The sequence below is a fragment of the Neltuma alba genome, unplaced genomic scaffold, assembly GCF_004799145.2.
Source record: "Neltuma alba isolate B1F8T4 unplaced genomic scaffold, ASM479914v2 tig00005966_pilon, whole genome shotgun sequence".
Taxonomy (NCBI): Eukaryota; Viridiplantae; Streptophyta; class Magnoliopsida; order Fabales; family Fabaceae; genus Neltuma; species Neltuma alba.
In genome coordinates, this window is record NW_021634298.1 from 764 (window position 1) to 144,942 (window position 144,179).

At 33.3% G+C, this 144,179-nt stretch overlaps 8 protein-coding genes, 1 long non-coding RNA gene and 2 pseudogenes across 14 annotated transcripts in view; 2 read left to right on the forward strand and 9 right to left on the reverse strand.

Annotated features, from left to right (window-relative positions):
• Positions 1-12,478: 12,478 nt before the first annotated feature.
• On the reverse strand, positions 12,479-16,001 carry LOC114749148 (receptor-like serine/threonine-protein kinase SD1-8). The gene is made up of 7 exons (XM_028937637.1): positions 14,561-16,001; positions 14,265-14,414; positions 13,994-14,172; positions 13,689-13,899; positions 13,324-13,561; positions 13,003-13,150; positions 12,479-12,909 (listed from the first exon to the last, which is right to left on the reverse strand). The coding sequence occupies exons 1-7, from the start codon at positions 15,861-15,863 to the stop codon at positions 12,604-12,606; spliced, it is 2,535 nt and encodes an 844-aa protein (XP_028793470.1). The 5' UTR covers positions 15,864-16,001; the 3' UTR covers positions 12,479-12,603.
• Positions 16,002-28,419: 12,418 nt separating this feature from the next.
• Positions 28,420-30,834, reverse strand: LOC114749157 (pentatricopeptide repeat-containing protein At2g37230). The gene has a single exon (XM_028937648.1). The coding sequence runs from the start codon at positions 30,822-30,824 to the stop codon at positions 28,752-28,754; it is 2,073 nt and encodes a 690-aa protein (XP_028793481.1). The 5' UTR covers positions 30,825-30,834; the 3' UTR covers positions 28,420-28,751.
• A 6,687-nt stretch (positions 30,835-37,521) lies between these two features.
• LOC114749153 (uncharacterized) lies at positions 37,522-40,369 on the reverse strand. Its single transcript, XM_028937645.1, has 7 exons — positions 40,330-40,369; positions 39,151-40,001; positions 38,884-39,070; positions 38,318-38,681; positions 38,066-38,147; positions 37,890-37,976; positions 37,522-37,821 (listed from the first exon to the last, which is right to left on the reverse strand). The coding sequence occupies exons 1-7, from the start codon at positions 40,367-40,369 to the stop codon at positions 37,522-37,524; spliced, it is 1,911 nt and encodes a 636-aa protein (XP_028793478.1).
• A 3,405-nt stretch (positions 40,370-43,774) lies between these two features.
• LOC114749160 (cystathionine beta-lyase, chloroplastic-like) lies at positions 43,775-48,112 on the reverse strand (annotated as a pseudogene).
• Positions 48,113-55,231: 7,119 nt separating this feature from the next.
• Positions 55,232-59,855, reverse strand: LOC114749158 (cystathionine beta-lyase, chloroplastic-like). 2 transcript variants are annotated; one of them, XM_028937649.1, is made up of 13 exons: positions 59,780-59,855; positions 59,534-59,604; positions 59,284-59,418; positions 59,115-59,185; positions 58,935-59,026; positions 58,658-58,748; positions 58,415-58,526; positions 58,208-58,304; positions 57,865-57,946; positions 57,010-57,127; positions 56,557-56,664; positions 56,362-56,464; positions 55,232-55,407 (listed from the first exon to the last, which is right to left on the reverse strand). In XM_028937649.1, the coding sequence occupies exons 1-13, from the start codon at positions 59,853-59,855 to the stop codon at positions 55,232-55,234; spliced, it is 1,332 nt and encodes a 443-aa protein (XP_028793482.1). The 2 variants fall into 2 exon arrangements, with proteins under 2 accessions (XP_028793482.1, XP_028793483.1); XM_028937650.1 differs by lacking the exon at positions 59,780-59,855 and having other exon boundaries at positions 59,284-59,399; positions 59,518-59,581.
• Positions 59,856-80,944: 21,089 nt separating this feature from the next.
• Positions 80,945-85,867, reverse strand: LOC114749149 (G-type lectin S-receptor-like serine/threonine-protein kinase RKS1). Of its 5 annotated transcripts, XM_028937641.1 has the most exons (8): positions 85,220-85,303; positions 84,230-85,085; positions 84,006-84,137; positions 82,999-83,174; positions 82,620-82,830; positions 81,858-82,095; positions 81,625-81,775; positions 80,945-81,475 (listed from the first exon to the last, which is right to left on the reverse strand). In XM_028937641.1, the coding sequence occupies exons 1-8, from the start codon at positions 85,271-85,273 to the stop codon at positions 81,179-81,181; spliced, it is 2,115 nt and encodes a 704-aa protein (XP_028793474.1). In that variant the 5' UTR covers positions 85,274-85,303; the 3' UTR covers positions 80,945-81,178. The 5 variants fall into 5 exon arrangements, with proteins under 5 accessions (XP_028793474.1, XP_028793472.1, XP_028793471.1 ...); XM_028937639.1 differs by having other exon boundaries at positions 81,858-81,927; positions 84,230-85,867; XM_028937638.1 differs by having other exon boundaries at positions 84,230-85,867.
• Positions 85,868-88,660: 2,793 nt separating this feature from the next.
• Positions 88,661-89,278, forward strand: LOC114749152 (uncharacterized). Its single transcript, XR_003740530.1, has 3 exons — positions 88,661-88,742; positions 88,856-89,042; positions 89,233-89,278. It is a non-coding gene; the product is annotated as an uncharacterized LOC114749152 (long non-coding RNA).
• A 12,793-nt stretch (positions 89,279-102,071) lies between these two features.
• Positions 102,072-102,575, forward strand: LOC114749154 (uncharacterized mitochondrial protein AtMg00810-like). Its single transcript, XM_028937646.1, has one exon. The coding sequence runs from the start codon at positions 102,072-102,074 to the stop codon at positions 102,573-102,575; it is 504 nt and encodes a 167-aa protein (XP_028793479.1).
• A 7,882-nt stretch (positions 102,576-110,457) lies between these two features.
• Positions 110,458-113,474, reverse strand: LOC114749151 (receptor-like serine/threonine-protein kinase SD1-7). Its single transcript, XM_028937643.1, has 6 exons — positions 113,382-113,474; positions 112,401-112,576; positions 112,026-112,236; positions 111,288-111,525; positions 111,055-111,205; positions 110,458-110,923 (listed from the first exon to the last, which is right to left on the reverse strand). The coding sequence occupies exons 1-6, from the start codon at positions 113,452-113,454 to the stop codon at positions 110,624-110,626; spliced, it is 1,149 nt and encodes a 382-aa protein (XP_028793476.1). The 5' UTR covers positions 113,455-113,474; the 3' UTR covers positions 110,458-110,623.
• A 177-nt stretch (positions 113,475-113,651) lies between these two features.
• On the reverse strand, positions 113,652-114,891 carry LOC114749155 (G-type lectin S-receptor-like serine/threonine-protein kinase RKS1; annotated as a pseudogene).
• Positions 114,892-140,472: 25,581 nt separating this feature from the next.
• LOC114749156 (uncharacterized) overlaps positions 140,473-144,179 on the reverse strand; it is a 14,555-nt gene continuing 10,848 nt past the window's right edge. The window contains exons 15-23 of the mRNA XM_028937647.1: positions 143,790-143,843; positions 143,110-143,669; positions 142,950-143,028; positions 142,226-142,794; positions 141,985-142,120; positions 141,824-141,892; positions 141,653-141,727; positions 141,425-141,559; positions 140,473-140,948 (exon numbers count right to left, since the gene is read on the reverse strand). Coding sequence (XP_028793480.1) covers positions 140,862-140,948; positions 141,425-141,559; positions 141,653-141,727; positions 141,824-141,892; positions 141,985-142,120; positions 142,226-142,794; positions 142,950-143,028; positions 143,110-143,669; positions 143,790-143,843 — 1,764 coding nt within the window. The 3' untranslated portion in view covers positions 140,473-140,861. The remainder of the gene's footprint in view (positions 140,949-141,424; positions 141,560-141,652; positions 141,728-141,823; positions 141,893-141,984; positions 142,121-142,225; positions 142,795-142,949; positions 143,029-143,109; positions 143,670-143,789; positions 143,844-144,179) is intronic.

Here is a 144,179-nt window from a genome sequence, read left to right on the forward strand (position 1 = left end):
TCGGCGTTACAAATAATAATTATCAATAACCTAGATAGAGTTCAAACTATAACATATATATATATATATATATATATAAATGAAAACAAAGTTATGAAATATAGTTAAAGTCTATTATGTGAACTTGACCTCATCATCTTCGAAACATCAATGTATCAGTACGTAATATAAAATTCATAAAAGCCACATTATTTATGAAATAGAATACGAAGGAGAAAATTTTCAGCTTTGTTTGATGTGATTCATCTTCATTTATAGAATAGTTTGCAACCATATTTTAATTCTATTGTAAATTCAACAAAGCAATCCACATGGTAGGACCCGCTTACAAGCGTATCTCGTGTTTTTACTCAAAGCTAACCTATGTTAAAAAGAAGATGCCAAAAAAAACCTATGTTAAAAAGAAAAAAAAAAATTTTAACACATAGCTTGTCTTTATTAAGAATGATGTTTTAGTTAGATTAGTATTTTACGATGATAGTATTAAAAGCTTCATGGGTGATTATTACGTTACAGTTAAAAAAAAAAAAAAAAGGACTTTTGATAGCGCCAAAAAGTAATTGTCAAAAGTCCAAAAATCATGGCTAAAACTTTTAAGTAGTCACTTTTCACTGCCGAAAAGGCATTAGCTTGCTATGATAGAAGAGTGCTAAACTCATTTGAAAGTCAATCGTAGTTTAAAAAAAAAATTATTCCTTTGAAACATTAATCATGTTGGAAAAGGAAAACTTAAAATTTAGAAAACACTGTCATAGTTACAAAAGATGAAATCACTTTCACCAAAAAAAAAAGAAGATAGAATCACTAAACAAAAGCTAATTATGATAAAAAAGAATTCAAGACACAATAACAAACACTATCATGATTAGAAAAAGATTAAACCTATATAAATTACAAAATCCTTCAGTGTCCATGATTACAAAACTAGCTATGGTTAAGAGAGAGATACTCGAGGCAACAATATTGTACTGTGATTATGAAAGCCTTTTTTGTTTTTGGCTACCCATAGATCTTCTCTTCTTAGAAGTAATCATATTTAAAATAATATTAGATACTAAATGTAAATATTTTTTCTAATAGGAATTCAAATTTTATTTCGTCACATTATAAAGAATTAACCTATTCTCTGCTAAACATAACTTTTGTTGGTGGTTATAAAAGCTTTTGTCATGATGCATGGGCTATATCCAACAATTTTAGACCCAACAACAGAACAGAGGATGGATCACGCAACCCACAAGCCCACTACAGAATCCACACTCAAACACGTGGCCATCACTCTACAAATTTCCTGAATTGTTTCATAATATAACAAGGGTTGATGTGTGTGGATCCAAAGTGAAGGTCCATCTAACCATGGAAGTATTTTTTCTGATACATCCAACATTTTAAAGTATTTTGTGATGCATTCAACACCTCGAAATATTTTTAGGTATGTCAAGGGTCTTGGAGTATTTTTTTTCACTTTGGTATTGGTATTGGATGTACCAAAAAATATTTTTAGATGTTGGACGTACCTTTAAAATATATTTTGAGGTGCTTGATGTATCAAAAAATACTTCACAACACTAGACGCATTTAAAAAAATATTTCAAAATACTGAATGTACCACAAAATACTTTAGAATGCTAGATGTATCTAAAAAAATATTTTAAGATGCTGGATATATCTTAACCTCAAAAACGAATTACACACATAATTTGTCATATCCCATATTTTAAGCTTATAAGTTTAAGAATAAACCTTGAAATAAGTAAGTTCCTGAGCTTAGATGAGTAGAAGTCCCATGAACGCTTTGAAAGGATAGAATGATTGTAACATTCGACCTTTATAGGTAAAGGCTTCTCCCCGCTGCCTTCTCGTTCTCCGCCTTCAACGCAATGCCGCTTAGCTGGGTGGAGAAAGGGCAATGAGACGTGATGGTCTGACGCTCGTATCCGTTGGGACTCAACGATATAATAAACAATTAAATATATTATTGTTGTGTTTTTTTCGGTCTGAAATATATTATTGTTGTTGTCAACAACAAATTTAGTTTTTCATTGCAATCTATTTATTTTCTATTTATTATTCATAAATTATTCTTAACCCATTTTATAATATTCAAATTAATTATTTTCTACAATTAAAAATAATTAAATCTTGGAAATAGTTAATTTCGTCATTTGTTATAATTTCACCCAATTTTTAATGCGGTTTTTATATCTTTTATTAGGTTCTTATAGTTTTTCCTAGTATAGTCATTAACTCATTTACTCATATGGCCATGTATTTTATTTTTTAATATAAAATTTTAATTAAATACTATTAAATATTACTCCTCTGGTCTTTAATATAGGACCTAATTATTGAGTTAATTTTGGTCCTAAATATAAGATCTCTTTCTCATATTTATCAATTTTTTCTAAATTATCCTTATAGATCTCCCTCAACCATAATCAAGTAGAAGAAATAGAGACAATATTAAGGAAGATGATTATGGTATTTTAGAAAAAAAACATGTCATATTTCTTATAATTAACTAATTTACCTAACCTTTTTAATCATATCATATTAGTTAAATAGATCTTATATTAAGGACCAAGAGAATAATATTTTAAAAATAAATACATGGCCATATGTGATTGAATAACTTAACATAATAAGTTATTTTTTTAAAATCTAATTTTCTCAATTATATTCAAGTCAAAATCATCCAAGTTAGAAATTATATGTTCAAGCTGACCATTGCAAGTATAATAAAGTTTTACTGTGATATTTAAAAAATCTTTTTTATTTATACACTCCCTTGATTTTTTTATAAGATCCTTTTAATTGAGTTTTGTGATTTAAAAAAATAATTAAAGGTAATTTAAAGTAATAGTTAAATTAGTTATTTGTAATAGATAGGTGTTGTCTTTCTTAAAATATCCTTGTTAATCAAGTGTATTAACTAGGACTATTATTATTACAAGGACTACATTGGACAAAAATGAATAAATATAATAGATAAAGTAGATTGGAATCTTATATTTAAAATCAAAATAAAAATTAAAAAAGTTCTTATATTAAGAACTAGAGATAGTATGTTTTTATCAATTTTGCCCATAATTAATTTTTTATTCTTTCTGCCCATCTTTTTCTCATTACATCTTTTTCATTATTTATCTTATAATTAGTATTTTTCTCTCTTATTTGCTCTCTTATTAAATTAATGGTTGGTGGAGGCCCCACATAACATTTTAATTTTTTTTAAAATCAAATTAGCTATGAAATTTTTTCTTCAGTAATTAGCAACAAAAAAATTTTGTCGTTAATTCGTCGTTAATCCAATTAGTGACGGAACATATTCGATTGCCAATACGATTCTGTCACTAATCTGTCGCTAATTGCATACTTTTTTGTAGTAGAAGGAGAGAAAGAAGGGAAGGAAGAGGGAATTGAAAAGGAAGAAGAAGTTGGGAGATTAAGCTTTTTAAGGTAAAATTGTGTTGTAAATCCATCACCTCCTTTAGTTCTTTTGTTCAAGATCATCTTTGGATAAGATGAGCGTTTGATTATTCAGCTCGATTATTAATAATAACTGAATAGTTCATATTTCCAATGCTGAACTGAGACTAGACACTACTAACTAACTGAACCAAATTAATCAAAGTAAATTGGTTTGGTTAGAAGGGTTGTTCGGTTACTTAGAAAAAATGCAAAACAATGATGGTTTAGAGAGGCTAAGAGTGATTAGAGTCCAAGCTATAAATCTAATGAACAGAGAGCAACAAACAGAGACAACAAGATGGATATAAACTAGAAAATATGAAGAGGCAAAGGCTAAGAGCAATCAAAATACAAGTTATAAATCTAATAGCAGAAAGCATACAAGTAGATACTACAAGGCAATAAGGAGGAAGAAAGGGTAGATCAAATCGATTCGTTGAGAGAGTGACCATGGTGAGAACAAGCAACGGCACAAAAACTGGGTCTGGGTCGGTGATCGAAGGCGGCAGAGTAACGATGGCGAGTGGGAGACATCGAGTATGAAGTTATGGGGGTGAAAGCTGAAGCTGGAGTTCGAGAGCAGTTAAGAGATTGATGCAAGATGCTTTGGGGGATGGGATGTGATGATGGCAACACAAGAGAAATGCTAGTGGAGTGTAAGGTTTTTCTCTTTATGGGTTTGAGGCTTTTCTTCAAAGGTGGGCTTCATTTTTTTCAATAAGATGGGATGATTAGATATTTGGATTTAGACTCAACAGATAATAATAGGTCAATTTTATTTTATAATTTGGTTTTTTTGGTTAAAACTGATTTTTTTTTATTCTAATCAAACCGAATACCGAAAACTGATATTTTCTAAAATAAAAACAAAAAAAACCGAAAACTAAATTAACCGTACCGAAAAAACCGAATTCGGTTTGGTTTTCAGTTTTGGTTTAATTTTACTCACCCCTATCTTTGGATTCTAAATCCTCTCTTTGAAAGAAAATTGAAGCCTAGGGTTTAGAAAAGAGCTAGTTACAAAGAATCAAAGTTGGAGTTAAAAGTAAGTGATAATTTTGATGTTGTAGATGATATTGCTGATGGATTGTTTTGTACTTAAATCTCGTAGGATTTGTTTGAAATAGTACATAAGTAGCTTTTTAATGATAATTTATGAAATGTAAGGTGAGCAAGTGGTAGGGCCGTATTCTTTCTTAAAAAGAAATCAGTTTTCATCATTCCTTTCTTAAAAGTTTATAAAAAGTTACGTTACATTTTACAATTTGTTAGTAGTTGGTTGACTTTCTGACCAGAATTTTGGAAGTTGTGGCATGACCCGGGGGTGGGAACACTGAAATATTTCTCCGGTCCTTAATATAGAACTTAATTATTGAGTTGGTTTTAGCCCTAAATATAAAACCCATTTCTCATATTTATCACTTTTCTCTAAATTACCCCTATGGATACTTCCTCAACCATAATTAAGTAGAAGAGGAAGAGGGGATATTAAGAAAGATTATTATAGTATTTTAGGAAAAACGTGTCATATTTCTTATACTTAACTAACTCACCTAACTATTTTCTCTCTCCCCTGTGAGAGTTTTCTCTCTCCTTAGTGAGAGTTTGTTACGGTGGTTATCACCGTTTCTTGAGAGTGTGAGTTCTGTTCCGCCGCCCACTGCGACGGATTCAAAACTTGAGAGTGTGTGTTCCGTCGCCCACTGCGACGGAATCAAAAAGAGCGTCCGATCTGTTGCACATTGCGACAGGGAGGAATCTGTGAGATCTGGTGCTAGGAGGAGTGTGAAATTAGTAGGTGACAGTACGATGGCTTCTTCGTGCGAGGTGATGAAGAAGCAAGGAGACTCGGAAGTAAAGCTTGTGTGGAAAAAAAGAGAGCAGCGCAAGTTAAATGGAGGTGCTCTAGTAGGAAAAATGACGACAGAAAAGAGTTTTAACAAGCCTACAGTAATGAAGATGATCAGAAAAGGATGGAATCTGGAGAAGCATGAGGACATGGAGATTATTGAGGTTGACGAGAAGGCCTTCATCTTTGAATTCAGACGCAGAGATGATTATCTGAGGATTCTGCGAGGACGACCTTGGTCAATTCAAGGTATGTTGCTAAATATTCAGATCTGGAAGGATTATATGGTGTATAAGGATGTTTGCTTCGATTATTGCCCGTTCTGGATCCAATTCCATGATATTCCATTAGAAGGTATGGATGTGGAAAATGCAATTACACTTGGCGGTGTGATTGGTGAGGTTATGATGGTAGAAAATCCCAGGCAGGGTGATTTATTAGTTCGAAATTTTTTAAGAGCTCGAGTCTTGGTTGATCTGAGGAAAAGTATGATTACTGGAATTTGGGCTCCGTGTCCAGAAAAGGATAAAGTCTGGGTGAAGGTGCGTTATGAAAGGCTACAAAATTTTTGCTATCGTTGTGGGAGGATTGGGCACGACCAGAGACACTGCTCATGCCACACAGAAACAAAGGGAAATCCCAAACTGGAATATGGCAGCTGGCTAAGTGTTCCAGGTGCAAGAAGTACCAAGATCGAGATGGTGGAATGTAATGAACGGTGGGAGGAAGTTGAAGCTTGCAGGAATCTACATATGAATCATCAAAGTGATAAGAAAGGTGAAGAAGGAGGAACAAGGGAAGGAAAGGTTGAAGAATGTAATGCTTCCAAGAGTCTTATCTCTACGGAGGGAGCCAGGGAGGATTTAAAAAGTAATGAGGGTAGGTCGGGAAGTGTCTGTGAAGAGGTAACATATAACAAGAGTAAGGGGATTGAAGTTGAAGAACAAGAGCAGACAAAAATAATGCCTAGTATTGCAGGGGATATATTCCTTAATGAACATCCGGATGGCAAGGGAGCTCGAGAAGGGAGTATGGAGTCTCCAAGGATTGCTGAGGATCTGTCTAAGGCAATTGTTGTGTATGACAATGCATCTCCGGTCTCGGAAATGGCTCTGAGGGTGGGAAGAATTAACTTGAAGAGAATCAGGATCGATGACACTGAGCAGAAGCAATCCAAGAAAAGAAGATTGCTCTTTACTGATCAGTATGATGACAAAAGTAAGGGAAAGGAAGGTAATAAAGGACTTGGTGAAAGAAGGAGTGTGAGAATACTGAAGAGAAGACTAAGGAGGGATGGGGAACTCAAGCGAAAGGCGAGATGCTATAAGGGTGTGGAGCAGCTTGTATTAAGTACTGAGATTACTATTCCCACTGAAACAAATGAATGTGAGGCTTCTGAAAGAAATGCTAAGGGTACTGGTGGCTGGCCTCAAACAGCCACCAAGAGGACATGATTTTCCTTGCATGGAACTGTCAAGGTTTGGGAAGAGCCTTGACAGTGAAAAAACTGAGGGAAGAGAATTTGAAGAGGAGTCCCTCAGTTATCTTCCTCATGGAAACTAGAATGTTGAAAGCTGGTATGATGAAAATAAAAAAAAGATGTAACATGGATGAAGAAATGTATGTTGAACCGATCGGTAGAAGTGGTGGATTGGCCCTATGGTGGAAGAAGGACGTGACTATTGATATTTGGCATTGCTCAAAGAACATTATTCATACAAGTATGCATTCGGTTGTGCATAAAGTACCAGAGTATGTGACTTATGTGTATGGTGCACCACGAGCAGAAGAGAAGGAGGAGGTTTGGAGGAAGATGAGAAGCATTGCGAATGGGGTGCAAGGTTCTTGGCTATGTATGGGGGACTTTAATGATGTGGTCTCTGTGTATGAAAAGGTAGGAAAGCGACCAGTAGATATTAGAAGAATGATGAATTTTCAGAGTATGTTATCTGATTGTGCTCTGTTGGATTTGAAGTATGCTGGTGCTCATTACACGTGGTGCAATCAAAGACTAGGTGAGAATCATGTGAAAGAAAGGATTGACAGGGCAGTGGGGAATGTGGAATTCAGAGAGGCTTTTCAATCGGCTTTGGTGATGCATGTAGAGCCAGTGGGTTCAGACCACCATATGATTGCTATTGATTGTGAGTTCAAGCATGCTTGGACCCAGAGATCCTTCAAGTTTGAAGCAGTATGGCTTGAGCATGAGGATTACTTGCAAATAGTTGAAAAAGGCTGGCTACAGTGTAATGTTTTGGGGAGAGATAAGGTGGAGGAATTGGTATGCAGACTTGAAAACTGTAAGGGAGTCCTCTCTGAATGGGGAAGGAGGTCCTTTCCTAATGCTCGTAAGGTGATACAAAATCTGACTTTGAGATTGGAAGAATGTAGACAAGGAGAATTTACTTCAGCCAAAAAAGAGGAAATGGAGGAAATTATTAATCAAATTGAGGAAGCTTGGGATAGGGAAGAGGTTTACTGGTGGCAGAGATCAAGAGTTCAATGGTTGAAGGCTGGAGACAGGAACACAAGATTCTTCCACTCAAGCGTTGTCCAAAGAAGGGCGAGAAATAAGGTGGTGAAGCTAAGAGGAGAAGGAGGGGCTTGGCTGGAAAATGAAGATGAGATAAATAATTCTTTTGTGAAGTTTTATAGCAAACTGTTTTCGTCTGAGGGCTGTAGTAACTTGGAAGTGGTATTGAGTTTTGTTCAAAAACTGGTCAAGGAGGAAGAAAATGCAAGGCTAGAGGAAGCGGTTACAAGAGAAGAAATCAAGAAAGCAGCGTTTCAGTTAGGAGGAGCAAAAGCACCAGGTCCTGATGGCTTCTCTGGAATGTTTTATCACTCTTCTTGGTCAGTTGTTGGCAGTGAGGTAACTGATATGGTTCTGGACTTTTTCAACAATAATGCTAGTTTATCTGCTTTAAATAAAACGAATGTGGTGCTTATTCCAAAGGTAGAAAATGCTGAGAGTGTGGGGCAATTCAGACCGATTGGGCTATGTAATTTTGCTTATAAAATTGTGTCCAAAATTCTAGCTAATAGAATCAGACCTATTCTAGCTAGAATTATCTCACAGAATCAAAGAGCCTTTATTGAGGGAAGGTTGATACAAGATAATATCATAGTGGCACATGAAGCTTATCACTATTTGAAAAATAAGAAAAAGGGAAGAAAATATGAGATGGCGGTGAAAGTAGACATGAATAAAGCATATGATAGATTAGAGTGGAAATTTATTGAAGAAGTAATGAGGAGAATGGGCTTCAGTGAGAAGTGGCTTAAATGGATAATGGATTGTGTGAGGTCTGTGATGCTGAATCTTGTGGTGGGAGGAAAAAAAATCGCTGAGATTGAAATGAAGAGAGGAATTCGCCAAGGTGATCCTCTCTCCCCTTTCCTATTCATAATTGCAGCTGATGCTTTGTCTCTTATGGTACAATGGCATGTTGATAAGGGTTTGTTAAGAGGAATTAAACTAGCGAAACACTGCCCAATTCTATCTCACTGTTTCTTTGCTGATGATTCACTCTTTTTTATCAATGCTAAAAGTAATAATTGTAGAAGGTTAATGGAAATTTTGAAGGTGTACTCTCAGGCGTCTGGACAAATAATCAATCTAGACAAATCCTGTATCTTCTTTTCCAAGAATACAACTGAGAGAGTGAAAAATGAAGTCTTTGAGATTTTGAGAATTAAGGCTTCCTCTGATCCTGGTAATTACTTGGGTTTGCCGGTGCTGTGGGGTAAATCGAAGGCAGAGGCTCTGAAGTTTGTGAAAAACAAGATGAGCTCCAAGATACAGGGATGGAAGCAAAGGTTGTTGACCTTTGCAGGAAGAGAGATCATGGTAAAGGCAGTAGCAAACTCGATTCCTATTTTTCCCATGTCCTGTTTCAAATTCCCTAAGAAAGTATGTAAGGAGTTTGATAGTTTGGTAGCCAGATTTTGGTGGGGACAAAAGGAGGAGGAAGGAAGAATTCACTGGAAACCTTGGAAATATATGTGTAAAGATAAAGGGAGTGGAGGAATGGGTTTTCGTGACTTTATGATGTTTAATGATGCTTTATTGGCAAAGACTGCCTGGAGGCTATGCCAAGGCCAAGATGAGTTATGGAGTAAAATCCTAAAAGGTCTTTATTTTGATAATAAGGACTTTATGAAGGCTGAAAAAGGTAATAGAGCGTCTTGGTGCTGGTCGAGCATTCTGGAGGGTAGGGACTTGTTGAAGAAGAAGCTGGTTTGGAAAATAAATAAAGGGGATAGAGTAAGCTTGTTTGAAGGTAGATGGTTACCTGATGCTAATGACTTTAAGTTGAGGCAAAGGATGCTGACCGATGAGATGAGTAGTATGAAGGTGGCAGATATCATTATGGACAGACAATGGTGTTTTGAGAAGGTAGATCACTGGCTCTCAGCTGAAGATAAAAAACTGATAGCTAAAGTTCGGATCCCCCTCATTGAGGAAGAAGACAGATATGTGTGGGTGGGAAGTAAAGATGGAGCGTATTCTGTTAAAAGAGGGTACAAATTGGCTAGAGACTTAGTAGTGGACTCAAATGAGGGTGCCCCAAGTTGCTCTTACAGTGCAAGTAATGAATTGTGGAAATGTCTTTGGAAAATTAAAGTTCCCCCAAAAGTCATCCATTTTATTTGGAGGGCTCTCAATAGTGCTTTGGCCACAGCTGATGCATTATACAGGAGGAAGTGTGCCTGTAGCCCAGTATGTGGAATTTGCAAATCATAGCAGGAAACAACAGAGCATGTGTTATTCCTATGTCCTTGGGCTAGGATGTGTTGGTTTGGTTCTCCCCTGGCTCTGATGTTTGATGAACAAGTCATGGTGAGGTTTGACAGATGGTTCGAGGGATGGATTGCTAATAAGACTGAGATTGATGAATTTAATACTGCTTTATTTGCTTGTATTTGTTGGCAGATTTGGAAGATGAGGTGCAGCTTTCTATTTGAGAAAGAGGATGTGGATGCTGTGAAATGCCTTCAAGGAGCAATCAGATTGACTAATGAATTTTGGGGTTGTGTAAGCAGAAGAAGTGGAAGACTGACGGATGTACAGAATTTTGATAGAAATTCTTTATGGCAGAAGCCGAACGAAGGTACTGTAAAAATTAACGTAGATGGTGCCTTTGATGCACAGGGTGGCTCTGCTGGTATAGGTGTGATTGGTAGAGATAGTAAAGGGAGATTTTTAGGGGGAGTAAACCTGAAAGTGGATGCTCAATCTGCTTTTATGGCTGAGTGTTGGGCCATGTTGGAAGCATTCAGGATTAAAGATCTGTTTGGCGGGGACAAGGTGATTTTAGAAACTGATTGTTTGGAATTGTATAGATGTCTGAATAATGGAGAGGTTTTGACCTGCGACTGGAGGTGTGGAGATTTATTAATGAAGTGCTTAGAGCTGGGAAGAGGTGACTGCAACTGGGTTTTGTCTTTGGTTTCTCGTAAAGGCAATAATGCTGCTGATAGAATTGCAGCTTGGGCAATGAGGGGTGTGGTACCGCAAGGGTGGATTGATACTCCACCACCCTCTCTAAGGTCAATTCTGTTGCAGGACCTGGAAAGTACTGGCTCTTCTTCGACTTATAGGAAAGGTATAGGTTAATAGGGTGCTTTTTTTCTTGACTTAGGTTGTATCCTAGGCTTCTTTTTGCTTTTCTTCTTGCTTTCTGCATGTTGTCTTTTCTGCTTTCTTTCTGGTTATTAGTGTGTGTAACCTTTTTTTGAGAAATTAATAATATGGACTTGTTTTTGCTCAAAAAAAAAAAAAAAAACTAACTCACCTAACTTTTTTAATTTAATCAAATTAGTTAAATGGATCTTATATTAAGGATCGGAGGAGTGACAAATATTAAAAATCCAATTTTCTCTTGACACATTCGTTGTATCAGGAAACTCTAGATGTTGCAGATAAAGATGTATAAAAAATGCCTTTTAATTTTCTCCAAAACTTAAAATAATAAAATATACCCGGTAAAATATGTTGAGTATGACATTAAAAGGGTGTTTGGGTAACCTCAGAATAACTTTTCAGAAGTACTTTTCCGTAAATCGAGACAAACTCATTCACATATTTATTTCGTATACCGTAAAAACACTTCTGAAACCATAATTTTATTCTTACCCAAACACTCCCTGAATTTCATAACACGTGTAAAACGTTAGGCTCAAATTTAAAAATACAAGATGTATAGAAAAGGCACGTGTCGCATAATTTCAAGTGGCGATGGGGGAAATGAAAATCGTAATCTGTTACCTTGAAAAATCCTCCTAAATGGGCGTACAATTGACATTTTCTAAAGCAATCATAAAATTAATAGATAACATTTAATATTGTATAAGAAAAATTGAAAATCATTAATCACATAAGAATTAGGAAATTTAAAATATCTGTAATTTGACTCAATTTTCAATATTTATAATTTTAAAAAATAATAAATAATTCAAAAAAGTCTGAAATACTCAATTAAGTTTGAAATTATCATTGAAATTATAGATAAACGTAAAGTAGAATATATAAAAATTAAGGCTTATCACTAAGTTTGGGAGCGCAAGAGTGAAGCTTATAATTCAATTTAAGGCTAAGGTCTAGTTTTGTCTTGAAAGTTTTGGAAGTTTCTTAGTAGTGACTGTGGGTATTTAGAAGTTTTTTTTAGGATCAATATCATTCCGAAAATATTAAAAATGAGCAATATCTCCACTAAATATTAAAAGTACTAGCAATTAATGTTAGTGTTTTTAATTAATATTAGTTTTTTAACAGTAACCTTTAGTTTTTTAATAGTTAGGACACATTTTCTCTTGGGAAAATCCAAAAAAAAAAAATGATTGTTGAATTTCAAAATTGTCAATCAGTATTGTTACTCCATTCATAAAGAAATTAACTACACTCCAAAAACAAATAATAACACATTTTTATAGTAATTTCTGATTTGGAATTTTCAAATTCAACAATCATTTTTTTTTGGATTTCCCCTTTTCTCTTTTTTTAACATTTCTAAGATAACATTAATCTTAAAAAAGACTTCTAAATACCTACAGCTCCTATGTGAAAACTTTCAAATCAAAATTAAACCTTAATCCTTCAATTCACAAAATATGCGATAATTGCACGGAATTACAGAGTTACAAAATGGACAACACTTCAAAAAATGAAGCTTATAATTCAACATAGAACGATTTAAGCTCAAATAATACAAGAACTTTTTTTGGGAAAAAGAACTACAGATAATACAATTGGTTGGCAGTTCTTTGAAACTTCTAATTTTCTACCTGGCATCAACTACTGTGACTGTAACTTGATTCACAGAGTATGATTCTTCTTGTTGGGTTGAAGAACTAGTATCAGTATGAGTCCTTGCAACAAAACCTGGGTTCTTAGGCTGTGGTATTGATGCATTTTCACTACTTAACATTAATACTACAGAAGACATTGTTGGTCGATCTTCTGGTCTTTCTTGAACACAGATTAAACCAACCTTTATGCATCTTAATGCTTCAGATGATGAATATGAATTACCAAATGATGGATCCACCAGTTCCAGTGCGCGCCCTTCATTCCATAGCTTCCATGACTAACACAAGAAAAAGAAGTAACGTTCTGTTAGTAGGAGATATTTATGAATAATAAAGTACTTCAGTTTTAGAAAATATGGGTTTGTTCTTACATGTCCAAGGAGGTTTAACTCGTCTGAGTAATAAAATCCTCTGTTCTTCTTGCCGCTTATTATTTCTAACACAAGAACTCCAAAGCTAAAAACATCGGATTTTATAGAAAAAAGTCCATCCAATGCATATTCTGGAGACATATAACCACTGCAAATTGAATCTTCAAGAATCATTAGGATGTAGTATAACTTTTCTAATAAAAACTGTTTTAAGAATTCAAAAATAAATAAGTATCATGTCAGGTAAATATTAAATAGGACATGAGATTTCAAGTCCCATAATATACTTGTGAGTTTTCAAATAGTATGAGTTGTACTTACTATGTTCCAACAACTCTTATTGTTTTCGCTACTGTTTGATCATTACCAAAGATTCTAGCCATCCCAAAATCTGATATCTTTGGATTCATCTCCTTGTCAAGTAGAATGTTACTTGCCTTGAGATCTCTATGAATAATTCTAAGTCTAGAGTCCTGGTGAAGATAAAGAAGTCCTCTTGCTATTCCACATATAATGTCGAAGCGTAATTGCCAGTCCAATAAGGAACATTTTTCTCTGTCTGTGGACAGTTTCTTATCAGTTATCATAAGCATCAAGTGTTCAAATAAAAAATATAGTCTAGAATCAGATATTCTTATAAAGCAACATTCAAAGTTTGGTGATAATCAATGTGAAAACAAACTTACCAAACAAGAAAAAATCAAGGCTTTTATTTTCCATATATTCATAAACTAACATCTTTTCCTCGTTCTCAATGCAGCAACCAAACATTCGTACAAGGTTTCGATGTTGAAGCTTCACAATCAACTTGACTTCATTCTTGAATTCTTCGATCCCTTGCCCTGAGGCTTTTGATAACCTCTTCACAGCAATATCATGCCCTTCAAACAACCTACCCTGTGATTATCACAATATATCACTCCGATCAATAGGTTAAGAATTTAAAAATCTACAATGACAGTTAGATACACAAGTACAAATATTAAATTACCCTGTAAACACTACCAAAGCCTCCTTCTCCAAGTTTATTTGCCCCTGAGAAGTTGTCTGTAGCCAGTGTTATGGTATTAAAATCAAACAATGGCAACTCTAGATCATCCATGTTCGTATCACCTGAATTTTCTGTATTTCTTGAGACTAAAAGTATATCTTGACTTGTCCCAAAACCACCTAATATGAAGAGAGACAGGAAAACATTATATCCAGCAGAAGTAATTCCTCACCTAAGCCACTATAAACTGTACATACTACTTCTGTATTACCTATCTGCTCTGCTCTTCGTTTTAGTATATTTGACTTTCTCTTCCACAAAAGAAACATGATCAAACCCAAAACTATGATAATTGCTCCCATTGTAATGCCTATAATCATGCCTGTATTTTTCTTCTTGCCACTTGCAGATCCTGGGTCAGCTGAGAAATAAATAAAACTCTCAGCACAGTCATGTCCCCTTGGATTTGGCCTAAAATAGGTGGGTTAATCTGTGAATCTAGAAATATTACCTTATAGCAGCAAAGAAACAAACAAGTAAAAGGACGAAGCAAAGAAAGAAGCTTACTAACAACAGAAGCAGCAACTCTGACAAAGACATCTTGGCCACCTTCAGAAAACTGCCTCATGTCTTTCGGGTCCTCAGTCCATATAACACAACCTGTTCCTCCATTAATGACGTTCACATTAGCATAAGCACTACAAGAACAATTTTTCCTGCACATGTCCTCACATTCTGAAAGGGACATGCTATTGTTCACAAACGCATTCACTGATTCAGGTAACTCCACATGCTGCAGCTGCAAGAACTTGTCTGTCGGACAATCCAAACCTGTGCTCCTCGCGCAGCCATCGGTAAAAACTCTCAAATTCCATTCATTCTGATTTTTTGGGCTGAAACTTTGAAAGCATTTACATACAGGAAAAGAATTGGAATCACATATACCATATGGACCACATTGAAAGTACTTATCGCATCGGTCTTGAGGTGCAGACCATATCATGTTCCAACTTTGGCTTCCTTGTGCTCTTACAAATCTTTGAACATCACCAGTCCAATTTATAACAAGCCTTGTAAGAACAGATTGGTTACCGGTTAAAACCGAAGAGGGTGTGTAGTACACCTCGTCTGAATTTTGAACCAAAGTATCTTGAACAACAGCTTCTGATGTGAGTACTGGCAATCCACCGAATCTTATACCATTCCATGGTCCTGTTCTAAATGTTTTGTCCCCTTTATCATACAAAAAAGCTTCTGGGATTCCTTGGCGTTCCATTCTGAAAGAATAATCTCCACTTGAAGGGTCGTTTTCGCTTTTCCATGATGTTATACGCCATTCAATGCCTTTACCAAAGTCCCATCCCAGCTTCATACCTGGTAACAAAGTGTCTGTGGGAAAACCAAAGCTTTGCCAGGGAAAGTTGTCGGAGTCATCAGTTTCACTTGCTTCTTTAATTACCAGATTCCCAGAATCCAGAAGCTTGAGCACAGGATTTGAAGGTGCAGATTCTGATTGATTCGAGGACCATAAGGAATTTCCTGCTGGATCGAGAAGAACCAGGTTTGCTCTGTCTCCGATTTTCAGAGTTGCATTGGAATTTTCAAGTGGGGTGTCTCTGTTTGCAACCCAGACGATTGTTCTCTCAGGAATGTTCTTGTACCAGATTCCCAAGTACCCTCTGGAAGAAGAAGTTGAATTGAAGAACCCTAATTCAAACACTTGATTGGAAGATACAAGGGTTTGGTTAATCCCTAGTGATTGGGTTGAATTTAAGGTATCGCTAGAGAATGAAATTCCAGAAAATAAAGAGAGGATAACAGCACAGCTCGAGAAGAAGTTAACATGGAGGTAGCCAAGAAAACCTCCCATGTTCTGGAATTGAAAAGGCAGAAAAAGACCCTAAAGCATGATAATGGAGATTGAGGATGCTTTAAATCCATGATTTTTATCAAGATAACTTGCTTGGTTAGTCTAAAATCTCCCTCTCTGCTTCTGGTCTTTGGTCGAAGATTTCAACCCAGATGATCGTTCAAAGTTGATCAATTTCAAATACACTATGATACTGTTGACAATTTGACATATTTAATGCAGGCGGCATCGAGGAGCCGTATAAGCGCGTGTGTCTTTTCAGGTTCCTTCAGTATTTGAATTTTTAATATAACCTTTGCCTTTCAGTATATTTTCATTTTAGTTTTGTTTCATTAAATTTTAAATTATAAGTTTTAATTTCTTAAAAAATAAAATAGTCTAAGTTTTATTAGATTACAAGGATCAATATTTCAAATAAAATCAAATTTAAAAACTTAAAAAATTAGAATTAAAATAAGAATAAATTTAAAGAATAAAAAATTATATTAATCTAATTTTTAATTGTCATGCTTCAACAACCCACCCGAAACATGCATTAGGTGATTAAGATGGCTAAGAAATTAAGCCAAGACTTCGTTGTTAATCACAAAGTCAACCAAGTACTAACAATGACTTTTCAACCGAAAACATAAAGGGGAAATAATTATAATATTAAAATTATGACTTGTACTTTATATAAAACTAAAAATATTGAAAATCAAGTAAAATTGATGCATTTTTTTTATTACATATTCAACCAAAATGAGTTAGAATATTCATGAATGAATTACATATAATTCAACCAACATAAGTTAATAACGCACAAAGATGATGGATACATTGTGATTTCTTTTATCTTTTTTAAAGCTTCAAACGGCTTCGTTTTATGCTCAAGCAAAAAAACACACCCTAGATCAAAATTATTGTCTAGACTGGCCAGAAAATTATTCACTTGTCTGACCAGTCATTCAAATTGAGTTGGGATTTCACACCATGATGAAAACTAAACCAATTGTTAAATTGAATTGGTCATCAATCCCACCATAATTAAGATATATAAAAAAATACTCATGTGTAACTTTGAAGCAAGTAATATCTCAAAAATATTACTTATCCCAGTAGAAGAGGTCCAACATATGGATTGCACAACCTGTGTTGCATTTTATTAATAACTAAATTTTTGAATATATTGTAAACCAAAAAAATATCAAATTTCATGATTTTATTGAGCATTCTCTTTTGTTTTCTTTTACCTTTTTTCTTAAGACTTTAAATTATTTTAATTACCCTTCTCACGAGACACTAATGCTTTGTGCAACCTACTTTGTACATCTATGAATCATGTCAAACAATATTCTGCTTCATTTTGTCACACCACTTTCTATGTCATTTTCTCTTTAATGGTACAGGCCAAAATGGGGTATGTTGATTAAGCATTTTATGCACGGGTTCATCGAAGCGTGAATTAGGATTGCATTCTTTCTTAGTACTATTTGTGGTCCTAATTATAAGAGTTAGTTGACTAATTTGAGAAAATTAAAGAAAGAAGTTAAGTTAGTTATCAGTAATAAATAGGTGTTGTCTTTCCTAAAATATCATTGCTAATCAAGTGTGTTGGGTAGAACTATCATTATTAGAAGGATTATTTTAGAAAAAATACTCCTCCGGTTCTTAATATAGGATCCAATTATTGAGTTAGTTTTGGTCCTAAATATAAGACTCATTTCTCATATTTATCAATTTTCTCTAAATTACCCTTATGGATACTCCCTCAACCATAATCAAGTAGAAAAGGGAGAGGAGGTATTAAGAAAAATGATTATGGTGTTTTAGGAAAAACGTGTCACATTTTTTATAATTAACTAACTTACCTAACTTTCTTAATCTAATCGAATTAGTTAAATGTGTTTTATATTAAGGACCGGAGGAGTATATAAATATGAAAGACAAAGTAGATTGAGGTTTTATATTTAGGACCAAAATAAAAGTCAAACAATGTCTTATATTAAGGATTTGAGGTAGTATTTGTTTCTTGAGCTGTGGGCATGATCATTCGCTTCCTATGTGTCTCAATATTGAATGTGATGTGCTATGGCATAACATAAGGCTTGTTTGAAATTGTTTATTAATAGCTTTTTAATCATTATTTATAAAACACGAAATAAATATGTAAGAAAATTTCTATCTCAGTATATGAAAATATGCTTATAAATATTTAAATAAATCAATCCAAATGGGTGCATAATAGTCCTCCCCATCTGTTTTAAAGGACACCACTCTCTCGTAATTTCATCCATATCGGAAGCCTAGAAATGATGGAGGACAAATGAAATCTAGCTTCTCAACAGTCGTAGCTTTTGATCTCGCCAAAATTAGATAATGTTTTAGAAAATTTTCAAAAAAAAAATTAGTAGAATTTCAAATATCTGAAAAGATCACTTGAGTTCAAATTCAGGGCACTTTTTGAAATTTCAAATCAGACATAGTGACTATATTGAAATTTTAAAATGTTAGTAAATTTATAATATTACTTTTTGTTTTTTTTCCCTTTAAAAAGCCCCAAATTACCTTCATTGGCCAGCGAATTGTCGGTGACCATCGCTGGGGTTCAACTGGGTCGTTTGTCTTGGTCATCAAGGCTCGATGACAGACAATTATTCTTTTGATTTGTTTTTTTTTGGATATTTGTAACATGATTAACAATTCTTATAACGATATTCACGATTTCGTTAACATCATTGACAACATAATTAACAACATATTTTTCATATTTTTAAAATGAGATTATTTTAGTATTCACAACATAATTAACAACTCTTATAATAATATTCACAATTCCACTATGTCATTAACTATATTTTAGACTAGGATTTTTTTTAATATTTATAACGTGATTTTCTCAATATTTATAGCGTGATTGACAATTCTTATAACGATATTCACGATTTCAGTAATGCCATTAACCACTTTATATGATAGATTTTCAAATTAATATTATTAATTTAATACATATTTTAATTTAATAAAATAAATGCATATTAAATATGTTATATTTTATCGTGGTTCCTATTTTCCTAATTTCTCCAAGTCTAAAAGCTTATCATATTATGCGATTAATGACATTAATAAAATCGTGAATATCTTTATAAAAGTTATCAATCATAGTACAAATGTTGAAAAAAATCTCAATTTAAAAACCTAAAAGTCATGTAGTTAATGACATTAATAAAGTTATGAATAATCACAAATGTTAAAAAAAATATCAATTTAAAAACCTAAAGTCATGTAGTTAATGACATTAATAAAGTTCTGAATAATCAAAATGTTAAAAAAATATCAATTTAAAAACCTAAAGTCATGTAGTTAATGATATTAATAAAGTTATGAATAATCACAAATGTTAAAAAAAATCTCAATTTAAAAACCTAAAAGTCATGTAGTTAATGACATTAATAAAGTTATGAATAATCACAAATGTTAAAAAATTCTCAATTTAAAAACCTAAAGTCATGTAGTTAATGACATTAATAAAGTTATGAATAATCACAAATGTTAAAAAAATTCTCAATTTAAAAACCTGAAAAACACGTGATTAATAAAATTAAGAATATGGTTGCCAATTAGGTTACGAATATTTTCAAAAGAAAGGTTGGAGGCTACAAAGCTTGGTTATCGCGAGAGCTCCACCTAAACTCCAGCACCCATCGCCCCTGGCTGCAAGGGTGACTTGAGGCTATTTAAAAAAAAAAAAAATAGTAATAATTATAATGAAGGATAATACTATAAATTTACTAATACTCCAAAATTATAATATAGTCATTGCAATTTTTTTTTTTGTAGAATTTTCCTGATGCTTTTAATGGTTAGAATGTGAGTAAAACTAACTAACCAGCTCTTCAAGATTCATAATAAGTAGATCTTATTTATCAAAGTGCAACATTGATGTTGCATATAGTATGTTTCCTATCACTTAGAAGTGGATTATCCCACACCATAATGAAAAAATTTAGTTTAGTATGAAAATTTAGAATTATACTTTATTATATGATCATATAACATGAATTATGTATTGGTCAGAATTATTATTGGACAATACTCCTCCAGTTCTAAATATAAAACTCTTTTTGTAATGTAAATTATATTACAAAAAGAATATTATATTTAGGACCAAAAGAATAGTATTTTCCCTTTTCGTGCAGATTCTTTTCGCGGGGCAAATGAATAAGTGGAGAACAAATAAATTTTTTATTCCCCCCTGAATTTAAGATTACAATAAGATACCAGGAAAAAAATTATCAAATTAAACCCCAGACTTTGTTTCAATTATTTTTATTGATTCTTTGAAACCATCTGCCGTGTAAAGCATTGTTGGTTAAAAAAGAAATCTTCTTTTGGAATAACAGATCTAAGAGAGAAGGATGAGAAGTCTACTACTTCGGAAAAAAAGTTGACCTTTGCAAGTTAGCTGGTGATGCGATGTGATGTGTTAATCGCGTTTTGCAATAATAAATAAAATACTCCTCCGGTCCTTATCATAAAACCCCATTTGACTTTTTATTTAGTTCTAATTATAAGACCCCAATCCATTTTGTCTTATATTTATACATTTTTTTCCAAGATAATCCTTCTAATAATGATAGTTTTATCCAATATACTTAATTAGCAAGGATATTTTAAGAATGACAACACTTATTTATTATAAATAACCAACTTAACTTACTTCCTTAATCTTCTCAAATAAGTCAATTGGGTCTTATAATTAGGACCGGAGGAGTATAAGAATAACGAGAAACACTCAGCTCTTATTTTAATCGAATGCAAGAATTTGCTCGTGATTAAATGCATGAAAATGGAAGAAATGGTTTTTCTAGAATGTTTGCCAAAAGAGACTGTTATGTACTAACGTTATTCCAAATATGATGCTCATACATTTGGAATAAGGTAAATAATCATTTATCAAGCCAAAAGGTTTCACATTCCTCAGTCAAAAAAATTCGGATGCGTGGTCAGGATGTTGGAAATTTCAGTCTTTTCCACCCATCAAATAACAGCCTGAGATGAAAGTGATGAGAAGACTCACCCCCATTCCACCCTGCTTATAGCAATCTGAGAATCCATTATAGATCACTTGTTCCCAGTAAGTCAAAAATGAGGACGAAATTTAATCCATCAAAGAAAAAGTTAGTCATTCTGATATAATAAGTGTCAGATATGAAGCAAAGTAACAAGTGAATAGTTCATCATAGAATTATTTGAGTAATGTAAATATGATATAGGATCAACAGCCCATGGATCCATGGCAGGGAAATTGAATCTTTTTTTCATGCCCATTTATATATTCAACCAAATGAATCCATTTCTCTGACATATTAGAACACGTTTAGATAAGGAATTAATTTGAAATTTGACAATAAGAACACTAAGAACGACTACAAAAAATGAAACTGACACATACTCAGAAAGATATATTCTCTTACAATCCGCAGCATCAACTTCACACCTTCTTACATATTCCTGCCTTGATAAAAACTTATAAAATGAAAAAGGCACAAAAATGGGCATGAACACATCCGAACAACAAAAATATTAAGCTGCATAGCATTCTGATGTAAGGTATCAAATTGTGTTGTACTGCTACTTTGGCTGTCGTAAAGTCATTTAATGCTGAAGAAGCAAAAGCAAAAGGAAGTTGACTTCCACAGTCATTTGTCTTAGCATCAACCCCAACATACTATTTATTCCTTACAAATGAAAGGAAGTTAACAAAACTGAAGAAGCAGTTTGCAAGGTAACTTGAAAGAGAAAAAAGTTGAAAAGAAAACAATAGTTGGAAGTAACACACGATTACTACATAATGCAGGGTATGGATCCGGCAACATATTAAAACTAGAGCTACTGGAATATTAGCCATAAAAAGGCGAAGAAAAGATTAAATGTAAAACGCAGGAACTGAACGGGGTAAATGAAGGTTGAAACTTAAACAAATGAAGAAACAAAAAATAGAGAGAGAGCGGGGGCTCACATGGAGTCCAAGCATAGCAGCAAGGAACCAACCAAACGAGACTGCCAAATAGCCTTATTTGTTCTTCCATGCCCTTGATGTTTAACTATCAACATCCATAACCTGTTCTATCACAACCTATACTAAAAACTACTGGTTGCAATACACTCATATCTTGCTCAACTTGCCTCTTTTCAAATTTAAGAGATTGCGGTAGTCTTTGAGCAAAAACAAGGATCTGTCATTAATTAAAATTTTGTTTTAGTCCTTCAATACAAATTGACAAGCGTCACTACCTCTTTCATCTGTAATTCTGTTTACTTTGCTGAATATTTCATACTCTTGTTTTATTCCATATGGTTGGGTTACAATGAGAAAAAATATCCGGTTACAATCAAGAAATATATCCGGTCATAAATTACATATATTGCAATATCTCAATAAATCAGGAAATATATATTCTAGCTAATATCATGGGCAATTAATAGAGAGAATCAAGGGAGATAATCAGGGGCTTTCTAACACTCCCCCTCAAGCTGGAGAGTAGATGTCAACCATTCCCAGCTTGCTTCGAAGCCCTTCAAACTTGACTCTGGCTAAAGGTTTGGTCATGACGTCAGCAATCTGATCAGTTGAGCACACATAGCTCAGGTTAATTGTGCCACCTTCAACCTTTTCTTTGATGAAGTGCCGATCAATGTCAACATGCTTTGTTCGGTCATGATACACAGGATTCTCGATCATTTCAATGCTGGCTTGGTTGTCACACCAGAGGTTCATAGGTCCTTCATAGGAAATTCTCAATTCCTTTAGAAGTCTGATCACCCACATTCCTTCACATACCCCGAGGGCTACAGCTCTTAGCTTAGCTTCAGCACTACTCTTTGAGACTACTGTCTGTTTCTTGCTTTGCCAGGTGACTAGGTTTCTCCAAACATAAGTGCAGTATCCCGTGACAGATCTTCTGTTATCCACAGCTCTCCCATGATCTGCATCAGTGTAGACCTCTATGTTCCTTGTACTCCCCTTTTTAAAGAATATTCCTCTTCTAGGATTGAGTTTGAGGTAGGTCAGGATTCTGTATACTGTTTCCATATGTTCTTCCTGGGATTGATGCATAAATTGGCTTACTACTCCAACTGCATAGCTAATGTCAGGCCTTGTATGAGTCAAGTAGATCAGTTTACCTACAAGTCTTCTGTACCTTTCTGAGTTGACTGGTATCCTGTCTGGTTTCACTTCCAGATTACATGATTCTTCCATAGGCATCTCACTAGGTTTAGCCCCAAGTATTCCTGTTTCGTGGAGCAAATCAAGTGTGTACTTTCGTTGAGACACACTTATACCCTTTTTGGATCTAGCAACCTCCATTCCAAGAAAGTACTTCATTTGTCCTAGGTCCTTCACTTGGAATTCCCTAGCTAGAGCTTTCTTGAGTTGGGAGATAGAAACTTCATCACTGCCAGTTATGACTATATCATCCACATACACAATTAGGATCGTTACCTTTCCATTACTGTGTTTAACGAAGAGAGTGTGATCAGCTTGTCCTTGGATGTAGCCAAACCTTTTGATTGCCTTGGCAAACCTGTCGAACCACGCTCGTGGAGACTATTTCAGGCCATATAGTGATTTCTTCAGTTTGCAAACTGAGTTAGGTGGAGCTATTACTCCATCTGGGATTTTCATGTACACTTCTTCCTCCAAATCTCCATTTAGGAAAGCATTCTTCACATCTAGTTGATGTAGAAACCAGTCAAGGTTAGCAGCTAGGGACAGGAGTACCTGGATTGTGTTGAACTTTGCCACAGGAGCAAACGTTTCTTGATAATCAATCCCATAAGTCTGGGTGTACCCTTTTGCAACTAATTTTCCTTTGTACTTGTTGATACTTCCATCAGGATTGAATTTAGGGGTGAAGATCCACCTGCAACCCACTGCTTTCTTGCCCTTAGGAAGTGTGGTAATATCCCACGTGTTATTTTCCTTTAAGGCTCTCAATTTCTCATATGCGGCACGTTTCCAATTAAGATCTTTCATAGCCCGTTGAAATGTTTCTGGAATCTTCACCTGTGAGCTATTCACCACAAAAGTTTGCATTCTAGCAGATAAATTGCCATAGGAGACAAATTTTTGAATAGGATGCTGAGTACATGATCTGACCCCCTTTCTAAGTGCAATAGGCCATCCTAGCTCTTCAAGATCCAACTCTGGATTGGAATCATGTTGCTGCCTTGGAATGGAAGGAACCCTATTACTACTGTCCTGCTCACCTGATTGAGGACTTGAACGCTCTGTCACCCCTGCATCAATTTCAGCATTGGTTTCCATTGGGTGAGTTGGGTGAGGAGTGTTTGTGGGGTTTTGGTGCTCTAGTGGAGGTGTAGGACTAGGGGTTTTTGGTTCCGGTTCAGGGACGTGACTTCTTCTTGTGGTATGGCAGGTTCAAGAGGGGTAAGATGTGTGTTGGGGTTGGTCATAGGTTCAGGTGTAATTAGCCATTCTACTCCATAGTGCTCCCCCTGAATGGGTAATTTGGGATAATAAGCATCATCCTCATAAAAAACTGTGTCTTTGGAGATTATGAGTTTTCTGGTAGTGGGACAATAACACTTATACCCCTTTTTGGTGGAGGAATACCCGAGGAAAATACATTTTTCTGCTCTAGCATCAAGTTTGCCCCCATCATGTTTATGAACAAAGACGACACACCCAAAGACCTTTTGAGGGATGGTATTGATGATAGGTGAGGTGGGGTAGGTCTCGAGGAGTTTTTGAATGGGGGTAGTGAAATGGAGAATTTTGGAGGCCATTCGATTTATGAGATAAGCAGCGGTTAGCACAGCATCTCCCCAAAACAGACTTGGAACATTTCTTTCCATCATAATAGCTCGGGTTACTTCTAGAAGATGCCTATTTTTCCGCTCAGCAACTCCATTTTGTTGAGGAGTATAGACACATAAGGTTTGGTGATGGATTCCTTCCTGCTCAAGAAATTCCCTAAAGGCTCCACTCACATACTCTTTGGCATTGTCACTTCTCAAAACTTTGATGGGAGTTTGGAATTGGATTCTCACAAAAGAGTGAAAGTTTTTGAAAATTTGTAAAGCTTCGGATTTCTCTTTCATAAAGTAAACCCATGTGACCCGGGTGTGATCATCGATGAATGTAATAAACCACTTTGTGCCTGTGCGGGTGTTGATTTTGGTTGGTCCCCAAATGTCGGTATGAATCATTGTAAATGGGGCAGTAGGTTTGTAAGTATGTTTGGGATAAGAGGCGCGAGTTTGTTTGGCAATTTGACACGTTTCACATTGAAAAGGAAAAGAATTTTTATTGAATAAAGTTGGAAACACATGCTTCATATAATCAAAGTTGGGGTGGCCTAATCTTTGATGCCACAACATTACATTTTTATTCCGAGAATTAGAGCTAACCATAGCTTTCTTTGCTCCCGCAGTCTTCATATTTTTTCCTTCAAAGTAGTAGAGTCTATCCCATTCTTTAGCAGTCAAAATCTTCCTCTCCGAGATCGAATCCTGAAAAACACACTTAACATCATCAAAGATTACCCAACATACTTGTTTTTTAGTCAATTTGCTCACAGATATAAGGTTGCAGGTAAGAGCAGGAACAAACAAAACATTATGGATTTCCAGATCATCAGATAGGGCCACAATGCCAACGCCCTCAACTTTAGTATATAGTCCAGTTGCTACTTTTACCCTAAGGTTCTCATGGCAATATTTGAGGTTTTGAAGAAGGACTTGTTACCAATCATGTGGTCTGTAGCACCGGAGTCAACAATCCAGGTCTCATCACTAGTTACCATTGCATTAAGGGCTATAATAGAATTACCTGATTGAATCAAGTTCACGTTGGGAACAGATTTGATTTGTTTTGTTTTTCAAGTATCTTACGAAGCATTTGAAGCTCTTCTCTAGTCAACTGGTCTCCATCATCACCTTTTTCTTCAGAGGAGGTGTGGTGGCTTTTTCTATCTTCCCGTTGTTTCTGCTTCCCTTGGGTTGGTTTCCCATGTAGTTTCCAACATTCGTCTCTGGTGTGGCCTTTCTTGTTACAGTGATTGCACCACTTGTTCCCTTTCTTCTCAGATCCCTCGAATGTTGGGGACCTCCTCGTGACCAATGCTGAGCCATCTACTGGGATTTGGTTACCCTGAGTGAGGTGTCTCCGGCTTTCTTCAAACTTGACCATACTGAAGACTTCAAATAGGGAGGGAAGCTGTTTTAGACCCATAATTCTGCCTCTTACTTCTTCAAAGACATCATTCAAACCCAATAGGAAGTCATATGTTCGTCCTTTTTCCACCAGTTGTCTGTAGTAATTAGCATCATCCATGTCCTTCCAAAGATGAACTTCAAAGAGATCCAACTGCTGCCATATCTTTGTCAAAGTGCTGTAATATTGTGTTACAGTTAAGTTTCCTTGCTTCAGATCTTTGAGCTACCTCCTTAGATCCAATAGGGCTGCAGTGTTGTCTAGTGTGGAGTAAGTCCTCTTAGCAGCGTCCCAGATTTCCTTAGTTATACTTGCCAAGAGGTATCCTTCACTGATTTCGAGAGTCATTGAGTTGCACAGCCAAGACATCACCTGATTATTTTCAGCAAACCAGGTGTCAAATTTGGGATCATTATGTGAAGGTTGTTTTGCCTCTCCATTGATATATTTCTCCTTACGCTTCCCACGTAGATACATTAATACACTTTGAGACCATTGGAGATAGTTGCTACCATTAAGTTTGTGAGCTACCACCATAGCTTGATGTTCAGGGTTAAGGATGGTTCTGGATCAGAGGCTTGAGAGGTGACTAAAGGTGAATGAGTGCTTTGAGTATTTGAAGATGTACCAAACATAAGGGCCATTGGACTATTACGAACGGACCCAAAAAGGGGTGGGAATTCTGATGGGTTCATTTTCTGGATCTCTGGGAGGTACTGTTGGTTTCCGGCGGCGGCGCGTGCAATTTACGCGCAGAGGCAGTGGCAGCGCGTGGGCTTCACGCGTAGCTCCGTTCGACGTTGTCTTCGAGGGATGCGCCGATCTGAGGACGCCGGTGAGGACTGGAGGGGCGGTGTCGTCCACGGTCTGCTCCTGGCTTCAGATCTGGGACGCCTCACTCTCTCTCTCTCTCTCCTCTCGCGTTCTCTCTCTCTATCTCACGGCAGCAACGCACGAAGTTTTCTGGGTTCAGGTGGAACCCTACGCTCTGATACCATGTTTACTTTGCTGAATATTTCATGCTCTTGTTTTATTCCATATGGTTGGGTTACAATATATAGAGTTCGGATGAGAAAAAATATCCGGTTACAATCAGGAAATATATCCGGTCATAAATTACATATATTGCAATATCTCAATAAATCAGGAAATATATATTCTAGCTAATGTCATGGACAATTAATAGAGAGAATCAAGGGAGATAATCAGGGGCTTTCTAACAAATTCCAATATTATTCTTATTTCCTTCCAAAATCATTTGACCCAACCAGCAGATATGGACCATATCCTCCAGGGAAGCTTTACTTACTTTTAGTTTAAACCCATCCCATTAACAAACCTCAATCAGGAGAGTTAGGACAAGATGCTGTAACAGATAATACTTTATTTTATTACTCTATACATGAATTTTCAAATATTTCAACAATATATGTAAAAAAAACGATAAACTGAAGTTTTCCACAACTAAACAGGTGAACTCAGACAACTGCACATGCATGCAGAATTTTCATATTCAGCAAATGAAATTCCCTTTTCATGTTAGAGTAAAATTCTGCCAACAGGCTGAGAAATTTGTTTAAGTAAAACTGGCCGCACTGCACAGATTATATAGTACCCTTCAACCTCAATCACTTCAAAAATTGAAAGAGGAGGGGAACTGATATGAAGTTGAGGGATATATCTCACCAGAGTATTTAATCATCCAAGAGGAAGGCGCTATCAGTTATCAAATACCTGTATTTTTCAACGGTCAACCACACTCAATTTAAACAATTTCTGAACTATGAACGTTTAGAAGCACTTTGGCTAGGTAGAATAGGCATGGAGAGAGAGCCATCCTTCAATGACTGGTTAACGAGTTTACAGCCATTATGGTAAACACCCACTAAAATGTAAGGTTGTCAATTGCCTGTTATATCTGCAGCAAGATTTTTATATCATTGAATCCATTCATGCGCAGTTACATTCATCCTTTTTCATTAAGAGAAGTATTCATGGTCCCCATTTCAAAATCTTTTTCTTTTGGTTATGTTTCAAAATCAACTGTCGTTTCACATTTTGAATGATGTATTATTTAACTTTGTAACATTTCAATTAGTAAAAGTAGTAGTAGGTGGAGTCTGACATGCAAACCTTTCATACTTTGCAGATCTTCTAGTGCAGAACAAATAACAGTCACATAAAGAAGAAGAAAAAAATAAACTCCCAAGTTGGTATCATTGTACCAGTTTCAAACTAGATGATACGAAGTTCTGAAACCAAAGTTCACCTTTATGAACATTTCAATTGCAAGGTTGCTTTTTATTTTTGGGAAACTCAAGTATGAAACGGCAGTACAAAAAGCAATCAACTTCTATCCGATTCACATTTCAGGAGAATTTTCTAAACATTAAATAGAAAACCGGCATTCAGTTTTCAATTACAATATTCCAACAAAACATGTCATGTAAAAAAAAAAAAATTGGATAACTTGGATATCACTAGGTGGATGTGAACCATAAAAATAAGCAATTTTAAGCCTAGATGATTGGGATCCAGCATGAAGAACATCACAATCAGTCGAAGGGAATTACAACTTTGGATCCATTTGTGACAAATTATTGCTCTGAAATAATAGCTCATCATACTGCTAACCTCTAAAACAGAAATGATGAAGACGGAATACATTAGGTAGCCATGCTAGCTTGCTTCTTGCCTTTTTTCTTCAGCGGGCTTCTCTCAGGTCCCTTGATCATTCTAGATAAAACATCTGCTTGCTTTGTGTAACCCTCCTTATTAAGGCTATTGATCAATTCCTCACAGCTACTCCAATCTGATGTAGTTCCTTTTTCCAGAATTTTACATAAAATGTAATATGCATTGAGGGTCTTTCCTTCTGCTAGGAGGGAATCCAAAACTTTATCATAACTTGAGAAGTCTATAATACAATCTCTCTCAAGACCAAAATCTAACAGCTTCAAAGCAGCAGTTGTCTTTCCTTTCTCACAAAGAATAGATAAAAGGCTATCAAAATCAGGTGTATGCCCGTTAAGCATGAGCAAATCTATTCGGCCCAGGGCTTCCTCAACATGACCTCTCATTAGAAGGGCTTCCAAGATCTTACCAACCAAGTCCATGTTCTCCGTCACCCCTTTTTCTACCATACTTTTCATTACTCTGCTTGCAGTTTGAACCCTACCATCACCAAACAAACTCTCCATAACTGACCTATAAAGCGATGAATCTGGCAGGTTTCCACTTTCAAGCATGCTATCCAAAGCTGTTTTAGCATCAGCTGGTTCACCTTTCCTCAAACAGCTCTCAATAAGCAGCCGGTAAGAATCTGCTTCTCTACAAACTCCTCTCCTATCCATGATCTTAATAATTTCAAAAGCTGATTCAGGGTTGCCTTCTTTTGAGTGCCCACAGATCAAATTATTAAAAGCAACTGAATCCTGGACACCCTTTTTCATTAGCTGCCGAAAAAATGTTTCTGCTTTAGAAGTCTGACCATTATTGCACAGATACTCGATCACTGGGTTATAAGCACCAGGTTCCATTTCTAAAGAACTCTGTGGCCTCAAAATGATGTCCTTCTCAACTAACTTGTCCAATAATTTTACTGCCCTATCATATGCATTAGCCTTGCAAAAATTCTCAATTAAAATTCCATAATGACCAGCTTCCGTAGGAATGCTCAGCCGAATCATTGCCTTTAGTACATCTGCAGCTGCATCCAAGTCACCAGACTTACACTGGCAAGTCAGCAATTTCTGGAAGATGGAATTATCCTTAGGAGTAATATATCTATTCACCATCTCCGTCAAAGCATTTTGAGCTTCAACAAATTTGTCTGCTTCACAAAGCCCAGGAAGTAAGGTAGTGAACGTGACAGCATTTGGCTTGATACCAGATGACTTCATCTCTTCAAAGATCGCAAGCGCATTGTCAATTTGCCCTGTTGCAACATACCCTTTTAACATTGTAGTATAAGTTATCACATTAGGCACAAGGTTCCTTCCCTTCATCTCAGTAAATAATTTCTCCGCCTCCTCCACCTGCTTAAATCGATAATACCCATTGATCATAGTGTTATAAGTTACCACGTCTGGCGAAATGCCTCTGCCTTTCATGTCTTCAAAGAAACGCAGAGCAGTCTCCAGCTTCAAAGACAGGAACATACCCCAGAGCATGATATTATATGTATGAAGAGTGGGCTCTATTCCCTCCCTCAACATTGCATTAAAATACCTTTTCGCCATCATATACCGTCCCCTCCTAAGAATCACTTTAAATAAAGCATCATAAGATTTAATGGTTCTTTCTACACCCGATTCTTTCATTTTCTGGAAGATTTTAACAGCCTCCTGAACTATTCCAGCTTTACCATAACTATCAATCAATACAACAAATAAATCCTCGTCCCACTCAACACCATTCTTGGGCATATCAAACAGAATGCACCGAGCATGGTTTAGCTTCGAAGAGCGACCTAAAATCTGAATCATTTTCAAAGTGGTGTCTCGGTCATGGTTAAAAAGTCCAGCACGCTCAACCCACCTGTAAAACTGTAACGCGTGCTCTGTTTTCTTAGCGCCATGCAACACATTATAAACAAGGGAATGGTCGAATTCCGGAACCAAGTTCCGGATTGAATTCTGCAACCGGGTAGTCCAAGCACGGTTCGCCATCATTCTGCAGATAACATCCTCTAATTTTTCAGGGGTTTGATGCTTACCTCTTGGGCGTCTCTGAAACATATTCGGTTCTTGATCTACAGCCCTCTGAAATCTGGGTTCCGGCTGTGGACTGGATGCAACTGGCTCATCATCATGGGCGGCGCTTCCATCAAAGGAAGAATTCTCAGCGGAACTGAAGAAGCGGACGAGATCAAGGGTGGAAGAGACTGAAACTTTGGGGATAACGAGTTGAACAGTGGGTCTGCATCGCAGAAGCTTGTAGCTGGAGACGAAAGCCATGAGAAGCAGAGTGTCAGGGATACAACTGCAACGTCGTGCTCGTCGAACGCCGTTAGTGTTAGTGTAGAAGAACCGCCTGCAACGAGTAACACTTCAGCGCCTTAGTGAGCGGCGCCATAGATGACCTAAATGACGCCCTACAGTCCTCAGGAGCCAGTCCGCACCTTCTTCCCTTTGCATCCCTTTTTTTAAAAAAAAAAAAAAAACCAGATTTTCCCCAAAATTGTGTATTTTTACAAAAATATGTTACTATTTATAAGTTCACTGTAGCAAAAACTTATTAGCGTGTGACAAAAAATCTGATTTACAATTTAATAATTTTCATATGCTAAATTCAAAACTAAAGTCAACACATTTAAACGATGAGTCTCTATAAACTAATGTGAGATTAACTTGTTATGAAATTATTTAAATACTTTTAGTTTAAAAAGAATAAATGACAATAGCTAAAGTAGTTATAACGAATTTTATTATAATTTTTTATTACATATTAACGACAAAAATAGTTTAACAAATAATAATTATACCTTATCAAATGACAACAACTAGAATAATAATGGGAAAATGACAAGAAAATGACTGTTGAATTCTGAAATGACAAAATGGGCATGTAAATTACTGAAATGACAAAATGGGCATGGGATATCAATCTGGAATTTGGATAATTCGCCAAAAAGACTGAAATGCCCCTGAATCAGTCTGAACACATGAAGAACAAAGACATGACACATAACAAGAGAGAGAGCTCAGAAGCTGAAAACGGAGGTGGAGCAGAGTCGAACGCTGAGAAGACGAAAAAGGTAAGGAAAATTTCTCCTAAAATGCTCTTATCTACTCCTCCAACTTTCACCATTCTACAAATATGATTTATTACGGTGGAATTGCTTTGTGGGCAACCTGGTTTGTAGTGAGAGAGGGGTTGAACTTGGGTATTACATAAGAAAGTGGAGCTTAATGATGGGTTTGGGTTTTCAAGTTGGTTTACTGGTACATAGTCTAATGGGGATGGGTTTATAAGTGTAGATGGTTTAAATGAAGAATCTGACCAAGATGAGAGAGTGATACATCGGAAATGGAAAAATGGTGGGAACTGATAACGTGGGCATGAAGTTTGAGGGCTAACAGCAAGCATGAGGTGGTCAGTGTTGTCAAATTCCTTATTGGAATTGTAAAATCCCATATTTAAGTTGTCAATGCAGCAAGTGTGTGTGCTCGTTTTTTGGGTGTTGCATTTTTTGTGAAATTGTAAGAAAAGTTTCGAAATCCTGATAAATGAAATTGATTATTGAGGAACTAAAATATTGATTTATGCTTCTCTGGTGGAGGTTAGGTAGCTTTGATGACATCTAACATTGGGTCAACATCTTTAAAGCGTCTTGCTTGTTACTTTCATGTGGGTGGGAAGTTTGCAGAAAATGGTGATGGTGAAGTTAAGTACTATGGTGGAACTGTCAGGGAAGAGTGATCAAGGAGGGTATAAGGCTTGAAGATTTAATGGTTATGATAGGAGAATGGTTTGGTGTAGATAGTAATGGTTGCGACATTAAATACACATTGGGCTTGAATGATAGGATATTAATAGATCTTATTGATGATGATGAAGTTGACAACTTATTTGAGTATCATGATAGTAATGCACATGTTTACGTAGCAACTAAAGGTAATGAGAATACAGAGGAAGAAGTGGCTGATCGAAACAGGTAAGTCACAAGTTTATGATTATGGAAGTTGTTACTTGCGATAATGTTGTTGTTAATATCATAACAAATGTTGTGATTATACATGCAGTATGTCAAAATTGTCGGGACTGTCACAGCAAAATGATGAGCCAATGATTGAGGATGCTGTCGAATGTGTGAATTACATAGTAGCTGAAAATGTTCTTAGCCTGCCATATGCAGTAGAGAGTGCACCAACTCCTTTGCTAGGAATGAATTCCCTGAAATGGAAGACAGTATTGTTAGGATTGAGGCAGACTTTTTCAGATGCGGATGATTTCAAGAAGAAACTACACAAAATCAGCATTGCAAACAAATTTGAGTATAAATATGTGAAGAATTCTAATGCCCATATGTATGTCAAATGCAATGTTGAAGGTTGTCCATGGAGGATCAGTGCGAGAGCAACTGGAAAGAGTACTCCAACATTTTTACGTGTAACAACATTTAAAAATGAGCATGTTCATAATGCCCAAAACAATTTTCACGTGACACATGGTGGATCAGCTAGCTTGACATCATCAATTATAATTGAAGAGGTTAGGAATCATATAGACATGCATCCAAATGATATAAAAAAGAGGTTGGAAAGAGATTATGGTGTGAAGTTGACATACAAGCAAGCATGCAGGGCCAAGGAAAAAGTGTTAGAGGACATACATGGTAGACCTGATCAAACTTACATGCTTATTCCATAGATATGTGACCGGTTGAAGGAAACCGATAACAAAACAGTGGCAAAATGGGTGGCTGCAAGGAACAACAGATTTGAGCGTGTGTTCATAGCCTATGGGTGTTGTATAGAGGGTTTTATTGCTGGTGCTAGACATGTACTGTATATTGATGGAAGTCATTTAAGTGGACCGTATAAGGGGACGCTACTTTCAGCGTCGGCTTATGATGCGGACAATGAATTATTACCTTTTGCCATTGCGATTGTGAAGGGAGAGACGCTTGAGGATTGGACATGGTTCTTACATATGATTAAGGAGATAGTTGGGTCAATGCAATTAACAATCATTTCAGACCGACACAATGCAATTATAGGTGCTGTGCAAGCAATATTCGGAGGTGAGTGACATGCATACTATTACAGACATATTAAGGAGAATTTCAGTACACAAATGATCAAGTTAAATAAAGGAAAAAGGAAGACAAGTAGCAACACAAGGGAGGATGGACTACATTTCCTAGATGCCATTGCATATGCAAGGATTGACACAGAGTTTGATCAAGCAATAGATAACATGAGACACTTCAATTCCCAATTATTTGAATGGCTTGTCAATTATGGTGATATTCATAAGTGGGCCTTAAGCAAGTTCCCTTTTAAATGATGGGACAACATAACAATAAACCTTACAGAGTCATTCAATGCGTGGATGCTGAAGGAGAGAAGATATAATGTTGCCCAACTTATACATGAGCATCATGAAAAAGTAGCCAAGAAAATGTATACAGCAAGCATGGCAATGAGCAAATGGAAGAATGGTGTAGGCCCAAATACAAATGCAACATTGATGGAAAATGTGGCAAGATCTGCACAAATGTTAAGTGTTCCTTACGGAAGGGGTAGGGTGTGTGTCCATACAGCAAAAGGAGCCATTAATGTTGATCTTGAAAAAGGTGAACATAGCTATGCAGCTTGGGAAATGTCAGGCATCAAATGCCTACATGCATGTGCAGCTATCAAGGCCTTGAATTGCAATGTGTATGATTTTGTTGAAAAATGCTACAAGATTACATCCCAACAAAAGATTTATGGTAGGACGATGACTCTAGTGGTGACAATCGACATGCCAAATCCTAATAACTATTGGCTGCAAGATATAGCAGGTCAAGTGTTTTTGGCACCACCTTTGACTAGTCGACCGCCTGGAAGGCCTAGGATAAATAGGCAAGAGTTGCAGTTTCAAAACAAGAAGGTATACCATTGTAGTGCATGCCAGCAAGTTGGCCACATAAGAACATGCAAGAATCCAAGCCCAACTTAAGGTTTCATGTCAATACCAATAGGGGTAATTTTTTTTTAATAGGAATGGAATGACTCTTGAATCCTTTTTAATTTTTTTGGGAGAAGGATTGATAGGTAGGTTATCTTTTTTGTTAATGATGTTAACTGGGTAGGAGATGTTCTGTAATCTGAATGACAAGAAAACATTAGGTGGTGGGTTAATCCTAATGTTAACTTGTCATTTGGATATCAGTTATGTAGCTTTTGTGATGGGCCTACTGGTTTTTGGTAAATATTATCACTTCAGTGGTCAATTCCTTTACAGATATAGTAAAGTCTAAATGTTAATGTAAAAATCGTATGATGGGTAGGCTATCCTTTTTGTAAATGATATTCACTGGGTAGGATATGTTTTGTAATGTGAATGACGAGGAAACATTAGGTGGTGGGTTAATCTTACTGTTAACTTGTCATTTGAATATAAGTTATGTAGCTTCTGTAATGGGCCTACTGGTTTTTGGTAAATATTGTCACTTCAGTGGTCAATTCCATTACACATGTAGTAAAGTCTGAATGTTAATGTAGACATCCTATGATGCTCTTCAGGTGTACTTCTATGCTATTTTGTCAACACAGATGACCTTTTGTTTAATGCCCTCGAGGGAGATGGTGGAAGTTGCCAATGGGTATGACTGGAGTGGTTAATGCCATCAACGATGTTGTTGTTCACATTACCAATGTTGTTATTATCATTTTCGAGCTAGTGAAACTCCCTGAAAATATGTTACTTGACTTTGAAATAAAGGAAGTGGAAGTGGAAAAAGCAGAGTGGTAAATATCATCACTAAAGTTGCGTTTAAGATTTTCAATGTTGTCATTATCATTACGGGGGTAGTGAAATTTTGTGAACAATTTGATGCGTGGGTTTGAATCAAAGGAACCGGAAATGGGAAAAGTAGACTGGTAAATCGTATTAGTGAAGTTGCAATTAAGACTTCAAATGTTGTCATTATAATTACGTGGGTAGTGATATTCCCTAAACAATTTGATGCGTAGGTTTGAGTTAAGGGAACCGGAAATGGGAAAAGCAGACTAATAAATCTCGTTACTGAAGTTGCAATTAACATTTCCAATGTTGTCATTATCATTACAGGGGTAGTAAAATTTCCTGAACAATTTGATGCATGGGTTTGAGTTAAGGGAACCGGAAATGGGAAAAGCATACTGGTAAATCTCATTACTGAAGTTACAATTAACATTACCAATATTGTCATTATCATTACAGGGGTAGTAAAATTTCCTGAACAATTTGATGCGTGGGTTTGAGTTAAAGGAACCGGAAATGGGAAAAGCAGACTGGTAAATCGCATTAGTGAAGTTGCAATTAAGACTTCAAATGTTGTCATTATGATTACGTGGGTAGTGATATTCCCTGAACAATTTGATGCGTAGGTTTGAGTTAAGGGAACCAGAAATGGGAAAAGCAGACTGGTAAATCTCATTACTGAAGTTGTAATTAACATTTCCAATGTTGTCATTATCATTATAGGGGTAGTAAAATTTCCTAAACAATTTGATGTGTGGGTTTGACTTAAAGGAATCGAAAATGGGACAATTTCCTGAACATGGGGATGCAAATGGGGAAACCATAATGGTAAATCTCATTACTATAGTTGCAATTTCCCTTAACAATGTTGTGATTTTCATTACCTAGGTTATGAAATTCTGTGACAATTTATACGTGGGGATGAAAATGCAGTTGCAAAAAGCAATAGCGAGGTGGTAACAATCATTAAAAAAGTTGCAAAGTTCATTACAATGTTGTGATTATCATTACCGGGGTAGTGGGTTTTCGTTAAAAAAGTGTTACTTAGTATGAACATGCAGAGTTGAAAAAGGCAATAGGAAGATTGTAACTATCATTACATAAGTTGCAATTATCAGTATAAATGTTGTCATTATTATTACTGGGGTAGCAAAAATGGATTCAAAAAACGTGATTTGGGCTTGAAAGACTTCAGATGCAAATGGCAACAGCGATGTGGTAACTATCATTACAGAGGTTGCAATTCTCAATCCGAAAGTTGTTAATCCTATTACTTGTGTAGTGAACCTGGGTCCAAGTAGATGTAATTTGGGGCACAAATAATCAACTTGTGATTATCATCACGGAAATCACATGGCATGTTGTAAATACCATAACTTTTTTACTCAAATTATCCCAAAAAGGATTGCAATTAGGCCAACAACTGGCAGCCACTTAGTACCTCCAACCATAAGTCAAATATTAAGACTTCAAATTAGCACTGCTTTTACAAGAACTATATGCCTAATCTACATAATGTCTCCTCCTATCACAGATGCCGTCTTTTGGTCAGTATGGTGGCTTGGGTTGATGAAAGCAAGCTTAATGCTTCATTACTTCTTGAATTAAGCTCATGATTCATTAGCCACCACATGAGGTTTCGTCGGAATTCAGCCACTTGTTCATCCGTATAGTGAAGTATCTCACCGGGCTTTCATTTACTCAACCATATTAATACATGAACGCCGCAGTCTCGCCTGCACATGAAAACATCCCAACGATGTAAAAGAATGAAAATAACACATTGGGCTGCTTTGAGACGTAATAATATCAACAACATAAACTACTCACAGATTGTTTTGTTGCGGAACAGGAGCCCAAATGATATCACTCATTTTCTTCTTCCTAGTGGCATTAGGCTTAACTATCTCAATAATATCATAAAATCTATTCCTCTGCACAATATCATTACGCAATTGTAAATAAAAGGTAAATGAAATGTCAATCATAGAAGATGAGTTGCATTATCCTTACACATTCAGTGACCACGGTCGTCATGTCATCAATAATTACACCCTTCTTCTTGCTCTTCTTCTTACCCTCTAAATTTGGCTTCATTGAGTCCAGCACATAGAAATTCATTATGCTAGGCTCAAGCACAACACAGAACCAGTGAGTGCCAACAAGTGTGGGTCCAAAGATCAAATCACATTCTCCTATATTGTAGCTTACATTTTCAGGTAAAAATTGTTTCTTCCGTTTTGTAGCATCCCACAGCTTTGGGTTAGCTGCCATTATTGCCTAAAACATGAACATTTTAGTCATTTATCAATATCAATCGACAAAAAAAAATATCTCAGCAAGCTTACCATAAAGTCAGCATAAAAAATGTGCCGCTTCACCTGCCCTTCGTTCTCCATATCAGCCATTAGAGTCTTGCACACAGTTGACATCAGCTGCACGCAAAGAGATGATTGTTTTGATGAACCCAAAACACAGCATCTACTAAACAATTAAATGACCTCATCACAAATATTCTACTTACCCGGTTACCTATTTTCTCAATTCCACCAAGTGTCCTTAGCTGATCCCGAGTGATATCTTCATCAGAGATTTTCACCAAAGGCCTAAAAATATGTTGTCAACATCATTATGCATGTAATCAATTAGCACAAAACTGTAATGAATATGATTACGTGGGAAGTGGATATGTACATACATGTCACCCTCCTTACTTGAACACATACGGGAAACTATGTCATAAAACCGGTTCTTGTCATCTATGGGCCTCTTTCACCTCTTAATTGGCTTTGTCAAAATCCATGGAGAATTGATAGCGGATTTCATCTCCCTTTGCGACCTTTGGAGTTGACATCCCTTGTCCATGGGGGAAAAGGGCAGGGGAGACTCCATAATTTCTTTGTCTGCACCTTTTGCTGCAACACTGATGTCATCACCTCTATCTGAGCCAGTTGCATCATCGTCTCCCTGATCATCTCCCTTGTGGAACTCATCTCTATCATCACCTTCATGATCAGACTCATGTCCATCATGATCATGGGGGTCCTCATCGCCAAATGCATCATCATCTCCCTTATCATCATCTGGGACGTCAATAGGGTCCTCATCATCTGTGGTCACATTATTTTCCCTATCCTTATCTGCACCTTATCCAGCTCATCTTCATTGCACTTATAAGCCTCCTAGTGCTTAATTCAATCTGAGCCATCAATCGTCCGTGCAACTTCTATAACTCCTGCAGCAAACAATTTAAAATGAGTAAACACTTTTTTCATGAGATTATTTGCGAATGAGAATGAAAATTAGTAATGAAAGCACATACCGGGTGTAAATGACCCACACTTCTGCGTTTTCCTTCATCCTTCCCACTTCTATCCATACTTCCCTTGCCCTTATACAGTAAACCCCTCTTGCTTTCCCTCTCCTTCTTTTCCAGCTTCCTTATCTTCTCATCAGTCCAGAATTGAATGGCATTTAGGGACCCTCTCTCAACAGTTTTGGATAGTGGGAAGTGCTCAGCAAAATATAACTACAAGAGTAAATCATTAACTTGCCAATTCCACAAATAAAGAAAACAATAACTTAGAAGCATAAGTCAGAAATACATACCAACAGGAGGTAGATGCATCCTCCCACATTGCAGCTTCCTTCATCTTCATCTTCGTCTTTCTTTGCTTTTGTGTACACTTTCACATAATCTCCCATCTCTTTCCACAAGTGCTTCACAATGTACGTGGCCCAATCAAATTGGTGAAATCCCTTCATGGTACAGCACATGACTCTTATTAGCTTGTCACTCACAGTTGTTTGTGAAGTAGGAGTTAAAAAACTCCCAAGTGTGTACAGCATAAACAAGAACTCAAACTCATCTTTCTTCTGCCCAGATTTAATGTCATTGAGTATCTTCGTATAAGGGACTTTACCAAATTCCTCCTTCAACCTCTGGTATGTCTCATCATCATCACATACGTCCATTTTTACCTTCTCCCCTGTGTGGGGTACACCCAACAAGTTTGCAACATCATTTGCTTCTATTTCCTTTATTATCCCTCTTATTAGAAATTGATGGGTAGGCGGATCATATGCTCGGAGAACACATACTATGAGGTCACGAGGGAGTCTCTCACATCCAATGTCAAGTAAATGGCCAAAGCCTAAATTTTGTACCCTCACTTTCAAATCTTCATCATCTTTTATGAAGTCCACTAATGACTTAAATTGCCGAACCGAGCAACGAGTGCTAAAAGCCACTTTTTTCTTCCTCTTCTTCTTCATCCCTTCCTTTCTTGATTGCTTCACCCTATCACTGTATTTCTTCTGCTCCTCTGGTGTCAACTGCTTCCATGCCTTTGATGCCTTTTTCACTTGTTCAGACATATTCTTAAACTTCTCCCCACCCTTAAGAAATTCTCGTCTAAACAACATGTAGCCATTCTTCACTTCTTCACTTGGCCCTCCTTCTACAACAAGCATAAATAACTAAATCTGGTCAGTTGAACAGCTCAACTTTCTTTGCATTTCAAAAAAGTTGTCATTACCATTTCCAGTGTAGTCATTCACATTATAGGTGTTGTTATTTAGCCACAAAATGAACCTCGACTATTTACTACTCAGATAACTAAATTTGCTGATCACGTAATGAATGTTATTGCTTCTTTCTCACTTCACAGAACAGAGCAGAAAATAGAGACTAATGACATAATACACTTTAACAACAAACTAAAAACAATCTAATCTTACCAAACCTATATAACTCAACCACTCAATTCCTATTACAATGCATATTACCGTTTGTCACAGTCACAGTTACTTCGCCAACCTCCTCCATGACAGCAATGCGATTGATGCTTCTCAGCACTTCAGCGACCTCTACCTCTTCAATCCTCAAACCAGCAGATTAATCTCTACCTCTTCAATCCTCAGACCAACAGATTAAAAAATAAATGAATATGCATCAAAAGTGATTCTTTCTCGATGAAATGTTACAAAATTTGCATCTTCAAGTAACTTATATTATGGAAATTACTACTACACAGTGCCACAGATGACCAAGTAAATAATAGCAATACATAAGAAGGCCACAAAGGTTATTCTCACTTGGTACATACTGAAATGAATATGCATGTTCATCCCCAGGTAAATTGCACCGCTAAATGACTGAGGTTATGCCCATTAGGTAGCTATATCTTCAAAACAGAGTTCTACCCACGAAGAGTCACCCCTTTCAATTTATTTTACAATGTTAAATTTGCATAACCAATATGGGGATATAGTTGAACTCATTTTAGTCCCATACACAATGCTAAAAATGTGCAATGTCCATTACACGAATAGACCAAACAAGGGGGCGGAAACAGGAAGCATCCACTGGCTCATGTGCGACAGTGGTCTCAATTTATGGGCTTCTAAAAGTAGTGTAGCAATCATAAACACACACGTATATTATGCCTTCCAACATTACAGCAACACAGCAATCAGACAACAACAATCAGAGAGATATCTCGTCAAACATGGACCGAGTTATATGAATCAGAGCAAGCAAACAACTTCTGTAATTCCGTCACACACAAAAGCACCGACTTTTAATCTAATCTACCTTTACATTCCATTTTAAGCCTTTACCATTGCTTCCCCCACTTTACAACCAACATTCATCGTTTTCCCCAAATCAAAACACTCCAATCAGACAAGCACAAGACGGAGAGATTTAGGTGGCTTACCGAGGTCGGAACGAATATCGACTTCTTCCTCAACCGGTGACGACCTTACAGGTGCTCTCCCTCAGAATCTCTCTCTCTAGCCACCCCCTCTCCCTTCTGAAGATTGAAGCTTGTCACTGGTTTATTGCTTCTCACTGCGACCCACGGAAAAGACGAAGAAGCTGGACGCTATTCACATTCCTCGTTCACAGTTCCTCAACCATGGTAATGTGAGACTTGCGACAACCATATGCAGTTTCGCCGAGTGCAATGTGAGAGTTCGGAGAACCCTATGGTCTATGCAGTTTCACTGAGTGGAGAACCGCCAACCAAACTCCAGTTCCGTTGCACAATATCCTGCCCTTTGACTTCCGAAAAAATTGAGGGCATTTCAATCTTTTTGGCGAATTATCCAAATTCCATATTGATACCCCATGCCCATTTTGTCATTTCAGTAATTTACATGCCCATTTTGTCATTTTAGAATTCAACAGTCATTTTCTTGTCATTTTCCCAATAATAATAACTAATTTCACAAAGAATAATTAGATTATTTCACAAAAATATTAATTCTAGAATATTCTCTAAAAACTTCAATGAAATTAAGTCATTGCAAGAAATCATTTCGAAATTATCATATTTGGTAGATCTTAAAATGTCTTTCTCCCTTAATTATTTAAAATATTTTTTTCAATTAGAGATGAAGATAATAAAACTTACATTATAAAGTTATAAATTTTAATTATTCAGAAAAAATTAAAATATTTTACGATCCATTCTTAACAATATGAAAAAGTATAGAGTATTAAAAGGAGATTTTGAAAATAATTAACAAAATTGAAGAATGATCATATAATCTATATATTCTATAAACCTTATAGCGGTCTAGTGATTAGTTCACGTAAAAAGGTGGAAACAGGCCTGGTCTTACTCTTAACAGGCGAGGCTTGTTTTGTAACCTATAGGCCTGCACCTGACCTGTGGCCTGTTACAGGCTTATCCTTAAGCTTGAGCCTAGTTTGTATAAAGGTCTGACATGACTTGAAACCTGTTAAAAAGCCTGTATTTTAAAAAAAATTCAGATTACAATGATATTTTTTAGAAAAAAGGCGAAAATTAAAAGAAGCGTGCATAATAATTAATTTTTTAGTCTTGTCTTTTATTTAACTTTTAGCATCATAAGTACTATTTTAATCTTAATTACAATTTACAAGGATATTATTGAAAACTAGTTTTAGTTGTATGTTGAAATTTGGGACAAGACTATGTTTAAGTACAAAAAAAAAAGACAAATAAATAAAGAGAAAAAACTATTAATTTTACATTGAATAAAGAGAGTATCATAATTTAATTAACATAATACATAAGTTAATTAATACATCATTCTTGGAACATAATTTTTCTTTCCTATTTTATTTATATTTTTAAGATTTAAAGATCATATTATTTCTTGATATTTTATTTTAAATTATATTTTTATCTTCACTTGTTAACTAAACTTCAAAATCTAAGGAAGAACTAAGCTATTAACTATAAATTAAAATTAAAAAATAAATTAAAAGAGCACATTAACAATACCATTAACTAATTTTTTTATATATTATAATTATAAATTTCTAACAGCCCAGGTTAGCCTAATAGGCTTAATAGGTCTTTTAGAGAGTCTAAGCCTGGCCTATTAAGTTAAACAGGCCTGAGCTAGGCTAGACCAAATAAAGGTTAGGCCATAAGCCCCTAACAGGCCACCCAGCCTGTTTCCACCTGTAAATTCACGTAGAGATTTTAGATGATAGTTGTTTTTTTTTTAACATCTTATTGGTTGTTAATTGTTAATGTCAGTGTCTTTTTTCAGTGTTGATGCTTGCATTTGCATTGTTAGTTTTATCTTCATCATTTACTATCTTTCTGTTTCCCAATGTTTTGAGAGAGTAGGGTCTTTCTTGAATTGGTGATTCTGTACCACTAGGTTTGGATTGCAATAAAAGTTGGGAAGAGAGAAAATAGAGAGGAGAAAAAATATTAGGGAGAACCCTAAAAAAATATCTTTAAAATTTAAAATTTCAAATCAATTTTTTACCATACTTTAATAGCAATTGACTGTATTTGAAAAGCAAATAACAACTTATTTTTGTAATCATTTCTAATTTGGAATTTTGAAATTTTAAAGGTATTTTTTCAAAAAAATTTCAAAATATTATGAACCCTCTTATTTGAATGGATGAGAGAAAATATAAATAAAAAAATAAGTAAATATCTGAATAACTAAAAGCATTAAAGGTCATTCAAACCAGTGTCCTCATTCATCAAATTTCAACGAAAGCACATTTATTTTGGTCTAAAGTATCCCAACACTATAAAAGCTTTAATAAGCTTATTATTCCAAGTTGTTATGACAAATTGCTATACAAATAGGTAAAAAAAGAAAAAGAAATGGGAACGTGATAATGCAACTAACAAATAAACAAAATCCTCAATTGAACCAAAATGAGAGCACCATATGATCTGAAGCAAGAGCAAGTCGGAATATATGAAAATTATAGTGATCCAAATGAGAGTGCCTTGTCAAGATCGGTAATAAGATCAGCAACATCCTCAATCCCCACAGAAATACGTACAAGATCTTTAGTTAAACCCACGCGAATACGCTCTTCTTCAGGAATGACAGCATGTGAAGTATACCAAGGCAAGCATATCGATGAACTAACACTCCCTGACAATACCAACAAAATTCACAAGAGTTTAAGCATTATATTTTGTAACATCAAGCTTATCCTCTAAATGTAGATCTAACAATTCTTATTATAAGACCAATTCCTCCTTATTATTAGAAGACCAATTCTTATCATTATATCAATTCCTCACGATCGCTATGTTTGGATGGAGGGAGAAGTGAAAGGAAAGTGGGAGGGAGGGAATAATGGGAAGAAAAAATTTCTAAAATAATAATAATAATAAAATTTACTATTTTGGGGATTTTTTTAAGTATTCTTTCCTCCCTAATTTTTAATATAATACCCTCAGTCTAAACACATTAATTTCTTTAAATGTCCTTTACTTAAATTTTGAATTAATTTCTTCATAATTGTAAGGTTGTTAATATGGTCTACCAGGATGATTTTAGTTATTGATAGAATAACCTTGGAGAAAGGAATACAAGAAATTATGATAGAGAACTATACAATATCAAATTTTGACATGCTAACTCTTAAATTTTCCATTTGCAACTGAAGTCTCTATCATTCCCTGCTATCTTACCATTTGGGTTAACTATGATAGAGAAGTCTCAAAGGGAAATAATATGTATAAATGATAACAATTTACATGAAAATGTATACTACAAAAAAAAAAAAAAAGACTTACCAAAACTAACAGTCATACTAAAGTATTTGGTACTTTCAACAATGTGCTTTGAGAGCGATAGTGAGCCTGTCGTGAAGCTAAGCACAGATCCTGGCCCGCTCGCCTATGAAATAGTAACTCAATTAATGACTAAAATTATTTCAAGCATATATAATAAAAAAAATTAATATACTACCTCCGGTCCTTAATATAAGATCTCGTTTGACTTTTATTTTAATCCTAAATATAAGACCCCAATCCACTTTGTCTCTCATATTTATATATTTTTTTCCAAGTTAGTCTTTCTAATAGTGATAGTTTTAACCAATATACTTGATTAGCAAGGATATTTTAGGAAAGACAATATCTATTTATTACAAATAACTAACTTAATTTATTTCCTTAATTTCATCAAATTAGTCAACTAGTTCTTATAATTAGGACCGAAAGTAGTATAATTTTAGCAGGCAAATTATACCTGAGAGTGGTGCAAGTCATATCCAGGATGACTAGGAAAACCAGGATACATTATTTTCGTAACTCCAGGATGGGAGGCAAGAAACTCAGCATCCATTTGTGCATTTTTCTGCAAAATTTAATACGTTGAAACCTTAAATTGGAAGCTTAGCTATGCATAGAGATACTATGAAATTTTGACGAAGCACCGTTATTTAATACATTATTCAAAATTCATTACTCCATACGACACTGTATAATTTTAGAAAAATCCAACAGGAATATTATAGAGAAACATATTAGTTCAGAATATTAACTAGTGTCTCCAGAAGTGTTATTTATTTGTAAATATGTGTGTGTACTCTTATAAGTGGCTATATGTAAACAAGCCATTTTAATCATCAAATGAATTGTGCAAAAGGTGAATATATTGGAACGAAAAGAATCATATTGTTCGTATATATAGACTTGAAACAACGAATAACTTTAATTAGAATGTTTTGCGAGGTACATACCTGTTTCTCCTTAACTCGTAGAACCATTGTTTTAATTCCTTCTAAACAGAGCCAGGAGTCAGATGGGGAGAAGGCAGCGCCCGTTGTATTTTTAAAAGACTCCAAGTGTTTTGCCAACCTTTATAGGATGATCAAATGAAAAAAGAAATATGAGGGAAGCACATAGATTTACATTATTTATCAAATACTGATTGAAAAAATTATCATTAAATTGAAATTTAAGTCGAAAATTCGTTGTATATATAATGATCAGGTTGAAAAAGGCTCAAAAATAAATCGGTATCTTCAACATCTCAAGTGTTTGAAACACAAAGACTAATTAGAGCTACTACCCTTCATCTCTTGTAGCGAGGCTCCTTGCCAGGACACTACTATTCCGGCAACAAATTTGGTATTTGAATGCATAACAATATCTGGAAAAAGGAAAATAGGAACATCATTTAACAGAAATTTATTTATTGTTTAATTTGTATTACATGTAGGGTGTAAACAAATTCCAAGGGTGCCAAGCGCAGTTGAAATAGTTTAATTTCCTTGAAAATTCCTTCAATTATTCACACACAAAAAAAGTGAAAAGAGAACATTAATAATAGCATTGAGAAGCATGCATGCATGTTATTAAATTATTAAATCCATTTATATTTTATTGTCTTTCGTAGGGATGATTTAATATAATGTACCTGCTCCCAGGTCTAATGGCTGACTTAAGGGGTGTTTGGGTAAGATTAAAATTATGGTTTCAGAAGTGCTTTCATAGTGTACAAGGTAAATATGTGGAGGAGTATGCCTTGATTTGCGGAAAAGTGCTTCTAAATAGTGCTTATTAGGCTTCCTAAACACTCCCTTAACACAGGAGACAATGCACTATTGTCCACCAATACAAAGCACCATGTGCATGATCAATCTCTGATATTCTCTGCACATAAATCAAGAAAAAAATCGAAGAAAATTAATTTTCTTACATTTAAAAGAATTCCATACTCCAAGTTACATGCCATACATAAAATTATGTGAGGTTGCGTCCACATAAGAACATAGATAAGAATTATATGAGCATGGCCTTTTACTTCTTTCTTATGAAATCAAGTTGTACGGCTGAAGTAGAAAATGACTTACTCGAATATCACATATTTTGAGCTGAGGATTGCTGGGACTTTCTAGCCAGATCAATTTAGTGTTAATTCCCATAGCAGCTTCCACATTCTCTAGATTACTTGTATCTACTTTTCTGTGCGTTTAAACATTATAACCTCATCATCATCATCTTCTAGGAATCAATCCAACAATATAATTTTCTGTTTGCACAATTCAGTACAATCCAAAGGTGGGGGGAAAAAGGAAGGCATCCCAAAATCTGAAATATCAAACTCACGTCACTTTAACTCCTTCTTTTCTTGCAGTCAGTTCGTTCAAGAATTTATATGATCCACCATAGATATCCTCCACAGCAATGATTTCATCACCTGTATTGAAATTATCTATAACAGTAAATAACAATAAAAAGCAAGCATTCAGCAGAAAGTATGTTGACGCAAGTTGTCCTGTGATTTTTTTTTTAATGGAAACAAAATTTTATGGATTTCAATATATGTATTAGGAATATTAAAAAACTAAATAAATAGGATGAGGAAATGCACCAGGATTCACCAGTTCACAAACAGCAGTCAAAGCAGTCATTCCGCTGGTGAAGCAGAAGGCTTTATCTGCGTTGTCAAGCTGTGCTAATAACCTGAACGCACAAGTTAAGCCAAGTCATCAAAGAGGATCTAAAGAAGAAAGAACTGTCTATAGACAAAACCAAGAATAGTTCTATTCACTTTTCCAAAGTATCTCGGGTAGGATTTGCACTTCTAGAATAGCCATATTCACCAAATTCTGTAGCAGATTTCTTCAAGAAAAACATATAGAACACAATTAGAATATGCAAAGAATATCATGGAACCAATATGCTTAAGATCTGAGCATAAGCATGGATCAAATTTTCACCATTTTGAAAGTAGCAGTTTGGTAAATTGGTGTCGAGGTTGCTTTATAAGGATCAAAGTCATTGTGGTAATTCACCAACGTTGTAGACATGCTAGGTTCGCGTGTCGGCAACTTTTCTGCAAAAAGAAGCTAAAACTATTAACATTTAAATCAAAAATCATATGTCTGTGTGTGTATAGATAGATAGATAGCTATTCTCACGCACACACAATATAAACACAAGAAACACATCACAAACCATTGGCCAAAAGCACGTTAGTAGTGCTCTTTCCAATACTGTCGGCCTCCGCTTGGATCAAATAGTTTACTATGAACCCCTTTGCATGGATGGGTCGTTTCGACTTCAAATTTTTAAATCCCAAGCTCTCCCATTTATTTGCAGCACTTCTACTCTAGAACACAATGAAGAGAAACGCAAGCATTATATTGCAGATGCTTTTGACAGTTCAAGTTTATCGCTCTTTAAGCATATACAAGTGTTTGAAATAATGATCGTTACGTTGTTACTTTATTGCGGGGATTAATGGCGACTGGAGCCACGAAAGGGCTGACGAGAAAAGTTGAGGCCAATGCCATGAATAATAAAGATCAGATCAAGAAGGAGAGATCGCTAGGTTTTGGTTATGATCTTCGAGGCTGTGGAGATGAAATGTGGTATGAATAAGAGCCATGCATGCACGTATATATATGCTCATAATCACATTTGAACTTTTTTGAATGAAAGGTGAAGTTGACATTATTGAAAAGGAAAGATGACCAGAGGGATACAGAATGATTCTATGTCGCTTTCAAGGGGCTGCTTCCGTTTTGGGATATTCTCTTTTTTATATTGGTGAAAGCAGCCCACGTTTTGATTGGACTATACGCTCTTAGCTTCACGTACATTATTGGAAAAGAAAGTCATATACTCACATTTTCACATGTGATGTTTTTTTTTTTTTTTAAACCCGTGTCCTAGGATAGCCCTTATGTCACAAGGACTTAAACAAGCCCATACATGATCGGAACCATTACGATTGATGTCTCCAGCCTTTACAATGCTGCATTATCTAGTCTGGAACTTAAGATCCATAGTTAAGTTGCAACAATTCCTACTAGTCGATCCAACCTATCGAGCTGTCATATACAATGTTTTAAGGATCAGATTAGGCATCAAACCGATAAGATAAGTGACTTTGATTTACGATTATAGTTCAACTAGGTTGGATTCTAATGTTATATTGTGAAAACAATAATACTTTCTTTGGCATTAATTTTTTGTTTGGGAATTCCTCCTTATCCTACATCAAAGATATTGATTTCTATTATCTTCAATGTGGGTTTGGCAGAGTAAGGCAGAGGAGGTCCGTAAGTTTGAACTGGACTCTGCCAAAATGACTAATGTATTCTTTAGGGCGCATTGAACATCACAAATCTGGGTAATTTATACTCCTTCAATCCTATAGATATGATATGAATACCTAAATTACACATATTAAAAATTTAATTAGAGATAATAAATGTATACAAATTATATTTTATTTTCAAAAACATCTTTATTTATGGAGGAAGAGGGTAAGAGAAAATAAGTAAAAAAAGAAGTAATAATTAATACAATGATATAACATGTAATTAATGGGGGCAAAAATGAAAAGAAAAATTTAGTTAAGATTTTGGATATTTCTTGAATGTATCTTTATAAATAAGACCATGCCTCCCTCAAAAATCATATCGTATATATAGGACTAAATTGAATATTATATATTACTCTGTTCCTATACATAAGTCACTTGTATCTCATTATCGTATATCAATAAATTTATTAAGTTGATAAATCTTTTTACACTTGCCCCTCTTTAAAAAAAGGGTGTTGGCAAAAAAAAAAATATGTTGTACATTTTCTCACGTTTTTTTTACTGTATTCAGGGGTAAAATTGAAAAAATGTCATTAATTACCCTGCAAGTGACTTATATTATTTTAAAAAAATTGAATTTTTCTCCTACAAGTCACTTGTAAATAAGAACATAACCGTATATACAATATCATGTTTAATTTAATAAACATACTACTTTGGTCCTTTATATAAGAATTGGTTAAGGGTTATATTTGATTCTAAATATTTAACTTCAATCTACTTGTGTCCTAAATTTATAATTCATCTCCAAAGTATCTATATTAATTACTATATATATATATTAAGAACGTTTCCATCTAATAATAGTCATGATTGAAATTGTTACTTCAGAAAAGTCAATTTATATTTGTAACAAATAGCTAACTTAACTACTTTTTTTAGGCTATCTAAATTAGTTTAGTGGCTATTATATTAATGACAAAAAAAATAGTAGCGCGCACACATACATATACATATATAATGCTCTGAATATCCATGTGAAAATAATGAGTTATCGCCCAAGATACGTCCTTCCCAAAGCCTCCTTCTAAGAATGATGGCTCTTCGGCTTTGACTTTGACGAATCAGAGAGGGAGAGTCCCAGTCAGCTGAAGACTTATCGGAATTGGGATCTCATGAGGTCCCATATCTCATAGAGTGGCGTCCCCATATTTATTTGTTTTAGAATATTTTTGTCTTAAAGCAATCATTATTCTATTCAATTTAGTTGAACATAAATATAAAAATCAACAGCAAAATGTAGTGCAACTTACCACTTGACTTTGATTTTAGTGGAATGAGTTATAACTACTTGAGTATGAGATTTCAAATTAAGCCTAATAATACTTGAATTTGACTCAATAATGCTATCTTCATGTAATTTTATGAAAAAGTCAAACAACTGAAAACAGAGAAAAGTATTGAAGTGGCGTGCTGCCTGATGCCTTATTTGGAATGTAATAAAATAGTAGTCACTAAAAAAAGGGTTTTTTTTTTTTACTGTGAATCACATGGTCAGGTCATCTTTAACATGATAGAAAAAATTTTGCTAATTAAGCAAAAGAAATTGAATTTAAGATTAATTAACTGCGGTACATTAACATTAACGTTAACTTTTTTTGGCAAAAAATATTAACATTAAACCTCCGTTTGCATAGGAAGAAGAGTTGAAAGAGACCGACAATGAGAGAAGAGAAAAAGGAGAAAGGAGAAAACTCCAGCAAAAAAAAAAAAAAACGTTATTATCCATACTATTTGAATAGATGCATGAGAGAAAGCAGAAAGCATAAAAAAATGATCAAATATATGAATGATTTACATGGATGCATGAGAGAAAGCAGAACGATGAAAAATGATCAAATTTGTGAGGGACTAAAATACCCTAACCCCTTTCACAAAAAAAAAAAAAACCCAACCCCTATATCAAAATATATTATGTTTAAAATCAAATTAAAATTAACATCATTAAATAATTTAGAATCAAATCATTTGGTAAGCATATATTTTTCATGTTATCATATTTTAAAAGTATTTAGCAAAAAATTTTATTTTTCAAGATGAAAAATAAAAATGAATAATTTTTAAAATATTAAAAATAAATAAATAAATTACAAATTATCCAATATTATTAATAAATAGAAAAATTTTAATATAAAAATGAAAGGGTTAAAGTAGAAAATAAAAATATTTTAACGCATATTTATCAAAAAAATTAAATATACGGGAATTAACCAAAAACAGCTTCTTTTAACATTATTTAATCTTTTTGAAAAAATCATATTTTTTAAAATTTGAATTTAATTTAGGATAAAAATGTACTCAACACTCGAACTATCTTCAGAGGTGCATCTAACACTCTAAATTATTTAGAGATGCAATTTTGCTCACAATCTAATAAAAGTGGAGCAATTCTACCCAAGGTAACGGACCATGTTACTCCATTTAATGCAACTGAGACCTGTATATTTCTACTTGTTTTTAATATTGACACATATTTTGTAAAATGCCATCTGTAAAAAAAACTTCATGGGAGAATTATAATGAAATCCCAAGAAAGAAAAATAATTACAAACATAATTTAAAATAATTTTTAATATATACATAATTTAAAATAAAGATGATCTTATAACTAAAACTTTTTGAAAAAATAAAGTTATTATTGAGAAAATTGCATATTAAAAATTCTAAATCTAAACCATTTATATCTAATTTTGAATGTAGTCTAGATTGCATCACAGTGATGATCACAACACTGAACGAGCACCCGGGATGATGAAAAGCTTACTCTTTCATCTTTCCTTTTCTTCCCCAAGTTTGGTTTGATCTTCTTGACAACCCAAAATCTTAGTAGGTTTAAATCAAAATATTAACAAATTTTAAATGATGAATGGTTTCCACAGCAACAAGCGAGAACTATTATGGGCCTGTTTGGGTCAAACCGTGGTTTCAGAAGCACTTTGAAAACGAGCACCTTCGTGTAAAAGCACTTCTATGTTTAGAGGCTCTGTTTGGTTGGAGGGGTTGTTAAAGGAAGGGGAGGGGATAAGTGTGTTTGGTTAGAAAAAATAGAGGGTAGGGAAGGGAAGAAATTTGTCTTTTAGTGCTTCTCTCCCTTCCTTCTGGTCCCCTCCAAATTTGGAGTTTTTTTGGAGGGAAGAGAAATATTATATCTGATATTGACTAAACTACCCCTACTAGTTTTTCAATATTCCAAATTTGCCCCTCTTATTAGAAACCTTTTCTCCCTTCTATCTCTTTTCATCCGGTATTATTATACTGTAGGGGAGGTTGCTGACTTACTGCTTAGCTATTTGAAAAGTCAAAGTCTTTGTCATTGTCAGTATGCCTGCATACTTAATTTATATATATAGGCTTCACATGCTGTGTGATTGTTTTCTATTAAGTTCTAACTTTGTTGTGTTGATATAATAATGTAGCATGGCTTATATTTTGCATAGATTGAAAACGAATAGGAAGAAAATACCCAAATTGAGAATAATTTTAATCAGTTTTTGAGAGTGAAACTAATAAGAATATCATGTATTGAGCAATTGAATCATTTTTCATGTACACCGATTGATATATACATATCATAACGTGTGTATATTATAATTATATGTCATGATGTGTGTGTATTATAATCTCATATAGGCTGCAAACATGCATATATATTAGTGTATATATATATATCATAGCATGTGTGTATTATAATTATATCATATATACATATCATATATATTAATACACATGCGTGTGTATTATAATTATAAAATTAATGAGATAGAATGTTAAACTTTTTATCATAATTTTTTATCACATGTAAGTGAGGTAATTGGTATTTTTGAAATTGATAAATTAAGAAATAATAATTTTGATATAAATATTGTAATAAAAGAATAAAAGAGTCTAAATATATATAAAAAAGTCTAAATATATAGATAAGGGTATATTTATCAATTTATAATTACCTCTCCTCCCCTCTCTTATGAACCAAACAAGAAATCTTCTATCTCTTCCCCTCCTCCCCAACTAAACAAAACCTATGACCTCTCTTCTCCTCTTTTCCCCTTCTTTAATTAACCTCCCCTCCCCCTCCCCTGCGGTCAACCAAACAAATTAATCTGCCATAGTTGGCAAATTCAAATGAAGAGCGCCCCCCTGACTTAGTTGATGTCGTCTTATATTTGTCTTTTCGAAGACAAAAACATTTAACAGATTCCAGTAGAATTTATAAAAGGAAGAAAGGAATAAATTCTCAGTAGATTTATTTGAAAATGGTGAATCCAGAGAAATCGCCATGAGTATCACAAAATCCACAGTGTTGGATTGATGGGTCTGCGTCTCGCCGCAAAATCTATAGCTCCTCAACCTCCGGTGCGTCCAACGACGACGACGGCGTCTTGCCTCTCTCACCGCCGCCTCGTGTGAGGAAGAAGAAGGGATAGGTTTCGAAGAAGAAAATGTCGCTGAGGTTTTGTATGAGCACCACCTCCAATGATAAGTTATGGAGAGATGGCTACGACGATCTGGATGAAGAAGAAATAGAAAACCTAGTCCCACATCTAGAATCTTGTCCATCGACTTTTCTTCTATTGGAGGGCATTTTGTGAGACGCGAAATCAGCACCAGGGAGTTAAGAAGATCAAGACAAATTTACAGAAGAATAATAAGAAATGGGAAGATGGAAGAGTGAGATTCTCATTGTCGCCGGCAAGGGTATCATTTTAATGGAAGCCTTTTTTTTTCCTCCCCATTAAACGGAGTTACATTATCTATTAACTAGGGGTAGAAGTGTTCCACTTTTATTAGATTGGAGGCACCATTAAATAGTTTAGGATACTAAATGCACTTTCAAAATATATTAGGATACCGAGTGCACCTTATCCTTTAATTTATATAAGAAAATTACTTTATTAGAGAATCTAGCAGGGATTTCACACTTGTGGATAGGGATTAAACAGCTACATAGCATGAAATAGCCAGTGGTTAGTGGTATGAAATTTTAAAGTATGATTTTTTAAGTCGCTTGTAACATCCCAATGTTTAATAATTATTCCAACATTGACAATTCTTTCGCTCAGAAAAGGGATGTCTGCACTTTCTTTCTCCTCCACTCATGTCAACAACTAAGATTGAAATTTAAATGGTTAAAATTTTACATATATTTTATAAAATGGTTTTATTAAATATTTTTTTATTATTGTTTTAAATTATCATAGCTACAATTTAGTACTTTAAGTTTATTTTTTTAAAAAAAAATAATATTTTATTGATAATTTTATAAAATATGAAATTTGAACCGTTCAAATTTCAATCTCATGACAAAAATCAGAAGTGAATGAAAGTGGAGGGGAAGGAAACTGGTGAAACCCCTTTCCCCTTTTTTTAACTCTAATGCCGTGTTTTAATCATAAAATAGAGTTATTTTATGTTGCATGAGTCTTTTCACTTTATTTTATGTATGTATTGTTTTTAAAGGTTGACTTTAATTTATATAAGAAAATTACTGTATAAGAAAATATAGGGATTTCACACTGGTGGATAGGGATTAGCCCACTGTAAATCATGAAATAGGCAGCGGTTAATGGTACCAAATTTCAAAGTTTGATTTTTAAGTCCATCGTAACATTCCGACATTGACATTTGTCTTTTGAACTCTTATGCCGTGTATTATAAAATAGAGATCTTTTATGCTGTATCTATCTTTTCACTTTATTTTATGCATGTTTTGTTTTTACTCAAAAAAATTAAAGGGAGGTAAATAATGTTATGATTTTTTTTATGTATGCTGAATAAGTCATGAATAAAATTACGATAAAGAAAGAATAGAAATTAACATCAGTGCCTTGGATGATACTTTATCCTATATAGATATGTGTATATATATTCTTTAATATAGTTGCAATTTTTTTAGAGTTAACATATTTAATATATACATTTAGAGGCGCACGAGTTCGGACCAAAGGTACAAAGTTTAAAGTCAAGCTCTCTTGTGTTCATTCATAGGTCCGTATCCCAAGTCCCAATAACATAAAAGCATTAAATTAAGCAAGAGGTATAAATTAAAGAGAAAATTATCCTCTATTCAAATAATTTTAAAGGAAGGTAAAGACACCAATTACGAAGCCTGATAATAAAAATTTCTCGCTTTAATAAGCTTATTATTCCAAGTTGTTATAACAAATTGCTATACAAATAGGTAAAACAAGAAAAAGAAATGGCAACGTGATAATGCAGCTAACAAATCAACAAAATCCTCAATTGAAACCAAAATGACAGCAACATATTATTTGAAGCAAGAGAAAGTCGGAACATATGAAAATTAGAGTGATCCAAATGAGAGTGCCTTGTCAAGATCTGTAATAAGATCACTAACATCTTCAATCCCCACAGAAATACGTACAAGATCTTTAGTTAAACCCATGCGAACACGTTCTCCTTCAGGAATGACAGCATGGGACGTATACCAAGGCAAGCATATCGATGAACTTACGCTCCCTAACATTACCAACAAAATTGACAATGGTCAGCTTTCTGTATGAAAACATATTCACAAACTTCAACACATATGTCTCATCTACCACTCCAGTCAAGTCACTTGTAATTCGTTTCAACAAGAGTTAACTAAGGATAGAATTAGAAAGTACTGCCTCCAGTCCTCAATATAAAAGTTACTTGAAAATTGAATTTGACTTTAAATATAAGAGTTTGATTGACTTTGTCTATCAAATTTATAATATTGTCTCTAAAAGGGTTTTCACCAACAAATAATTCCAATATATATGATTAAAGAGGGTAGGTTCAGAAGGTTAATATACATTTGATACAGTTAACCATCTTAATTAATTTTCTTAATCTTCACAAATTAGTTATCTAGCTCTTATATTAAGAACTAAATGTAGTAATTATTAAGTACTTTACAAGTGATTTATTTTTAGAACCTAAAACTTCTCCTACAAGTAATAATTTATAATAAGGATTATAGTGATGCTACTGATGAATTATCAACAAGTTTATCCTTGAAACGACTAACAATCCATTAATAGAAGATCATTCCCCATGATCCTTAGCAATACTCCTTGTCAAAAACATTAATAATGCTATTTCTATAAATGTCCTTTGCTAAACAATCTCTTTACTAATTGAACAACCTCTTCTAATTTAAAAACTTTACTGGGGTAATTTTGAAAATTTCAAAGCAATAATAACTTTTACATTTGTTTGTTATTGTTACTTTTGATTGTAAAGGAATAATAGAACAACTATGGTAAACGACTACAAAAATCACATGGTCAGAGGGCAAACCATACAAAATTTTGACCTTCTATTCCCACCTTACCGTTTTAGTTAATTATGATAAATAACTCTTAAAGTAGGGGAAATACGTCATAATGATAAAAACTTACGTGACAATGTGTGTACATATATATTCCCAAAAATACAAATACTTACCAAAACTGACAGTCATGCTGAAGTACTCGGTACTTTCAACAATATGCTTTGAGAGTGGCAGTGAGCCTGTTGTGAAGCTAAGCACAGATCCTGGCCCATTCGCCTGTGAAATAGTAACTCCATTATTGGATAAAATTATTTCAAGCATATTTAATAAAAAAATTAATATTTAATTTTTGCAGGAAAATCATATACCTGCGAGTGGTGCAAGTCATATCCAGGATGACTAGAAAGACCAGGATACATTATTTTCGTTACTTGAGGATGGGAGGCAAGAAACTCGGCAACTATTTGTGCATTTTTCTGCAAAATATAATGTTTGCTCCAACTTATTATTATTATTTTTTAATGGAACTAAATAATGACATTGTCGTTGAAATTTTAAATGGGAAGCATAGCTGCAGAGATACCATACGTATGTATACATATTAGTTCAGAACATTAAAAAGTCTCTCTAAAAGTTTTATTTACTTTCATTTGTGTGTATGTGTACATATTCTTATAAGTGACTATGTAAACAAACCATTTTATCAAATGAATTGTGCAAAAGGGGAATATATTGGAAGGCAAACGATCATATTGTTCACAGACTTAGCTTGAAGCTATCAATAACTTATAATAATTAGAATGTTTTTGTGAGGTGCGTACCTGTTTCTCCTTAACTCGTAGAGCCATTGTTTTAATTCCTTCTAAACAGAGCCAGGAGTCAAATGGGGACAAGGCAGTGCCCGTTGTATTTTTAAAAGCCTCCAAGTGTTTTGCCAACCTTTATAGGATGATCAAATGAAAAAAGAAATATGAGGGAAGCACATAGATTTACATTATTAATTGAACTTAAAAAAGCATAAAATAAATGGCTGATTAAAATTGAACTTAATTAATGAATCAATAGAAAATAATATTCACAACATACAACAAACTTAACGCATGAACTTCTCAATTTTTTTTCTTCTTCTTTTACCATTTCCGTATAGACAAAAAGAAAAATTCCAAGTATCTTAATATATGAAATCGTGCAGTTTTATATTTTTCAAGATTTAATAACATTTTTTAAATGCATAATTTATTTCGTCATGGTATTTTTTTTTAATAAAATCTGAAAAAGAAAACACAAAATTATATTGTCTCTCGTGAATGCAAGATGCCAAATATCTCTCATTTTATCTAATATAATTAAGGAATGGCGGTTTAGACCAAGCAATATTTTTTTTGACCAGCAAGACCAAGCAATATGAAACCATAGAATGATGTTGGAAATATTAATGAGAGTATCATTTCATTCTTCATAGTTATAAGGATCACATGCACATAAATACTGATGGCTATGTATCAGATACTGACGATAATTTGCTGGCAAAAAAAAAAAATACTGATGAAAATTATCATTTAATTGAAATTTAATTCGAAAAGTCGTTGTATATAATTATCAGATTGAAAATGGCTCGCAAACAAATCAATATCTTCAACATTTTAAGTGTTTGAAAGAATATTTAGAGCTCCTACCCTTCATCCCTTGTAGCGAGGCTCCCCGCCAGGACACTGCTATTTCCAGCAACAAATTTGGTATTTGAATGCATAACAATATCTGGAAAAAGGAAAATAGGAACCGTCACTTAGCAGAAATTTATTTATTGTTTAGTTTGTATTACATATAGGGTGTTCTAAACAAATTCCAAGCAAGGGTGCCAATCGCAGTTAAAATAATTTTATTTTCCTTAAAAATTCTTTCAACTCACACGCACAAATAGTGGAAAGAGAGCATTAAGAAGCATGCATGTATGTTATTACATTAATAAATATATTTATATTTTATTATCTTTAGCAAGGATGATTTAATAGAACATACCTGCTCCAAGGTCCAATGGCTGACTTAACACAGGAGACATTGCACTGTTGTCCACCAATACAATAGCACCATGTGCATGGGCAATCTCTGATATTCTCTGCACATAAATCAAGAAAAACGTGAAGCAAATTAATTTCCTAACATTTAAAATTTTTGTGGTTGGGTCATTGCAAGAATATAGATAAGAATTATATAGGCATGGCCTACTCGAATGTCACATATTTTGAGCTGCGGATTGCTGGGACTCTCTAACCAGATCAACTTAGTGTTAATTCCCATAGCAGCTTCCACGTTCTCTAGATTACTTGTATCTACTTTTCTGTGCGTTTAAACATTATGACCTCATCATCACCATGTTCTAGGAATCAATCCAAGAATTATCTGTTCTGCATAATCCAGTACTCCGCAAGAAAAAAGAAAGCATCCGAAGAGATGAAATGTCAAACTTACGTCACTTTAACTCCTTCTTTTCTTGCGATTAGTTCGTTCAAGAATTTATACGATCCGCCATAGATATCCTCCACAGCAATGATTTCGTCACCTGCATTGAAATTATATATAACAGTAAATGACAATAAAAAGCAATCATTCAGTAGAAAGCTATGAGAATATCCGTTCACAAGTCGTCCCTCTAATATTTTCTTAATGGAAATAAAATTTTATGGATTCAATATATATATATTACGAATTTCAAAAGGACTAGAGAAACTAGGATGAGGAAATGCACCAGGATTAACGAGTTCACAAACAGCAGTCAAAGCAGTCATTCCGCTGGTGAAGCAGAAGGCTTTATCTGCATTGTCAAGCTGTGCTAGTAACCTGAAGATACAAATTAAGCCAACTCATCAAAGGGGATGAAACGAAGAAGCAAACTATGGACAAAATAATCAAGAATAGTTATATTCACTTCTCCAAAGTATCTCGGGTAGGATTTGCATTTCTGGAATAGCCATATTCACCAAATTCTGTGGCAGATTTCTGCATGAAAAACATATAGAAGACAATTAGAATATGAAAAGAATATCATGGAACCAATATGCTTAAGATCTGAGCATAAGTATAGATCAAATTTTCACCATTTTGAAAGTAGCAGTTTGGTAAATTGGTGTCGAGGTTGCTTTGTAGGGATCAAAGTCATTATGGTAATTCACTAACACTGTGGACATGCTCGGTTCGCGTGTCTGCAACTTTTCTGCAAAAAGAAGCTTAAACTATTAACATATAAATCAAAAATCATATGTGTGTGAGTGTATGTGTATGTAGATAGATATTCTCACACATAATTTAAGCACAAGAAACACATCACAAACCATTAGCCAAAAGCACATTAGTAGTTCTCTTTCCAATACTGTCGGCCTCCGCTTGGATCAAACAGTTTACTCTGAACCCCTTTGCATGGATGGGTCGTTTCGACTTCAAATTGTTAAATCCCAAGCTATCCCACTTATTTCCAGCACTTGTGCTCTAAAATACAATAAAGAGAAACGTAAACACTATATTGCACATGCATTTCACAGTTCAAGTTTATTGCTGTTTAATCATATATAAGTGTTTGAAATAATGATCGTTACGTTGTTACCTTATTGCGGGGATTAATGGCGACTGGTGCCACGAAAGGGCTGACGAGAAAAGTTGAGGCCAATGCCATGACTGATGAAGATCAGATGAAATTAAGGAGATCTCTAGGTTCTGGTTATGCTCCTCGAAATTCGAATGTGGTATGAATAAGAGTCATGCATGCACGTATATATATAGTCATAATCACATTTGCACTTTTTTGAATAAGAGGGGAAGCTGACATTATTGAAAAAGAAAGATGACCAAAGAGATACAGAATGATTATATTTCGCTTTCAAGGGGCTGCTTCCTGTTTTGGGATATATATAAATATATATATATATATATATATATATATTATATTGATGGTGAAGCTAGGCAGCCCACGTTTTGATTGGATTATACGCTCTTATCTTCCACGTACATTATTGGAAAAGAAAGTCATATGCTCATCCTCACATTTTCACATGCAATGTTTTCAAGAGTCGGACTAGACTCCACACCAAAAATATCAGTGATTTAAGGATTTTATGATTCAAACTAGGTTGGTTTCTAATGTTTAGATGTGAAAACAATAATACTTTCTTTTGCATCAATATTTTTTGTTTGAGAACTCCTTTGTATCTTATATCAAAGGCATTGATTTCTACTATCTTCAAAGTATGTGGGTTTGGCAAAGTAAGGCACAGGAGGTCCCTATTAAGTTCGAAAACTGGTCTCTAACAAAACCAAAAATGTATTCTTGAGAGCGTATTGAACATTACAAATCTGGGTAATTTATACTCCCTTGGATCCTATAGATAAGATATAAATAATTAAATTACATACTGCTATAGTCCACAGTATAAGTCGCTTATAGAAAAATAGTATGGCTCAAAATATAAATAACTTGAAGAGTAATTAATGTTTAATTATCAGTTTTGCCCTACAATTAATGCTTAAATATAACTCCTTATATGCTTCTCTCTCTTTCACAACCTCATTTAATGTGGGCAAAGTTGAAAAAAAAAATCAAGTTAAAATACATTTAATGAATTGAATACCATTCTTATGATATTGATGAATTGGTTAAAATGATTTCTATTATGAGCCAGGGGGAATAGATTAAGAAATTAATTAAAGGCAATTAATGTATAAAAGTTATATTTTATTTTAAAAATAGTCTTATTTATAGAGTGAGAGTGGGTGAGAGAGAACTAGTGAAAAAAAGAGATAATAATTAATACAGGGATATACAAATAACTAATGAGGGGTAAAAATGAAGAAAATTAGTTAATTTCAGATGTCCCTTAGTAAGTGTATCTTCGTAAATACAACCATGCCTGCCTCAAAAATTGTATCTTGTATATAAGAATGAAGGGGGTACTATATATATATATATATATATAAACAATTTCAAATTCAATTATATATGTATGCTACTTTGTTTCTTAATATAAAAACTAACTGATAATTGTATTTAGTCTTAAATATAAATACACTTTGTGTCTCAAATTTATAATTCATTCTACAAAACATTCTTATTAATTATACATATATATATTAAGAATGTTTTTATTTAAAAGTAGTCATGATTAAAGATGATACCTTATGAAAATAAACTTACACTCTATTTGATCCAAAATATAAGAAGTTAGTTAATTTTTTCACAAGCCAAGAAATAGTAGTTTAGTCATCATATTTTACAATTGATAAATTCTCTTAAAATGATAAATTTTTCTCTATTTCACACTTGAAAAACAGATTATGGGGAGCCGCATTCCCAAAACCCTGAAAATCAATTATCAATTAATGGGGACAAAAGTGCAAAAATGTCATTAATTTTTTTGGATTATAATTCACTTCTAACTAACTTCTTATATTACGAATTAGAGGGAGTATTTGTTAGGAATAATTATAATGCCCTGAGTTCCATGTGAAAATAATGAGTTATTGCCCAAGATATGTCCTTGCCAAAGCCTCCTTCTAAGAATGATGGCTTTTAGGCTTCGACTTTTGACGAATCAGAGACCCAGTCAGCTGAAGACTTACCGGAATTGGGATCTCATGAGAGGTCCTGTCTTATAGAGTGGCGTCCGCATATTTATTAAAATATTTTTGTCTTAAAGTAATCATTATTTTATTGAATTTAATTGAATGTAGATCTAAAAGTCATCAGCAAGATGTGGTGTAACTTATCTTCATGTGAACACAGCATTCCTTTTTTTTTTTTTTTAATACAATGAACACAGCATTCTAGTTATAATGAATTATTGATGGCCCTTATCAACCTTTGACAAAGAATAATATATATGTAAAAGGATAATTGTGGAATTAATGAAATTATTTCAAAGAAACATTGGGTTTCAGAGTTAAATATTCTAACCACCTTTCTATTTTGTTTTTATTACATAGGCCTTCGTTCTATTTCAAAAATATACATATAACTGAAAATACATATAATGATTGCAAAATATTTTCTGCCAGCATGTATATTTAAAAGATTACATCGCAAGTAAGTTTTAATGAATAAAAAAGATTAAATATTAAAATTTATTGAAAAATAAAAAATATATTTAAAAAATTAATTAAATTTGTAAAATTTTAATCAATTTAATAATATAACAAAAAAAATATGAAAATAAGTATTAAAATTATTTTTCATTTTTTAATAAAAATATGCCATATGTGATTAAGTGATAATTTTACTAGGTAATATCTATGTTAAGAAGAGGCATTTTGATTAAAATAATACTTCCACAATATGATTTAACTGTTAACTGACAGTTAAGTAGATAAAAGTTGAATTTGAAAACTAAAAGAAAGGTTTACGTAACAGATATTTTTATTTTAAAAAAAGTTCATATAGGATTTCAAAATGAAAAAAGAAGTATACGTAATAACTTAGGTCTTAGGTTAAATTGAATAATAACTTAGGTTAAATTGAAGGGAAGTTAACGTATTTTACTCTATATTTTGTGATAATTCAAATTATTTAATATTTTTTATTTTGTACATATTCTGGCGAACATCAAATATTTGAACCAATTGATGTGGCGGGAAAAAAAAAACAAATTAACTGAAATTGATTTTAGTGGAACGAGTCATAAATGCTTAGGGCCTTTTCGTTGGATTGATAATAAAAAGTGGCTTATTCTTAATTGGGATTTTAGAAACTTTAGATTGAGTAAAAATTAGATTGGATAATTTAATTTATATTTAGGTTGATTTTTATAAATAAAAAAGTTTATACAAGTAGAAAATTTTTGGATTATTATTGAAAAAACAAGTTTAATTCTATCTTATTATTAATATAAGATTTAGTTGTATATTCAATTTGGTCTAAAATACAAGATCTTAATCATTTTTATCTCTTATATTCATCCATTTTACCCAAAGTAATCCACACAGTGATTGCACAAATTAAGTGAATCTTATAAATGAGTAATTCAATATACATAATTAATAAGAATATTTTAGAAAAAAACACTCATTTGTTACAAATAACCTACTAATTTTTTTTAATATTTATAAATTAATTATGTAACTTTTATATTAAAGACAGAGGGCAGCATGTAATTATTATGTCTTCAATGATTCTCACCAACCCATAAGCACATAATAAGCCATAGGTAACTTTAAGTTGCTTATGTAATTGTGCTTAAAATTATTAAAAAAAAAATTCGGCCCATGAGCAAGATGAACAAAAGATAATTCAAACAGGCAAACAATTGTCAAACGTGGTTATGGGAAGGAAAAACAGCTTATTTTCCTTCAAAATGTGATCCTAAATCGAACACAAGAATGAGATTATTTCAAATTAAACCTAATAATACTCAAATTTGACTCAATAATACTATATTTATATAATTTTATAAAATGTCCATAATTTGAAAATAGAGAAAGTATTGAACTGGCGTGCCACCCCACCTGATCCCTTATTTAGAAAATAATAAAATAGTCGTCATTTAAAAAAGGTTTTTATTGTGAATGATCCCAGGTCATCTTTATCATGCTGGGAAAATTTTGTTAATTAAGAAAAAGAAATTAAATTTAAATTAATTAACTGCAGTGGCACTGTCTCCCACCTATGCTAACATTAACTACAATGAGAAGAAAAGTTAAAAGGAGAGAAAATGAGTAAAAATATAAATGATAAAAATATCTTGACTATTATATCAAAATATATCATGTTTAAAATCAAATTAAAATTAACATGATTAAATAATTTAGAACCAAATTATTGGGTAAATACGTATTTTTCTGTTATTATATTTAAAAAATAACTTAGCGATAGAGTTAGCGACATGTTAGTGACTAAGTCTAATCAATAATGGAATTATCAACATAATTTTTTTTCATTGGTACTTGTTTTGTCGTTAATTGGATTAGGGATTCAGTATTTTCGCTAGTGATTACTGAGGTAATAATCTGATTTGTCTAAAAATTTCAAAGTGCCATGTGAAACCTCTGAGAAGCTGCCACGTGGCCCCTTAACTAGTCACCATCGTGTCACTCGTTGCCATCACATGTGGCCTGCCACCTTAGCTTCAGCTGCCATGTGTCACCACTATATAATTCTCCTCAAGTGTGACTTCTCTAAGACTGAAAGCCTTAACCTCGTGTGCCCCTGCCTGAGTCTTAGCTAGTTGAGTAGCAATAAATCTGCAATCTTACAACACTAAATATTGTTTGTGTATAATATTTTTTTACCCAAACAATTACGTACATGCATATGTATTATTGAAAAATAAAAATAAATTATATAATAATTTTAATATTAACTATTAATAAGACAAAATTTTTAAATGTTTACATTATATTTAGTTTACAAAGTTTTATTTATTTGAAAAATTAATTTTAATGTAATATTAATTTCAAATGAAACAAACTTTGAACTTTAAATGGTAAATAACTTTTTCATAAATATATTTTATTTTTATATTTAATTAACATTGATTAGATATATAATTTAATTATATATATGTATCATATTGCATTATATTATATTATGTATTAGCTTTTAGTATATATGAAGAAAACCATTTATAATTAGTAAAAAATCTAATTATTAAAAAAAACTATTATGATAAAATCTAGTTAACTATACTATATAAAAAATTAAATGATTTGACTAGACTTCTATAAACATCTTTCTTCTACTTATGTTTGTATCCTACGTAATTTTTCTTAAAAAAGTATTTGTACATATTATTTGTCTTTAACTTGAGGATCAAATCAATCTACTTCATGAGTTATCAATTGTATCATGATCAAATTTCATTATTTTACCATTCAAATTCAAAATTCACTTCAACATTAGTTTGGTCTATAATTATAAATGGAAGTATTCATATAAATTTATTTGTTGATTTTGAGTTTTTATCATGTATTATATCTTTCAATTATTGTACATATATAATACAATTATTTCTTTCTTATAATAATTTATATAAGAAAGTTATTAATGTTATTAATATAATAGTATTTATGTGGATGTTAATACCTCTCGTATTATCTCTTTTATCGTATCTTATCTTCATGATCCCACAATTATTTTATATTATTATATAATCTATAGATTTTGTTAAAGTTGTAAAGTCGTGCCTATAAATAGAGGGCACGAATCATGTATTTAAGACCTTGATTGAAATGAGAAATACTCTTATATTTTCTTCCCTCTAACTCTACTCTTTCTTCTTTATTCATAACATGTTATCAATACAAAGCACTAACCAAGATACGACATAACTATAAAGCATCACCTTCATGTTTTTTTTTCCTAGAGTATCATTTGTTTTATTCAAATAAAAATATCTCGAACATCGTATATATGATGTTTTGAAGTATTCGTATCTATAATCAATCTTTTAGAATAATCTAAGCAATTATGTAGAACTGAAAAGATCTTTTACCATTGTTTTGTATATAAAGTTTCATGGTTAAGATTGGAGATTTTGCTTTACGTTATAGGAATGCAATTCAATTTTAATATGGATATTATACATTTCAAATGATTTGTGATGGGAGGAATTTTCTCTCTCTATGCCTCGGTGAATTGATATCACTATTTTGATGGAACTTGAAGTTCCAAACGATATTTGTAGTCTCCCTAAAGGATTACCATCTAAAGATTAAATGGCCAGAAGGCATATAACTTAGATTTTACATCTTTTTCAGATTAAATAGTCAAAAACTATATAGTTTTGATTTTTTATATTATAGTTAGAAGCCATATAATTTTGATTTTCTATTTTATGACCAGAAACTATATATATATGTATTTGATTTTCTATTTTATTAAAGGGAAAATGACAAAAAAACACTCTTTGAAAATCAAAAAGACAATAAAGGCAGTCAAATAAGGGAAATGACCGAATGGGCATGAGATATAAATTTGGAATTTACAAGTTTTGGTGAAATGACTAAAACACCCCTGAAATGGTTTTTTTTAAAAAAAAAAAAGCAAATGAAGGTTTTCACATAATAACAAGCTTATTGAAGTGATCAATTTCATTTCACAAGTTTTTATTCCCATTACATGTTTTTGTAAAATAGTTCGCAAGTGTGTTAAAATGGGTTGCAAAAAGATTATGAAAATTCACTTTTATTTTTCAAGTTGTTATTTTGGTTACATATTTAGTAAAAGTATTTAAAAATAAAATTATAAAGATCGCAAATAAACAAGTTGCAAATCCTGGTATACAAGTAGTCAATTTCATTCCGAAAGGTGTCATTCCCATTACATGTTTTGTAAAATAATCTGTAAATATGTTAAAACAAGTTACAAAAAGCATTATGCAAATAATTACTTTCTTTTCTCAAGTTGTTATTCCTATTAATTATATGCTTCGTAAAGTTGTTTGGAAATGGAGTATAAAAGGTTACTAGGTTACAAATCCTATTATGCAAATTGTCAGTTTCAGTCTATAAGTTGTCGTTTCTATTACATGTTTTGTAAAACCAAAAATGCTCCGGAAAGAAAAACTTTCTTTTGGCCTTTAAGTGATAGGGGGAAGTCACTCTTGCCTTCTCTCTCTTAGGCGGGTCAGTCTCGACCCCAGTCGTACCAGGTGGCATGATGTGTTTTATAGACGCTCGGCCTATGATCGTTTGAGTGCGATCACCATCAACCATGAGTTTGAGTGAGATAGTTCGATGTCTTAGTCGTGCCCTATGATGGATTCCCTCTCTATCATTCCTACTCTTTCGATCTATCAGAACGGATCAGGCTATCTGGGAGAGGAGGGAAGATTGCTGGGTTTAGGGCTTTTTCAGCTGGTGCGCGGGAGCGCACTTCCGTCTTCCCTTTACTAGTAGGGGGTCCCAGCAATCAAACAAAACTAAAGCGCAAACGCGCCAAAGCCGTTAGACGAAGAAGCAAGGGTACGAAGTAGCTCGAGCGTCAGCAACGGACTGGTGAACCGCTTCTTCTTCTTCCACGAAGATTCAGACAAAAGGGAGCTTGGATGGAACTAAACAAGATTTGGCGAACAAATACAAAGGTAAAAGGCTATTTTTTTAAGAAAATAAAAGGAGGCTATCAAGTAGCCATCGTCGGTTTCATTACTTTTATGCCATTCCGCCGTTTTCGCAAAAGAAAAAGAAAAGGGGTATCAAATGATCGATTCAACATTGAGAGCATTAACATTAACCCCAAAAGGACGAATATTGTGGTGTTCTAACAGCGGCAGATCAAACAAGAACTTGATGAGTGAAATCTGCTGACGAAAAAAAAAGAGCAGTTTTTTTGGAGCCTCTTTTCCTTCTGCCCAGCTCCCCGAAAACAACGTTCGACTTGCATGTGTTAAGCATATAGCTAGCGTTCCTTCTAAGCCAGGAGCAAACTCTGATTTTGACTATGATTGTTCCAAACAGTGGTAGAACCTGGTGAACCGGGCGTAGTGTACTACTTCCTATCCTCTCCAACCAGTCGAGCGTCTTCAAACCTCTCCCAGCAAGAAAAGGGATGTGCGAAGGCGCAACAAGCAAGAAAAGGGATGCGCGAAGGCGCAATGTGCGGAGTCGCTCGAGCGTCAGCTCGGACTATTGTTTTTCGGTTTACTTTGATAGGTCCCGAAGGAGCAGCTGCGACTAAAGCTCCTTCGGAACCTGGAATCCCTCAAAGATACGGTCCTTCGATTCATAGTCCGGGCCGCTATCATCAAAATCCCAATGAGCCACCTATACGTGAGGAAAATTCTTCGGAAACGGTGGAACAGCCAATTCCGGAGGCGGAATAGGAAGTAGGAGAAGGGAGGGAAGTGCGGTTGGCTCGAATCGAAAGGGTTCAGTTCGGGAGTTGGCCAGAGCTAGAAAGTTGGCTGAGAAGGCTGCTCGTGTCTGTGTCAAGGGGACGGGTGACCCGACTTCCTCCAGTAAGAGCTGTCTAACCTCTGTTGTGTTGTTATAACCTAGTCTTACTCGTTCTTACCTCCCTGCCTATTCTCCTTTCTTTCTTTTATGAGAATACTTGCCGCCTCTGCTCTCGTTCGGGCCCCGGGAATCCCTTGGTTTTGGCTGCGGTCTTGATTTACCTTTTTGTGCTCTCCTCTCAAATACGTTAAAATAGGTTATAAAAAGCATTGTGCAAATAGTTACTTTCATTTTTCAAGTTGTTATTTCTGTTGCATGTTTAGTAAATTTGGCTGCAAATGAATTAAAAATAGATTGCAAAAAGCATTATAAGTGAGTCACTTTTACTTCGCAAGTTATTAATCACGTTACATGTATAATAACTTTGTTCAAGTCAATCCCCTTGAATTTCTGGTCATTTTATACCTGAAATTTTATAAAAATTTTAATAATGGAAGAGAGAGCAGTACTTCATTAAGATGATTAATGCAATATAGATCATTTAAGTATTGTCATTTGATCAATCAGTAACAATAATTCACTAACATAATCAATTTTCTAGAAGCAGCTAATTGAGTCTCCAAAGGCATGCAAAAACTTAGCTGAGAAGAGATTGGATTCAACACTATGCTTGGGTTTCATCATATAACTCAAGCTTTTGGCGAACTTCTAGAAATCTTGAGGGAAGACAATCTTCCCGGTAGGATAAGTTAATTTACTGTTTGTCTATCATAAAAAAACAATCGAAAAGGAAATAAAACAAACTAGGATATCTTATAGTGGTGTGAAGCAACCTCTTTCAAGAAAAGACTCGACATGCGATGGAGAAGACACTGGAGGAGATGAAATCTGTATACCTTATGGCTCTTGCCAAAAAGAACCTTCTACCTCCTCTTGAATCGGTGAGAGAGGAAGATGCCAGAAAGATCGAAGCTATGGAATTGGTTACTCTTTCGATTCAGCCGTTCAGCAATCCCTGGGTCTATGGGTCTGTAAAATAAACCGCTTTCAACAACTAATGGCCTAGATTAAATGGTCACTGACGCTATTGCTCCTCACGGTGGCCACACTCTTCGTGATGATGGCTCAAATGGTCATTAACGCTACCCTCAACGGCGGCAAGTTGAGCGAAGGACTTGGGAGAATGAGGGCTTTGCAGTTTCGGAGAGTGGAAACCTTGGCTTGTGGTTTGGCGACTGGGAAATTTGGTAACTCCCACTGCACACACTCTAAACATGCAAGGGGCATTTTAGTCTTTTTGTCAAAATTTGAAAATCTCAGATTCGTGCGTGGCACTTATTTGGTTATTCCACTTATTTGGATGCCTTTTTTTTTTAATTATCTTTTTGACTTTCAATGAGTATTTTCTGGTCATTTTCTTTTTATTAAATAGTTTGAAGACATATATATTTGATATTTTATTTTATTAAATAACCAGAAGTTATATAGATATGATTTTCTATCTTATAGCTAAAAGCTATGTATGTTTCACTTTTCATTATCTTATTAAATGGCTAAAAGTCATATAATTTGGATTTCCTATCTTATATGTAAAAGCTATATATATTTTATTTTTTCTTTATCTTATTAAATGGGTAAAATCCATATAACTTTAACTTTTTAACTTATAGACAGAAACCAAGTATCTGTGATTTTTTGTTTTGTTTTGAGATTAAATGGCTAGAAATCATATAACTTTGACCTTTTATCTTATGGCCAAAAGCTATATATTTTTTATCTTTTATGTTCACATTAAATGGCTAGAAGTCACGTATCTTTAATTTTTGTTATTAAATGGCCTGAAGTCATATAGTTTTGATTCTAAAAAGGATCATTATATGATTTGTTTATAAAAAAAAATTAGGGTACTTAGAATTTTTTTTAAAAAAAATATAAATAATGTAGCCTACAAGACTAGTGGCTCAAATATCTTTTATTATGAGAAACTGTTGATTAGAGAGTGAAGGACTTGTTGGCTTAAAAGTTTACATTTTCTTTTTATTTCATGTTACATTTATATTTTATATTTTATTAACTTAAAGTTTAAATTTTATTCTTATCTTATTCTCATGTATTATTGACATTTAATTTGATATCTATTAATATTATAATTTCATATTATTAAATAGCCAATAGTCATTACACTTATGTTATTGAATGACATAAAAAGAATAACTTGTCATGCTTTGATGACTTCATTATAAATATTAAAGCCTTAAAGGCTTATGGTTTAAATATTGAATGATACAAATAATCTTTGAAAAATATATTTACTATATAGATTATTGAAGATTAATGATTTATACATAGCCCTGAATGTTTATGATATAAATCTTTATGACTATATAGTTTGATTTTAGTCCTTCTAGATCACTCTTCAAATTTCTATTTAATTTATAAATTCATGAAATAGGTTTTAAAATGTTACAATATATATATATATATATATTATATAAGGAGTAATATTTTTTTAGTAATGAAATATTGATAAAATTTGTATATGGGGGAAAATTTTAAGATACTTCAAAAGCATAAAAAGAAGTAAAGTATGTATGAAATAATAATATATGATAGTTCCTAAAAAAATCATATGTGGCATTTTTTGAAATACTATATGTAACAAAAAAAGTTGGTATAGATTCAGAAGAACTAGTAACAAAAGTTGACATAGTTCCGAAACAATTAGTAACAAAATCAATGAAGTTCTTAAAGAATGAATGTAGTTCCTCCTTTTTTTTTGGGTAGAAGAGAAATTGATAATATAGTTCATACAAGGGTTACCATGATTGAATTGAAATTTATGATTATATGTGAACCAAGAAGCACTTGGATTTCCAAGTCAAAGATATTTTATTAAACTCTACTTGAAATATAGAAATAATGAAAATATATTTATATGACTCACACTTGAGAGAGTCATTTTGGATGGAATTTGATATCATTAATGTTCATGTTATTCCTTATATCTTATATTCCTTTTAAAAAAAGTTCCAAAAGAGTTGGTCATGCTTAACGCTCCATGAGTGCACAAGTTTCTACTATTTGATGAAAGATGAAAAATAAGACTCTAAAAAAGTTATATCATGGTTTATTATCACAAAAATAAAATCTATTATTGATAACATATTTTTTGTGAATTATTAATGTGAAAATGAATATGACATGATAACAAAAAATTTACTAATAATTGAGAATAATATTACAATAAACTAGAAGTTTGTGTGTATAGTTTAGTATGATAGGTTGATCATTTCGGATCATAATGACATAAAATATCATGGAAAATGTGCATTAACATTTATTAAAGAACTAAAAGATTCTTTATATTCAAGAATTATCATGTGATACTTGTTCTTAAAAAGAATTAAATAAGAGAATATTACTAGCTGTCCTTGAAAATGGATCTGTGTATATTTATAATATCAAGTTTATATATCGGCCCATTTAGACACCACATGGACTAAGTTAATAACTTACACTACAAAAAAAAAAAAACTCATTACTGACAGAATTAGTGACGGAAAATTATTCTGTCGCTAATTTCTGAAAGATTGTCCATGGAAATTTCATCACTAAATTTAGAGACAAATAGTGACAGAATTTCTGTTCATCACTAAATTGCGTTGCTAATCCGTCAAAAAACCCGTCAGTAAATATTTGGTAATGGAATTTTTTCTGTCAAAAATTTCTATCACTAATTCCATTGCTAAATTGTTTGTCACAAAAGTTTTCGTCACTAATTTCGTCACTAGTTCTATTCTGTCACAATTCCGTCACTAATCTGTCACTACTTTTAAATTTCATTATTTTAGATTATAATCTTACAACAATTTATATAATAACATAATTAAGAATATAATGATTTAAATATATTTTTAATTGTAAAATAAATTTATATGTTTGTGGAGTTGGCATTAATGAAGGTATCCCATCATTCATGTTATCATTAGATATATACTGAGAGTAGGAAGACAAATTCTTAGAAAACTTGTTTATATTTCATTAAAATCAATTCCTGTTTATTGTTAATAATAATTAAAAAATATAATAAGAATATTAATAACTTTCTTATACAAACTGATATAAGAAAGAAATAATTTTATCATATGTATAATATGTAGAAAGATATAATATATGATAGAAATTCAAAATAAAAAAATGAATTTATATGAACACAAACTAATATTGAAGTAAATTTTAAATTTCAATCACTACACAATAAAATTTAATCATAATATAATTAATACCCATGATATAGATTGATTTTAGTTTTCAACATAAAAACAAATAGTATATACAAGGAATTTTAAGAAAATAAATAATATAGAGTACATATACAAACAGGAGAATATTGTCTATCATAATCTATTCAAATCATTTAATTTTTTATATAGAATAATTTATTAGATTTTATTATAATAGCTATTTTTTTGAAAAAAGATTTTTTTGACTAATTATAAATGGTTTTCATCAAATATGCAAAACACATATAGATGATATCATATAATGTAATATAACACATGTATAATTAAATTGTATATCTTATCAATGTTAATTCAAAAATAAATTTAAAAAAAATTTATGAAAAATTATTTATGGTGTAAAATTCAAAATAGTGTAATTGGAAATTAAAATTATATTAAAGATATTTTTTTAAACAATAAAACATTATAAAATAAATAGTAAAACAAATATTTAAAAATTATTTGTCATTAAAATAGTTATGATTAAAATTATCATATAGTTTATTTTAAGTTTTTAATAATATATATCATATATAATTGTTTATGTAAAAGAATATTATATATATAATTTTGTATAACAAGTCAATAGGTTCATTGTAGCTCAACTGGTAAAGTTGCATATGCCCATAGACAAAGTCCTGGGTTTGAGCCACAGAAAAGTCACTTTGAGGAAGGAATTATATAGTAGCGATACGTGGCGGTACAAGGTGACATGTGAAGTGACAACACAAGTGGAGGTGGTCGGTGGTCATCACCGGCGATGACGTGGTGACTATGTAGAGGAGTCACATGGCATTTTAATTTTTTGTCAAAAATTGGGTTCTTGACGGATTAACGACGAAATTTTTTCATTGCTAATTTGTGATGAAATTTTCTAAAATTCCGTCACTAATCTATGGCTCCATCACTAATCTAATTAGTGACAAAATAATTAGCTGCATAATAAACTCTCTCACTAATCCATCGCTAAATAAAAAATTCCATCGCCAATAGCATATTTTTTTGTAGTGTTACGAATAAAAGATACATCTATAAAATTGTCACATGGGTGTTTATGATCAACCTGAAGTAAATGTGTTCAGATAATTACATTGAGTGCATAGGTTCTTGATTATGGAACAAATATGATTCTCGATGCAATTGTTAGTGACTATTCCTCATGTTGTCAATGGTTATATGCTTAGTGAAAGCTTCCATAAACAGCTAGATCAAAACTTATGAGAACAAAATTCCTATTTAATGTTGAGATAATTGATTTTACATATTTCCACACATAAATGCATCAACCAACAATGTATTATGAATTCTTCCATGATAATTGGCTTTTGGTCAGAAACTAAAATGTACATATATGGATATTAAAAGAAAGTTGGGATGCCAACATCCTCTTGGCTAAGTAGCTCAGATGTTGCCCTTTGAAGCACAGACATATGCGTTCAATCACATCCTAAGCATTAGCTTGTACTATTAAAAAAAAAGGGTTGGGAATTAACATTGGTTAAGAACTCTCTTCTTCTTATTTGTCTCTAATTGAAAAAAAAAAATGTTTCTAAAAGAAACTTATGGATTTATGAAACTTATTCTACATGTTTTCGATATAAGTTGGAGAAAATAAGTAGTTGAAGAAGAGAATATATGTAATACATTTTTACTATTAAATGTAGATCCTCAAATATAGTAGTAATAATCAGAAGTTTATAAAATATTGTATTAATAGAATATTGTTAAATATCTGTTATATGCAATTACTAACCTAAGTGAGAATTCTTAATTCTCATATTCTAGTTAAAAAGGCTTCTATCATTATAAATGAAAATAAGACATGCTTGAAACATGAAAGAATGATTGGTTCAAAAAAAAAAGGAGCAAATAATCAAGATGATCATACTTAGGAGGCAAGAATTGCAAAAAAGGCTGAGACATAACTATTTAAATACTTGGAAGCAATAAAGAGATCTTGATATGTTATATCATAAAAGACAAGAAAATCGAGAAATAATAGAATTGTTGACAATAAGTTTGATAATAATATCACGTGATTAAATGAGGATCTTAATTATATACAAATCTGTCATGAAATACAGAAAAAAAATATGATTGGCTAATATAAAGGAAAAGACACAACATGCAATATTATAATGTGAATTTGTGTATCAAGTACCTGAAGTGTAATATTAGTATCATATAAATGGGCATTTGTACAAGAAAAGAGAAATAGTCTTGTGCTGCATTAAATTATATATCTTATCAATCTAACAATCTAGCGGTCAATAAAAAATTTACATACGTGTCTTGGAAATATATAAGTTATGACTCACTATATAGTAAAATTATATGTGAATTTCAGAAGGGTTCAAATCCTTATGTGAATTCAAATAATCCAATATATGAATAGGTTTGAATCATAGTATATGAAAATCCTTGAAAGGGTTCATATTTCCAGGAGCATACAATTAAGTTCTTAAGAATACTACTCAATTAAGTGAAATTAGTCTCTATGTGGAGACATATATGGCATGACTAGTCAGTAAATATCAACTGAAGGAAGAATGTAAAAATATTCCAAATTGCCTATGTGTGAAAAGATTCTGAAATGAGTTTGTTATCAATACTATTTATGTTGATAGCATTGAAACTCCTAAAGAGTTTTCAAAAGCTGCAAATTACCTGAAGAAAGAATTTGAAATAAAAGGCTTAAGAAAAACAAAAGATTGCCTTGGATTACAAATTGGAATATAGATTAAGAAAGTTATACAGAAAAGGTCTTACAGCACTTTTATATGGATAAGTCACATCTATCTTGTGTTATGATAGCTGCAAGTTCTTTAGATGTGGGTTAAATATCCATTTAAATATAGAGAAGGTGATGAATAAATACTTAGTCTAGAAGTATCATATCTTAGTGCCATCGCTAGCCATGCAAATACAACCTAACATATCATTTGCTAACTAACATGATACAGACTTTGGCATAAAGCTAAAGCACATTTTTTGTTATTTTAAGGGTATTATAGAAGTGATATTATTTTATCTGAATATATTCAAGACTAATTTTACTGGCTATACAAATAAAAGATTCTTGAGTGATCCTCATGTCGAGAGATTACTGTATGATCCACATGTCAGAAAACTATAAATGGACTATTTGTCTCATGATCTTCAAAAGATTGTAAAACTAATATCGGTCATATTTGTGTAAATATAATATTTGAGACGCTTGATTAGTATATTAGACTTTGTAGACTCAGATGTGAATTGATATTATTAAGAGGGGGAGTTAATGCATATTGTACTCTTTTTTCCTCGTATATGGTTTTGTCCCATTGGGTTTTCCTAGCAAGGTTTTTAATGAGACGACACTGTATAATGTATCAATGAATGATATTTTTTTTTAACTTTTATTAGGTTTTTGTCCCACAGACATTTTTCTAGTTGAAGTTTTTTAACAAGACACATTCATATAATAGACATCCAAGAAGGGATGTTATGAATATAACAATATTTGTATGCGTGTTCATATCTCTCCGATTATCTTCTTTATTGTATCTTATTTTTATGATCTCATAATTATCTCCTATTATTATATAATCTGTAGATTCTATTGAAATTACAAAGTCATGGCTATAGATAGAGGGCATGTATCACGTATTTAGGACCTTAAATGGAATGAGAAATGCTTTTATATTCTCTTCGATCTAACTCTCTACTATTTCTTCTTTATTTATAACAATTAATACTTCTATCTTATTTATTTAATGGTTATTATGATCAAGAGGAACTGATTTTAATTGACCATAAAATAGATTTTCTAAGAAATTGTCTTTCTATTTTATCAAGCATCTAATGATGAGATGAATGATCATGATACATTTATTAACACCAACTTCATAATATATTAATTTATTTTACAATTAAAAATATATTTAAATTATTATATTATTATTATTATGTTACTTCTCCGGTTCTTAACATAAGACTTAATTATTGAATTGATTTTGGTCTTAAATGTAAGATATATTTCTCATAATTATCAATTTTTTCTAAATTATTCCCGTGGATACTCCCTCAACTATAATCAAATAGGAGGAGATGGGGGATATTAAGGAAGATGATAATGGTATTTTAAAAAAAACACATCATATTTTTTATAATTAACTAATTTAGCCAACTTTCTTAATCTAATCAAATTAATTAAATAAATTTTACATTAAGAATCGAAGAAATATTATATAAGGATTATAATATAAAATGTTGGCAAAAAAAAGAAGGATTAGCAAAAATTATTCTTAAGGTATCTATGGTTTTCTTCAATTTTTAATTTCGTACACCTGAGTTTTTCTTCCCATATTAAATCATTCAATTTTACTCTCTTAGCACAATTAGTTTTTGTATATGGGCTAATAATGCTAATAGAATAAAGTTTTAAGATTTAATGGTGTTAAAAGAGTAAAATTAAAAAATTCAATAAGGAGAAAAAACACACAAGTACCAAATTAAAAATTGAAGGAAACTATAAGTACCTCAAGAATGCTTTTCTCAAAAAAATTATAATATAAAATAATAAAATTTAAAATTAATGATGGAATTACAACAAAATAGATTTGGCAACAAAATTAGTGATAAGAAATTTCGTGGCAAACAATTTAGTGACAAAACTCAAGGGGGAAAAATTCTGTCACGAAAAATTTCATAACAAAGATTAGCGATAAAATTTGTGATGAAAAAATTTTGTCACTAAAAATTTATTGGAGGATTATGGACTAAATTTTTGTCAGTAATCTATCATAAATTAGCAACAAAATAGTTTTTTTATTACTGATTGCATGAGTAATGAGTTGTTTTTCTGTAGTGTTTTAATTATACATAATTAGTCTTTTTGATCTGCCGGGAAAATAACGTTACAAGGACTAAAAGTGTATTGTTATGAGGGGAATATTACATGGTCTGCAAACTAGGCCAGAAACCAATAACCCAACTTCTCGACTGTCTTGTTTACAAGAATATTCTAAACCCCTATTTATGTATTGAATGCATAATATTCTTCTATATTTGTACCATCTCTGGTCTTAATTATAAGACCTTATTTGTAAACTATAAACAAGATCTTGTAGCTAGAATCGGATGTAGTAATTAATATTTTTCTATTAGGCTTTTGTCCTATAGACTTTTTTCTGGATGAAGTCTTTTAATGAGACACATTCATATAATGGATATCTAAGAAGAGGTGTTATAAATATAATAATATTTGTGTGGATGTCCATATCTCTTCTATTATCTTCTTTATCGTATCTTATCTTCATAATCTCACAATTATCTTCTATTAATCTGTAGATTTTGTCGAATTTGTAAAGTCATAGCTATAAATAGAGGGTATGTATCATGTATTTAGGAATTTGAATAGAATGAAAAATACTCTTATATTCTCTTCCCTTTAATTCTCTACTCTTTCTTCTTTATTTATAGCAATTAATATTTTTATCTTGCTTGTTTAATGATTATTATGATCAAGAGGAATTGATTTTAATTGACCATAAAACAAATTTTCTAAGAAATCATCTTTCTATTTTAGCAAGCATCTAACGATGAGATAAGTGATCATGATACCTTTATTAACACTAACTCCCAAATATATTAATTTATTTTACAATTAAAAATATATTTAAATTATTGTATTATTAATTATGTTACTCCTCCTATTCTTAACATAGAACTTAATTATTGATTTTGATTCTAAATGTAAGATCTATTTATCATATTTATCACTCTTTTCCTAAATGATCCATATAGATACTTCATCAACCATAATCAAATAGGAGATGAGGGATATTAAGGAAGATAATAATTGCACGTTAGAAAAAAACACATCATATTCTTTATAATTAACTAATTTATCCAACTTCTTTAATATAATCAAATTAGTTAAATAGGTCTTATATTAATGATCAAAGAAGTATCATATAAATGATTGTAGGATCATAATCTAAAATGTTGGCAAAAAAAAGGATTAGCGAAAACCGTTCTTGAAATATCTTTAGTTATCTTCAATTTTTAATTTCGTACATGTGATTTTTTTTCCTTTCCATATTAAATCATTCAATTTTACTCTCTTAGCACAATTAGTTTTTATATATGGTCTAATAATGCTAACAAAATAAATTTTTATTTGTATATGGTCTAATAATGCTAATAGAACAAAGTTTTAAGGTTTAATGGTGTTATAAGGGTAAAGTTAAAAGATTCAATAAGGAGAAAAATACTTTGGCCAAAAAAATGAGGAGGAAAATAAATAAGTACCAAATTAAAAATTAAAGGAAACTATAAGTACCTCAAGAATAGTTTTTCCAAAGAATTATAATATAAAATAATAAAATTTAAAATTAACGACAGAATTGTGATATGATCGATTTGGCAACAGAATTAATGATAAGAAATTTTGTGGCAAACAATTTAGTGACAAAACTTAGTGGCGGAAAGTTCTTTAACTAAAAATTTTGTAACAAAGATTAGCGACAAAATTTGTGATGGAAAAATTCCGTCACTAAAAATTTATTGATGGATTAGCGACTAAATAAATTTTTGTCAATAATCTATCAGAACTTAGTGAAGGAATAATTTTTTATCGCTAATTCTATTAGTAATGAGTTGTTTTTTTGGTAATGTTTTATAATTATAGATAATTAGTCTTTGTGATTTCCAGGGAAAATAACGCTACAAGGACTAAATGTGTATTGTTATTACAGGAATATTACATGGTCTGCAAACTAGGCCAACTTCTAGATTGTTTTGTTTATAAGAATATTCTAAACCCCTGTATGTGTATTGAATGCATAATACTCTTTTATATTTGTACTACCTCCAGTTTTAATTATAAGAATTTATTTATAAACTATAAATGATATCTTATATTTAGGATTAGTGGTAGTAATTAATATTTTTCTATAGACAAGGAGCAAATTTACTTATTATAATATTAAAAATAAGCACCAAGTATCATAATAAAATGTTAGATAAAAAAAAATACACATGAACATTTCAAAACTAGCCAAAAATGTCATTCTTCATTAAATGCTTGGTGCTCCATCGGCTGTTATTATGTCATCCTCGTTTTTATGACTATGAAGGGCCTAAGAGTTGCCTTGCTTTTAAGATCTAAAATTTTTAATGATAAATGCTGTCCGTCGGCTTCTTTGACGTCCTCCATCGGCACGAAGAACAATAATTAATAACTTGGTTAATCTCTTATAACACATTTTTAAATGCATAATTAATAATCTGGTGGATGAAATACATCATCATCACATGGAAGGTCCAGCAGTTGTTGCAGCTGCAGAATAGAAGATTTATTTTCCAAGTGAGGAACTGTATGATCCTGTGGAATGTAATGAGATTGTGGTGATAGAAGTGCGACAAGTAATATTTGATATGGTAGGGCCTTCATTATTCTGCTTTGGTTCCTTTGTTTAGATTATGACGAAGAAAAAAGAAAAGGAAAAAAAAAAAACAGGTTCCTCATTTAGTTCGGATTTGCTTTGTTTCTATCATTGTATAACTGCTTTATTCACTCTAATAAATAAATTATGCATCTGCTTTGAGATTCTCTACTCCTTCCTCTATCTCATTATTCTGGCTATGAAATTCCGGCAGCAATTAAGCTGGCTATAAGTGATTGGTTTTTTCTATTGTCCCAGAGGGATTAATAAGACGAATTAATTGATTGTTTGGATTTTATTTTGACTCGTAAGTTTAGAGTTTATTCCAAACAATAGATTATGAAGCTTTTTGTTTTTTTTGTTTGCACAAAGCATCCGTCTATGAGATGACGCTTCTAATCAAGTCTTACCCTTTAGTTTCCCGTACTTTGAGCTGACTCTGTTTTGTATCAAACTTTGATTGCTCTGTTTTTTGATGAGAGGGTGTGAGAGTTGACGGGGAAGGTGAGAGCTGACAGGGAGAGTCGATGGAGATGAGAGACATGAAGGATAAGAGGGGAAGAAAGAAGAAAGAGAGAGAGAGAAAGGATGAGATAGTTGATCATAAGAGGAATTAGAAGCTGATACCTGTACATTTGATGAGATCCGCGGAAAAAAATAAACGGACGGTTGAAGCATTTAAAGGAGATGGCATTTTTGCCTCGATTTAAAATGTTCATGTACATTTTTGCATGTAATATTTTTTTTATGATGTATGGTGCTTGTTTTTAGTATTATAATAAATAAATTTATCTTTTTACCCTTCTTTCTATTGGCTTTCCTCCATTCGAAATGTTTTTTACTGCTTGGCCCACAATGAAATTGGCTTAGTTATGTAATTGAATGAATTTGAGAAAGCTCATAGACGGTTTTTCTAACGAGATAGAGATCCATATCTCCCCTTACTTTTGATGATGTTGATAATAGGAAACACGGTGGGGATTGATGATTTATTGTTTCAAAAGCAATGGGAGTAACATTGAAGCATTTCGATATAGTGATAACATTAAAACGAAATACTATATTTATTTTAAAATATAAGATCTAGTTTGTAGTGTAAATTGCATATTGCAAACTAAATTTTATGTCTAGAACTAAGAATAGTAAATTATAGGAACCAAATCAACAAATGATGCAAACTATACAAACCAAAGAATTAACTTCACCTATAAAGCCATTCAATTACGGCAACTACAATACCCTTTTTTCCAAATAAAAAGAACATTTTTTAGTTATCTATGCATTATAATACAAACCTTGATACAAAGTCAAGTAGAATAATCCAAAATTCCAAATCTAAGTATCTAACAACAAAAAAGACATAAGATGATCGATTGAGTACATTTCTCATATCTCCCAAGTCATGGTTACCGAGCATCGATTGAAGTAGTCATAACGTTTATTGAAGGATCTCCCGATGATGAAGACTCTAAATGCTTTATTTCATAATTGAATAGGAAAGCAGGCTTGTGAGGTGACGGTATGCTTACTTCATTGCCAAGCATGAAAATGACGTCTAACATGGATGGTCTATAGAAGGCACTTTCTTGCACACACAAGAGCCCAATTTGTATACACCTTAGGGATGTGTCAAGAGGATATGATTTGCCAAGTGTTGAGTCCATTATGTCCAAGGCTTTTCCTTCTCCCCATAAGTCCCACACCTACAAATTAAGTGAATGCCATATTATTACTTAAAATGGTGGCACCAAAATTCAATAAAATAGGTTCCGGAGCTTTCAAGGTTATGAGAGGAGAAGGAAAAGATCAATGATTATGTTTAAATTTCACTATTGTAGTTTTATTTGGTTACCTGCCCAATCAAATTTAGGGATGATCTTTCTTTATCACCATAGGTATTTCTCTTGCCACTGATAATCTCCAGCAAAAGAACACCAAAGCTAAAAACATCAGACTTTGTTGAATATTGTCCTGCCATTGCATATTCTGGAGACATGTAACCACTGAAATAAGGAAAATAGTTACAACATTGTTGTGAAACCCAATTGTTTTGTTTTAGAATTTGTGGAATGGTTTTGTCCTTACTATGTTCCAACAATTCGTCGAGTTTTTGCTTGGACTTGATCCTCACCAAATATTCTAGCCATGCCAAAATCTGAAATTTTGGGATTCATTGTAGCATCTAAAAGAACATTACTAACTTTAAGGTCTCTATGAATTATTTTCAGTCTTGAATCTTGATGAAGATAGAGAAGACCTCGAGCAATTCCAAAAATAATATGAAAACGTGTGTCCCAATCTAATGACATTCTATGATTTGAGTCTGCAATGAACCATAAAATAATTAACATTGAAAATGATGGAAAGCTAATCTAATCTAGTTCGAACACATACACAAATCAAGTATGATACAATAGGCGTTCAAGGCTATAAAATTTTATTTTTTATGCAAGAAAAAATATTTTCAAGAATCTTATCTAGCTTCGATTCCTAGAAACTCATTGGAATCATATAGAACCCTTGTAATTGTGAAAACGTTAAGTCTAAAAAAGTAGCACTTACTGATTATACATTCCTATAGCTGTCTTTGATACATATTGATGAAGAGTTGAAAACGAATACTGAGCCCTTTCAAAGTATTGCCACTAAACATTTCTATGATTTCACAAGAATAGATTAGAAATCTTGAGTATATTCCAAATTTGATGATTTTTTTTTTGGGGGGGGGGGAGACTACGCATATAAATTTTTTTTCACAATTCTCTAATTTATTGAGGTATGTTAATTGAAAGTGTGATATCTGAAAGCAAAATTAGTCTAAAGAAAGAGAAGGAGAAGAACACGCACCAAAGAGAAAGAAGTCCAAGCTTTTGTTGGGTAGGTATTCATATATCAACATCCTTTCTTCCTTATGAATGCAATACCCAAGCAACTTAACAAGATTCCTATGTTGCAGCATTGCAATTAATCTAATTTCATTCTTGAACTCTCCAATCCCTTGTCCAGAACCTTGTGACAATCTTTTCACTGCTATATCTAGTCCATTATCTAGTAAGCCCTGAGATATCATAAGATTTATATCATACTATAACCAATATGAGATATAAAAATATAATAAGTGGGCTTATTACTACCTTGCTATTTATTGATGTGCAAGACAACCTGCCTCAGAGTTCCCTTACATTACCAACTGCATAGCAACAGGATTTTTGAACAGTTCACTTACCTTGTATACAGAACCAAATCCACCCTGCCCTAGTTGATTCTCATTTGAGAAATTGTTTGTTGCAGTCATTATGGTTTTGATGCTGAAAAATGTTAAGCTTGATTGTCCTCCATCTTCACCATATCGTTCTTGATTCGTTGGGGAATCTAACTCTAATTCTTGCTCTCCAATTTCATCTGAGATTAATAAAAACAAGAAATGAAGTGTCTGTAAGAACATTTGAAAATGTAGTATCAAGAAGGGAGGAAAAAGCATTTAACCCTTTATCCAAAAAAAGTTTATTTCAAGATTAATGCTTGAAGAATTAGATGACCATGCTCCCCTAGCGTTTTTGCTATTTTAATAAGTCATTTGGCACGGACTTTTGAGCCCTTCATGGGTATTAATCCATTATCATTGACTTTTGACTTTTGAGCACCCAACAATTCTGATGGGTTTGGGGATAATATTGGACTTGGAATGCCAGCCCAAATTTATAGCAGAAAAAAGACAAGTAGGAGGGGTGAGTTGGCAACAGAGTATGTGTTAGGCGACTAAGTTAATGCGTATGAGGTGGGACCTGCTGAGATTTCTTTTGGTCAGAGGACTTGTTGAGATTGCCGTGTCTTTCTTGTTTTCTTATTTACCTTTATCAATGTGTTGGGTGGCAAAACTGTGATTAAACAAGTAATTTTGTCTCGAAAACATCTAATACAGCTGTAATCAATAAAAACACGAAGGTTTCGATCAAATTCTCTGGCAATATCCTTAACAAATGTGACTTTATTGCTCATGTACTTAACAAATGCAACTTATCCTTAACAAAAAAACCAAGGAAGAGACTACCCAAACAACATAGAACAAACTAAGGGAAAATGGCGGAGAAACATATAAAACTGCGTATAGGCAAAACGAAATAAATCGGCTAAATAATGACTTTTGGTCCTAGTGAAAAAGAGTCGTTATTAAGTGAAAGAACATCCAAATTACAAACCATAAGGAAGTCAGACATGAAATGAAATAGTCACCTCTTGTTTTTCTCTTCCGAATGCAATATACAGATAAGGTGGTGAGAAGAGCAATCAAAGCGACACAAGCCATTGCTATTCCCACTTTCCCAAACTTGGAAAGCTCTCCTTTTGATTTCCTAGCATATTTTGCTGGGAAGAGTTGGAAGAAAGAAGTCATAAACACAGAGCATAAAACAGAGGAGGAAAAATAAATAAACAAAGAATTAAAATATTGTAATTACCAAGTTCAGTGGCATCAACACGAACATATAAATCATGGCCTTCATCACTTAAAACCATTGTGTCCGTCAAAGTCCCATGCCAAGCTAAGCACCCACTTCCTCCATTTCTCACATCTGCAGCTGCATAGGCATTACAAGAACAGTTTCTCAAGCACTCTTGTTTACATTCTTCCACACTCATATTCATATTAACATTTGCTAAAGATGTATCAGGAATTTTAACCCTTTCTACTCTGACAAAGCCTTCTCCATTATTCCCACACACGGATGGCCCTTTCTTCCTCACACAACCCTCTGTTCGATGGAAATGTTGATACCAATCTGTTGGATTTTTGGGTTCAAACCCAGGTAGGCAGAAACACTTGAAATACGCATAGTCATAAGAGTCACAGTTTCCATTGGCCCCACAGGAACCATACATGTCACAATCTACTTTTGGACCATACCAGTATCGATTCCATTGTATCTTATTAGAATCCCATATCAGTACTTGAAAAGATCCAGATTGAAGAGCTACCGCCCGCACAATAATTGTCTTGTCAAAAGCGTTATATCTAAACGCAACCTCATTGTCATCATCCAAGATGGTCATATTGAAATCACTTGCCATTGCTTGTTTCATAAACGGATTGCCAACATACATTTCGCCGTTGAAGGATCCAATACGCCACCATGGGGCATTATTATTGTACAAGAACAACTGGGATTTCCCACTAGTATTGAACCCAACAGAGAAGCTTCCTGTTCCAGGATCATCCTCGGTCTTCCATGACTGCAAGAACTCACTCTGACCAGTTCTTTTGTTGACTCCAATTCTGGCATACGGAAGCAAGGTATCGGTAGGATGATCAAAGCTCTGCCAGATAATAGTTTTGGAATCATTTTGAATCAAAACGAGGTTACCTAAATCTGTGAGTTGAACCATAACTTCTGTATTTGGAACAGTGACAGAAGCATTCGTAGACCAGAGGGGCATGTCAGAATAGTTACCATGCAGAACCAGATTTCCATTTGAGCTGATAGAGAGAACTCCAGAGGTGTCATTCATGGGATTGTCTCTATTTGAAACCCAAACAACAGTCTGCTGTTGCAAATTGTAGTACCAAATTCCTACATAGCGATAGTTTGATTTGCCTGGAGCGAAGAACCCAAGAGCAAACTTATTTTCCTTAGAAATGAGAATATCACCATCACTTAGAGGCTTGTCAGTGGTTATGATATCAGTAGCTGCGCAAAACAAGAAGCAGTGATGGATTATGACAAACAAAGTAAGCAGTTCTTTTGCTGCCATGATTAGTTGTCCTGGGACCTGGTCTACCCCTAACTTCACCAAGAACCACCAGTGCTGTTGCAAATTTGGTTCTGGCGACCAGCGATGGTTAATAAAGTGAAGCATCTCGGATAGGAAAGCAAGAAAGGAACTTGAGTACGTAATCTAACAATCCGTGTGTGCGCGTGCGCATATCTCATCAAAAGACAAGCTGTTAAATTATGCGAAGAAGTTTGTACAAAATATCACGTAGCAAAAAAAAAACAAAACTTAATATAAGAGATATTGTTATTATATGTAAGACATACTTAACATGTTTATCAATTTTCTTTTCAGATTAATCCTATTGATACTCCTCCAACAATAATTAAATAGGAGAGGAAAGAAATGGGTTAAGAAAAATATTTAGGGTGTCTTAAAAAAATATATCATATTAACTAATTTAACTAATATTTTTAATCTACTCAAATTAATTAATTAGGTCTATAAAATAATTTAATGGTGTTTTCTGAAAAGAAAAAAAAAATCCTCACACGAGCTGCTGGCCATCAAGACGCTTCTGGCTGGCACAAGAAAAGTTGAAGTCAATTGACTTTTGAGCATCAGAGCCCAGCAGCCGCGAGACACAGAAGCTATGATCTTCCGTGAATGGTTTTTTTCAATTTTCAACTTTCTCGCAGCATATAATCTTTGAATATCTATTTCTCAAAAGTTGTTCCAATTGACAAAGTCTTGTGATACTGAATAAGTCATCTCAAAGCTGACACATGTCACGCTTGTTTTCACAATGGTGCTAATAAAGCCATAACTACAATTTGACAAGGAGATATTGTCCAGGTAATTTTTATTAAATAAATTAGAATTAAAATTAAACAACGAAGATTAAAACTTCCTTTTAGTTAACTGAATAGTCATCGCTTGGTTCTAATTTAAAAGAAAATTTTCGTTGAAAAAATTTATTAAAATTTGTTTGAGTGGCACATGATTTATTAGGTAAGTTGTGTTTCTAAGATTTAGTTTAAAATGAAGAAAAAACAAGAGTCAATTAAAATTTTAAAACATATAATATATCATTGCCTTGATGAAATATTTTAGAAGCAAGCAAAGGAACAAAACCTCTTTCTTTCTGCCAGCATTTTGTTTTCAAGATTCAGATTTGATTTCATTACATCTAAAATTTGAAATAAAAAATATAATGTCAGAAATACATATAAATGATTTTGGCCAAAAAAAATGAAATTAATTAAAAAAACCCTTCTGAAAAAGTTATGAGTCTATAAACTTGTTTTTGAATTGACGTCGACATTTTGGCAAAAAAAAAAAAAGGCCTCGACATATTTTCTACACTTTCATCCTGACAAGCAAAATTTTAATAATAAAATATTCCAACCTCCCATTCAACAAGTAAAATTTTCAAAAATAACACTCACACTTCTCAATGAAGCAAGGAGAATTTTTAATAGTTTCAACATATAGTCTAATGACCGATATTTCCATCTTCGAAAGTGCATGAATATGCCCATAAGCTTGCCATAAAAGGCAAGTGATTAATCTTTGTAATTACTTAAAAGGCGTAAAATCACTAATGGGCTTGTCATATTTTTCCGCAATTTCATTTTGACAAGCAAAATTTTCAAAAGCAGAACTCCCATTCCACAAGTAAAATTTGAAAACACAACGATCACGAACGAAACGAAGAATTTTGAACAATTTCAACATATAGCTTGATCTCTGTATAAAATCTGACTCACGTGTACTTATATTCTAATTAGGGGTATTTACGGGATGGAACCGGTGTCTTGGTCCTGTCCAGGTGAACAGGGACATGATTGGGATTTTGTCTCATGTCTTGTCTCATCCCGCTTCCTCTTTTTTTTTAAAAAAAGTACTATAATTTTTATATGAATTTTTTTTATGTTATAATATTTATTTTTTATTGAGCTTCTAAAGATAAAAACATTGTAAAAAAAATATTATGTAGAAAGCTTAATTATATAGTATAAAAAAGGTGTAAAAATAATACTATAAAAAAATACCGTAAAAGAAACATTATATAATAACTTTATGAATTATTTTATTGAGAAAGGAGATTTTATTGAGATCATATTATAACTTAAGAGCTAAAAATCATCATAAAAATAAAAATTATTATTAATAAGTAAATTGAATAATCTAATAATAATTATTAATAAATTATTTTTAAAAAAAAACTGGCGCGTCCTGCCTCGTTCCGGTTAGTGTCCCGTCTCAAAATTTTTTTTGTCCCGTCTTGTCCCGTCCCAAACTCATCGGGACTGGGATGAAACAAATTGAACACTCCTAATTCTAATATACTCATCGTGTCCTAATTATAAGACCCGTGTAATTTACTCTATAAGGAGTAATAAATAATTATGATTATCCTTCTCATATATATCCATCAAATGCACAATATATTTGTCATTTTGTCTTCCACATAAATAGCAATTTTCATTCAGTACTATTTTTTTTTAATAAATTTTTTCCCCAGAATCTCATGGAAATTGGTAAACAAGTGGCGTGTATAGGATTCAATTCACATATGTAGGAGATCCAATATGAATAATATGAATTCAGGTATGCTCAACAACTTTTCAATTATAATTTGTGAAATACTAGATAAATACTACCTCCAATCCTAATTATAAGACCTAGTTGACTAATTTGAGGAGATTAAGAAAGTAAGTTAAGTTAGTTATTTATAATAAATAAGTATTGTCATTCCTAAAATATCATTGCTAATTAAGTGTATTGGCTAAAACTATCATTATTAGAAGGATTATTTTGAAAAAAAATGCATAAATATGAGAGACAATGAATTGAGGTCTTATAATTAGGACCAAACTAAAAATCAAACCGGGTCTTATATTAAAGACAGAAGGTAGTATATAATAAATTTTTTTTCCAATTTATATGAAAATGCTTATAAACAATTAAAATAAGTAAATGCAAGAAGTCCGAATGAGTTTTGCTTTTATCACATTCATAATCCACCAACTTTTTCAATATATATACCCATGAGGATCGCACTATTGGGCGAAAAGGGGAAGAACTAGGACCATACCTGAGTCTGATCTGAGGTGGGCACACTACTCAAAATCCTTCAGCAAAGGGTCAGTCACTGGACATTCATAATCAAATATCAACGAGCCAATCCAAACTATGAATCTGAACAAGAAGAAATTACCATAACATTGTGTTCGTTATCAGCTAAATATCGTCCATGTAAGTATAACCATACCCATACCATTTACCATAAAGAAATATGAACTCTGTAATACGAAACATGCAGAGGAGTATTATCGATCATCTGAAACCCATTTTCTACATTTTGTTAGCACCAAATTTTCAGCAGCTTGGTCAAACAACTTTCTGGGTAACAACAACAAGAATTGACTTAGGGTACGGAAGGTAAAGTGGATCCACAGAGTTCAATTTCTATTCAAATTCAATTTCTATTCAGAAGTTAGCCTATAGAGAAACACTTGCAAGGAGGACGAAAGGCGATGGATATGAGAAATGCAGGTAACCTCTTCAAATCTCTTATCCATCGCTCAATCGCCCCCAGCTCTGAAATCTTTTCCCCGGTTCCTCCTAAGAATCACGTTTATTATCGATTATTAGATATGAAATGGAAAATGGTGAACCGATTTCGATTCGCACCTTAATTGTAAAATCCCTGACCTGAGTTTTCCACTTTGGCGTCAAGAAGCAGAGCGATAAAGCGAGAAAATGAGGAGGCATGACGGCTGAAGAAAAATTGAGGAAGCTATCGGCTAACCTATCTCTTCCCTTGTCTTCCATTATGAACGTTGGCTGAAAACAGAAGCCTGGCTGGATGCGCAGTTGAAACAGTGATACAGAGACGCATAAAAATGATGATAGGGGAAGGTTCAATCAAGCAAATGGTGAGGTAAAATAGACGATTCAATATGATTTCTCATCGGGAAGAGAAGTTCGTGACTCCCATCGATAGAGAGCAAAAGAGGTCGAGAGAAGAAAGCCGAAGAGAGAAGAAAAGCCAGAGAGAGTTTGATCGGAAAAGCCACACAACTGTTATGTTTCAGCTCAATTTATAGCATACGCCTGGCATGTGTTTGATAAAATGCTTGAGTGGCAGTCAAGTTTGGACAGACATTGTGTCCAATAATTTTGCTTCCCCATATCTCTTTACTACTTTTGAGCGCTTAATTGGCCAATGCATCCCATTATTTTGTTGCTGAGTATCTGACTAAATACGATTGTTGCTGGTCTTGAACAGTAAGTTCAATTTGCTAGAAGAGCTTAACTAAACGCATAAATAAGAGCATAAATACTTGTCATGCGAATTGTGCCATTAAAATAATGTTTCTAGGCTGGTTCCTTGGCTGGTCTACTATGCTTCTTGCAGTATGGCCAACGCTCAAGAAGGGAAGTGAATTAGGTACCTTATAAAACTTCATTAAAACCCTTTTTCCCAATCGAAAACAGTGCAACGTTGACAAGTTGGGAGAATGAAGCAATGTATAAAATGAGATCTGAAATGAATTAGCAATGAGTTAAAAGAGAGCAGAGACAAAATATTTATATTGGTTGACCCCAAACCACTTGGCATATACCCAATCGTCAAGTAAACGATAAGGGATTTTCACTATTTGCAAGATTTTCACAAATGGGCACTTGCAGCTACAATATGACACCAGATTGATTTACTCTTGATATCTTTCTCAACCCTTGTAGATTGTTATCTCCAACAATTTCAGTCAAGGATACCTCACCTTGAGCATTTCTCACAAGAAAAAGAGAATTGAATGCTTGTAAAACTCTCAAAAGAGTATATCATACAGTCGAAGCACTAAATAGAACAAAGAGAACTTCTAATACTAGAAATAAATGCAACGAATGAATGCTAAGAAGTTTTTCACTTCATTATTGAGAATAAACTAGGGAGGAACAATCAAGCCGAAGATGCTTTGTCTTGTTCACTCTATCTTGTATTTAGAATTCATTTGTGGATATAGTATATGATCTTTCCGTTGTATAAAAGAAAAGGGTATATCATCAAATGTTCCTCTTCACTAATTTAAGAAGTTGAATGACAAGATTAATCTTCATTTCACTGTTATTAGTGCCCCACAGTGTTTCGAACGCAGTTGTTTTCATTAAGAAAATACCTATGCCTAGTAGGGGGAAAAAAAGACAAATGCAATTAGAGAGGGTGTGAATAACTGATTACTGAATCTTCTCTTTGATTGGCCACTTTCTGCATTTTATCCCAACAACTTTATTGTTTTTTTTTGTGTTGATTCCCTTTGTGGAATGTCAACCATTAAACTATTTTATGTTCTATCGCATAGTTGTCCTCGATATTCCTAAGGGAAATTCTTATGAGGTCTCAAAAAAGAAATTTAATTATAAAAAAAATCTCAATGACAAGTAACCAACATGTTATCATCTTACTCTTAAACTTGTCATTGTCTGCTTTTCAATTCAATGAATTTTAGGATAATTAGATCCATTCTTTAGAACCTGATTGTAATTTTCTCATATTATCAGTCAATCATTAGACAAAGAGAATCCAATGGGGATTAATTTTTGCGGCAATTTACGGAGTTGTATGAGAATAAATTGGTGGGAAAATGGAAAAAAAAAATGATAAGTTCGCAGATGACGTACAAACGCTTTCCTTGGCATGAGAATAAATTGCAAGAGGAATAAAGCCCTATTTCATTCTACCCAACCTTAAACAATATCCTCTCTTTGTGGACAAGCTCCATCGTTGAATTTTTTTTTAAATTCCGGTTCTTAATATGAGTTGATTAAGAGTTGAATTTGATTTTAAATATAAGATGTGGGTTAATATAATTTTTGATCCCTTAAGTTTACTTTTATTTTGATTTTGATCTCTCAACTTTTAAATCATAAATTTTGGTCCCTTAAGGGGTAAAATGATCCTAGTCTTTTGAATAGAAAATATTTTTTGTGACAATGAATCACAATGAACTATTTCATTCAAACATATTACCTTCGGTCCTTAATACAAGAGTTAGTCGACTAATTTGAATAGATTAAAGAAATTAGTTAAGTTAGTTATTTGTAATAAATAAGTGTTGTCTTTTCTGAAATATCTTTGCTAATCAAGTGTATTAGCTAGAATTACCATCATCACAAGGATTACCCTAAGAAAAAATGGATAAATATGAGAGATAAAGTGAATTAGAGTTTTATATTTAGGACCAAAATAAACATCAAACAAACCCTTATATTAAAAACTGAAAGTATTATTATTTTTAGTCCTATATTAAAAATTGAAAGTATTATTATTTTTAGTCCTAAATATAAAATCCTAGTGCAATTTACATTCTAAATGAATATTATATTTCGGATGGGTGGTAGTAGTTAGACTATACTCCCTCTGTCTTATATTATAAGCAACAATTACTATCTCCCTCTTGTTCTTAAATATAAGCAATATTTACAAGTTGTTTTAAATTTTTGTAGCGAATTCTTTATTTTGCCCTCATTAATTACTTATTTTAATATTTAACATATTTATTATCTTATTTCTCAAACCATCATCTCTCGATCACACATTCTCTCTCTTCTATAATTCTCTTTATTATAATAGTTTTCTTATTCTCTCTCTTATACTCTCTCCCCTCATAAATAGGGGCATTTGAGTGGAAAAACTTTTAATTTTTACATACTTATTATCTTTAACTAATTTTAACTAACATTTTAATCTATGTGATGAGTTCCAATGTTGTTTATAACATGGGACGGAGAGAGTAATTAGGTTAGGATTAATCAATGAGGTTGAGAACTGAGAAGGGTCCTATGCATTGGTTGGTAAAGGACGAAGTGCGTTGTTGGTTAACAGTAAATTGAATGTATCCCGGCAAATACCCACAAACAAAATTTACTCAGTAACCAGGTAGGGAGGATTTTTCTTTGCCAGTGGTTCACAAGCATAGTTTAATATAAGAAGTCAAATGAGAATAAATCGGTGCGAGCAAAGCATAGCTGAAGAAGGTAATCTACTAAATTTGGCTTTTAATATAAAACCCAATTAATTAATTTGGAGAGATTAATTAAACTTAAAAAATTAATTTAAAATATTCATATTTATGATTTTGTCTAAACTAATTTGCGTAATTAACTTATAAACTGATATATAATTCAATGGTACACTTAAATATTTTATAAAGATCATGTAATATATATCATAATTAAGTAAGGGAAAAAGACAAAAAAATGCACCTTTAATTTCAGAAGCCCAAAAACGTCCGCTAAATTCAAGAAATCCCATTTTGGTACCATGAGACCAAATTGGGATTATTATGTAAAAGGAAAAGACCAAATTGCCCTTCATTTTAAATATTATTTTAAAAATATCACAGCCCCTACTGGCCGGTCACCGGACCTCCGGCGGCGGCAGTCACCGGAGCTTCGGCGACCAGCCGACAATTGGTCACCGGAGCTCCGTCGGTCGAAATTTTTTTTTTTGAAAATTTTTACAACTTCAATATAACGGTTAACAACTTTTGTAATGCTATTAACAACTTCAGTATAGCAATTAACAACAGCTTTTCTGGGAAATTCAACAAACTCCGGCAACCGGAAACAATTTTTTTGAAAATTTTTACAACTTCAATATAACCGTTAACAACTTTTGTAATGCCATTAACAACTTCAATATAGCAATTAACAACAGGTTTTCTGGGAAATTCAATAAACTCCGGCGACCGGAAACAATTTTTTTGAAAATTTTTACAACTTCAATATAACGGTTAACAACTTTTGTACTGCTATTAACAACTTCAATATAGCAATTAACAACAGCTTTTCTAGGAAATTCAACAAACTCTGGCGACCGGAAACAATTTTTTTGAAAATTTTTACAACTTCAGTATAACAGTTAACAACTTTTGTAACCCTATTAACAACTTCAATATAGCGGTTAACAACAGGTTTTTGAATTTGTTAAAGGCATTACTGAAGTTATAAAAAAGCCACTTTTTGAACTTTTCAAAAAACTTGTTGTTAACTGCTATATTAAAGTTGTTAACCGTTATATTGGAGTTGTAAAAATTTTCAAAAAAAATGTAATTGTTAACGTTATACTGAAGTTGAAAATTTTTACAATTTCAATATAACAGTTAACAGCTTTTATAATGCTATTAACAACCTCAATATAGCAATTATCAACAAGTTTTCTGGGAAATTCAACAAACTCCGGTGACCGGAAATAATTTTTTTGAAAATTTTTACAACTTCAATATAACGGTTAACAACTTTTGTAACCCTATTAACAACTTCAATATAGCGGTTAACAACAAGTTTTCTGAGAAATTCAACAAGCTCCGATGACTGGAAATAATTTTTTTTATAAAATTTTTACAACTTCAGTATAACAGTTAACAACTTTTGTAACGCTATTAACAACTTTAGTATATCAGTTAACAACAGATTTTTTTGAAAAATTATACAACTCAAAAACCTGTTGTTAACCGCTATACTGAAATTGTTAATAGGGTTACAAAAGTTGTTAACCGTTATACTGAAGTTGAAAAATTTTTAAAAAAATTATTTTCGGTAGCCGAAGTTTGTTGAATTTCCCAGAAAAACTGTTGTTAATTGCTATACTAAAGTTGTTAATAGCATTACAAAAGTTGTTAACCGTTATATTGAAGTTGTAAAAATTTTCAAGAAAATTGTTTCCGATCGCCGGAGTTTGTTGAATTTCCCAGAAAAGCTGTTGTTAATTGCTATACTGAAGTTGTTAATAGCATTACAAAAATTGTTAACCGTTATATTGAAGTTGTAAAAATTTTCAAGAAAATTGTTTCCGGTCGCCGGAGTTTGTTGAATTTTCTAGAAAACCTGTTGTTAATTGCTATATTGAAGTTGTTAATGGCTTTACAAAAGTTGTTAACGGTTATATTGAAGTTGTAAAAATTTTCAAAAAAATTGTTTCCGGTCGCCAGAGTTTGTTGAATTTTCCAGAAAAGCTGTTGTTAATTGCTATACTGAAGTTGTTAATAGCATTACAAAAGTTATTAACCGTTATATTGAAGTTGTAAAAATTTTCAAAAAAAAAATTTCGACCGACGGAGCTCTGGTGACCAATTGTCAGCTGGTCGCCAGAGCTCCGGTGACCGGCCGGCCAGTAGGGGCTGTGATATTTTTAAAATAATATTTAAAATGAAGGGCAATTTGGTCTTTTCTTTTTACATAATAATCCCAATTTGGTCTCATGGTACCAAAATGGGATTTGTTGAATTCAGCGGATGTTTTTGGGCTTCTGAAGTTAAAAGTGCATTTTTCTGTCTTTTTCCCATTGAGTAATTTTTTAACTTTCTTAATTTTTTTGAAATGGTTAATTGAGTCTTATATTAAAGATCAAAGGTAGTATTTAATTAGCAAGCTTTATTTTATATCACTTCCAGTGTGGAGATGGTGTAGAAAGTATATGTACGCCGGGGCAACTTCATAATTAAATTGACAGACTAATGGACATTTTACACTGATTCTAAACATAACAGGTATTAAAAAAAAAATTCCCTTCCTCATTGGTTGTAAAATACTTTCTACACTAGTAGTTGTATAATTGGTGTAAAAGATGATAAACAGAATTTTTTTAAAAAATGAAATCAAACAACTTTCTACAATTGTTACTTGATTGGTCACTGTTGAAAGATTAAAATAACTTACAAAAATAAATTTTTTGAGGGAAAATGACAGAAAAATAATTCATAAATTTCAAAATCCTTAAATAAGTAACCAAATTGGGATTTGCAAATTTACTAAAATAATCATATTGCCTTTGCCTTTTTTTATAAAAAAAAAATCAAGTACCCTCGCCAGTCAGCCAATTGCTGGAGCTCTGATGACAACAGCCCACCTGAACTCCGACAGCCACTACCTACATTGGAGCTCCGGTGAACGACCAACTAATGAGGGTGTTTGGTATTTTTAAAAAAAAAAGGAAAGGACATTATGGTTATTTTAACAAATTTACAAATATCAATTTGGTCACCTATACTTAAACTGGAATTTTGTTTATTTAAGTGACTATTTGGAGATTTTATTATTTAACTATCATTTTTATGTTTTTTTTCCTTTTTTTTCATTTTAATGTCTTCTATATAAGGTTTTCTTGTAACTGGTGTAGAAAGTTCATGAATCCGGTGACCCGTTCTCTTCACCGGGGTACACCCCCCGCCAACCCAAAAAAAAAAAAGAGTATATCGTTAAGTGGTCACGACTGGTGGGTACCGCCTAAAAGACGGTAAATGCCCATATTCCCAGGAGCAAAAGGAGGAATTTGCCTAAGGAAGGGTCCTCTGATTAGCTAGGTAGCAAGTCAATAACTTACTAAAGTGACGTATACTCGCAACAATGTATCATAAATATTAAAGTTTAACTTAGCTCATATTCAACATAAGGCATAGAGTCATTTATATTACACCAACGCCACATGCAAAACCATACTAGATATAGATATTTTTAGTATAATGGTAAATAAGTTTCATGCCCCTTATTGACGTAGTTCATATAAACCCATAATGCAAATAGATCCATCAGGCCTTAGGACTCTCGTCAACGACTAAAAAATTAACTAAATAAATGTATTAACTAAAATAATCTTAACTCAAGAATAGTGGATATATACTAAAAACCAAATAGAGAAAAGAAACGCAAATGCAAAATGAAGCATAAAGAATGCAAAAATAAGAATAGAAAAACCATCTTGTATTTATAACTAACTAGAACATTTCCAGTGCACCGCATAGGTTGGTGGTTTTTTTTTTTTTTTTTAATATGAGATAAAAAGTTGATCAATCACCACAAAATAATTAGTTGAATATTACATTTCTATTTCAAGTCATGATTTCAACTTAATTTAAGAATAAAATATTCATAGGCTTTTGAAATATTAAATATATGTAGATCTTTCATCAACATTTTTAAAAATATGCTATGTACGTATGTAAATGGATGTTCCTTTAAAAAGATTAAATTAATGGAGGCAAAAAATTTAATAGATTGAAACTCAAATATTTGATTATATTCAATAATTACATAAATAATGTCATGGTCAATAATTATATCTTAGACAAATAAGATATCTTATTCTGTATTGTAAAAGTAGACTATTTAATATAAGAAAAATTAATAGAAACAATATAGTGAGTTAAACTATTTTGAAAACCGCACAAAAATATACTCTTGTAAAGTTAAAAGTAGTTGCCATGGGCAATAATTTCAAGCTTAGTCGCCCTGTCTAAAGAGAGTTCTATAGCATGCAAATAAGCAATTCCCATTAAAAAAAATAAAAAAGAGATTCTAAATCAAGAACTAACAATATTGTAAGAAATAGGAATTAATCTTGTACATATTTATAGTTAGTTGGGTTGGGTTGTATTGCTTGATACATCTGAGCCCGGTTAGTTAGATAGTTCTTTATTCTTGTTTTCTTTCTTTATTTTATTGGTCTTAGTCTGGGCCTATAAATAGGCATTGGACCTGGGCATTTGATATGAGCCCAATAGTAGTGTAACAATGAATTTCAGTTTTCAATACGCCGCGTTTTGTCTAGGGTAGAAGTCTTCATGGTATTAGAGTCGAAGGTTTGCCTTCACCATTCCACGAAGCCCTAGCTCTCTGTATTAAAATGCCCGATCAGAAGACAACCGCCAATGCACTTCTATTCACTCACCCCTTATTCCTACACCCATCAGATACTCAAGGAGTTTCCATCGTTCATCATACGCTCACAGGCACTGAAAATTATACCGTGTGGAGTCAATCTATGAGGACTGCTCTTCTTGGGAAGAACAAATGAGGGTTCATTGATGGAACATGCAAGAAGGCCGAACAAGAAGAGGGATTACACAAACAATAGGAAAGATGTAACGCCATTGTTCTTTTATGGATACTCAATTCAATATCAAAGGAACTTGCAAATGGGATTTTTTTTTTTCAGAATGCGCATCATGTGTGGTTCCATCTTAAAGAAAGATTCAACAAGAAGAATAGTGCTCATATTTTTACTCTGCATCGGGAAATTACTTCTCAGAGACAAGGGTCATTATCTGTGTCGGTGTACTACTCCAAGTTGAAAGAGCTATGGGAGGAGCAGTCTGCATTGGTAATTCTTCCATCCTGTACTTGTGAAACATCTCGTACATATGCCTGATCATGCAAGAACAAAAATTACTTCAATTCTTGTTAGGGCTCAATGATTTGTACACTCAGGCCAGAAGTCAAATACTTCTCATAAACCCTCTCCCAACAGTCAATAAGGCGTATTCCATGATTATTCAAGATGAAGCACAAAAGTCTATTGTTAATGATGAAAGGAATTCTCTTATTGAAGGAATCGCCATGGCAGCAAGAGGCCATAGGTGTGGGAGAGGCAGAGGTCATAGAGAGAATGCTCCAGAATGCCCTCATTGTACGAAGAAGGGGCATAGTAAAGACAATTATTTCCAAAATCGGTTATCCTGCAAATTTTAAGGGTAACAAAGGCAGACAGGATAAACCAATGAAGAAAAAATCAGACCAGACGGGCCAGTTCAACTGGAAAACCGGTGAACCGGTCTCTGATCCGGTCTGGTTGAGGGAAAAAACAAGACAATGTTCAAACTGATTAAAAACTGATTCAACCAGTAAGAACCGGGTAAATCACTGGTTAAGATGGCTTATTGATTTGATTATTTCAATCTTCCATCCTCAGGAAATGAGCTCATTTTTCATGTAAAAAATTTTTTAGAAAATTATACACAGTGAATATTTGGAGAAACAACTAAAAAAAAAAAAAAGAAACTCTAAATCTCTCTGCCAGTCTATCTGGAATGCTAGAACTTATCTGTGTCCATCGTTGCTAACTTGTGGTCTTCATTCTTCACTTCTTACTCTGTCACTGCTGCTATTAATTGCTAAGCCGTGGTCTTCACTCTTTACTTCTTGCTCTATCACCGCCGCTGTTAGTACTATCTATCTTCATCTCAGTATTCAACCCATTGACTCAGCTCATGTTGCTCATGGAAGATAAGGAAAAAGAGAGGGGGGAGAGAGAGACCGTGATTGAAGATTTGAAGGTAAGGATGAAGAGAGAACAAAGAAGAGAGCGAAGGCTTAGTGAGAAGAGATAAGATCGATGTGCAGGTGCAGAGGAGTGAAAGTGTGAAACAAAAGGCAATGGTGTGATTTAATGGGTCTGCAGCAGGAGGGAAAGAGTGGAGAAAAATAAAAACAAAAAATGAAAACTTGAAATGATGGGTCCGTGTGGCAGGAGGCAAAGAGTGGAGGAATAAAAAAAAATTGAAAACTTGAAAAAGTAAAGCAGGCCATGTGACTAAAGATAGAGGATGTGAAATAAAAGTAAAAAAATAAAAACAGAAAAAGTTTTAATGTATGAAGAAAAGAGAGGATTAAAAGGAAAAAATTAATTAATTAATTAATTAATCAAGTGGGGTTGAAGACATTGGCGTGGGAGGGCAACGTGACATTCAATTTCTGAATTTGTCTCACAACATTCTGAGAGGTAGATTACCAAGTTCTATTGGGAGTTTGAAATCAATTCAAAGTTTGGATTTGAGCTTCAACGATTTAGCCTCCAACTTGCTGGAGATATTGGCAAATCTAACCTCGTTAGAGAGATTGAAGCTGCAGAAGAATCACTTTACAAGTAACATACCCAGTGGATTTCTGAACCTGAGAAACCTAAAAGAACTGAATTTATTAGACAATTCTCTTGAAGGGGAAATTCCAGAGGGCAAACCTCTGATTGACTTTCCCGAGACTTCTTATTCTAGCAACAAAGGCTTATGTGGAAGGCCTCTCATTCCCTGTAAGACCTAAGAATTGTCGGGTGGTTATTTTAATTAAATGATATTATTTTAATTATTACCAGTTTGACTCGGGCTGACCTTGGTCTGACCTATTAACCTTTGACCCAATGTCTCAACCGGTTTATTGACCGGTCCGGTTTTTTGTTCCTTGAAATAAACAACCTAGCCAAAGCACTTTGGATTTAACACAAGATTCAGAGGCTCACACCAATGAAGGAACTTCAGTTACTTCTACATTCACATATGAATAATACCAGAAAATACTAGAACTGCTGCAAAAAGATTCAGAACCTACCGGGCACGCCCTTACTGGTACTGATTTGGCTATTCCTGCAACCCATAATGTATCTTATACCAATTGGATTTTGGATTCTGGAGCCACAACACACATGGTTGGTAGCTTAAATCTTTTAGAAAATCATCAAATATATCATGGACCTATTAAATCTATAAAAATACCAGATGGAAAACATGTTCCCGTCACACATATAGGCAAGGCTAGAATATTAGATGAAATATTATTAGTGGATATCCTCTATGCTCCATAATTGAAGTTTAATCTGATCTCCATATCTAGGCTTACTAAGGAACATAAATGTATGGCTTCTTTTTTTTTCCATGACTTTTGCTTGATGAAGGGGTGGGAGGATAAAGCTTATTGGTAAAGAATTTGTTGGTCTTTATATTCTAAAAGTTGCTAGGAATTGTCATGCTGTGAATGTGCTCCAAAATAGTTATAGGTTATATAACTATTCTGATATTGCTCTATGGCATAAGAGATTGGGGCATGCCCCTTTGTCTGAAATGAAGCATCTTGATTTTGTAATTCAACATGGTAGTGTTTTGAATGAGACTTGTGATATTTGTGTTCAATCTAAACAAACCCAGTTTCCCTTCAATTCTAGCTATATAAGGACACTTAATTGTTTTGAACTTTTACGCATTGATATCTGGGGTCCTTATAGAACACCAACCCATCAAGAGTATCAATATTTTCTCACTATTGTTGATGATTTCTCTAGGAGAACGCGGATTTTCTTGATGAAAAACAAATCTGATTCTGCAAAGAGGATAAGGAGTGATAATGGGACAAAATTTAAAAATCATGATTTGAAACTCTACTTTCAAGAAAAAGGTATTGTTCATGAAATTACATGCCCTTGTACACTTTAGCAAAATGGGGTTGTTGAAAGAAAACGTAGAACTATAATGCAGCTCCATAGGAGTTTGATGCTACAATCTAGCATTCCTATTCAATACCGGGGAGAATGTGTTAAGATGGCTATTTATTTGGTTAATAGAATACCTTCTAAAATATTTGACTTTAAAACTCCATATGAAAAGGTTTACAAGACTAAACTAGATTTAAACAATGTAAGAGTCTTTGGGTCACTCGCTTATGCAATAGATCTTAAAGTTATTGGTAAATTGCAATCAAGAGCTATTCCTTGTGTGTTCTTAGGATATCCTAAAAATCAAAAAGGATTTCTTCTTCTAGATTTAAAAAATAAAAATCTAATGGTGAGTCGACATATTAGCTTTCATGAAGAAAAATTTTCTTATAAGGATGCTATAAGTAAGGAGCAAGGGGGAGTCCATCATACTTTAAAGGAAATGTTCTCGTATGACCTAGAGCAGATTCCATTAAGACCCACACTGAATGATGAAAGTAATAATGGAGAGCCACGAACTGATCATAATGAATAGCAAGAAGTTGCTGAGAGTACTCATCCTGAGCAAATGATTAATCAGCAAATCACTACCTAGCCAAGGCCTCCAAGGGAAAGGCGTCCTCCTATATGGTCAAAGGAATATATCTATTCTACTACCACCACTGAACAAGGTAGATGAAGTATCCTATTCATAAATACATTGATTATGATGGTTTTTCCTCTGATTATTTGTGCTTTCTTTCTTCTATTGATTCTGAAACTGAACCCACAAGTTATGAGCAGGCTGCTTTAGGTGAAAAATGGGTAAGTGTAATGAGAATTGAAATAAAGGCTTTTAAAAATAACAAAACTTTGGATATTGTACCTTTACCTAAAAATATAAGACCTATAGGATGTAAATGGGTGTATAAAATCAAGTATAATTCATATGGGAGTGTTGAAAAGTATAAAGCCAGGTTGGTAGCAAAAGGTTATAGTCAAAGGGAAGATATTGACTATCATGAGAACTTTTTCCCTAGTTGTAAAGATATTTACTGTTAAACTAGTCCTTAAATTGTCTATAATGAATAGGTGGAATCTCTACCAAATGGATGTACAAAATGCTTTTCTGCAGGGGGACTTGAATGAAGAGATCTATATGAGAATCCCTCAAGGTTTTGAAAGTAAGGGGGAGAACATGGAGTGCAAACTAAAAAAAAAAAAAATCTCTCTATGGATTAAAACAAGCCTCTAGGTAATGGGATCAAAAACTTTCAAAGGTCTTGGTAAGAGGTGGCTTCTCTCAAAGTAAGAATGATTACTCATTATTTATCAAGAATTTCAATGATGGAATTGTTCTTATCCTAGTATATGTTGATGATCTCCTAATAACAGAAAGTTCAGAAAAGGGAATTCAAAATGCCAAAGATTTCTTACATAATAGTTTTAAAATCAAAGATCTTGGTTTAATGAAATATTTCCTTGGTATTAAGGTAGCAAAATCTGAAAAAGGCATAATACTGTGTCAAAGAAAATATATACTTGACTTGCTAAATGAGACAAGGATGAGTGGGTGTAAACCTCTTGATATTCCTATGCCTCAAAATCTTAAATTGTTGCCTCATGATGAAAGAAAGGGTAAGGAAGATGAGTTACTTGGCAATCCAAAGAGGTATAGAAAGTTGATTAGTAAGCTCCTTTATGTGACTATCACTCATCCACACATTTCTTTTTGTGTGCAGACCTTAAATCAGTTGATGCATAATCCAACTAAGGCGCACATGGTAGCAGCAAAAGGGGTTGTAAGATATCTGAAGGGGTGTCCTATAATGGGACTACTTATTAGCTCAGAAGGAGAACCAGTGTTGGAATGTTTTTGTGATTCAAATTGGGTTTCCTATGGAATTACCAAGAGATCGGTAACAAGCTATCTGTTGAAATTTGGTGGCTCTTCAGTAATGTGGAAAGCAAAGAAGCAGAGCACAGTGTCAAAATCTTTAACAAAAGCTGAATATAGAGCTCTCAGCATGGCTACATTTGAGATAGTTTCAACAAGAGTATTGCTTTAAGACTTGAATATTTTGCATGAACATCCTGTGAATATATTTTGTGATAGTCAAGCAACTATTCATATTGCTGCTAATCCAGTTTACCATGAAAGAACAAAACACATTAAAGTGGATTGTCATTTCATAAGAGAAAAGTGGGAATCAAAGCTTATAGATTTGAGGCATGTAAGGTCGTGTGAAAAACAGGCAGATATTCTCATTAGGGCTGTCTCTGGAGAAATTCAAAGAAAATTGTTAAGCAAGTTAGGGACTGTAGACATGTACAACCCCAAACTTGAGGGGGAGTGTAAGAAATAGGAATTAATGTTGTACATATTTAGAGTTAGTTGGGCTAGGTTGTATTGCTTGATACATCTGAGCTCGGTTAGTTAGATAGTGTTTTATTCTTGTTTTCTTTCTTTATTTCTTTGGTTTTAGTCTGGGTCTATAAATAGGCATTGGACTTGGACATTTGATATGAGGTCAATGGCAATGTAACAATTTCGTTTAGTAATGAGAATTTCAGTTTTCAATATGCTGTGTTTTGTCTAGGGTAGAAATCTTCAAATATAGACTTAAAATAATATAAAACTACAAAATCAATATCAAAATATTTGTATTCAAGAAATATTTTATGAAGACAAAAAAACTATAAGGAAGAACTACAATAATAACCTAGGGTTGCAAACTGGAACTTGAAATGTATGCTAAATAAACTTTGGTAGCATTATATTCAATTATACAAGACAAAACTTCAAAAATCATGCAATCTCTTGAAAGGAATATTATAATACAAAATCAAATTATAAATACAAAAAAATATCAACATCTCAGGCTAATCAATTATATGGTACTCACATTAAAATGTTGGAACTTCCAAACAATTGGATGACATAGAATGATATTGAAACTTCATCTCTAAAAAAAGCTAAAGTATGATGAAAATAGAGTAAAGATAGAGGTTACTCTACAATACAAGCAGATACTTGAGCGTCCTCAACTAGCTCATCACAAGCATGACTTTCCTAGTATTCTTTTCTATTAGAAACTTCACAATGCCCAAGCCTCTTTCCTTCTATCAATTTCCACCAACTTCTCCTTTACCATGGTGATCACTTCTAAAGGACTAGAATGCAACTTCTGAGTAATGGATAATACATTCTAAATTCATGAATCAATTATTGCAACAAAGAGGAAATATGGAACAACACTTGGACAAAGAGAACAAAACAAAATATGAAAAAAAAAATATAAACTTGTAGACTAGACATGTCATTTCCTTTTCACAAATTTGAAGACGGTGTTCTGCATCTCAATTCGTAGCTCCCTCCTATCTTCTTCATTTGGTATGGGAAAGTTAGGATATGGATATATAAATACTTGAGGTAGAGATGATGATGAGCCAATGAGGTAAAGCAATAGTTGGAAACTAATTCTATAGCATGTATGCCATCCCATGTTCCTTGCTCTAAATAGGCTTGTCTACCCTTCCTAGTGATTAACCCATTCATTGTCATCTTCCTTGCCACAAGTAAAAATGGAGCCTCATGGCCACCACCATAGAGAATAATAAAATAAGACTTCTAATGTAATCTTGTGGTAGTGATTTGTAGTACATGGCCATGTCATCTTCATAGTTCATGAGAAAGAGGAAAAGAAGGAGTGTGCACAGCAACATTCATAGGTATTTAAATAATTGTAGTAATTGAGTAACTATCATAAGCCCTCATAACCCTCCCCCACCATACACAAACATTGGAAGCACACCTGCTTCCTTCCAAAATCTGCATACTTCATGGAGTTAAGATTAAATGAGGTATTTAATATAAAACATAAAATATGTTGATTATCATAATGATAATTAGGAAATTCACTGTCTAAGATCATTAGTAGTAGACAAATATCATATCAAAAATAAAATAGGTTCACTATTCAATAAATTACGAAATTGAGTAGTTCCTATTGTTAAAGTTACATAATAGCAATAAACAAAATATCTCAACTAATATGTTTAAGTTTTAATTTCAGTTTTTTGATTAAGCTAATCCATAAAGACATCAATTGTTTTTCTTAAAAATTAATATTTATTTTATTTTATAATAAATTTTAATTCTAAGTATCAAAATTAAAATAATTTTTCATTTGAATTAGATTTCAAAATAATTCATAAATAAAAAAAATAAAATAATAGATATTTCAGCTATAAATAACAGCTTAGATTTGGGGAGCAGGATACTATTTTCAATACATTAATAGATCAGTCAAAATTAAATTTCAAGCATAGTTAATTTTAAATAATACTATCAAATTAATATAGATTTCAAATTTTGAACACACAATGCTCGGCATATATGCCATGACTTTCGGGATAAGATAAGTTATATAATTTTATTTATTTCTTAATTTAAAATATTTACGAATAATGGGTATTTTGGTTTTTACAAAAAATAGAAAAAATATGGCTCATTATAGGAGAAAATTGCAATAAATTGATCATGGGTAGAAATGTGACTTTGACAAAAATAAAAAATAAAAAACATTTATCTAAGAAATGGAGCTACCACATGTTGGCTTGTTATTAAATCTTGTTTTGTACTCTACCTTTATATATTAATGCTATTTATATTGATAGCATCGAAACTCCTAAAGAGTTTTCAAAAGTTGTGAATTATTTAAAGAAATAATTTGAAATGAAAGGTTTGAAAAAAAAACAAAAGATTATCTTGGACTACAAACTAGAATATGGATTAAGAAACTTATTGGAAAAAAAAAAGTCTTACAGCACTTTTATGTGAATAAGTTACATTTATCTTGTGTTATGGTAATTACAAGTTCTTTAGATGTGGATTAAAGATCCGTTTAGATCTAGAGAATCTGATGAATAAATACTTAGTCTAGAAATATCATATCTTAGTGACATCACTAGCCATGCACATACAACCTGATATATTATTTGCTAATTAGCATGATATAGACTTTGGAATAAAGTTAAAGCATATTTTTTGTTATTTTAAAGGTATTATAGAAGTGGTATTTATTTTATTTGAATGTGACTAATTTTACTAGCTATGCAAATAAAAGATTCTTATGTGATCCTCATGTCAAGAGATCACAATATGATCCATATGTTGGTAGATGATAAAATCTAATTTTATGCATTTTATCCCACATTAATCTAGAATTTAATTGATAATTTTGAGTTTAAATGAATTTTTATGTATTATTGGATTAATTAATTTTTTTAGGATTTTTCATAAAAATTGAGATTTTGGATTGAAAATATAAACATTTTATGATTTCCTATTTTCAGTTTGAAATTAATATTGCCTATTTCTTTGAAAATAAGTCTCATATTTTTAGAAAGATTGATCTTTAGAAAGTTTTGCAATTTCTTGCCTTATTCTTGTACATATCTAATATTTAATTTTGATACATATTATATTATATTTGGATAAAATCTATATTAATAGATGCATTTAAATTCTTATAGGTTGAGGAAGAGTATATAAGAGATCCAATATTGCAAGATTATTTCTTGTAATTCAAGCACAATCCAATGGCTAATATTAAGTTGGTCAATTAATTACTAATGAGCTTGAATTTTGGATTAAAAAATCCTTTTTTCTCCCATTAAAATACTCCCTTCATCCTATGGTCATGATCTTATACTTGCCCCCCTAGATCAAAGGAATTATTCAACTTCTCCATTCTTGCGTAGTTCCCACATACTCCCCTCACTCACATGTCACGCAGTCCATCTTGAATTGAATAATTATTTCCCCTTCACATTCATCTTCCCCCGGGGGGGCCCACCCCCCAATGACGCAAGGATTCTATTCCCATGTACACCTCATCATCACCTTCCTTCAATTTATGCCCGTGGCATCTAACAACTTTGGAAGAGGAAGCATTTTGATGGCAATTTGAGCTTGCTTGGGAGGCAACTTGGAAGGAATATAGAGAAGGCTTGAGCCTTAAGCTAGCACTTGAAGACCATAAGATAATGATGTTCTATTTATCTTTTTAGTCTAAGAACTTGAGATTATTTAGTTTTAAATAATTTTTAAGTTCTTATTTTGTGAGATAATTTAGTTTTAGATTGTCATCTTTATTCTTGGGTTGGATTGATACTATGATTATATTTATGCTGAGATATTTGTTAGAATTTATGTTTCTGAACCCTTGCATTATTATTTGAATTTATAATTGAGTTTTCATTATGGATTTAATTATCAGTGTGGTCTGAATTGCGAATTTACAGTTCTTTTGTCTCTTGATTGTTTAATTGAGTTGGTAAATTATCTAATTGTTTAATTGGATAATTCTAAGTATAATTTCCAGAATTAATTTGAATTGTTTGTCATTGTTTTCAATAAGTTTAACTAACCAACCTTATATCGTTTTGAGCTCTCTAACGGTTTAAGGATTTTTGAAATTGAGAGCTCCTTTTGTTTCAAGAAAATAATTAAACTTATTAATTCCACTCTCTTGCCACTTTCTTTTGGTCTAATTAATTAATTTAGGTTATGAAAATTAACTCCATGCGAATCATAAACTGTTTCCTCTATCATACTTGAAGAAAAACCCCTTATTTTTACTTGTTAATTTTCTTTGCTCTCTAGTTAATTTTCTTCACTTATCATTTTAATTTTGCCTTCTAAAAAATCCCCCCATGAATTGCATTTGCATTCATTTAATTTAATTTTAATATAGATTTTAGGACATTTGTATCTTACATTTAAAATTAGAATTTTACATTTTAGTTTATGTCCATTTTATTACATTTTTTATCACCTAAATTTCTACCTAGAAAAACCCATAACTTGTTCCTTGGAAGTAATGACCTAAATTGATCATCAACTACAAATTAATTAGGAACTTGTTTAATTAAGTGCTTTAATGATAAAGACATCATTAGTAGACCATAAATAGACTATTTGTCTCATGATCTTTAAAAGATTGTAAAATTAATATCGTTCGTATTTGTCTAAGTATAATATTTGAGAGGTTTGATCATTATACTAGACTTTGTAGGTTCAAAGATGTCAACTGATATTACTAAGAGAGAGAGTTGATGCACGTTATACTTTTTTTTCCCTTGGCTATGGTTTTGTCCCACTGGTTTTTCCTAGCAAGGTTTTTAATGAGACAGAATTATATATTATATCAATGAATGATATACTCTTTTTCTTCTATTACGCTCTTGTCCCATAGACTTTTTCCTAGATGAAGTCTTTTAATGAGGCACATTCATATAATGGACATCTAAGGAGAGGTGTTATAAATATAATAATATTTGTATGGATGTCCATGTCTCTCCTATTATCTTCTTTATCATATCTTATCTTTATGATCTCACGATTATCTCCTATTAATCTGTAGATTTTGTTGAAGTTGTAAAGTCATGGTTATAGATAGAAGGCATGTATCATGTATTTAGGACCTTGAATGAAATGAGAAGTACTCTTATGTTCTCTTCCCTCTGACTCTCTACTCTTTCTTCTTTATTTATAGCAATTAATATTTTTATCTTGTTTGTTTCATTATTATTATGATCAAGAGGAATTGATTTTAATTGACAATAAAACAAATTTTCTAAGAAATCATCTTTCTATTTTAGCAAGCATCTAACAATGAGATAAATGATCATGATACCTTTATTAACACCAACTCCCAAATATATTAATTTGTTTTACAATTAAAAATATATTTAAATTATTGTATTATTAACTATGTTATTGCTCCTACTCTTAACATAGAATTTAATTATTAAATTGATTTGATCCTAAATATAAGATATATTCTTATATTTATCACTTTTTCTAAGTGATCCCCATAGATATCTCTTCTCAACCATAATCAAATAAGAGAAGGGAAAGATAAAGAAGATGATAATGACATGTTAGAAAAAACATGTCATATTTCTTATAATTAACTAACTTATCTAATTTCTTTAATATAATCAAATTAGTTAAATAATTTTTACATTAATAATCAAAGAAGTATTATATAAATGGTTGTAGGATCATAATCTAAAATGTTGGCAAAAAAAGGATTAGCGAAAACCATTCTTGAAATATCTATAGTTTTCTTCAATTTTTAATTTCGTACATGTGAGTTTTTCTTTCCATATTAAATCATTCAATTTTACTCTCTTAGCACAATTAGTTTTTATATATGGTCTAATAATGCTAACAAAATAAATTTTTATTTATATATGATCTGATAATGCTAATAGTTAAATGTGTATTGTTATGACAGGAATATTACACGGTCTGCAGACTAGGCCAGAAAACCAATAACCCAACTTCTACATTGTTTTGTTTACAAGAATATTCTAAACCCCTGCATGCGTATTGAATGCATAGTACACTTCTATAATACTCTTCTATATTTTTACTACCACCGGTCTTAATTATAAAACTTTATTTGTAAACTATAAACAAAATCTTATATTTAAAACTGGAGATAGTAATTAGTATTTTTCTACAGATGAGGAGCAAATTTACTTATTATAATATTAAAAAAGAATACCAAGTATCATAATAAAATATTAGATACAAAAATATGCACACAGACATTTCAAAACTGAGACAAAAATGTCATTTTCATTAAATGCTTGGTGCTTCATGCCTCCATCGGCTGTTATTATGTCATCCTCGTTTTTATGACTACGGAGGCCCCAAGAGTTGCCTCGTTTTTAAGATATAAAAATTTTTATGATAAATGCAGCCCGTCGGCTTCTTTGACATCCTCCATCGGCACGAACAAGAATAATTAATAACTTGGTTAATCTCTTATAACACGTTATTGCTTGCATAATCAATAATCTGGTGGATGAAATGCATCATCATCATGTGGAAGGGCCAGCAGTTGTTGCAGCTACAGGATCGAAGATTTATTTTTCCAGTGAGGAACTGTATGATCCAGTGGAATGTAACGAGATTGTGGTGATAGAATTGGGACAAGTAGTATTTAATATAGTAGGGGCTTCATTATTCTCCTTTGGTTCCTTTGTTTAGATTATGACCAAGAAAAAGAAGAAAAGAAAAAAGAACCAGTTCCTCATTTAGATCGGATTTGCTTTGTTTCACTCTGATAAATAAATTATGCATCCGCTTTGTGATTCTCTACTCCTTCCTTTATCTTATTATACTGGCGATGAAATTCCTGCAGCAATTAAGCTGGCTATAAGTGATTGTTTTTTTCTATTGTCCCAGAGGGATTAATACTTATTATAAGACGAATTAATTAATTGTTTGGACTTTATTTTGACTTGGAAGTTTAGAGTTCATTCCAAACAAGAGATTATGAAGCCTTTTTTTTTTTTTGGCAGAAAGCATCTCTCTATAACATGACGTTTCTAATCAAGTCTCACCCTTCAGTTTCCTGTACTTTGAGCTCTGTTTTGTATCGAACTTTAATTGCTCTATTTTTCTGTGAGAAAGTGTGAGAGTTGATGCGAAAGGTGAGAACTGAGAGGGAGAGTCGATGGAGATGAGAGAGATGAAGGATAAGAGGGGAAGAAAGAAGAAAGAGATAGGAAAGATGAGATAGTTGATCATAAAAGGAATTAGAAACCAAAGTTGATTCTTTGGTTTGTGTCAATTTTAAACACGATGGGCAATGATAATTCATTGTTTCAAAAGCAATGCGATTAACATTGAGGCATTTCGATGTAGGGATAACGTTAAAAAGAAATACTACATTTAATTCAAAATATAAGATATAGTTTGAAGTGCAAATTCCATATTACAAACTAAATTTTATGTTTAGAACTAAGAATAGTAAATTATAGGAACCAAATCAACAAATGATGCAAACTACACAAACCAAAGAATCAACTTTACCTATAAAACCATTCAATTACGGCAGCTACAATACCCTTTTTTTCAAATAAAAAGAATATTTTTTAGTTATCTATGCATTATAAAAGTAACATGGATAAATACAAACCTTGATACAAAGTCAAGTAGAATAATCCAAAATTCCAAATCTAAGTATCTAACAACAAAAAAGACATAAGATGATTGATTAAGTACATTTCTCTCATATCTCCCAAGTCATGTTTACCGAGCATCGATTGAAGTAGTAGTCATAGCGTTTACTGAAGGATCTCCCGATGATGAAGACTCTGATTGCTTTATTTCATAATTGAATAGGAAAGCAGGCTTGTGAGGTGAGGGTATACTTACTTCATTGCCAAGCATGAAAACAACGTCTAACATGGATGGTCTATAGAAGGCACTTTCTTGTACACATAAGAGCCCAATTTGTGTACACCTTAGGGCTGTGTCAAGAGGATATGATTTGCCAAGTGTTGAGTCCATTATGTCCAAGGCTTTTCCTTCTTTCCATAAGTCCCACACCTGCAAATTAAGTGAATGCTATATTATTACTTCAAAACGTGGCACCAAATTCAATAAAATAGGTTATGAGAGGAGATGGAAAAGATCAATGATTATGTTTAAATTTCACTATTATAGTCTTATTTGGTTACCTGCCCAATCAAATTTAGGGATGATCTTTCTTTATCACAATAGGTACTTCTCTTGCCACTGATAATCTCCAGCAAAAGAATACCAAAGCTAAAAGCATCAGACTTCACTGAATATTGTCCTATCATTACATATTCTGGAGACATGTAACCACTGGAATAAGAAAAATAGTTACAACATTGTTATGAAACTCAATTGTTTTGTTTTAGAATATGTGGAATAGTTTTGTCCTTACTATGTTCCAACAATTTGTCGCGTTTTTGCTTCGAGTTGATCCTCACCAAATATTCTAGCCATGCCAAAATCTGAAATCTTGGGATTCATTGTAGCATCTAAAAGAACATTGCTAGCTTTAAGGTCTCTATGAATTATTTTCAGCCTTGAATCTTGATGAAGATATAGAAGACCTCGAGCAATTCCAAAAATAATATGAAAACGTGTGTCCCAATCTAATGACATTCTATGATTTGAGTCTGCAATGAACCATAAAATAATTAACATTGTAAATGATGGAAAGCTAATCTAGTTCGAACACATACACAAATCAAGTATATGATACAATAGGCATTCAAGGCTATAAAATTTTAATTTATATGCAAGAAATAACATTTTCAAGAATCTTATCGAGCTTCGATTCCTACAAACTCATTGGAATTATATAGAATTCCTGTAATTGTGAAACGTTAAGTATAAAAAAAGTAGCACTTACTGGTTACACATTCCTATAGCTGTCTTTGATACATATTAATGAAAATGAATACTGAGCCCTTTCAAAGTACTGCTTCTAAATATTTGCATGATTTGACATGAATACGTTAGAAATCTTGAGTATATTCCAAATTTGATGATTTGAAAAAAAAAAACTATGCATATAAATTTTCACAGTTCTCTAATTTATTGAGGGATGTTAATTGAAAGTGTGATATCTGAAAGCAACATTAGTCTAAAGAAAGAGAAGGAGAAGAACACGCACCAAAGAGAAAGAAATCCAAGCTTTTGTTGGGTAGGTATTCATATATCAACATCCTTTCTCCCTTATGAATGCAATAACCAAGTAATTTTACAAGATTCCTGTGTTGTAATCTTCCAATCACCTTAATTTCATTCTTGAACTCTTGAGTTCCTTGTCTAGAACCTTGAGACAATCTTTTCACTGCTATATCTAGTCCATTATCTAGTAAGCCCTGAGATATCATAAGATTCATGTCATGCTATAACCAATATGAGATAAATATAATAAGTGGGCTTATTACTCCCATGCTATTTATTGGTGTGCAAGACAATCTGCCTCAGAGTTCCATGACATGACCAATTGCAGGGCAACAGGATTTTTGAACAGTTCACTTACCTTGTATACAGAACCAAATCCACCCTGCCCTAGTTGATTCTCATTTGAGAAATTGTTTGTTGCAGTCATTATGGTTTTGATGCTGAAAAAAGATAAGCTTGGTTGTTCTCCATCTTCAGCATGTCGTTCTTTATTTGTTGGGGAATCTAACTCTAATTCTTCTTCTGCAACTTCATCTGAGATTAACAAAAACAAGAGGTGAAGTGTCTGTAAGAACATTTGAAAATATAATATCAAGAAGGGGGAAAAAAACAAAGCATTTAACCCTTTATCCAAAAAAAAAGTTATTTCAAGATTAATGCTTGAAGAATTAGATGACCATGCTCCTCTAGCGTTTTTGCTATTTTAACTAGTTAATTAGCAAAGATTTTTGAGCCCTTCATGGCTACTAATCAATTATCATTGACTTTTGACTTTTGAGCACCCAACATTTCGGATAGGTTTGGGAATAATATCGGACCCAGAATGCCAGCCCAAATTTATAGCAGAGAAAAGACGAGTAGGACGTGTGAGTTGGCAATAGAGGATGCGTCAAGCGGCTAAACTAATGCGTATGAGGTGGAACTTGCTGAGATTGCGATGTCATTCTTGTTTTCTTATTTACCTTGATCAATGTGTTAGGCAGCAAAACCGTGATTAAACAAGTAATTTTGTCTTAAAAACATCTAATACAGCTGTAATCAATAAAAACACGAAGGTTTCGATCAAATTCTTTTGCAAAATCATTAACAAATGTGACTTTATTGTTCATGTACTTGACAAATACAACTTATATCCTTAACAAAAAAACCAAGGAGACAACTGAAACGAAGCAGAACAAATTAAGGGACAATGGCGGAGAAACATATAAAACTGCATATAGGTACGAAATAAATTGACTAAATAATGACTTCAGGTTCTAGTAAAAAAGAGTCATTATTAAGTGAAAGAACATCCAAATTACCAACGACAGGGAAGTCAGACATGAAATGAAATAGTCACCTCTTGTTTTTCTCTTCCGAGTGCAATATACAGATAAGGTGGTGAGAATAGCAATCAAACCGACACAAGCCATTGCTATTCCCACTTTCCCAGGCTTAGAAAGCTCTCCTTTTGATTTTCGGGCATATTTTGCTGGGAAGAGTTGGAAGAAAAAAGTCATAACACAGAGCACAAAACAGAGGAGGAAAAATAAATAAACAAAGAATTAAAATATTGTAATTACCAAGTTCAGTGGCATCAACACGAACGTATAAATCATGGCCTTCTCACTTAAACCATTGTGTCCGTCAAAGTCCCATGCCAAGCTAAGCACCCACTTCCTCCATTTCTCACATCTGCAGCTGCATAGGCATTACAGGAACAGTTTCTCAAGCACTCTCGTTTACATTCTTCCATACTCATATTCATATTAACATTTGCGAAAGATGTATCAGGAATTTTAACCCTTTCTACTGTGACAAAGCCTTCTCCATTATTCCCGCACATGGATGGCCCTTTCTTCCTCACACAACCCTCTGTTCGATGGAAATGTTGATACCAATCTGTTGGATTTTTGGGTTCAAACCCAGGTAGGCAGAGACACTTGAAGTACGCGTAGTCATGAGAGTCACAATTTCCATTGGCCCCACAGGAACCATAGACATCACAATCCCCTTTTGGACCATACCAGTATCGATTCCATTGTTTCTTATTAGAATCCCATATCAGTACTTGAAAAGATCCAGATTGAAGAACCATCGCATGCACAATGATTGTCTTGTCAAAAGTGTTATATCTAAACCCAACCTCATTATCATCATCCAAGATGGTTATATTGAAATCAGTTGCCATTGCTTGCTTCATAAACGGATTGCCAATATAGTTCGCCGTTGAAGGATCCAATACGCCACCATGGAGCGTTATTATTGTACAAGAACAACTGAGATTTCCCACTAGCATTAAACCTAACAGAGAAGCTTCCTGTTCCAGGATCATCCTCGGTCTTCCATGACTGCAAGAACTGACTCTGACCAGTTCTTTTGTTTACTCCAATTCTGGCATACGGAAGCAAGGTATCGGTAGGATGATCAAAGCTCTGCCAGATGACAGTTTTGGAGTCATTTTGAATCAAAACGAGGTTACCAAAATCTGTGAGTTGAGCCATAACTTTTGTACTTCGAACAGTGACAGAAACATTCGTAGACCAGATGGGTATGTCGGAATAGTTACCATGAAGAACCAGATTTCCATCTGAGCTGATAGAGAGAACTCCAGAGGTGTCATTCATGGGATTGTCTCTGTTTGAAACCCAAACAACAGTCTGCTCTGGCAAATTGTAGTACCAAATTCCCACGTAGCGATGGTTTGATTTGCCTGGAGCGAAGAACCCAAGAGCAAACTTATTTTCTGTAGAAATGAGAAGATCACCATCACTTAGAGGTTTGTCAGTGGTTATGATATCAGAAGCTGCACAAAACAAGAAGCAGTGATGGATTATGACAGACAAAATAACAAGTTCATTTGCTGCCATGTTTAACTATCATGGGACTTGGTCTACCCCTAACTTCACCAAGAACCACAAAGCCTCGCTCCGTAGATGGCGAGCCTTGTAAGTGCTAGTTTAAGAGGCTGGGTTTTTTCCTGCAGCTAGGATCGCAGTATCCTACGCATGCTTGCCTTCGCTTAAGAAACCCCAAAATCAGCATAGACAAAGCCGGGCAATGGCCTCAATATATGGTACTACTCCTTCTGCCTTACACATCATATGAACGAACCAGAAAGAGCTACGTACAAAAGGTTCTTTACCAAGCTTAAGAATTGTGCTCGTCATCTCGACTCATTCATACCTACTCTACCTTGGTTATCCGCTTTCATGCTAACACTGAGCGGACTTTCCACAAAATAACAAGAGAGAAGAGATCTGGCCCTCTTGGGACTATCGGGATTGGTCTTCACCGCCCAGAGGCTCGCTCGGAAAGGCGACTATACCATACCCTCAACTCTACTCTAGTAGTCACTGGACTCACTATAGGAGTCCGTCCAGCTGTTCTTGCTTAAATCACCACTCTTCATTCTCCAGTGCTCTTCATATTAGATAGATAAGATGTTTATCTTTCTCATCATCTCGGATAGGATAGCAAGAAAGGAGCTTGACTAAGTAGTCTAACAATCCGTGTGTGTGTATGTGTCTCATCAAAAGACAAGCTGTTAAATGATGTGAATAAGTTTGTACAAAATACTACTCCGCTCCTTAATATAGGACCCAATTGGTGAGTTGATTTTGGTCCTAAATATAAGACCCATTTCTCATATTTATTAATTTTCTCTAAATTACCCCTATGGATACTTCGTCAACCATAATCAAGTAGAAGAGAAAGATGGGGTATTAAGAAAGATAATTATGGTATTTTAAGAAAAACATGTCACATTTCTTATAATTAATTAACTTACCTAACTTCCTTAATCTAATCAAATTAGTTAAATGGGTCTTATATTAAGAACCGAAAGAGTATCAATTAGCTAAAAAACAAACTTTAATTTACACTGTAATTCTCCAGTCGTAGGATCTAATTGAAAAGTTGATGTCATTCTTATATATAAGACTTATTTAACGTGTTTATCAATTCTTTCTCAAGTTAACCCCATTGATACTCTTTTAACAATAATCAAATGGGAAAGGGAGGAAAGGAGTTAAGAAAGATGTTTAGAGTATTTTAAATAAAGCATATCATATTAACTAATTTAACTTATATTTTTCATCTATTCAAATTAGATTTCACATTAAGAGTTAATACAAAAAATTTACAGGTATTTTCTGAAAGACAAAAATCCTTACAAGGGCTTGTGACCACAAGATGTTTCTGGCTGGCACAAGAAAAGTAAAAGTCGATTGATTTTTGAGGCATCAGGTCCCAGCAGCCGTGAGACATTGAAGTTGGGATCTTTCGTGAATGGTTGTTTAATTTTCAACTTTCCCTCAGCATATGGTTCCAGTTTCTTATCACGATTTGTAAATTATGATTAAAAAATTGTATATAAATTGTTTCAAACAACCCATGATATTTGAATGTCTGTTTCTCAAAAGTTGTTCCAATTACGAAGTCTTGTGATATTGAATAAGTGATCTCAAAGCACCCTTGCTTTCACAAGGGATGCTAACGAAAGAAATTCTTGCCCGTAAGATATGGTCTAACCAATAAAAAGGACAAGTCACACTGTGGGCCGCTGCTGTCTCAGTTTTTCAAAATTTTCAAACTCATTAATTACTTCTCTCTTCCGCCCTTTTTATCTCCGTACCATTTTCCTTCTCATCAAATCATTTACTTTATTTTTTAATCCAATTTTTCACGCTCAAGACTCTTCTTCCTCCAACCCACGCTTTTGGCTTTGACAAAGCACTATCAAATAAGGGCATGTTTGGATTAACGTTAGACAAAACTGATTTTTACTTCAATTAATTTTTATAACTGAAATTAAAGTAAAAGTCAGATAGTATAATATGATTTATGTTTATATAGGTGCTTATAAAAAGTCGGTTGAAAAAATTGAAAGTTATTTGGATAATTAATAGAAAAGTCAGTTTAGTTGTAAAATGACTGAAAAGGATATGGATTTTATTGAATAGTAGTATTTGAAATTTTATGTTTTTAACGTGATAATAGTTTTAAAAAAATACGTAAAATTATTATGATAAAATATAAATAGGTTATTTGTGAAATTATAAAATAAAATATTTGTTATGGAGAAAAATTTCAAAACACATTGTAGATAATTAATTAAATATACATAATAAACAAACATGAATATAAATTAAAATTTATTTGGTCTCTAATTAAAGTAAATGAAATCACATAACTAATTAGAGCATAAGCTTTGCACAATTTTCTCATAAGTCAGTTAGAAAAGTTGATCTAGATTATATTGGATAAGTCAGTTAGAAAAGAAGCTCCATCCAAACAATCTTCTGAGTCATAATAAGCCATAAACCTCAATTTTACGCTTCCCCGTGTGCTTTTACCATCTGCAACGGCAATCCAAACAAGGCCTAAATGTTGAGATAAAAACCTTGGAGAATAATTTTTTTTAAAAAAATTATTTTTAAGAATAGATTTTGAAAGAATAAATTTTATAAAAAATTATTCTAATAAAATAAGATTGTTTTGATAGTTGTTACCAAAAATACTTTTTATATACAAATTACTAAAAACGATATAAATCAATATGATAATTATATAAAAATTAGATTTTATAATATATTTTTATTTGAAGTAATAAACTTGTTAATAATATATTTTTTGCCAACATAATAAATAATATATAAAAATGTAATTAATAAATAATTAATATGTGTATATGTATTTATAAAATATAAGATCAAATATGTTTTTAGAAAAATGATTATTTTTTTGCCAACAGAAAAATATTATTTTGCCTTAAAGATTTTAAATATGAAATTCCATAACATTTTTTCACAACTAGTTTTTTTAACAACATACTACCTCCAATTTTTAAATCTATTTTGACATTCAATTTGGTCTTAAATATAAAATTTTAATTCATTTTATTTCTCATATTTATCTATTTTTTTAAAGTAGTTCTTATAATAGTTACACATGTTAAATATTTCATCAAATGATACTTCTAACCAATACACATGATTAGAAATAGTATTTTAGGGAAGGAAATACCTATTTATTACAAATAACTAATTTAACTAATTTTTCTTAATCTATTCAAATTAGTTAACTAACTCTTATATTAAAAATCATATGTAGTACTCTTCCGGTTCTAAATATAAGACCATTATATTATAAATTTATAATGTTAAAAAAAGGACTATATTTTCAAAAAGATATTTTTTTGCTTTTTATGAAACTATGATTTAGTTGACTTAAACCATGATTTTAAAACCAAACCATAGCTTCATAAAAATGTGGGGTGTTTAGCAATTTTTGAAGCCAAACTATGGTTTGGGTTCCAAAAGTGATTTTGGCACAAAAGAAGTGAAAACCAGATCTATTCTTTATACTCATAAGCTGTTTTTGTTTTTTTTGGCCAACTTGTGCTACCTTCCCTTTTTAATATTAGATTTAGTTTAATTTTTATTTTGATCCTAAATATAAGATCTTTTTTTAATGTAATCTTTCTAATAATAGTAATTAGGGCTAAGGTGCGCTCAGCATCCTGAACTATTTATCCAGGTGTGTCCAATGGCCTAAAGTAATTTTGGGTGCATTCAGTGTCCTAAACTAATTAAAATGGTGCGTCCATATCCCAGGCTAACAGAAATGTTATGTTTAACTGTTACTTTCCTGATTCAGCTTAAAGTTAACCTCAGATATTCTAAATGGTAGACACATGGGCACCCAATATGTATTATTCTTCCTCAAAATTAAATTTATTTCCTTCCTTTTCTTCTAAATAAATTGACTTTTGAGTAAGAATAATACACATCGGGTGCCCATGTGTCTACCATGTAGAATATCTGGGGTCAACTTTAAGCTGAGTCAGGAAAGTAACAGTTAAACATAACATTTCTGTTAGCCTGGGATATGGACGCACCATTTTAATTAGTTTAGGACACTGAATGCACCCAAAATTACTTTAGGCCATTGGACGCACCTGGGTAAATAGTTCGGGGTGTTGGGCGTACCTTAACCCTAGTAATTATAACTAATGCAGTTAATTAGTAAGGATATTTTAAAAAAGATAACACATATTTATTATAAATAACTACTATCTCAATCTTTTATTATAAGATCCACTTAACTGTATTACGTGCTTTAAAAAAATTGTTTTAGTTAAAAGTAATAAATACGGTGGAAATGTCCTTTTTTCCCCTAAATATGCTATTATTTATGAGTGAGTAGATGCAATTGAGAAAAGAAAGAGAGAATATATGGGAAAAAGATAATGAGATAGAATATATTAATTAAGAGTAAAGTAGGTAAAAAATATATTTATTATTTAGACAAACCTAAAAAATATCTTATAAATAGGGACAAACCAACTCAAAAAAGTATATCTATAAAAGAAACAGAACAATAATTTATTTTATTTTTTTAATCTATTTAAATTAATTATCAGTCAAAAAAAATCTATTTAAATTAGTCTGTTAGTATTTCAAAACTCAGAACATTGCTAAGAACTCATCAGTCGCGAAAAGTGGCATATTTCAGACACGCACCATCATCGAGGATGTAACAGTATTTATGATAGGCTTTTTATCCGAACTTCTTTCCGTAATCACCGCCCAGAGAAGCTGATTGGAAGAAAGAGGTAATTAATGAATTTTAAAATTTTAAAAAACTGAGTCGGCAACGGGCCCCACAGTGTGACTTGTCCTTTTTATATTGGTCAGATCATATATTACCTAGCACACTTGGTTTACGCAAGAATTTCTCTGCTCATGAGGCATCACAAGTCACTCTTGCTTTCACAATGGATGCTAATAAAGCCATATTGACAAGAAGATATTGTCCAGTTAACTTTTATTAAATAAATAAAAATTAAAATTAAACAACTAATATTAAAACTTCCTTTTATTTAATTAAATAGTCATCGCTTGGTTCTAATTTGAAATAAAATTTTCGTTAAAAAATTAAATAAAATTTGTTTGACTGGCACATTATTTATCGGGTAAATTGTGTTTCTAAGATTTAGTTTAAAATGAAGAAAAAACAAGAGTCAATTAAAATTTTAAAATATATAATATATCAATACCTTGATGAAATATTTTAGAAGCAAGCTAAGAAACAAAACCTCTTCCTTTCTGCTAGGATTTTGTTTTCAAGATTCAGATTTGATTTCATTACATCTAGAATTTAAAATAAAAATATGATGTCAGAAATATATATATATTTATATAAGTGATTTTGGCAGAAAAAATAATGACATTAATTAAAAGAACCTTCTGAAAAATTTATGAGTTGAGTTGACCTCGATATTTTGACAAAATAAAAAAGGCCTCGACATATTTTCTACACTTTCATCCTGACAAACAAAATTTTTAATAATAAAATATTCCAAACTCCCATTCAACAAGTAAAATTTTCAAAAACATAACATCCACACTTCTCAATGAAACAGGAGGAATTTTGAATAATTTTAACATATAGGTCCTATTTGTCATCACAATTAAAATCACTTATAAATAGGTTTTACTTCAGTCGAAATAAAACTTCTTTCACATACTTACTTTGCATTCCGTAAATCACGATTAAAAAGTTGTTTATAATCTATTCCAAACATACCTATAGTCTAATAACCAATATTTCCATCTGCAAAAGCTTGTCATAAAAGGCGAGTGATTACTCTTTGTAATTACTAAAAAGGTGTAAAATCAGTAATGGGCTTGTCATATTTTCCGCACATTCATTTTGACAAGGTAAATTTTCAAAGGCAGAATATTCCCACCTCCCATTCCACAAGTAAAACATGAAAGAGTAAAATACACTTATTACCTTTTTATTTTATTTTAATTACAGATATCTTCTTTTTATTTTGAAAACGTATATAAACTTCTTTTACAGTTAAAACATATGTTCCTCCCTTTTATATTTAAGATTTTATTTCTATCTATTCAAACCGTCAGTTGACCGTTAAGTTTGACTTTAGATTATTTTTTGACCAAAATGTCCCTTTTTAAATTAATAATTATTTAGACATTTATATTTTCAAAATTTTTTTTATAAAATTAAAAAATAATTATCTTTAAAATTTCTAATATGTTATAAAATTTATTAATTTTGATCTAAATCATAAAATTTTTTAATTTTAATATTTTATCACATTCATTAAAATTATTTACTTTGATTTATTTTAAATTGTAAAAATATATTTCAAATACATAGTTTTTGTTCATCATAAAATTTAAATGATATAAGTTTAAAAGATTTTATAAATTATTTAAATTTAAAATTCAAAATTTTTAAACACATCTTTGTTATGAAAATTGATAAACATATTTAGTTAAGTGTATATATATTTATTAAAAAGATTAGTTAAATTTTGAATCAAATCTTTTTTGTTTGCCTTAATTAAATAAAATTGATATAATTGTAAAAATATAATTTAGGAATTTATTAGAATGAGGAGTAAAATAGTAAATAAATTTTATTTTAATATAAATTTCAGTTAAAAATAATATTTTTAGAATCTTTTTAAAATATTCCTAACGGTGTTAACTACATATTTTTAAAATAAAAGGAAGGTATCTATAATTAATGCAAATTAGAAAAGCAGTAAAAGTATTTTATTCAATATGAAAACATAACATCCAACCAGGAATTTTGAATAATTTCAATATATAGTCTAATTTTCTGTGTAAAATTTGACTCATACATTCTTAGGTTGTAATATACAACCTCCGATCCTTAATATAAGAACTAGTTTGATTTTTAATTTGACCTTAAATATAAAACTTAAATCTACTTTATTTCTCATATTTATCTATTTTTTTAAAATAGTCTCTTTAGTAGTTGCGCATATTAAAAATTTAATCAAATGGTAGTTTTAGCTAATACATTATTAGCAAATATATTTTAAGAAAGACAACACTTAATTATTATAAATGACTAACTTAACAAACCTCCTTATTCTACTCAAATTAATTAACTAGCTCTTATATTAAAAATCAGCGATAATAATAAATAAGTAGGATTATTTTCTCATATCATTTACTTAATATATTGATAGTTAAAGTATACATTTAGTATTTTATATTTGTCTTAAATTTCATTTTAGCACCATAAATTTATAAAGTATATTTTTAGTCCTTCAATTTAAACACTGATAGTTCCATGTTATGGCAAATGCTGACTCATCAAACTTAATTGATGAGTGGGTAATTAAATACTAACAAAGCATCACAAAGATAGAGTTGTCTTCATTTTAAATTATTTCTTTTACATGGCTTAAAATATAAAAATATTATATTAAAAAGATTAACATACAAGCATGTTTTGTTAGGGTTGTTTAGATAGAAACAAAACCATAATTTTAAAAATACTTTTATGATATACAAAATAAATATGTGAAGGAGTTTGACTCAATTTGTAAAAAAATGGTTTTAAAAAACACTTTTGCTATCCAAAATTGCACAAGCATTGCTTAAGTTAGCTGTGTTAGTGTTTCAAAGAGACTAAATATGTATTTTATAAATTTAAAGGATTAAAATCTTTTTGTTTTTTTAAATTTTTCCCCAGAATGTCATGGAAATTGGTAAATAAGTGGCCCGTATGGAACTCGATTCACATATGGAGGAGATCGAATTTGAAATGAATCTTTGCTGTTGCCATAATCCGCCAACTATTTCAATATATACTCACGAGGATCGTCAATAATGGGGAAAGGGGGAAAAAAATAGGACCATACCTAAATCTGATTTGAGGCGAGCATGTTACTCAAAATCCTTCATCAACCAGCCAATCACTTGAAATCCAGAATCAAATATCATCAACGAGCCAATCCAAACTCTGAATCTGAACAAGAAAAAATTACAATCATATTGTGGATATTATCACCTAAATATCCTCCATGTAAGTATAACCATGCCACTGCCATCAAGAAATATGAATTCAGTAATACGAAACATGCAGAGGAGTATTATCAACCATCTGAACCCCATTTTCTACAATTTCTTAGCACCAAATTTTCAGCAGCTTGGACAAATAACCTTCTGGGTAACAACACCAAGAATTCACTTAGGGTACGGAAGGTAAAGTGGATCAGAAACACTTGCAAGGAGGACGAAAGGTGATGGATATGAGAAACGCCGGTAACCTCTTCAAATTTCTTATTCATCGCTCAATCGCTCCCAGCTCCGAAATCTTTTCTCCGGCTCCTCCTAAGAATCATGTTTATTATAGATTATTAGATGCGAAATGGAAAATGGTGAACGGATTTCGATTCGCACCTTAATTGTAAAATCTCTGACCTGAGTTTTCCACTTCGGCGTCAAGAAGCAGAGCAACAAAGGGAGAAAAGGAGGAGGCATGACGGCCGAAGAAAAATTGAGGAAGCTATCGGCTAACCTATCTCTTCCCTTGTCTTCCATTATGAACGTCGCCTGAAAACAGAAGCCTGGCTCGATGCACAGTTGAAACAGTGATACAGAGACGCATAAAAGTGATGATGGGGGAAGGTTCAATCAAGCAAATGGTGATGTAAAATAGACGATTCAATATGATTTCTCATCGGGAAGAGAAGTTCGTGACTCCAATCGATAGAGAGCAAAAGAGATCGAGAAAGGAGAGCCAAAGAGAGAAGAAAAGCCAGAGAGAGTTTGATCGGAAAAGCCACACAACTGTTATGTTTCAGTTCAATTTACAGTATAGGCCTGGCATATGTTTGATAAAATGCTTGAGCGGCAATCAAGTTTAAACAGACATTGTGTTCATAATTTTTGCTTCCCCATATCTCTTTACTACTTTTGAGTGCTTAATTTGCAAATGCATCCCATTATTTTGTTGCCGAGTATCTGACTAAATACGATTGTTCCTGGTCTTGAACAATAAGTTCAATTTGCTAGAAGAGCTTAACTAAGGGCATAAACAAGAGCATAAATACGTGTCATGTGAATTGTGCCATTAAAATAATGTTTCTAGGCTGGGTCATGAGCCATGATCCTTTACTGGTCTAATATGCTTGTTGCCTAATATCCTTTGTGTCACAGTAAGGCCAACACTCAAGAAGGGAAGTGAATGAGGTGCCTTATAAAACTCTATCAAAACCTTTTTCCAATCGAAAACAATGCAACGTCGACAAGTTGGGAGAATGAAGCAATATAGAAAATGAGATATGAAATGAATTAGCAATGAGACAAAATATTTATATTGGTTCACTCCAAACCACTTGGCATATATTCAATCGTCAAGTAAACGTAACCTAAGGGATTTTCACTATTTGCAAGATTTTCATAAATGGGCACTTGCAGCTACAATATGACACCAGATCGATTTAGTCTTGATATCCTTCTCAACCCTTGTAGATTGTTATCTCCAACAATTTCAGTCAAGGATACCTCACCTTGAGTATTTCTCACAAGAAAAAGAGAATTGAATGCTTATAGAACTCTCAAAAGAGTATATAATACAGTTGAAGCACTGAATAGAACAAAAAGAACTTCTAGTACTAGAAATAAATGCAACAAATGAATTCTAAGAAGTTTTTCATTTAATTATTGAGTATAAACTAGGGAGGAACAATCAAACCGAAGATGCTTTGTCTTGTTGGCTCTATCATGTATTTAGAATTCATTTGTAGAGATGGTATACGATCTTTCCATTGAATATTAAAAAAAAAAAAAGGGTATATGATCAAATATTCCTCTTCACTAATTTAAGAAGTTGAATGACAAGATTAATCTTCATCTCACTATTATCTTGCATTATCAACTCAAATATAATGATTTGTACTGGAGACACTGTTTAGTCATTCCTCATGATCAACTTGCTTTGATCAAGCAGATTCTAGAGGAATTCCATCCTTTTCTTCGAAGCCAAGAATGCTAGATTTCATATGAAATTGTTCTGTCTGTCAACAGGTAAAGCCATCCTCTTCCCTAGCTATAGCGTACCGGATTATTGAATCCTCTTCCAACTTCCCAAGCCATTTGGTTGGGAGGACATTGTCAAATAATAGGACAAAGATACCAATAGGATTGGGTTTAACTGAAGGAACTAGTTTCTCATAACATAATAAATCAAAGTTCGAATCTTTGTTAAAAGAGATATCTACATTCAGTGTCCAACAGTATTTCAAACACAGTTGCTTTCATTAGGAAAATAACTATGCCTAGTAGGGGGGAAAAATGAAAAAAAATAAAAAACAAATGCAATTTACAGTATCTTCTCTTTGATTGGCCACTCTCTGCCTTTCTGCCTTTTATCCCTACAACTTTATTGTTTTTCTGTGTTGATTCCCTTTGTGAAATGTTATGCTAGCCATTGAGTATTTGCAATGCTGTTTGAATTATTCAGCCATTAAACTATTTTATGTACTATCGCATTGTTGTCCTCAATATTCTCAAGGGAAATTCCTATGAGGTCTCAAAAAAGAAATTTAATCATAAAAAAATCTCAATAACAAGTAACCAACATGCTATTACTTTTTATTCTGAAATTTGTCATTGTATGCTTTTCAATTCAATGGATTTTAAGATAATTAAATCCATTCTTTAGAACCTGATTGTAATTTTCTCATATTATCAATTAGTCATTAGACAAAGAGAATCCAATGGGGATTAATTTTTGTGGGCAATTTACGGTGTTGTATGAGAATAAATTGATGGGAAAATGAAAAAAAAAAAGAAGATAAGTTCGCAGATGATGTACAAACGCTTTCCTTTGTATGAGAATAAATTGCAAAAAGAATTAAGCTCTTTTTATTCTACCCAACTTTAAAAAAAAAAAGTACTCGAACAACGACAAAATGATATTAAAAAAGAGAGTTTAAATATTACATACAGTCAGATAGCCTATATTAGCTATATTAAAAGAAAGAAAACTACTTCTAGGAATTACATCAATATAGTAAGAAGTTATAAATAAGAGAAAGAACTACTTGCCAAGTGATGGATGAGATATGGGAAGGCTGAGCTAGAAAATGTAAGAAGTACTTATCAACACAGTGGATGTGAAGAGGAGGCTTCGAGTGAAGGGTCATGGCACTAGAGTTATTGATCCAATAGAGAGCAGCACGAAGACATTTTGAATGAAACTCAGTAGTAGCCGTGTTTCTCCAAAGAAATTCTTTAATGCATTGACCAGAATAACAAATTACTCCCTAGCATTAATGAATTCAATTCCTCTTGTATTTAAACAACAAAACATCCCATCCATTAGGACTAAGGATTAGATGATCCTTATTAAGTTGAGCAAATTTGTTAGCTGGTCTATCATTGAAGCAAAGCCTAAAAGCAAATTCCGTAAAAGAACTGACTTGCTTAAATTCTTGAATAACTGAGATTGGAGAAATTTTCACCCCTTGATGGAGTACCAAATTTCTTTTCCTCCAAATAGTACTGAGAAGGCAAATGATCCCATGAGCTATGTGTTGGTGATTATCTTTACAAAGCTGAATTAGTGTTTGCTTGACCCAAAGGATGAAGTCATCAAAATTCGAAGCTAAAAGCCTAATGGACAAACCACTAAACCAGATTGCTTTTGTGAAGGGACAGGTAATAAATAGATGCTCCAATGTTTCGTCCACATCACATCCAAAGACACATAATCCAGAAACATTAAGATGATGATGGTTCAAGATATCAAAAGATGGCAAAGCTTTATTCAAAAGTTTCCAGATAAATAGAAGCTGCTTATAAGGTAACTTCATTTTCCAAAGAAGGGTCCAAAATTCACCCAAGCTTGAATTACGAGTAACTGTTTGTGGCCAAATTTGCTTAACTCCATCTCGAACTGTCTATTGACCCGAAGAATTGCCAGACCAGGTGATGAGATCAGGGGAATTTAAAATAGAGATCGGTAAAGAGAGAATTGAGGTTGCTATTTCTCTTGAATAAAGGTTACGTTTGGTAGGGAGCATTGAAAATGAGGGATTAGGATTGAGACTACAATTGAAAAAATCTATTAAGAGAGTGTTTAGTATAAGAAATTGTTTGATATATGGGATTAGCCAAAGCCATGTATGTGGGATTGGAGAATACCATGGGGGGAAGTGGTATTCTCCAATCCCACCTTTATGAGTTTGTCTAATCCCATATAACAAACAATTACTCATGCTAAGTATTATTTTAATGATTTTTTTCAATTGCAATCTCAATCCCAATCCCTCATTTTCAATGCTCCCTACCAAACGAGACCAAAGTGATTTGACAAGAGATATATTCCAAGAAATAGGGTTCCAAGTAGAAGGAGCATGCACTAAAAGATCAACAATGAATCCAACGTTTTTAATTCGATTGCAATCTTGCTGCATGAGCTACCAAAGATGGTGGTTTAAAGGAATATTTCTACCATTACCTAATCTCCATTTAAGCTTCCCCACAATGATATTAGCATGTTCAGCTATGTCCTTCCAAATCCAAGAGGAGTTATATGGCAGTTTTATAATTGAAGGAGTGTTGATGTCTAAGTATTTCGCCCTCAAAGTAGAAGCAAGCAAAGATGAATTAGTAACAGAGAGTATGCACCGTACCTACTTAGCTAGCAATGCTTGATTTACAACTTTTGCAGGACGAAGACCTAGTCCTCCTTGATCAACTGGTTGGAACAACTTGTCTCTTTTGAGAAGATGAATGTTGTTCTTATGATTTGAGGATCCCCAAAAAAAACAATATCATTTTGTCGTTGTTAAAAAAAAATATATAAGATATGAGTTTATATAATATTTGGTTTCTTAAATTTGTTTTTATTTCTATTTTGATCCCTTAAAAGGTAAAATAATCCAAGTTTTTATTAGATTATAAAAGTAATATTTTAAATAAAAAGAAATTTAATTGGCCAAAACTTACGGTTTAAAATTTGAGAGATCAAAATTAAAATGAAAACAAATTTAAAGGACTAAAGTTATTAACTCATAAGATATTGAACCAGAAGTGCGTTATCATATCATATTGATTCAAACAGCTCGAGCTAGGATGTGTAAATGGGAATTATAATGCGTGGGAATATAAGGAAAAGACCTTATTAGCCCTTGCCTCTTTCATTATTCTTCCTTCACTAGACCCTCCATTCTTTCAATTTCTACCAACGATCCTCCTCTGTCCGTGAACTCTTTGGCCATCATATTTCTCTGAGGACACAATTCATGGAATACATACGAGAATTCTCTAGTGATCCCACATTTTCATCGTCCTCTCTCTCATCGTCCTTTTTTTTTTTTTGTTTGCCAAATCTATCTCATCGTCATTTGGTCTCTGTGAAGCAGAGCATACTTTAAAAAGCATCAGCATTTTTTGGGATAAGTGAACAGAGCCATCGCAATCTTTTTTTTTCTTTTTTCCCCAAAAAAAAAAAGTGAACCACAGGCACGCGGCAAGATGGTTGGTTTTAAGCCTAGGAAACTAAGAATATTATATTATTACATCTATTTTTTAATATAAAAGCTTGTTTAACTTTTATTTTGGTTCTAAATATAATATTTTAATTTTTTTATCTCTCATATTTTATCTGTTTTTTAAGACAATTCTTATAATAATAATAGTTTTAGGCGATATATTTGATTAACAAGAATATTTTATATCAATTCAGTCACCTATAACTAAATAAGCAAAACTTCAGTTTTTTGACAGGGTTTTTTTTTTTTTAAAATAAGAGACACTGTGGTTATTTCAACAAATTTGTAAATATCAATTCGGTCACCTATACCTAAACTGAAGTTTTGTTTATTTAGGTAATCATTTGGGGATTTGTGTTTTTGGTAAAATACGGGGCAACACGCCCATCACTACTCCTTTATTATTCTAGGGAACAAGGTCCCTTTAAAATCATTGTACAAGATACATTCAATGTCAGGAGTTGGTTGATCAAAAACATTCATCACCTCTGTCAATCCTAGACTATGTTTAGCAAGAAAATCTGCACCCTATTCGTCTCTCTATAAACATGTACAAATCTAATATCAACAAAAATCCTCATCAATCTGTTAATTGAATTAACAAGTGAAGAGATAGACACCTCTCCATTCGTAATACCTTCGAGCTTTTTAATTGCTGTACAAGAATCACTTTCCACGATCAGTCTTGTAATGTTCATGTCCTGTGCAACTTGCAATCCAGTAAGGATCCCCCACAGCTCCGCTTTAATGGCAGAACAAAAACCCAGTTTCCTTGCAAAGCCCTTAATCCATCTCCTATTCCAATCCCTTAACAGCCCTCCACATCCAGCTCCTCCATTACCCTCTTTCGATGCGCCATCCATATTTAACTTTAACCACCCCTCATTCGGTGGTTGCCAACCCACATGAATCGTCCAGTTTTCCATATGTGGATTAGATTGCTTTCCATAATTCATTAGCACTTCTATCACATAATTCTCTATAACTTGCTTTGGCTCAATCGGCATAACGAACCCATTTTCAAAGAGGCATTTGTTTCTCCAATTCCACAAATACCAACATGTTACACCAAAAGTACCATTCCTCTTCTTTTTTTGACAGATTCCATTTAAACCAGTCTAAGCCGTCCAACTGAAAGAACTCAGCTTCTCTAGTTCTGCCACCCACCATTTCCCATACTTGTCGAGCCTTCTCACTGTCTCTTAATACATGCATCAAGTCCTCTACACCATTGTCACATCTAGTGCAAGCAGCATCAGTTCCTATCAGGTGGCTTCTTCTTTCTATGGTATAGAGTCTATTATGTGCAGCAATCCACATAAAGATTAGAATTCTTCTTGGTCCTCTCCACTTCCAAAGTCTTGACCAAAAGCTGTCTATAGGTTCTTGCTTATCTTTCATCTGTCTGTACATATCAGCTACAACATATTCACCATTTAGCGAGTTCCCCCATTTTATCTCATCATCTCCATTCAAAGGATTAGGTGGAGGGGTAGCTAAAATTAAGTTCACACACTCCTCTGGCACTAGCTCCCTTAATTTCTGCAAATCCTAGCTTCCTTATTGATTCACCATTTCTCTTACCACCAAGTTTCCTTCCCTTTTTGATAGTACAATCCTGCACTTGTCTAGTAGAGTTCTTCTATCATCAAGCCACACATCTTTCCAGAATTTTATTCTTTCTCCATCGCCTACCTCCCATTGGATATTATGAACAATATGAGGCCAAATTCTCATCAGGTTTCTCCACACTTCAGAGTTAGAAGGCTTCATAACGCACTTTTCTTTCAAATTTTCATTTCTCCCATATTTTCCTACCAACACCTGAGAACACAGATTACTTGGCTTTGTTAGAATATTCCATCCAACCCTGCCCAAGAGGGCATCATTCATAACTCCGGCATCTTTGAACCCATAGCCTCCTCTTTGTTTTTCAGAGAACATCAAATCCCACCTTATTGCATGCACCTTCCTCTTTTCATCTTTGTGATTCCAAATAAAATTTCTCTGCATTTTTGCAAGTTGTTGATGGACTCCCACAGGAATGTGTTAATGTTGCATTTGGAATATAGACATCTAATTAGTTACAACCTGAACCAGAGTCAATCTGCCCGCCAACGATAAAGTCTGCTTTTTCTAGCCACTTAGCTTGTTCTGTATCTTATCAATTAAGTGCTGGAACTTCTCTTTCGTGCTACGGTTCTTTGTAATAGAGGCTCCTAGATATCTTCCTAAATCCTCCATCTTCCAAAAACCAAACAAATTACAAATATTGTTTTGCACTTCCCAGCTTACATTCCTAGAGAAGTATATAATAGTTTTTTGAGCATTGATTCTTTGGCCAGACATTTCACCAAACTCCTCTAGCACTTTCATCACACTACTTACTTGCTCCATATTGGCCTCACATAACAGCAACAAATCATCTGCAAAGAGGAGATGTGATATTACAGTCCCTCTACTTCCCATCCTCATTGGCCTCCATTTTCCACTCCCCACATTGTTTGCAATCAGATGAGACAATTTCTCCATGCCTAGCACAAAAAGGTAGGGAGACAAAGGGTCTCCTTGACATAGTCCCCTTGTAGGCCAAAACTCCTCTTTTTTCTTTCCATTCCACACAATAGACATATTGACGGAAGTTATACACATCATAATAACATGGATTACATGTTGATCAAAGCCAATTTCATGCAAAACCTTCCTCATAAAACTCCAGGACATTCTATCATATGCCTTTTCAAGATATATTTTAATTGCCATAAAGCCTTTTTTCCCTTGCATCTTATTCATCGTATGCACCATTTCCTTGGCAATGATTATGTTGTCCTGAATACTTCTTCTAGGTACAAAACTTGTTTGATAAGGTGATACCAGTTTGTCCATCAAAGGTTTCATTCTATTGACTAACAGTTTAGATAGGTCTTTGTAAATAACATTACATAAAGCAATGGGTCGAAATTGACTTATAAGTTCTAGTTGCTCCACCTTTGGAATTAACACTAGTAGCGTACTATTTATCTCTTTGATGCGTTCTGGATGCTTCCACAATTCCTTGATGAAATTAATTGCGGATTGGCCTACAATGCTCCAGTTTTATTGATAAAATCCAGCTGGGAACCCATCCTCACCCGGTGCTTTATACTCGTTCATTTGGCTAAACACCCTTTTGACTTCTTCAGCACTAACATCTTTATTTACATTCACCACTTCTTCCCAACAAACTTCTCCCCATCTCTGTGATGTTTCGATCCACTTTTTGTCCCTTATTTCCTCTAGAACATATTTGTATAAAAGTGTTGAAACATTCCCATGATCTCTTCTTCATCCTCTACCCATTCGCTAGCCACATTCCTCAACATTCTGACTTTATTTCTCCTCCTTCTTATCATGGTTTTCATATGATAGTACCTAGTATTCCTATCTCCTTGGTCAATCCATCTCCATCTATATTTTTGGAACCATTTCAATTCCTCCTACTTCAAAGTCTCAATCAATTCCTTCTCCGACTCATTTTCTAACTGGACAAGAAACAAATTTTTTCCTCTATCTCTACACTTTTGGATTCCATATAGTCGGTTCATAATTCTTCTCTTCCTTGCTTCAATCTGCCCAAACACCTCCTTATTCCATGTTTCCAGCTCGTGCTGTAATCTTGTCAGGTTTTTATGCACTTCCTCTCCTCCTTTCCAACTATTCCTTAGAACTGATGTAAAATTCTCATGTGTTTGCCAAGCCATTTCATATCTGAATATCTTCTTCCCATCAACATTGTTTTCAGGATATAAATCAATGATAATTGGATGATGGTCCGAACAGACTCTTTCACCAATTTTAACCACAACATCATTAAAGCAACCTTGCCACTCAATGTTACAAAGGCATCTATCCAGTCTCTTGAAAATACGATCCAACCCTTCTTACTTGGGGCACTTCCATGTGAAGAATGAGCCTTTTGCTTCTACATCAATAAGGCTACATTCTTGCAACCACTCATTAAATCTTCTACATCTAGCTTTATTTACTCTTCCCCCACCTTGCTGTTCCAGAGGTGACTTTATTTCGTTAAAGTCTCCAGCTAGTATCCAAGGTTTATGTACTTCATCGGCAATCATCTTCAACTTTCCCCACAAGGATTGCCTTCTATTTTCATTAGGATTTCTGTATATGGTAGTGAGTAACATGGACACATTTCCTTGTCTCAGTTTGCAAAAAACTGCTCATCCTTATACACATCCTCTGTAAAGAACCTAACCTCAAAACACTTTAGCTCATCACAAAATCACTACTATGGTAGAAAAGGAAATCTGTTAAATGAACTACCATAGTAGGAAGAAATTTGCATAATTTTGAATTCACATTTAAACCGTTGCATGCAACTAAAATATTCCATTCATATACATCTAGTGGGCCTTCAAGCCTCCAGCTCGGATAACAACAGACATCACATTAGCCCATCTAAGTGATTCCCAACAAAATAATTCAGAGTTCATAAAACACTAGCAATGGCCTTCGGTCAACCAAAATAAGGAGATACATTCTCTCCAGTTTACAACAAGGCTGGGTAATCAAATATTTCAAAAAACAGTCCTAAACGTGGCAATATATACTAGTCATACATATACAAATGCTAAAGGCCTAAAGCTAACCAAGCTCAAGCCTCTGCGTCTCTTCCCGATGGCCCATGCCTGGAACCTTCACCTGAAAACATTGTAAACCACGGAGTGAGACAAAGTCCCAGTAACCAACCTTTCCAATACTAGGTACTACTAAATAGGTGCTCGTGAGGTGTCAAGTGGGGCAGTTCACAAATAATATAATAACAAGATAGCCACAATAAATCATGCGAGTGAAATGATGCAAATCCCATTAACCAAATCCCTCACTTTGGGGGATTTCCAGGAGCCGAAGCCGGCCTATCCCTCACTATGGGGGACGTAAGGAGCCATAAAAGGCCTATCCCTCACTCTGGGGGACATAGGGAGCCAAAAGGCCTATCCCTCACTATGGGGGATGTACTAAGCCAACCATCATGCATTAATGGAGGCCTTACCACGTGGTAGTAACAGACAAAACTTTCACCAATTCCCAAATCACGCATCATGCTCAAATCATAATCAAAGAGTAATAATCATTTCACAATTAACCTCATTCAGTGGCATATCTTTCACAATTCCAAAATTCATTCATCATTAGTCGAAACCCCACAAGATGGTTTTCCTTTTTATACACAACATACAGTTTGAACATAATTACTACTTAGAGCACAAAACATAAATCTACTCACAATACCATAGAAGCAAGTACTAAGGATTGGAAAGTGGTTATCTCTCGCCTGAGCAAGGAATAACAAACCAACGATGTGGCCTCGTGCACCACCAAGACTCACAACCAGTCTACACAAGCACACAAACACACAACCATCATATATTAGCTTTCAAACTAATAATGTGGCCAAAACAACACTTGGGGACACAAAATTCCTACCCCCCATCAAAACTCTACCCTACTCAAAGGGTATAACTATCAAAACAACACTCCAAAGTCCTCAAAATCTATTAAAACATCAAGTCTCCTTCCAAGCATCAATTAGAGTTCAAACCTCAAGGACCCACTATAGGAATTCAACCTCCAACATCCCATTTGAGCAATTAAGGTTCCAACAACAAATCTAAACCAATTAAACATCCAATTTAACCCTCCTTAACACAACCCAAATTACAAAACTCAGAATCAACCTCTTCATTATCATCCTCAATCCCAAATCATCTATCTCCATAAACCCTAACTCCAAAAATTCAAGATTCTTTAAATCCAAGGAAACTACACCGATTAAATACTTAAACTAACCCAAAGCAATCAATTAAACTCAAAACAATCAGTCAAAAACCTCAATTTCATCACAACTTAGAAAATCCTAGGGTTCCACCAAAAATCCTCAGAAATTCCAAGAAATTCCAAGAAAGAAAGAAGATTAGTGGTTAAAATCACTTACTTGAGGTAATGGATCCTTAGAAATGCCCCCTCCAAGCCAAAAGTTCGAAACCCTAGCAGAGCTCTTCTCTCCTCCTTCAGATTTTCTTATTTTCGCACGCTGAACCCTCCCGCGACTATATAGATTCGGGACCTTTCGCCGTGGCGAACTAATCCCGAGAGGGATTACTCGCCTGAAAACCCGACTTCGCCGCGGTGAACTCCAATCTTCACCGCGGCGAAAGCTTCACGAGAGGAAACTCTCGCTCGCCCAGAAGAACTTCGCCGCGGCGAAACCTTCCCGAAAGGAAAGCCTCGCTCACCTGAACAACTTCGCCGCGGCGTCCCCAAGACTTCGCCGCGGCCAAACCTTCCGAGAAGACACTCTCCTCTTAAACTCCCGGTGCGCCGCGGCGAAGATTGGAGTTCACCTATTCCTCCAACATACCCTGAGAGGGGTACGTTCACCTGTTCCTCCAACATACCTCAAATCCAACCTAAACACCAATATCAAGATTAAATCACTAATCTATCCTCAAAATCAACCCAAAAGAGGCTATTAAAACCCGATAAGACTTAGGATGTTACATCCTCCACCCTTATACCGTCATTTGCCCACAAGACCCATATTCCACCAGAGTAACCTTCTGCTTCTACTATGGTAGATTTATTATAGCCCCAGTTTCGAATTGTTCTCCGTGCACCATTTCCACTAATCCTTGGTTCTAGAATAACCAAAACATCAAATTTGTACTCTCTTCTGAAATTTTTCAAAGTAGCTACAAAACCTTTGCTTGCTACCCCCTGCAATTCCAAAACATCAACTTCATTTTTAAAAAAGGTAAAGGAAGGAATAGGAGTCTACCTCAATGCTTAATGGAATGCTCAAAAGCATCATCATGTTGTTCCACCACCATCCCTGTGCATTCAATTGGATCTTCTTCATCTAGGACCAGGTCTTGTCCTCCCCCCCTTTCATAACCGAGTCAACTGGGTCAATAGTTTCTTTCCCCATCACTCCTAAACCAGAGCTACTTACTGCATTATATGCATCATGCGCCTCTGCAACTATAGTTGAGTAACCAGTTGCCTTTACTGTTTTCCTCAACCTGTACCGCTTCTTCTTCCCTTGACATTCTTTTTGGCATTATCTCCTTAGCTATTCTCTTCTCCTTTGATGCCCCTGCCACAGCAGCAACTCTCTCCGTGTTCTCTCTTAGGATTAGAGAGCTCTTACCATTATCTCTTCTCAGGCTCTTCCTTTGATGTTTATTTCTCTCCTCAGTAGCACTATAGTCGTTCATACTGTCCCCTCCATTTTCTAGCACCCCTTCATTCTCTTTATTTTCCTCTTCGAGTACCGCAAATCTAGATCCCTTATAATTGGCTTGCTCATTTGGTCTCATCTTCCTTGGTCTACGAGGCCTACTCATTGTTTTCCAGATCTCACCATTCTCTTTCAGCTTTCCACTACTATCAGTTACATCAACATTCATGTCACCTTTACCATTCAACTTGTCCTGTTTTTTACGAAACTCTTCACATGAATTAGTGAGATGTCCAAATATGCCACGTTTCTTGCAGAGCATTCCCATACTTTCATAAACCACACTCAATACCTACCCTTCCACTTCAAATTCTAGTACTAGCGGCTTTGTCAGATCCAATTCTACACACATTCTGGCAAATTTTCCCCTTGTTCTCTTTGCTGTATGAATGTCAAGCCGAATAGCTTTTCCAATAGCATTACCCAGATTCAAAAGAAATTTTTTGTCAAATAGGGGTGCTGGTAGATCTGGAAGTCTGACCCAAGCAATCATTGAATCGATCTTCTCATTCCTGGGATTGAACTTCGGTCTCCACCTTGCCACATTTAGGTAAGTATCAGATATTACCCAAGGGCCCCCTATTAAAGCCTCCATGTAATCCCTATGGTTCTAAAAGGTCACCAGATAGAACTTGTTTTCGAGATCGAAGACTTCAATCTCGCCGCTTCTTTTCCACAGCTGCTCTAATTTTTAGACCATGAAGCTATACGAGACGCCTCTCCCCATTAGTTTCACTACCAGCATTTGTTTGAATGGTTTCCACAGCCTCTCCTTCTCCTTCTCATCAAATGAAAATCTTGGGCAAAGTGGATTCGAGTTATCTACCATAATACCTTCATTTGGATTCAAGACTTTTGCGAAGTCTGTTCCAGCGCCATAGTCTTCGGAGTCTTCCTCCTCTTCCTCTCTTAACCATCCCCACTAGCATACCTTGGAGTTCACATTTCCCATTAGTGATTCCCTGTAAGACCTAGGTGATCTCTGAAACCCCTCCGTTTCCATCCAGCCTTCTGCCTGAGCCCTTAGTAATTAGTCACTTGAGAACTCATGGCCCTCCAGGTGAACCTTCTTCTTCCTCCTATCCGCTTCCCCCCTTTCCTCCTCCATGTTGAGACCTCACCTCTTTCCTTTCGCAGTGTGCGATGAAGGAAAACCCTCTTTGATCTCTGTCGCAGTGGGCGGCGGAGCACTCAGTGAGAAAAGCCCTAGCAGAGCCTTCAGAAATCGCCGGTAGTTTTTTGCTACTTCTTTGGGGATTTTATTATTTAACTATCATTTTTGTCTTTTTTTGTCCCTTTTTTTTAATGTTTTCCATATAAGGTTTTCTTATAATTGGTGTGGAAAGTTCATTAACCCAGTGACCCATTCTCTTCTCCGGGTTAGTTCGCTTTTCTCTTTCTTTTTCCCCACCTCTAAATTAATGAATATATCGTTAAGTGGTCACGACAGGGGAGTAACGCATAAGAGACAGTAAACAAATCTCATTGATGTAGTTTATATAAACCCATAATGCAAATAGATCCATCAGGCCGTAGGACCCTCATCAACGACTAAAAAAGTAACTAAATAAATCTTAACTCAAGAATAGTGGATGTATACTAAAAACCAGATAGAAAAAAGAAACGCAAATGCAAAAATGCAGCATAAAGAATGTAATTAAAAATGAGAATAGAAAGATCATCTTGTATAACCGTCACATATTTGTTGGTGTGATCTCCACCTCACAATAGGTGACTGTGGTTAAGTTTAATCTTTATATATCAAACGACATGTATTTAAAATTTCGTAATAATGCCTATAACCATCCTAACTTTATGGGCGATCATTGCACAAGCAAAAAGTTACTTGTCCCAATCACATTCACATTTAAAGTGACCGATCCTATCACACCATCAACATAGGACAAACACCCTTTCGTATCTAAATTGAACCGGGGATCGGTTTTACCCGTCAAATTTTAATTATTCAAATTTAATATGAATAATCTAGATTTAATATTTAATATTTTTTAAAATTTTTTTTGTTTAATAGGTATATAATCCAAAATAAATACATATCTTAACTATAAGTTTTTAAAAAGTAATTTTTTATTTAAAACTTACTAGTTAAAAATTTTAAATTTAGACCATTAAAACTATAGCATAATACTTTAGATTTTACCGATGTGATAATGTTTGTCACTCTGATAACCACTGAAACTAGATCTAATTAGAATCCAAGTTACATTATTAGATCTTTCAGCATCTTCAGAATTCGCAAACTTAACATCACACCCCATTATAAGAGGAAGAAAAATATCGATCGCTCCACATACTCTCAGAAATATGATATTCGTCTTTAGAATCGCAAAAGTCAGCAATGATATCACCAAGCATGGTATTCAATCTGCCCCTGTTTGGCAAAGCGATAGAAATTTCTTATAAACACATTTCACGTAAACCTAGATAAAACTCATCTCATATACTTTACTTGTATTCCGTATATCACTATTAAAAAGCAGTTTATAAACTACTTATAAGCTGTTCCAAACGGGCCCAGAGAGAACCTACACCTTGATTCACACCTTAATATTTGGCAACAAAGCTTCCTCCAAAATACTCCTCTGATCCTAGGACACAGAGAGAAAATATTTTTTTACCCTATTTATAAGGTATTGAAAGAAATTTTTATGAATATACAATTTTACCTTTTATTATTATTGTGTTGATTTTGTTTACATGAAGTATAATGTATATTGAATAGAGATAAAATTAAAAAATTGTTGAATTTTAAATGAGAGTAAATGAAGTTTAAGGTTTTTCTTAATTCTTGTGAAATATGTTGAAAGTCAACTTATAAATAGGACTAAAAAAGTACTTTTTTGGGTTTTTATTATAAGAACTGACTAACTAATTCACACGTATTAATAAAACTAATTAAAAACATTAAATTTATCATAAAATTCAAGTAATTTTTAACATCACCGATTACCATAAGTAATTGTACTATATTTCAGCAAATGCTTCATGTATAAAGGATGAATAAAGGATAAAGAGGAGCGATTGAGAGAGAGGGCAACAAGGTGATGAGAATGGGAGAGAGTCGGAGGAGATTGGAGAAAAAGATGCTTGGGAGACATTGAAGATTGAGAAGATGCACAGAAGACAGTGAAAATTGAAAGAGGAAACGAGAGAATATTCGACTGCAAAGAAAAGTAGAAGTCAAGATTCAAAAGGATAGAGGAAGGAGTAGCAAGAGTTGAGATGGGATATTGAACCAGAGAAAACAAGCTCGGGTAATTCTTTCATCGTCCTTTACTAGTTAACTTCATCTTTACTGTGCCGTGAATGTTATGAAATGTTTTCAAGATGTTGAACATCATGCATTTTAGCTTAGCGTTATCTGTTAAAATAAAAAACTTTGGCCTGTGAGTTGTTGCTGCTGTGTTGAGTTGCCTATGATATACTCCTCTGGTTCTTAATGTAGGATTTAATTATTCAGTTGATCTTAATTCTAAATGTAAAACTTATTTTTCATATTTGTCATTTTTTCCCCTAAATTATCCCTATTGATACTTTATTAATCATAATCAAGTAGAAGAGGAAAGGAGAATATTAAGAAAGATGATTATGGTGTTTTAGGACAAACATGTTATTTTTTTATAATTAACTAACTCACCTAACTTTTTTAATATAATCAAATTAATTAAGTTTTATATTAAGAACTGGAGGAGTATTATGATAGTTTTGCTTTACTTGGACTCTTGCTTTCACATCATGAATGAGAAAAGATGCAGTCTTGTGTTTGCCCAAAATATGTTTGACGAAAAGCTTGAGAGGGTTAAAGATCAAAGGAACTATTTTCAAGGGTTTGAAAACCTTGTTTCCTTTATTATTTATCAAACTCAGTTGGGCATCAAATTTGCAAACTTAGTTGGTGGAGGAGCTTAGGTTTTCCCTTTGGATATTCATTAGTTGCTCACCAAATGCAATCTATATTGTTCTAATGCCTTGTCTGCTTAGTTTCTGACTGCACAGCCAATGTTGCACATTTTTCTGTACTTATTTAGAGGTAACCTTAACATGAAATGTAGTATTGATGTTCCTTTATGTGTTCGGTTTGATATATAAAATTTTTGTGATTATTGGAGCCCGTTTGCATGGTCAAATTTGCTGGCCTTTGGAACCAGCAGAAAATGCTTGCCTGTCGGTTTATTAGTGTCCATTTCGTGGTTTTCTCTGTACTGGTACAGAGGTGATCTTGATTTGAAATTCTGTATCCAAACTTGCCTATAGGGCTCCACACCTACCTTTGTCAACCACTTAGCCTATCCAAATAACAAGGCCACTAACTCAGGCCTAACAACATTCAAATAATTGTAGGACTTGTGTTGACATCCTATTATATTTTACTATATAAGTTGATTGATTTTGTTGTAAAACTTTAAAAAAAATTCTTATATTTTGAAACAGAAGTGCTATACAACTTAAATTTAGAAGCAAATCATGATAAAGCTAAGTTAATTAATTAGTGCCCAAAGGAGTTATATGTGCAATTATTAGCCAAAGTAAGACAAGACTGTGCCATTAAGTAAAGCCTAATATGCTTCTCTATCAATTGGGCAACAAGGCTCTCAAAAAGGCTTAACAAGGCTCTAAAGCATATAGATATGGCATCATGGGCAATGCCGTTCAACCTAAGTTAGATTGTGTGCGCCCCCTTGTGCTCTTTGATCACAAGAGAGTCTCTTGTGGGGTCACTAAATTTTCTTCCAGTAGAGAGGTTGAGAACAATGCTAAATCCTTGTGTGGATGCGTAGAAGCAACTATATTCTTTTCTCAAGTGATTCAACAATCAATGATATCTCCTTGCAGTAAAAGTATAACTTATGTTCTCTTATCCAATATAGAAATTTTCCACAAGGACCTGGGATCAAAAAAATAAATAATTTTTTTATTGCTACGCTTTCTGCTCTAAATCCCAACAAGATCAAGCTATTAAATGCCCAAACACTCACACGAGCATACAACCCAATGACAAATTATACTTACCTTTCATTTCCTATTATGAGTCCTAAATGGCGACAGTGTCTTGGAACAGCCCTCCAAGCATGGGCTCAAAATGACAATGTTTTGCTCAATAGAAGATACTTCGATGATGCCAAACAAGGGCATTGACTGAAATTCGATAGTTAGGTATATTTCTACAGCAAAACTCGTTCTCCATAGAGCTTATTCCACTGCTGCAGTTCTCGCATTATTAATCCATTATCATCAAAACTTGGGGGAACCTGCATAAGTATAGGCCATTAAGCTTCCATGAAGACAATGAAATGACTATGTAGAAATAAATACTATGATAAAATTCAAGATTTAGATTCTTCTACATGGGTCCCGCTGATAAATGATTAAGCCTTCTACAGGGCAATGAAGGAAGGCCATTGAAAAAATTTACGATATATCTTGTAGTAATCTCACGTTCACCTAACAATTTTGGTAGATTAGGATATGTGCTAAAATCTTAACCTGTTTGGAAGTATTTTTCCCACAATGGTGCAAGAGAAAGCAACGAAAAAAATTTGCAAAATCAATCGACCAAGGACATGTGTTAATTGAATCTTGGATGGCTAAGAGCTGACAGCATTATCAATGAACACTAAAAAAGTCTAATCAGCCCCATATTATTTACACCAATGTCCATTTATAGTAAGTATAGGCCTACATCAAGAAAAACCATAGTAAATTGTGAGGGGTTCTTAAACTCTACCTGATTCTTAGCCTGAATCATGTCTTCCATGTTTATAGGCCTTAGGGTAGTTACTGGATCTTCTTTGTTCTCCTTAGCACTTGAATCAGCTTTTGAGCTTTGGCCCTGGCCTTCAGCATCTTTCTTGTTCTTTTCCTAAATTAATATAAAATTTATGTTGTTCAGCTTCAAGATAATGATGAAGTTGAGAAAGCATATTGAGATTATTTTAAAAGTCAAGGAAATTACTTTCTCGTTTGTATCCTCTTTGGCACTTGAAGCGGCTTCTGAGCTTTGGCCTTCAGCTTCATTTTTATTCTTTTCCTTAAATAAGAAAAAATTATTAGAAATATTAAATTGAGAGGGTACATTCACATGACTTAACCAGTCAACGTTCTCATATTTGGTTAGAAACATTACCATATCCTTCAATCTCTCCTGCTTTATTAGCTCCTTAACTGGTCGATAAGCAGCAGCAGTGCACAAATTCTGTTTATAAGAAATTTAGTGTTAAAGAGATGGTAACCACCGCCTATAAGTAGAAAAATAGAATCACAATTTGAAAAGGAAGAACAAAAAACCTTGAGGTCGCTCCCAGTATATCCCTCTGTCATGATTGCAAGCTCTTTGAAGTCTAACTTTTCAGTATTTTCCTTGGCTAGCATGGTTTTCAAGATAATCTCCCTAGTCTCAACAGATGGAAGACCAACCATGAATCTGCTCAAAAATGAAAGTTATAAAAATTTTAAACTGAAAATTCTTTGCATTTGTTTTTAAGATAAAAATGATAAAATGAACCAGAAACAAATGATATAGACATACCTTCGCTGAAACCGTCTTATGATTGCATCATCAAGGTCAAATGGCCTGTTGGTTGCGGCAAGAACCAGAATTCTCTCATCTTGTTTTGTCAACAGGCCATCCCAATGGGTCATGAATTCATTCTTAATCCTCCTCGTAGCCTCATGCTCTCCGCATCTTGCTCTTTGCCCAAGCAAGCTATCAACCTCATCAATAAAAATAATAGTTGGAGAAACCTTTGCAGCCAGTGTGAAGATAGCTCGGACATTCTTCTCAGCTTCTCCATACCACATTGATGTGATGGCAGACATTGGGACATTGATGAAACTTGCTCCTGCCTCATGTGCAATTGCCTTTGCAAGCATTGTTTTGCCGGTTCCTGGTGGTCCGAAAAGTAGAATACCTCGACAAGGCTTAAGAAGTCCACCTTTGAAGAGCTCTGGTCTTCGAAGTGGAAGCATGATTAGCTCTTGGAGTGATTCCTTAACTTCCTCTAATGCACCAATATCTGCGAATGTAACTCCTATCTGATTTGCAGGGATAAGCTCTGATCTCATGTTCGCTTCATAATTATTGTCCGGAGGAACTTCCTGCCAACACAAAAAATGAAATAGCATTAGTTAAACACTTTTTTCATTTTGTTGAACTCTCCACAAGCTAAGTCCCATTGTGTTGATAACCACTCTATGGAAGCATTTGTGCTAATCTGTTTTGATCTGTCTAAACAGAGTGAATGCAAACATACTTTCTTTCCATCAGTCTCTGTCTTCTGAGTATCATTGACAGTATTGGTTTTGCGGAATAGACCCAAACTGTGGCACAAACTGTAAATTCACAAGATCTCAGCAACTAAAACTATTTCTCCGCAAAACAAATACGTAAAAATGATTGGATCAAATTCGTACCTTTCAGATGATATTACAAGCTTTCCATTATGATATTCTGGATCCTTGGTATTCATCAAGTAGTAAGATACTGCAGATACCGCAATTTCTTCAATATGTTTGCTTAGTACTTCTGTATCCTCGTGGTTGATTGAATTCAAGTCTTTACATTCAACATCCATTTCTGCTAGTACTTGAGCAATGTGGTTTTGGTTATCTTGAGACTGAATTGTTTTCTTGTCCCCCTCTAGTTGGGTTTTCCAGTTTTGAAGATTATGCTCATCTTTAGGAGGTTTGATCTGAATATTGTAAGGGAATAATGCAGCGATCCTTTCATCAACTTCTGCACCAGCTTCTGGTGGTGGAACAAAACATGGTAACCACTCATTTCCCAGCAATTCATCTTCTGACCATTCATCTTCAATATCAGTTATTTGGGAACCAAGTATCAAAATTGGCCCTGAAAGTTTCTCTAGAATTTCTTGAAACAACTTATACAGTTGTTCTGATTCTAGGAAAATCCTATTAACATCCCTGATGTATAATATAATGGAACTTTTTTCTGAGACAGAAACCACGACCTGCGAGAATTATTATTTATCTTTCTTGTCATATACATTTTTATGGAAAGCCTTGCAATTATGGTAGTTTTCAAATAAAGAACAAATTAGAGTTGGTGAAAGAAATCATGATGACATCACCTTATAAAGCAACTGCATGAAGAATTCTTCATCCATGCACATGTCACTTTTGTTCTTAAGGGGATCTGAGAATGGAGATTCAAAGCAATTAGTAATTCAAACATTTGAATTTTGTGTATATTCATATTAAAATACTGCATCACTACTAAATGTTCTACCTATCATATGTAGTTGAATAAGTCCTATTATCTCTTGTTATAAATATAAGAAATAGTTGCAGGATCTATTTTAGTTTTACATTCAAATCTTAATCTACTTTGTCTCACAAATTTATGATTCTTTTTCCAACCAATCCTATGTTGCACGTGTGAAAGGGAGTTTTTAATAATAAGGATAATTTCTAATGTAAATGAATATATGGGGTATTTTAATGAAACCAAAAAATATTTA

Excerpts from the sequence above, each read along its gene's own strand:
- LOC114749148 (XM_028937637.1), bottom strand. The coding sequence starts at position 15,863 with ATGGGAGGTTTTCTTGGCTACCTCCATGTTAACTTCTTCTCGAGCTGT. Across the intron at positions 13,900-13,993 it reads GCTTTGGTAGTGTTTACAGG|GGTAGGTTGTTTGAAGGGCA; the intron begins GTAATTTAATAT and ends TGATAATCACAG. Across the intron at positions 13,151-13,323 it reads ATAAGAGTTGTTGGAACATA|TGGTTATATGTCTCCAGAAT; the intron begins GTAAGTACAACT and ends TTCAATTTGCAG.
- LOC114749157 (XM_028937648.1), bottom strand. The coding sequence starts at position 30,824 with ATGTTTCAGAGACGCCCAAGAGGTAAGCATCAAACCCCTGAAAAATTA.
- LOC114749153 (XM_028937645.1), bottom strand. The coding sequence starts at position 40,369 with ATGGAGGAGGTTGGCGAAGTAACTGTGACTGTGACAAACG. Across the intron at positions 38,682-38,883 it reads GGATGAAGGAAAACGCAGAA|ATAAGGATAGGGAAAATAAT; the intron begins GTGTGGGTCATT and ends GATAAGGTGCAG. Across the intron at positions 37,977-38,065 it reads TTGAGAAAATAGGTAACCGG|CTGATGTCAACTGTGTGCAA; the intron begins GTAAGTAGAATA and ends CTTTGCGTGCAG.
- LOC114749158 (XM_028937649.1), bottom strand. The coding sequence starts at position 59,855 with ATGGCATTGGCCTCAACTTTTCTCGTCAGCCCTTTCGTGGCACCAGTC. Across the intron at positions 58,749-58,934 it reads TTGTGAACTCGTTAATCCTG|GTGACGAAATCATTGCTGTG; the intron begins GTGCATTTCCTC and ends ATTTCAATGCAG. Across the intron at positions 56,465-56,556 it reads ATGACTTGCACCACTCGCAG|GCGAATGGGCCAGGATCTGT; the intron begins GTATATGATTTT and ends ACTATTTCACAG.
- LOC114749149 (XM_028937638.1), bottom strand. The coding sequence starts at position 85,625 with ATGCTTCACTTTATTAACCATCGCTGGTCGCCAGAACCAAATTTGCAA. Across the intron at positions 84,138-84,229 it reads TGTTGATGCCACTGAACTTG|CAAAATATGCTAGGAAATCA; the intron begins GTAATTACAATA and ends AACTCTTCCCAG. Across the intron at positions 82,831-82,998 it reads GATTTGGTTCTGTATACAAG|GGCTTACTAGATAATGGACT; the intron begins GTAAGTGAACTG and ends ATGATATCTCAG.
- LOC114749154 (XM_028937646.1), top strand. The coding sequence starts at position 102,072 with ATGAGTGGGTGTAAACCTCTTGATATTCCTATGCCTCAAAATCTTAAA.
- LOC114749151 (XM_028937643.1), bottom strand. The coding sequence starts at position 113,454 with ATGGCTTGTGTCGGTTTGATTGCTATTCTCACCACCTTATCTGTATAT. Across the intron at positions 112,577-113,381 it reads TCGGAAGAGAAAAACAAGAG|ATGAAGTTGCAGAAGAAGAA; the intron begins GTGACTATTTCA and ends TGTTAATCTCAG. Across the intron at positions 112,237-112,400 it reads GATTTGGTTCTGTATACAAG|GGCTTACTAGATAATGGACT; the intron begins GTAAGTGAACTG and ends ATGATATCTCAG.